The 144,179-nt window shown below is 41.2% G+C and overlaps 1 protein-coding gene and 2 pseudogenes across 1 annotated transcript; all 3 read left to right on the top strand.

The window, feature by feature from the left end:
* The first annotated feature begins 21,013 nt into the window (after positions 1–21,013).
* On the top strand, positions 21,014–21,582 carry LOC131910761 (large ribosomal subunit protein uL6-like; annotated as a pseudogene).
* A 12,018-nt stretch (positions 21,583–33,600) lies between these two features.
* Positions 33,601–33,999, top strand: LOC131911137 (small ribosomal subunit protein eS12-like; annotated as a pseudogene).
* A 15,453-nt stretch (positions 34,000–49,452) lies between these two features.
* Hhip (hedgehog interacting protein) lies at positions 49,453–142,089 on the top strand. Its single transcript, XM_059264315.1, has 13 exons — positions 49,453–50,136; positions 55,683–55,875; positions 62,421–62,577; positions 63,312–63,513; positions 109,430–109,581; positions 109,995–110,168; positions 110,732–110,875; positions 114,725–114,846; positions 116,895–117,018; positions 117,861–117,991; positions 120,296–120,377; positions 132,703–132,851; positions 135,473–142,089. Exons 1-13 carry the CDS (start codon positions 49,858–49,860, stop codon positions 135,664–135,666), a joined length of 2,103 nt encoding a protein of 700 aa, XP_059120298.1. The 5' UTR covers positions 49,453–49,857; the 3' UTR covers positions 135,667–142,089.
* The last annotated feature ends 2,090 nt before the right edge of the window (positions 142,090–144,179 follow it).

Raw genomic sequence — 144,179 nt, 5'->3', positions numbered from 1 at the left:
ATAATGAAATGAACCATCCAACGCTTTATTGAATCAGATAACGTTTAGAAAATAAATACACAATTTATTTACATACTTCAATAAGCACCTATGGTTCTGTTCTTATTTTTCAACTTCTATGATTAGTTTTCAAAACTAAAAGAGAAGTAACTCCAAGAATGAGTTCAAATATTGATACTAGAAATATGCAAAGCATTCCATGTATACGAAGGATTTTTTTCTAAATCAATCAGGATCAAGAGCTCCAGGCCAAGCTGCTCTCTATATTGTGAAACCCTCTTCCTCCTTCCCTGATCACCTGCCAGCACCACAGACCAGCATGCCCATGAGCTTATTTTAGCTAAAATCAAATAGGTTAACATCAAAACAGCAGGCTTGGCATGCAAGACTCTGAGAAAAGCAGGTTTAAACCACAGCAAGACAACCCTATAAACCCACTGGCATGACTGCTGTGAGAAAGGCTGACAGTGAGAGCTGGCAGGTATGAAGAGCAGCTGGGAGGCTCCTGTTGCTGTGGGAATATAGATTGTAACTACTTTACATGCTTCACAAAAATGTAAGCATGCACTGCTATGGCCCAGCAATGCAAGCTTGGGATGGCACTCAAGATAGGAAGTATGTCCGCACAGGGACTTGTGCTCATTGCTCGTAGGTGTTCCAAGAGCAGTCTCCTTGGGGAGGTTCTAGACGATGTCTACTCTCCTAAAGTTCCAGGGACAAAGCTAAGTTTGATTCCACCAACGTTCTCCCTAGGGAACTAATGAGATTATTGGGTTTCCTTATAGAATGTGGGTGAGGAGTCACTAACAGGAGCATGGGTGACTGAAAATCTTTGCTTACCATGGATGATGGCTTCCCCATAGCCAGATAGGAAGAGCTTGCTCATCCTACTTCTCCATAGTCTATTGACTCTAGCCACCCCCCAAAAAATAAAACAAACAATGCCATATTTAATTAGGGCAAAATTGTATACAACTGGGGGAAGGTGTGACTGGATACTCAGGTGAGGGTCCAGTGACTACTCCTTCTATGAGAGAAGATCAGAAGTCACAAAGCCCAGCTGTGAGGCCTACAAACCAGCACAGCTATTCCTACGAAGAGTGCAGTTGTTCTGGCCAGAAGATGGTAAGGTACACCAGTAATCTTTCCATAATAGCCGCACCTTCAGTCAATCCACATGTCCATCAACAGGTGAGAGTAACCCCTGATGTTGCTTAGAGTTAAACACTTCTCCACAAGCTGTGCATAGATACATCAGCACAGATAATCCTCAAAAGCATTGTACTAAATACAAGAGTAGCTACCACATAATGTAAAAGAAAAACTCAAATTATGGGCTTGGAGAGATGGCTCTGTGTTTAAGAACACTTGTGGCTCTTCCAGAGGACCTGGGTTCAATTCCCAGCATCCACAGGACAGCTCTCAATCATCTGTAACCCCAGTTCCAGGTGATCCGATGCCCTTTCCTCACCTCTGCAGACACCAGTCACACACAGCACGCAGACCCATGTGCACACAAAACACCATACAGATAAAATAAATCTAAAAGAAAAAAACTTAAAAAAATTAATCTACAATCTTGGAAGGCAGGCATTTTTGCCTGGAGGCAAGAACAGGGAAGAAGGTTATTCAAAATACGCAACGGGAGGGGAGCTTCGGGGCCTGGAGTGTGTTCTGTATTTTGAATGTAGCAGCAGCTGCACACATCCTTACATCTGTCAGGAGCCGTTAGGTTTGCAAGGCTTAAAAGCAAGTACGTATTACCGAATATAGATACATCCCAATAGAATGAAGTTCTCAGAAAATTCATCTTCTAACACAAAATAGTCAAAATACGTTCAAAACAGCAGTTTTTCATGTTCTCCAAGAAGCTTTGCCCTCATGAAAACATTTCCCATAATTTCTCATCTAAATATTTTGATCCCTTGAAAAGATCATAAAGAGTGTGCTGTGAGGCAGCTCTCCGGTTCCATGGGCGTTAAGGCTGGGAACCTTGGGCTGGAGTTCCTTCCTCTTGACAAGTTGCTACTGGATTCCAGAAGCAAACAGTCACTGATAACACTCCACGATAATATCACACTGTTGCTACAGTGTGCCCCGACTCTTGCTCTACTCTCTAGAAGCAGGAATGATTTCCCTGGAGAAAATCAGAATGCTGTGGCTGGGAGGGATTTCCAGAAATATCTAGCATGGTGGTTTGCAAACTTTGCCTTTTTTTTTTTGACAGTTTAAAAACAGTTGTATCACACACAGAAGCCAAGTATACAAAACACATGCAAAGTCAGCTCCTTTGGTTTAAGAGGAATGGGAGAAACTATAGCCCACTCCACTGGAGTTTTAATATCACCCCAGCAATGACCGTGATCCTCCATGTTATCTCCGGGCTATCTGGACCCAGTTAGAAATCACTGCTGGACTTCAGAAGTGTGTGTGTGTGTGTGTGTGTGTGTGTGTGTGTGTGTGTGTGTTCTTTCTTTCATTCCTGTAGTGAGCCAGTATCATGTCACCTTAGAATCTGTGCACTGAAGCATCCTTCCTGGTGGTACTCTCTTGTCCCTGATACCCACATGGCCACTCCATCAGCCTATTCAAGGAATTGCATGGCACACATGCCTCCTTCCCGTAGACTCTACCTGCACTTCATATTGCATCAAGCCATTCCCATTAGCAATACTCGTATTCACCCTTCACTCCCTCTAGTACCTCCTGTGTACCTAATAATAATATTGTTACATAATAATATTATTGCTTATTAATACCTCTGACCTTATAAGAGACGAGAGTTTGTTCATCACAGTACACAGAGATCTTAGAACAGCATCAAGCACCATGCTGATATTTGGGATATATTGCCGAAGTATGTCATAATGCCCTGAGTATTGTCTCTCTCTTGTACAATTAACTGTTTCTAGTTTCTATGAAGTGTGTGTGTGTGTGTGTGTGTGTGTGTGTGTGTGTGTGTGTGTGTGTAGATCAGAGAACATCTTCTGTGGAGTCACTTTTGTCCTTACACCTTTACAGGGGTTCTGGGAACACAACTTCAATTGTCAGGCATGTGTGGCAAGCATCTTGCCTGCCCCAACTGTGAGTGATTTTACACAACAAAATAAATCGAGAAACTTTATTTCTTCTCTTAAACAGGTACTAAGCTAGTAGGTCATAAGGGTAAACTACTACTACTGGTTCTCTGACCCATTTCTCATTAAAATGTTTAAAGTTGGGCAAAGGCACACTCATCTGCTTTATTTATTTATTTATTTATTTTTTATTTTTTATTTTTACGTGCAACTGCCTGTGTGTGTGTGTGTGTGTGTGTGTGTGTGTGTTTTAACCAGATTTCTGTTATTGTAATATGCCTGAGACTTTCAGCTTAAGGAGAAAAGGTTTACTTGGACTCAAGGTTCTGGAAGTTTCAGTCCCTGCTCTACTGGCTGCATTGATTTTGAAAATGTGGCAAGGCCATACATCATGGCAGAGGAAGTTTCTCGCCTCATAGCACCCAAGGAATGAGGACAGAGGAAGAGACTGATATTCACAATCCTCTTCAAGACCAAGCCTTAACAATGTGACATCATTCGCTAGGCCTCACCTCTTAAAGGTCACCCCCCACCATGATTTATGGGCTGTGGACGCAAGGGCCCTTGGAGACACTCAAACCATAGTATTGCACATCTGGTGTCCCTAGGCTTGATGAAGCTCTGGTATCATCTAAGTTTACAATCTCACTATCAGCCCACCTGTTCTCCAAGGCTCTTCAGCCTCTGTGGTGTTATCTTATTTGTGCTGAAATGTGGTGATATTTTATTTGTGCTTTAATAAATAAAGTTTGCCTGGAGATCAGAGGAAATAGCAAGCCATTTTAAGTAAACAAAGAAGTCAGGCAGTGGTAGCACAAGCCCTCAAGGCCACACTAGGGAACAGAGCCAAGCGTGGTGACATACACCTTTAATTCCCGTACCAACCATAGAGACCTGGAGGTTTGAACAGACAAACAGAAAGTGACAGAGCTGTGTAGGAAGAGAAAGTGAGGTAGTTGGGCTAAGAGAGCCAATGAGAGGGCAGAACAGCAAGGCAATAAAGGCGTGGGTAGACAGGAAGCAACTCACATTGGGAAGCTGCAGAGTTGGTCAGGTAAGGTTAGCTGTGGCTTTCCCTATTTCCCTGATCTTTCTCTAAGGCTTTCACCCCTATACTTGGCTCCATGTTTCCTATTTAATAAGACCATTTAGAAATTCGTCTACAAGCCTCCCCATCACCTTTTCCCCGCTGTGAGCAGCAACCTCTTACCACACCTGCCATCTCTACTGTTCATCCCTTCCCTCCTACAGCAAAGAAGCCAGTCCCCCACCACCAGCCCTTGATATCTAACCCTTCTCCTCCACGCTCAGGGAAAAAAACAAAAACAGGAGGAAAGGAGCTTCTAGAGTCTACCTACTCTAAAAACAATTGTAGGGCTGGTAAGATTACTTATTGGATAAAGCACTTACTGCACTGATGTGCAGGATCCTTAGAAATCATATAAAAAACAAGTGGGTATTGTGATCCACCTGTAATTCTAACACTACCTAGCAGAGTAAGGTGGCTAGCCAAACTAGCCAAATCAGTGCTCTCCTGGTTCAATGGCAAGCTCTGCTGCCATAAATAAAGTAGACTGTGACTGTGGAAGTCACCTGACATCAACCTTTGGCCTCCACACAGATGCCACATGCACATGTGTGTGAATGTTCACATTTGTGCACACCAAACTTATGTACACCTTCATGTTCTTAGCAATGGAAGGTCAAGCCTGTCTCCCTGGCATCCCTCTGGACATGTTTCATGATTGTATTCCTTTCACACAGGAGTTGTGATTAGGTGACAGCCACCTGACTGACTCAGGATAACTCTGTACCTCAAGTACTTAAGCCCAATCATATCTGCACCATCTCTTTGCTCTCATGAAGGCAGTGTGTCCATGGCTTCCCAAAAGCAGTGTGTGAGCTTCAACAATTGGCCCTCATGAAACAGTTAGATTGATTCTAGCCCACCACTGAGTTCTTCTGTGGTCCCATGTTTTCAAGATACATTCCAAACTAACTTGACTATGTTTTCTTTTTTCTTAAATAATAGAAGCATAGTTATTAGGATTTAAATATTAGCCCAAAACCAGATGGAAGTGAAAAAATCCAGGTCAAATAAATGTACAGTTAAAAATTAAAGACATGTTGTAAGCAGGGGCTTATGAGATGGCTCTTCCAAGATTCAAGTCCCAACACCCATGTCAGACAGCTCACAATCCCCCGTAACTCCAGCTCCAGAGGATCCAACGCCTATGTTCTGTGAAAGCTACCTGCACTCACATGACATGCACACACACACACACACACACACACACACACACACACACACACTAATAATAATAATAATAATAATAATAATAATAATAATAATAATAACAACTATAGAATAAAACAAACACATGTTGCAAGCAACAGAGAATGCTCACATACTCGTTCTTATAGAAGAGAGAGCTCCATTTCACATTTCATCCAAAGTATAACCAAGAGGTCTTGGAAAAGTCTGAACTCACCTCTGTGAGCTCAGTGTCTGACCCTCCCACCCCCAGGCTGACTTCATTAAAGCCCATTCCCACGGGCAACTAGACTTTTTCTTGAAAGCTACAGGTGTAGTCCTGCCTTGGCTTCTCAGGGCTGTTGTTACTTATGCCTGCTAAGCTGTCTCCCTCGGATATCTACCTACACAAAGCCTTCTATCTCCAAATCTTTGTTCTGATGTTAATATCTTTTGAGATCTACTCTGAACATCCTATTTCATAATCCCCAAGAGAAGCTGAAGAGGTCCAGTATATAAGAGTATCTGCTGCTCTTCCATAGGACTCAAGTTCAGTCTGCAGCACCCACAGTGGGCAGTTCACAATAACCTCCAGCTCCAGCTCCAAGACCTCCATGGGCACTTGAATGCACATGCACATACCCATACATGGATAAAAATAAATATTTTTATAAAAATAAACCCTTCTCAGATTTCCTACACACCCCCCCCCGTATGCACACACTTGTGGGAGGAGAGCTATATACTTTTTTTCTATAGTGCTTATCCAATATTCCATATCATTTATTAATTTTAATATTTGTTAATTATTTACTTTATCCTTTAACCAAAATAAAAGTTCTCAGCAACATATGATCAAAAATCTTTTTTTCTGTTGTTGTTGTTCATTGATAAATTCCAAGTATGCAGACTGTATCTTCTGGATAGGAAGTATTTGAATTCCCCTGAATGTTGAACCGGTGAACACAGTTTCATTCAGGTTGGTTTTCTTGTGTCCTCTCATACATACAGAGGATTCAAATGAGCTGATTGACCTTACTGAGCTAAATGTAAGTAAGACTCCTCGGGGAGTTAAATGAGATCATGTAACTAAATCATCGATTCAGGATATAGTTCTAGCACTCTCTCCCAAGTTCTGAGACTTCAGATTCTCAGAATTGAATGAGATTTTTTTCTCTAAATATCACCACTGTAACCTCACAGATCTGGGTTTCATGTGCCAACTTTATACTTCTTGTCCGTAAGAACTTCCTGTCATACAGAGATTAGGAGATCATATCATCCATTTTATGTTCCTTCTGAGTCATGAAAAGCAGCAAAAGCCTTGCTAATTCCAATCATCCAATTGTTTTCATGTATCTTTAGTAAAAATGGGATGTCTGCTGTGGGATGGTCTATATGTCAAGTGTGTTGCTGATTGGTCAATAAATAAATTACTGATTGGCCAGTGGCCAGGCAGGAAGTATAGGTAGGACAAGGAGGAGAATAAAGCTGGGAAGTGGAAGGCTGAGTCAGAGACACTGCCAGCTGCCGTCATGAAAAGCAGCATGTGAAGATGCCAGTAAGCTACGAGCCACGTGGCAAGGTATAGATTTATAGAAATGGGTTAATTTAAGTTATAAGAACAGCCGGGCGGTGGTGGTGCACGCCTTTAATCCCAGCACTTGGGAGGCAGAGGCAGGCGGATCTCCGTGAGTTCGAGGCCAGCCTGGTCTCCAAAGCGAGTTCCAGGAAAGGCGCAAAGCTACACAAAGAAACCCTGTCTCGAAAAAACCAAAATAAAATAAAATAAAATAAAATAAAATAAAATAAGTTATAAGAACAGTTAGCAAGAAGCCTGCCACAGCCATACAGTATGAAAGCAATATAAGTCTCTGTGTTTACTTGGTTGGGTCTGAGTGGCTGTGGGACTGGCAGGTGATAGAGATTTATCCTGACAGTGGGCCAGGCAGGAAAACTCTAGCTACAGATGTCTGTTGTTTCTTCTCATTCAGTGTACAGACAAGCTTCAGGTTCAGACCTGATTTGGAAGGGCTGTTGCTGATGCCTGGCCCTTCAAAGAAAACGAACAGTTTTGGAACACAATTTCAAAATATCACTTTAGCATTCTCACAAACCTGAGTTCCTCATAGATAACAAGAGACCAGCTTCCTGTGGGGCAATTGCTGACCCTCAAAGGAATTCAGGTGTATTATATACATAGAAATATGTACAAGACACTCAGTGCTTTGCAAAATACCAGTGTAATAGAATGTAGTAGGAAATATAAGTGGAAAATGGATAGAGAACTAAGAACTATAATGGTTAATCATCATCAACTGGACTAGGATTAGAGTTACCTAAGAGACACACCTCTCCGGGTGTGTCTGTAAAGGGACTTCAGGTGACGTTTACCTGAAAAAGAAAGACTCACCTTTGAATGTGGGTTGTAGTACCTCCATGGGTCAGTCCAGACAGAATGAATAGAAGAAAGGAGAAATTGAGTTTAGCAATACTTTTCATCTCTCTGCTTCCTGGCTCCAGACACGATGTGACCAGCTGCCTCATATGTATGCCATCACAGCTGATTCACTCTTACCAGAAGCCTCCATGATGGACTGTGGCCTCAAACCCTGAGCCAAAAGCAACCCTTCCTTCCTTGAATTGCTTTGAAGGGAATTTTGACCTAGCAAGAAGAAAAACAACCAACACAATAATCAACAAAAAAATATAATTACTCTGATAAAAGATTAAGCTCCAACATTTAGTTCTGGGAGGTGGTTGTGGGGTCTCAAATACATCCTCGTTTTCTTAAGCAACCCTCCAATTTAACATAACCTCACTCAATAGAAACAAGCTATGGTGAAATGAGACAGATACATTTGAAGGACCCAGGGCTGGAGGGCCATTGTAAAGGGCTGATTGAGGAACTGGAATCTCTTCAGGACTTCAGGAAGCACTCTTCTCATCTCTCTTTTAGAAGCCCTCTGCCTCTCTCTCCGTGACTACCTCTCAGGGTGCAGAAGCTGGCTGCCTTGGAGCTGCCTGGCTTGCTCACACACTCAAGACTTCCAGCCCCTGAAGAGACTAACAGTGATGCCTCCAATCCAAATTTCAGACAACTGTGCCAGTCAACTATGGCCCAGTCTAGTATGGCTGACCCAGGAGAGATGTGTGGTATGACGGTGTTTAATTATGAGAGATCAGGATTTTTACGAGTACATAATTTAGTCAAAGACTTTTTACTCTACAGGCTCAGCTCGAGCTTACAGTGCTTTGAGACACTTTTGGAGTCTATTGTAACCAATCTCTCACCTCATAACAGCATGGAAATATAACAGTTCTCAAGTCTAGTTAAGATTTCTGGAGTTTCTTCTTCACTGTGGATGCCCCAATTCTAACAGAGTCTCCATCTTCTCCTGGAACTCTTGCCTTCATTTTGACATTGAAGAAGGTTGGAATTATTTCCCTTCCCTCTAACTCAGAGGTTCTCAACCTTCCTAATGCTGTGACCTTTTAATATAGTTCCTTATGATGTGGTGACCCCCAATCATAAAATTATTTTTGTTGCTACTTCATACTTGTAACTTTGCTACTGTTATGAATTGTAATATAAATATCTGCTTTCTGGTGGTCTTAGGTGACCCCTGTGAAAGGACCATTCAACCCCCAAAGGGGTCGTGACCCACAGGCTGAGCCAGCTTGTCAAGGAAGAGACTAGTCTAGCTACTGACACTCTGAAAAATAGTGTGTGGTCACACCCTCCCCATTCCTTAGAAAGAAGGACCCGGAAACAATAAAAATAACATCAAAACAATGTGAAGGTCACAGTCATGGTGGAAACCGTGGCAGCATGCAAGATGGAATCACGAACTCATGCTAGGAGTTTAGGGTGAGATTGTAATGCGACACATTACCCAGAAAGCATCAAAGGGGAAGCAGAAGCTATTAGTATTGTGTGGACAAAATATAAGAAGTTCAAGACAGCAAAATGAAGTGTAATTGAATAAAATGTTTTCTCAGAATATGACCTATGACTGGGAGATTGAATTTTCTCTTTGCATACTAAAGAACCCTGTGGTAAAGAGAAACAATTAAGACAGCCTTGGAAAGCACGTAAGTGTTAGTACTCTCTCCAAGTTTAAATTGAAAGACGATTTTGGGTTCAATGAATAACAAAATTTAATGAGCCATCTTTTGAATGAGTTAAGTGTAAATTAACCAGAAATACTCATGCTTGGCAACCATCTCCTCTATAAAGTAATTTCATTTTGTCAGGGTGTTGCTAATTTAAACAGGATGACCTACCCCACACATGGCATTCTTGCATTGCTAGCAGATTCTTCACCAATGGCATCATTATTTCCAAGAGACATTCCAGAAGACAGACACACAGGAGTGACAGAACTCCAACAGGCCCACAGCCGAAGCTCGTCAAGATCATCCTAGCACCTCTGCTCTTTCACCCAGAATATCACTCTACAAGGAAGAAAATATGAGTGATGATGCTGGTGAAGTAAGCTGACAAACTGAACGTCTGTTCTTCCCAGAATCACCATTTCTCCTTTGCAGTGTCCTCAGACATCTGGATTTATTGCATTATCCTTACTGCTGTGCCACCTTGGGAGAAATGTGTGCCCATGCTGCCCTTCTTGTCACGCAGAGTGACCACTAATGGGATTGATGGCAGCATGAGATCGAGTGATCCAGTGCAGTGAGAACAAACACTGCTGTAGCTGATGATTGGTTCTCCAGGTGCTGGGGCAATTAGGGAAGCAGTGGTGAGCAGTGGCATGAGCAGGTCCTTTGCTAACAGCCACAGCAAAGCAGATGAGAGAAAATCAACAGACAACTAGGTACTGAGTGCTTCTGGTGTTCACAGTACACAACTGTCTTAGTTAGGGTTGCTATTGCTGTGAAGAGACACCATGACCATGGCAACTCTTACAAAGAAAAATGTTTAATTGGGGTTAGCTTACAATTTCAGAGGTTTAGTCCATTATCATCATGGCGGTAAGCATGGCATCATACAGGCAGATATGGTGCTGGGGAACGAGCTGAGAGTTCTACATTTTTATTTTCAGGAAAAGGGAAGTGAACTGTGAGCCTAAAGGCATGACTTAAACATTCGAGACCTCAAAACTCACCTCTTCTGTAGTTGGAAGTTTTCCTGTGTCCTGGCTGGCTGACGGTTAGGACAAATCTCTCTTACTGGCATCCCCCAAGCAAGCACACAGAGGCTTATACTAATTATAATTGCTTTGCCATTGGCTCAGGCTTATTACTGACTAGCTCTTATACTTAATTTAACCCATAATTCTTATCTATGTTTAGCCATGTGGCTTGGTACCTTTTCTCAGTTCTGCCTTGTCATCTTGCTTCCTCTGTGGATGGCTGGCTGGTGACTCCTGACTCAGCCTTCCTCTTTCCAGAATTCTCCTCTTCGCTGACCCCATCTATACTTCCTGCCTGGCTACTGGCCAATCAGCATTTTATTAAACCAGTGTACAGGGGCATTATCCCACAGCATCCTTCCTTCAAAGCCTGCACTTCTTTCAACAAAGCCACACCTACTCCAACAAAGCCACACCTCCTAACAGTGCCACTCTGAATGGACCAAGTATTCAAACACATGAGTCTATGGGGGATATTCCTATTCAAACCATCACAACAACGAACTCTCTTCAAGGCATTGAAAATAAGGCTCCAGAGAGAAATTACAAATTTGAAAAGAAGAAGAAAGAGAAGGAAAAAAGAAGAGGAGGAGGAGGAAGAGGAGGAGCACCACCACCTCTGGCTCTTTTCATCAGTGAATGTTAAGGAAAGAATTTATTGAGAGTATCAGGCAGGCTTGTTAGTATTCTAGGACTGAGTTAAGAATCTATACAGGCATAGTCTCATCTAGTCTATCAGTGGATTGGTGTCCATCTCTCTGCATTACCGACCTAACAGTAGCAGCATGTATTTCTCTCCCCTTAGCCCTTTCTCCTTTGAAGGTTAGTCATTACAAGCTCAGAAGTTCTAAGACTTATGGAAAAGCCCAGAATGGGGTGAATGCACCAGCAAGTCTCCTAAAGTTCAAGTGTGAGTTAATTAGGGTTTCTATTGCTAGGAAGAGACACCATGATCATGGCAACTCTTATAAAGGAAAACATTTCATTGGGGCTGGCTTACAGTTCAGAGGTTTAGTCCATTATTATTATGGCAGGACATGGCAGTGTGTAGGCAGATATGGTGCTGGAGAAGGAGCTAATAATTCTACATCTTGATCTGCAGGCAACAGGAAGTGAACTGAGTGTAGCTTGAGCAAAGGGAACCTCAAAGCTCACTCCCCCAGTGATATACTTCCTTCATCAAGGCCACACCTACTCCAACAAAGCCACATCTCCCAATAGTGCCATTCCCCATGAACTTAAATCGGCAATTACATTCAAACTACCACAAAGAGTAACTTTCCTACAATCACAACAATGAAGCCTCTCTGATAGTTTAGCTCTTATGGGGTTAGTAGGTTGTTGTGCTGTTCAGGTGGAGCTTTGATGTTGAATGCCTGGGCAGGCCATGGGTTAGTGTAATCTCCCTTGTTGGATATAGACATTGTCAGAGTCAGGCATATGCAGAACAAGCAGGTTCCCAGACAGGATCCCAGAACTCTGGCTTTTGTGCATATAAAAGAAGGAACTCTAGTCCCTCAGACACAACTCTCCCTCCATTGGGATGCTGTGACGGTTAATCTTCGCTGCCAACTTGCTGGGATATAACACTATGGAAACAAATCTTGAAGCATGGCTATGAGGAACTATCCAGATTAGATTAAATGAGGTGGAGAGAGCCACCCTATATGTGAACAGAACCATTTCATAGACTGTGGATCCACACTGAATAAAAAGTAGAAAGCGGGGCTGCAGAGATGGTTCAGTTGTTAGAGTACTTATTGTACTAGCAGAAGACCCAGTTTTGACGCCCAGTACCACATGGTGGCTCACAGTCTTACATAACTCCAGTTCCAGGGGATCTGAAGCCCTCTTCTCACTCTTCTGGGCACTGGGCATGCATGTGATGCACACAGATGCAGATTAAACACTTACAACAGAAAATAAAGCAGATACAGCTGAGAAAGTATTTTAAAGTAGGAAGTAGAGCACCAGCATTGATCTCTACTTCCTGCCTCTGGACACCATGTGACCAGAGGCCTCCTGCTCTTTCATACCTTCCCCTCCATGGTGAGTTGCTTCTCCTGAAACTGTACAATAAACTAAATCCTCCCTCCCTCCTTCCCTTCTTTCCTTTCTTAACTTGCTTTTGTTGGCCTGTTGAGTCAAGCAATAAGACAAGCAATTAATACCGATGTAGACTTCTGATAATTGGTGAAAAATATAATCACCATAAAGACTGGCTATGACTCAGATAAGACAGGACCGACCAGTCCCAGAGAGCAAGCAATGCTTTGTAACTCTTCCCATCTCTGTCCGTGTCTGTCCATGTGCTTCTCCACATCGTTGTCATAGTTCCCCCCACCCGCTTTGCCCTCTTCAAACATCAACAGCTCACTGTTTGCCTCGCTCAGAAACGTGACAGAGAAAGCAGATGAGTTATGTGCTGGCACCTGTGCCTTCTTTCATCATGATGACATTGATGGTGACATCTCAGGTAAAGTTGAGTGTTAGGTTTTCCTACTGTTCCCCAAATGAAAACCTCTGTTAGGTACTGTGGTGTGTGTGTGCGTGCGTGTGTGCGTGCGTGCGTGCGTGCGTGCGTGTGTGTGTGTGTGTGTGTGTCTGTCTGTCTGTCTCTGTCTCTGTCTCTGTGTATATGTTACTTTAAGGAAAGCGATAGTACCCTCCCTGTCAGAAAAGTTGGTAATTACAAAGTAGAGTCTTGATCATTAGTCTCCTGTCCTTTAAAATTGTGCTTTCTATCTTTTTATGGCCACACCCAAATATATATAAGAAGAACATGAGGTAACATTATTTTCTTAAGGTAGAGACAAGGGTACTTAATTAATGTTGAGGGACTTTAATATAAGTTTCTTGGTCCATAGAATAAGATCTACCTGTTGTAACCAGAGAATGGATGATGGTCAGGACTGCAATAGAATAAAAAATTGTCAAATTCTTCCTTTACTCATGGCTTCCTTTTATAGTATGCCCTTAAGTCTCTGTATTTTTCAGTCTCATGTCCCATATTATTACAAGACGTGAGTTCACAACTTCAACACCCAACTCTCACACACATTAGTGACGAGTACATAGTGTCCCTGTGAATGGAGATCTTCTAGAGTTTTACAGCCTCTTATGCCACAGCCACAGCTGTGTGGAGTTCATGCCGTTGCCACAGCTGTGTGGAGTTCATGCCGGTGCCTTTCCTGCAGTCTTGAGTTTTCTCACAAGTCTTAGAACATCTGAGCTTGTGATGACTAACCTCCAAGGGAGAAAGGGCTGAGGGGAGAGAAACACATGCTGCCATTGTTAATCACCAAAGTTAAGTCACTGTTCAGCAAATGGGAAAAGTGCTGATACACTGCATAGCTTGGAACCAAGGACTAGTATAGCGTTTCTGAAATATTTATGCAGCACATCACACCACAGACAGGTTTAAATAGATGTAGTTGAACCTACCTTAACTGCATTTGTAGAAGCCACAATAATTTATCCAAAGACCTTTGTTTCTCTCAACTGACCTGCAAGTAGGTAGGTCTGTTTTTGTTATTTAGATAGAGAGGAACTGAAAAACAGTCAAACAAACATGGAGGCAGGGGTGAAGGGGGCAGAGGCAGAGGAAGAGTTCATAAAGAAGCACTGACGTTGGAAAACACAAATGTGTCTTTGTGTCACAGGAACTGAAGATCTCCGAAGAAGCCACATTCGTAGTGAAGAGCATGCAGACTACTTGCCTGGCCGAGGACAACATTGTGACTGCCAAGCTGTGCAACACTGCAGACCAAGAGCTGACGTCACCTTCAGTCATCCTCAGTCTCCTCTACTAGCCACTTCAGTCACCCCGAGTGCAGTGCAACGTCCCCATAACCACTCGATAAAACTCTTGGGACGCAAGCTGAGTTTGACAGGCCTGCAGACTCCACCAACTCTAAAGCTAAACATGTGATAACTATAACACCTAAAGCTCAAAACGACACAGCCAGCCAACCCTCTTTATGAAAGGTAAAGTATGAACCCCCTTAGCTTCTCTGCCTGTCCGAAGCTCACCTACCTCACAGCCTGCTGCAGAAGCTCATGGAACCTGGTCCAAGTTAACCCTGTCACTCAGTGTGGCATGCCATTCAGAGTGGGCTACACCCCAAGCCGGTTCTGAGGGCAGTTCCAACAGAGGCTAAGATGCTGTGGATAAAGGCAGCATCAGAAATGGATTTCATTTTTCAGGATTCTCAAACGTTCAAAGCTGCTTCTTTTCAAAGGTCCTGAGATATCAATACTTAAAATTAATCATGCTTCTTAAAAGCTGTCCACCATATTATTTACACGAAATATATTCAAATGTTTCCAATAATGATAGTTATTCACTTCGTGGGTTCAGAACACTACAATTTTAAAAAATACAATATACCAAAAAGGTATGGAATAGAAGCTATTATGATTTTTATATCTTTGGTGTTTTTTTCACTTGTCATGAAAAATATAAAAATTATTAATAAAATATGGTTATTCACATTGAGTATGGGTTGTAAAGCACTATCATTATTTTCTCTGAGAAAGAAAGGCAAAATTCCCTTTTAAAATGGAAAAAAAAAGTAAAGATTAATAAGAAGTATATAGCCAACCCCTGGTTGGCTCCCTGTTGAAGGAATTCTCTCTGAGTGACTTTAGGACCCACACTACGACCTCAGCACATTCCCATGCTGTCTCTTCTGGATGGCACATGCATTTCCTTCACTGGTTTCCAGGTCTGTGGATGGACAAACTTTCCAGGGACAAGACTAGGGCCTGGCGCAGCGGGATCGGCATCTTCATGGTTCTTGTCATTGTTTGCACAAAATGTCTTTGCGCTTTGTTTGGTTTCTTTGCCAAGAAGGCATTTGTTTATTCAATTTTCCTTTAAATGCCCAAGGGTTTCAATTAAGGAAGTCTCCATTTAGAGAAAATGTACGCAGTGGGGTTTATAACACAAAAGACTGGGGGCGGGGTGTCAAAAGGGTTGGCCGTCTAATGTACAGGGTGAGCACGGATGTTAACAGAATGCTGCCATAGGCAGTATTTACATGAAAAGTCCATTTTGATTGCTTTTGTCACACAATGAAGTAAGGATGTGACATGGCTGATATATTAATCAACTCCCTGTGCGAATCAAGCTTTATCCTATAATATGTTGTAAACCTCAAATACACAGAAAGAGGTTTACTCTAAGAACTATTTATCATTCAAAATTCATGCCATTTGTCCCTCTTGGGACATGCCTAAGCCTTTTTGTTTATTTTTAATGTGCATTTTAAATAGTTATCCATTAAAAACAATCCCATATGTTTGTAATATAATTTTCGAGAAGCAAGAACTCCTTAGCTATCTGAGGGCTTGCCTCTTTATTCTAATTCACAATGGCACTGGTTCGTGCAGCAATATAAAACCCAGCTTTAGCTGTCATGTATTAATGAGTAAAAATAAAAATAAATTAGATTCTTCTGGTTTTCATAGTTTCCTCCAACTCCTTGAGGGCCAATTAAGGGGTCACTGAGCCCTGCTTCTTTGAATTTGTGGGCCTATATTTTGCCTCTAAAATATTCTGTAATATTAGTGTGACACCAAACTAGAAATAAAAATCTAATTGTTCAGTGAGTTCTCGATTAGATGTCATGCTGAACTTCTCTTCAGCAGATTTTAGGAGCGACTCACCTCCATTTGCTTTCCTGTATATGGACATTAGCATCCAGCCAAGCAGCAAGTGTTGAACGCTGTCTGTTAAGGAACTGTTCATAGCCAATTCCTAGCATGGTGCATAAGGTGCAAATTTCAAGGTTGCCTCACTGTCATAGGTTGTTATTAATAGATACTGGTATATAAATAATACATAGTGAAAGCATAAATACTAATGTTCCAAAGTTGAGAAAATACGAGAGATATCTACTGTAGAGTATTTCCTTATGGAATTATTAATATTATTTAAACATAAAAATACCTAGAAATCATTCCCTTGACATAGCTACAATGCTCAAGATTCTGATGGAGTAATGAGATGATGAAGTGGTGGTGGGGGGGGGTGTTCTCCAACAGAACTGTAAGCACGTGGACAATAGAAATGCCTTGTAAGACTGGTATGAATGTAGACATAAACACAGATAGAGATCTTTCATGTAATTCATTTAACTAGGTGTAAATAAGGTATTCATTTAATTTATTTGCAGACATTAATATCATTTCCTTACCTTGTCTACTGTCTATAATGCAACAGTGAACATGGAAGTGTGTCTTAACAGGATAGTAATTTCTTTCTCTTTTGTTTTTGTTTTGTTTTGCTGTTTTTGGAGACTGGTTTTCTCTATAACAACCCTGGCTGTCCTGGAACTCATTCTGTAGACCAGGCTGACCTTGAACTTACATAAATATGCCTGCTTCTGCTCCTGAGTGCTGGGATTAAAGACTTGCACCACCACTACCTGGCACAAGATGGTGACTTCAGTTCTGTTCTGTACGTCTCCAGAGGAGGAACTGGGACCCAGTGGCTGCACCAGTAGCCTGCATTTCTCCCAGCTGGTAGGAAAACTCCCTCTTGCACTGCTTTCCCCTTTTGTGGGTGTAATATACCTACAGAGAAGTAGGATCTTGCGGGGGTGTTATTTTGCAGACCCTGAAAATAAGTGTTTATTTTTAGGTGCCTGTTCTCCCTGCCTGTTGGTGATTTTTGAGTTTCCTTTGGAGAAATACCTGTTCAGGCTCTTTGCCCGTTTTTATTACCATATATTAATTAGATATGATAATTTGTTTCATGGTATTTTTAAACCTGCAAATAATATATTGTCCACCTTTTAAATATTTTAAGAAATGTAAGCCGGGCGGTGGTGGCGCACGCCTTTAATCCCAGCACTCGGGAGGCAGAGCCAGGCGGATCTCTGTGAGTTCGAGGCCAGCCTGGGCTACCAAGTGAGTTCCAGGAAAGGTGCAAAGCTACACAGAGAAACCCTGTCTCGAAAAACCAAAAAAAAAAAAAAAAGAAAGAAAGAAAGAAATGTGTGTGTGTGTGTGTGTGTGTGTTCCACAGCACACATGGAGGTTAGAGAACAACTTGCAAGAGCTGCCTCTCTCCTTGTGCTGTGAGAGTCCCTGAGGCTGAACTCCAGTTGTCGGTCTTCCCAGCAAGCACCTTTCCACACTGCGCCATCTCACTGGCCTGCGGTCTTCAACGGAATTGTTTTCTGCTATTGAATTGTAAGAGTTCTTTACAAATATCTCACCAGATATATGAATTGCAAATGTTTTCTCCAGCCTTTGGGTTGTCTTTTCATTGTCTTACTTGTTTCACAGTTCAGAAGTTTTAATTTAATGTAGTCCTATTTCTTTTGCTTCTGGTGTGATATTGTTAAAGGTCACTGCAAAACCAATGTCAAGGAGATTTCTAATATGTTCTTATCTAGAATTGTTTTAAGCAAGGTCTCATATTTAAGATGGTATAAATTTTGAGTTGACTTTTGTATGGGTACTAGAGTCACACTTTATTTTTTTCCATGTGGGAATCCAGTTTCTTCTCTACACCATTTCTTTTTGCTTGGGGGTGGGAGTGTGAAGACAGGGTTTCTCTGTATAGCCATGGCTGTCCTGGAACTCATTCTGTAGATCAGCCTGACCTAGAACTCAAGAGATCCACCTACCTCTGCCTCCTGAGTGGTGGGGTTAGAGGCGTGGGCCACCACTGCCCAGCCTTCTACACCATTTCTTCACTCTTTTTTCATGTTGGTTTTGTTTTGAGAGTTTTCTGCTTGTTTCTTCTGTCTTTGGAGACAGAGTCTCACTCTGTAGCATAGGCTGGCTTGGAACTCTCTATGTAGCCCCATCTAGCACCAACTCATGGCAATTTTCCTATCTCAGTTTCCCAAGTGCTGAGATTACAGACATGAGCCACCATTCCCTATTTCTCAATGCCATTTACTGAAGACCTACCCTTCCCTTTCTGTCTTCTTGGTGACCTTGTTAAGTATTAATTGACATGTGAGTGTGGCAGCATTTCATTTCTATTCCATTGGTTCACGTTACTGCTTTTTTTGCTACTACCGTACTGTTTTTAACGCCGTAGGATTTTAGCTAAGTCTGGTGATTCCAGTGTGGTTTGTCCTGTCAGAATTGTTTTAGGTATTTGAAGTATCTTAGACTAGTATACATTTTATGATATTTGTTCTATGTTTTTTAAGAATGACAATGAGATTTTGATAGAAATTGTGTAGAGTCTGTTGCTTTTGGCAGTAGGGACATTTTCACACTTTGGATTCTTCTGATCCAGAGAGCTTCCCATTTATTTGAGTCTTCTTCCATTTCTTCTATCAATGTTTTGTAGTTTTTTGGTGAACAAATTTTTCACCTTCTTAATAGGTTTGATTTCTCATTTTTTATGCTATCACTAAATGGAATTATTTTCTTGATTTCCTTGACAGTCAGTTTATTGTTAATATTAACAGATAGATATACTACTGCTTTTTTGTATGAGAATTTCTATATCTTGAAGCTTTGCTGAATTTATTTATTGATTCTAAATCGCTTTGTTGGATCTTTGGTGTTGTCAATACACAACTCATGGTCATCTACAAAGAGAGATAACTTTACTACTGTTCCAGTTTGGGTGCCTGGCATTTCTTTTTCTTGTCTGATTTCCCACCTTGAAATCTTTATTGAATAGGGGTGGTGAGAGCAGGCCCCTCCATTTTCTACCAGCTCTTTGTTATTAGAAATGTTTTCAAATGTTATACACTGACTATGATTTCAGCTGTAGGGTTTTTTTTAAATAATAAATGTCCTTTCTAAGTTGAGGTTTTTTTCTAATAAATGTCCTTTATTAGTTGAGGAATCAAACTTTTAAGACTTATCATCAAGAAAGGATACTGAGGAGATGGAGAAATGGCTCAGTAGTTAAGAGCTCTTGCTATTCCTTCAAAGGATCCAGGTTCAATACCTAAATGGTAGCTCACAAACATCTGTAATTCCAGTTCCAGGGAATCTGACACCTTCTTCTGGCTCCACAGGCTCCAGGCACTCATGTGGTGTACAGGCACACATACAGACAAAACACTCATCCATATAAAATAAAAATTGAAAAAGAAAGGATACTGAACTTTGTTAAATGTTTTTTCTTCATCAAATTTGGATGATCATGTGGATTTTATCTTCCATTCTGATACTGTGATGCATCATGTCAACTTATTTGCATATTTTAAACCAACCTTGCATGCTAATGATTTGATCGTTATGTGTGCTCTTTGTGATGTGGTATGGACACAGTTTGATATTTTATTGAGGATTTTTGTACCGATTATCATCAAAGAAATGAATATATAGAAGCTAAAAGCCATGTTTCTGAATAATCAATGGATCAAAGAAGACATCCAAAGGGAAACTAAAGATATCTTGAAATAAGTGACTGTGGCGATACAACATATCAAAAAAAAAATCTATGGAATATAGTCAAGGATATTCTGAGACATTTTTAGCCATGAGCATCTACATTAAAAGAGAAAAAGAGAGATGATCCTGGCACACAGTTATAATAAGAGCACTCAAGAGATAGAGAGTGGGAGCATTACAAGTTCAAACTCATTTTCAACTACATAACAAAGTAAGGCCAGCCTGGGCTACAAGTGATTCTATCCCCAAAGAATCAAAAGAAAAAAAAATGTTGAAAACAATAGCCTAGGACTGTGCCTCTGGGACTAGTAAAAGAAAAAAAAAAGAAAATAGAAAACTAGAGCTAAAGTCAGAAGGAGGAAACAATAAAATTATAACAAAAATAAATCAAACCAGAGAACCCACAGGGGAAACATCAATAAAGTGAGTTCTTTGAAAATAATAAATAAAATCAGCAATCCCATTGCTAAACTAAGAGGTGAAAAAGAAAAGAACCAAATAAATAAAATCAGAAATAAAGTGGAGACATTACAACAGATGCCTCAGAAATAAAATGGACCATAAGAGACTATTGTGAGTAATCATATGCCAATGAGTTGGATAACCAAGAAGAAACAGACACATTTCTAGAAAATGCTAACGATGAATTGGAAGAAACAGAAAACTTGAGGGGACAAGTAACAAATGAAGAGACTGAAGAAGTAATTAAAACCTTCCAGCACCACCAACAAAGCCCAGGGCCAGATGGCTTCGTGGCTTTCATTCTAACAAACATACCAAGAATTATTACCAATACTTCTTAAATTTTTCCAAAAATATATAGCTAAAGGGAATGCTTCCAAACACATTTTATTAAGCCATCATCTTGATGCCCAAGCCAGAGCAAGAAAAAAATTATAACTCATGTATTTAAAAATAGTTTAACATTTTTGTATTAGTATTTTTTGAGTGTAGCAAACAGAAGAAATGCACATGGATCCAGTGACTCTCAGTACTTCAAATAAGAATACATTTGGGGGAAGTGCATACCTCTAAAAGCGTTTAAAAATTATAAAGATCTGACATTGAATGGCTATCACAATTACCATTTTGCTAAGGTCTGAAATATTAAGGATCTGCTTTTCTCTCTTCACCACATCTACTCAAGAATGAAGGCCATTCTCAGCATTCAGACTGTCGACATTCCAGAAAATGTCCACAGCAAAGTTACTGCACAGGGCCCCAGGGGAACCCTCTGGAGAGACTTCAATCACATCAATGTAGAGCTGAGTCTCCTTGCAAAGAAAAAGAAGAGGCCCCTGGTTGACAAATGATGGGGAAACGAAGAGACTGGGCCACTGTCCGCACCATCTGCAGCCATGTTCAGAACATGATTAAGAGTGTTCCGCTGGGCTTCTGTTACAAGATGGTGCCTGTGTGAGCTCACTTCCCCATCAACTTCCCCATCGTTATTCAGGAGAATCGATCTTTGATTGAAATTTTAAATTTCTTGGTTACAAAATACATCCACAAGGTTCAGATGAGAACAGGTGTTGCTTGATTTGTTTCTCAAGCCCAGAAGGATGAATTAATCCTTGAAGGAAATAATATTGAACTTGTCTCAAATTCAGCACCTTTGACATAGCAAACTACAACAATTAAAAATTAGGATATAAAAAAGGGTTTGGATGTCATCTATGTGTCTTAAAAAGTAACAGTGCAGCAAGCTGATAAGTAAGACTTGAGTTACCCAGCTCCAGAAACAAGATCCTGGATTACAAGTATCACTTAGGATGTCTTTGGGGCCAATAAAAGACTTCTACTAAAAAAAAAAATCTACTTTTCATTGTTTTGGGCAATAATATCTGTTATGAGATTAGTTCCCAACAATAGAAGAATTGGATTGTTCAGATCCCCTCTGCAATGTTATTTCTACTTCACATGTTCTAATGAAAGTTGTTTAACAATTTGTGTGTTTTGCTTTGTGTGCTAGCTAAAGTGTTGAAGTCATTCTCTTCAGTTTCACTAAGTCACATGAGGTCACAAGCACCAGGAACTGATGTTAATTACAGTTGATAAGAATGGAGAATGGAGAGTATTTATTTTCAATAATGTCTTACTTGTAGCAACTGACTCTTGATACTTAATTTTAGTACTATTTTCTGTCCGTCTAAATTTCAGAAACAATATGCACAATAAAATTAATTAAAAAAAAACTAGCTTCCTTTCTCCTAGATCACTATGTTCAGCCCAGGCCACAGTTATTCTTTAATCAATATGCACCAGTCACGTACAGCGTACCAGGCGCTATGCTAAGTTGTGAGAAAATAATATGTCATTCAACCAAATAGCCACCAAGAATAATAGAGTCTATGGAGAAATATACAGACTATGGAATCCTACAAGTGGGAATTATTCATTTATTTTGTTTATTCTTCTCTCATAAATTACAGAGGAAGATCACAATTTCCCCTCCCTCCACTCTACCCATCCCTCTCTCCTCCACATCCACTCCTCCTCTTTTTCCCTTCAGAAAGCAGCAGGCCTCTCAGGGATGTTATCTGAACACAGCATATCAACTTACAATAAGATTAGATATGATTATCCTTTCTGTAACAGCTAGTATCTACTTATAAATGAGTACATGCCACGTTTGTCTTTTTGGATCTGGGTTACCTCACTCAGGACAATCTTTTCTAGTTTCATACACTTGCCTGTAAATTTCAAGACATTTTGTAACAGCTGAGTAATACTTCATTGTGTAAATGTACCACATTGTATTTATCTAGTCTTTTGTTGAGGGACATATGGGTTCCAGTTTTCTGACTATTGTGAACAAAGCTGCTATGAACATGATTGAGCAAGTGTCCTTGTGATAGGATGGAGGGTCCTTTGAGTAAATGCCCAAGACTGGTATAGCTGGGTCTTGAGGTGGATCGATTCCAAATTTTCAGAGGAACTGCCATATTGTTTTCCATAGTGGCTGTACAAGTTTACACTTCCACCAACAATGGAGAAGTACTCCCCTTGCTCCACATCCTCATCAGCATGAGTGATCACTTTCGTTTTTTTATCTTAGCCATTCTGACAGGGGTAAGATAGAATCTCAAAGTCCTTTTGCTTTACATTTTCCTGACGGCTGGGAATGGTGAACATTTCTTCACTTCCTTAAGTGCTTCTGAGCCATTTGAGATTTCCCTGTTGAGAATTCTCTGTTTAGATCTATACCCCCATTTTTTAATTTAGTTATCTAGTTTGTTGATGTCTAGTTTCTTTAGTTATTTATATATATTGGATATTAGCCCTCTGTCAGATGTGGACATGGTAAAAATCTTTTTCCTTTGTCCTGTTGATGGTGTCCTTTGCCTTAAGAAGCTTTTCAATTTCATGAGGTCCCATTTATTAATTGTCCATCTAAGTGCCTGTGCCATTGGTGTTCTGTTCAGGAGGTTGTCTCCTGTGCCAATGAGTTCAAAGCTATTTCTAACTTTCTCTTCTATCAAGTTCAGTGTATCTGGTTTTATGTTGAAGTCATTGATCCACTTGGACTCGAGTTTTGTGCAGAGTGATAGATGTGAATCTATTTGCATTCTTCTGCATACCAACATCCAGTTAGACCAGTACCGTTTGTTGAAGATGCTTTATTTTTTCCATTGTGTACTTCTGGATTCTTTATAAATATAAGGTGTCCACAGGTGTGAAGATTTATTTCTGGGTCTTCTATTCCATTCCAGTAATCAACCTGTGTGTTTTTATGCCAGTATCATGCAGTTTTTATTACTAAAGCATTATAGTACAGCTTGAAATCAGGGATGGTGTTACCTCCAGAATTTCTTTTATTGGTCAGGATTGTTTTAGCTATCCTGGGTTTTTATTTTTCCATACGAAAATGAGAATTGTCTTTTCAAGGTCTGTAGAGAATTGTGTTAGAATTTTGAAATATGCATCTGCTAGTGTGACATGGTTGCCTCTCACCGGTCCAGGTCATCTCCAGATCATGTTTCAGCTGCTGTTGATAAGGCCCTTAGGCAGACCCAGGTTGGCTCTCAGAAAGAATCTTTTTTACTTGTTTGGGCCGGCTGGCCCTCAAGCCTGTTAGGGATGAGTCATTCCACATTTAATGACTGTTTTTATTTCACTAAAGGTAAACATATGTCCTTATGATTCTCTAGATTTCCTTGGTGTCTGCCATTATGTCCCCCTTTTCATTCCTGATTTTGTTAATTTGGATATTCTCTGTCTGCCTTTTAGTTAGTTTGCATAAAAGTTCATCTATCTTATTGATTTTCTCAAAGAACCAACTCTTTTGTTAATTGATTCTTTGTATTGTTCTCTTTGTTTCTGTTTCATTCATTTCAGCTCAGAGTTTGATTATTTCCTGCTGTCTACTCCTCTTGGGTGTGTTTGTTTCTTTTTGTTATAGAGCTTTCAGGTGTGCTGGTAAGTTGCTAGTATGAGATCTCTCCAATTTCTTTATGTAGGCAATTAATGTTATTAACTTTCCTCTCAGCACTGCTTTCATTGTGTCCCCTAAGTTTAGGTATGTTGTGCATTCATTTTCATTGAATTCTAGGAAGTCTTTAATTTCTTTCTTATTTCTGCTTTGATACAATAGTCATTCAGTGGAGAGTTGTTCAGTTTCCATGAGTTTGTAAGCTTTCTGTGTTTCTACTGATTTTGAAATCAAGCTTTAATCTATGGTGGTCTTATAGATGCAAGGGGTTGTTTCAATTTTCTTGTATCTATTGAAGCTTGCTTTGTGACCAAATATAGGGTCAGTTTTAGAGAAAATTCCATGAGGTGCTGAGAGTTGGTAAGAGTTGAGTATTGAAGTCTCCCATTATTAATGTGTCAGGGTCAATGTGTATTTTAAGCTTTAGTAATGTTTCTTTTTACAAATGTGAGTGCTCTTGTGTTTGGAGCACAGATGTTAAGAATTGAAACGTCATCTTTGTGGATTTTTCCTTGTATGAGTATGAAATGTTCTTCTCTGTCTCTTTGGATTAATTTTGGTTCGAAGTTTGTTTTGTTAGATATTAAAAAGTCTATACCAGCCTTCTTCTTAGGTTCCTTTGTTTTGAAAACAGTTTTCTAACCCTTTATTCTGAGGTAATGTCTATCTTTGATGTTGAGATGTGTTTCTTGTATGTAGCAGAAGAATGAATCCTGTTTTCACATTCATTCTGTCAATCTGTGTCTTTTTATTGGGGAATTAAGTCCATTCATATTGAGAGGTATCAATGACCAATAACTGTTAATTCCTGTTATTTTGTTGGTAGTGGTAGAGGTGGTGTGTGTGTGTGTGTGTGTGTGTGTGTGTGCGTGTGTTTCTCTTCTTTTGGTTTTGCTGGTGTGACATTATTTATTTCTAGTGACTTCATGGGTGTAGTTAGCCTCCTTTGGTTAGAATTTTCTTTCTAGTACCTTCTGTAGGGATGGGTTTGTAGAAAGGTATTGTTTGAATTTGATTTACCATGGAATATTTTGTTTTCTCTATCATGGTGATTGAAACTTTTCTGGGTATAATGGTCTTGACTGGCATCTGTGGCCTTTTTAAGTCTGCAGGAGATCTGTCCAAGCCCTTCTGGCTTTTAGAGTTTCCACTGGAAAGTGAGGTGTAATTCTATCAGGTCTGCCTTTCTACATTACTTGCTTTTTTCCCCCTTGCAGCTTTCAACATTTTTTCTTTGTTCTGTATGGTTAGTGTTTTGGTTATTATGTGGTGAGGGAACTTTCTTTTTTTTTTTTTTTTTTTTTTTTTTTGGTTTTTCGAGACAGGGTTTCTCTGTGTAGCTTTGCGCTTTTCCTGGTAGCCCAGGCTGGCCTCGAACTCACAGAGATCCGCCTGCCTCTGCCTCCCAAGTGCTGGGATTAAAGGCGTGCACCACCACCGCCCGGCGTGAGGGAACTTTCTTATCTGGTTCAATCTATTTGGTGTTCTGTATGCTTTTTACACCTTTTTAGGCATCTCCTTTTTTAGGTTAGGAAAATTTTCTTCTATGATCTTGTTGAAAATATTTTTTGAGCCTTTGAGCTGGGATCTTCTCTTTCTTCTATTCCTATTATTCTTAGGTTTTGTCTTTTCACAATGTCTCAGATTTCCTGGATGTTTCATGTCACGAATTTTTCAGATTTAACATTTTCTTTGACTGACAACATCGATTTTTTTCTGTCATATCTTCGGTACCTCAGATTCTCTCTTCCATCTCTAGCATTCTGTTGGTGATGCTTACGTGTGTAGTTCCTATTCTCTTACCCATATTTTCCATTTCCAGAATCCCCTCATTTTGTGCTTTCTTTATTGCTTCTATTTCCATTTTCAGGTCTTGAACAGGTTTATTTGTTTCCTTCAACTGTTTATGTCTTCTTGGCTTTCTGGAAGGATTTATTCATTTCCTTCAACCTTTTCCTTGTCTTTTCCTCCATTTCCTTCATCTTTAAGGACCTCTATCATCTTTATAAAGATGATTTTAAGTTCTTTTTCTTGTGCTTCAGCTGTGTCGGAATATTCAGGGCTTTCTGCAGTAGGATAGCTGGGTTCTGGTGGTAATTGTGTTCTTATGTGGTGTCTAAGCACCCAGGTTTGGGTGATTATAGGTCTAAGTGGCAATTTCTGAGTTTGTCTTTGTTGGGTGAGTGTTTTGAGTTGCCTCTCTGGTCTTCTGGTTGGTGTGACTTTCACTTGAGCAGGGGATGTCTGGAGTTGGGGCAGGGACATGGCAGTGGGGGTGGGGCCTGGGGAGGGAAGTGGTGATAGTGGGTTGGGTCTTTGGGAACTGAACCAAGAGACGGGGAGAGTTCCATGCACAGGCACCCTACCTGTTCTTCTGGCTGGCATGACTTCAGGAACCAATCTTGACTGGGCCTTTAGAAAAGCCTTTCCAGGGGAAATCAATACTTCAGTTGAAACCTAATGTTGGTTTTCCTCTGTGAATGATTTTCTCCTTATTCCATCGTATTGGTTTTATCTAGATACATAGATACTTAGAATGAAGACCCTCTTCTGGATTTGCAGCTAATTAAGTCAAATGACTAATGTCTGACAAATTAAAGAGGGGGGTACGTGTGGGACAGTAAAGAGGAAGAACAGAGGCAGTTAAGAGGAAGCAGGACCAGGGTCTACTACCTGACTAGAAATGTGAGATGAGGGGCTGGGGAAGAACTCGGTTCGTAAAATGCCTACGTGGCAAGCGTGGGGGTCTGAGTTTAGATGCCCAGACCATAAAAATCTAGGTGTGGGAGTACTGAGGATGCAGAGACTGGAGTTTGCTGGCCAGACAGTCACCATGCACGATATAGTCAGAAACCTTGTCCCAAAAAAGTAGTCAGAGGAAAAAAATGAGGAAGACATGATGCTGCCCTCTGACCTACACATGCATGAACATATGTTCCTGCACACATGCACACATCATGTACACAAGTAGATAAATAAAAGAAATATAGACTGAGGAAAAGGGATTTTTCATCACTCATGTGTTTCTAGCTTGAGCAAAGCACCAAGAAGTAAGAGTGTTGTCTATCAAGGGAGCGTATTCAAAAGTAGAGGTGTACTTACAGAATATTCTCAATTTAGGTTTGAAGATGTTGAATTTGAAGTGTTTGAGTGTTATCTGCTATGATGGTTAGACATAGTAACAATTGGTAGGACTAGCAGGAGTCATTTCTGTAGAAAACCCGAGTCTGAGGGCAGAAAGGACTCAAAAAGCCAGGGAAAGAAGGTACCAAACACTGTGCTACACAACTCCTTCAGAAGTCAGGGTGTTGTAGAAAGGCAAGAAGTGCCTCGCTGCTGCTCCAAGGACCCTATAATCCAGTTTAGCAGAACAGTGAAAAGTATACAGATAGGATGCTGAAATATCACAGGAGCAAGGAAACCAGCAGCCCAGACAGATGAGATGCAAGAACAGTCAGGTGAAACAGTCACAGGAGGCTTGGAGGTGCAGGAGTCAGATCGATATCAGGGCATAGCCTGTGGTGCTCATCTCCCGACACTCATCTACTCAGGATTCATAAGTGTGACAGCATTTAATGGGGTAGCAGAATAGGAAGGAGGCTAGCTAAGACAATTGAGGAGCAGCAGCCGGAAGAACTGAAACCTGAATGTATGTTGATGAGGGAAAGATGGAAAATAGCATTTTAAGAAAAGATTTCAAATTATTCTTTTAAGTGTGAGCAAGATCCATCCATGCCATATCACTTAATACAGTAGGAGTGACGATGTGCACACTGTTTACACACAGGTAGGAGGGATGATGTGCACACTGTTTACACATAGGTAGGAGGGATGATGTGTACATTGTTTACACACAGGTAGGAAGGATGATATGTATGCCATTTACACACAGGTTATATGAGCTTATAAGAACACTTGAGCCCAGACTCACTCTCTCCTTCTCTGCCTTTGACAACACAGTTGCCATGTTGCAAGCTTGCCTGTGACAAAGAATTAGAGAGCACTTGAGACAGAAGCCAACACATTCTTTTTTTAATTTTTTAAAATTAAAATATAATTATATAATTTTCTCTTCCCTTCTCCCCAACTCCTCCCATGCACACACCCCTTGTTCTCTCTCAAATTCATGGCCTCTGGCTTCTTTTGCTTTAACTCTTGTGTTATATATATCCCCGAATATATAGATACAATCTACTCAATCTGTAAAATGTACTTGTGTGCACATGATCTCAGGGCTGACTGTTTTATCTTGGATAACTAACTGAGCACTCTCCCCTGGGAAAGACTGTTTCTTCTGCTCTCCCAACACAGTCTTTAAGCTTATATTGCCCAAACTACATGAACTTAAAGAGGCTTCTTACTCAGTCTGACTTTAGTTGACACACCTCAGCCCACATCTCTAGAGCCTCTTCCAAAGACTCAGCACCAAGCCTGTTCTCTTAACCTATCAAATGTGGGGAAATGAGCGTACTTTGTTTTGTAGTTCTGCTGGGTTTGTGAGGATAATTCAGAGAAAACACATATAACTAATGGAGAGAGAACATCCAGAGAGAAAAATGTCAATCCACATGGGACAGTAAAGGCCAGAGCATCCTCTCAACAGTAGATGGGTAGGGCAACATGAAGAAAGGAGTCAGGCAGGTGACAGGGGCAACTTCAAAGCCATATTGTGTTGTCTTTTCTGCAGTGACCAAAGAGCAAAGAGTGATAAGTGCAAGCAAAGTCAGGCTTTAAAGACACACTATCAAAAACAAGAGCTGAGGATGACTAGATGTATATATGCAGGAAGCTGTGGATTTAGCTGAACGACCAGAAAGTAAGCAAGATGGCTGGACATCTATCTACAGAAAATAATCCTAGCCTGCCCCTTTGGAAGCATCCTAAGAGCAAATCAACATGGTTTTAGCCTGTGTCTGTGTTCATCATAGCTCTGTGATTTTAGCAACCATGTAACCATGAGAAATCTTGTTTAAGTATAAAATGTATTGAAGTCAGGCTGGGCAGATGCATTAGTTGGTAACGTGATGTGAAAATTAAATCCCCAGAATCCATGAAAAAAAAAAGAAGAAGAAGCCACGTGTGGCACTTTGCACTGGCACTCATGGAACTGGGAAGCAGGAGACAGGTAGACCCTGGCCAGCTAGACTAGCCTAATGGGGAAGTTCCAGGCCAAGGAGAGACCCTGTCTCAAAAAACAAAAACAAACAAACAAACAAAACCCAAGACGAATGGCTCCTTAGGAATACTCAAAGTTGGCCTCTGGCCCCAATGTGAATGAACAGACATGCACACTTGTACCCATACATATGTGTGCCCACAAGAATTCACACACACACACACACACACACACACACACACACACACACACACACACACACACCAAGAATGTGTTAATTCATTGCATGGTGGTTAAGGGAGATAACAGAAGCACAGTTCTCGTCACCGTCAGAGCACCTTACATTAGAGAAGGCTTAAATAAAGTCTTCTTGTTGCACGAACCCAATCTTACAGGCTGAGGAGTTGGTGAGTTAAGAGATGGCTTGTTCTGCTTCTCTGATTTTTCAAATTTCACCCTGATACCCAGCCCCGAGTTTTTATTAAGAACAATTAGGATTCATGCAACATCTTCTGATGACTCTTCACTGGAGAAACTTATAGATTCAGAAACTGGACAAAATGTCACATCTGAGCTCAAAGATGGACAGCTTTTAGAAGAAACCAAAGTGAGAACAAAGCCCTTCAATATTCAATAACAGAAGGAACTGAGAAGTCCACTGTACTCCAGTGAGAATAAAAAGGGAAATGGCCATTTGTAAAGTACACCAGGTTAGGGAAATGGCCATTTGTAAAGTACACCAGGTTAGGCCTGGCCTGGTTACAAACTTATAGAACAAAACACTAAGTTTTTTTTAATATGGTCTTGTTTTCCCCTTGAGTACTAAATTGACATCCATCCTCCATGCAATCAATAGCTTGTGTGTGTGTGTGTGTGTGTGTGTGTGTGTGTGTGTGTGTGTCTGTGTGTCTGTGTCTGTGTCTGTGTGTCTGTGTGTCTGCGCACACATCTACATAGAGACCAGGGAAGACATTGGGTATCTTCCTCTGTCACACTCTTTCCTCTGTTCTCACGAAACTGAAGCTCACTGTTCTGCTAGGCTGACTAACCAGCAAGGCCCTGGGTCCATCGGTCTCTTCCTCCACCCCGATTCTGGGGTTAAGAAGTACATGTGACCGTGCCCGGAATTTTATGTGGGTGCTGGGGATTCAAACTCAGACTCTCACATTTACATAGCAAGGGCTCTTACCCACTGAGCCACCTCCCCAGCCTTCCATCAACACATTTCTCAGGAAATGTTTCTCTTACTCTTGAGCGAAGACTCTGAGGCTCTGCTGGATCTCCAGCTTTGGGGCTGACCTCATGTGTAGGATAAGAGTAAACCTGTCCTGCTTTAGGAACTTAGTCCTACCGAGCTGTCCCTTTAGAGCAACAAACAAGGCAGCTGCCATGGTCAAAGCAGAATTGCTTCTCACAGGAAAACAAAGCTGGCTCAACAAGTTTTTAGATATGTTCTTGCAAGAAAGAAAAACATAATTCTTCATTCTTGAATAATAAGAGAAACTGTGTTTTAAAGGATATGGAATCCTAGTATTATATAATTAACACTTGCAACTATAGAAATGTGTTTCATGAATTATTTGGTGTTTGAGAATATATACATATTTCATAGTTTTTAAATGAAAAGAACGTTCTTTTTCCGTGCTGTAGGCAGAACCCAAGGCCTTGTGCAGCCTAGGTAAGTGCTGGACCACTGAGCCATACCCAGCCACTACCCCTTGTCATGCTTTATGGAATGGGAACAAACTCAAGCCCCAAAGAGCTGACTCTAATGGAACCCCGGCTCTCATGAAACACAAATAGATTTGGAACTTAGAAAGCTTTCCCTTATATTCAACATTTATTCTAAGTTTACACATATGAAAACATCTGTAATGTCTACAAAATTCCCAGGTGTTTGAAACCATTAATAAATGAAAATGTTTGCAGAATTTCATGCCCTGGGGCAGGACATAAAATTTATGCTCATTTTTTTAAAAAAAAAAAAACCTGAAGAATTTCTTTATAAGTAAGCCATACACTTTGAAAAATAAAAGGATATGTATAATTCATGAATTGTGGAACAAAGCAGAATCTGTGATCTTGAACTACACTATTCAAATAATGCTTTAGCTTTATCACATGCTATTAGATTGATTATTTTGTTGCTTGGAGTTTAATGAATATTTCTTTGATCCAAAGATTTTAAATGCTATGTTTTTGTGTTAGTTTATCAAAATAGCATTTCAGCAATGTCTCTACACCCTTCCGGGCTAAAGAACCAAATGCTATTATGCACACACAGAAGCCACACTAAATATTCGTGTCATACAACATCTTCTTCAGGACAGTTATCTCTGGGTGATGTTTTAGATGGATGTTTTGACGTTTAAATGTTTTCTATCATATATTTAGATTTGAATTCAACCAGGTTTATAATACACTTATCTTTTATATTTTCAAAGAAATGTTTTACTAGATTGTCTAATTATCAAAATTATACACAACTTAGGATTGTAGATGATTACTTCTGTATCATGACTAAAGTAGCTTGTTTTGAATAAATAAACTCTAATATATTTACATTACTATTTAATTAAAAACAACCTCAAATGAAGCATGTTTTCATCAATCAAAGGTTAAATGTTCATTTACATATTTTGTTTCAGTGGTTTAGCTACATGTTTAGCTAAATGATGAGTAGCTATCCATTAAGGAATTAAATTTTGCTACAGGGTGGTCTTGATATAAGGCACAGCCAGGAAACTAGCTTAGTTTCCAAAACACCGAGTGCGCACAAAGGAGTGAACTTGGCAGCTGTGGCCTCCCTTCTGGGGGCTTATCACGTCTTTCATGTTTTAGTAATTGTCTCCAGAGTTAAGGAATTACATTTTCTCACACTATATATGTATATGTTGAGATAAAAATTGAGTTCCCTTAATTGATGTGATCACTAACTACTGAGTCATCTCTGCTTCAATCATTCTGATTGTGAGGTGATTTCATGATGTAGACTGCTTTTCATTGTTTCATAATTAAGTGCCACTTCCATGCACCCTCTAGTCTCATTAGCTTACCCTTCCAATTGCATCAAATGAAGGGAAATGTATTAGCAAATTACAGCACCATGGCTAGTTCAGGTATCACAGGAAACTGACGCTACTACAGAGAAACCTCTCACATGTGCTATGAAAACCACAGTTTAAGTCACTACCCCTAAATCAGGCCACCTCTTTTCAGTTAGTCTGAAAGACACTGGTTTAAAAGACACCAACCCCAGGAAGCCCACAGTCTTACAGATGGTGTCAAGTGTTCACTGACACTGAGCCCAGGCAATGTGCACAGCAAGTCAGTTCAGCAGGAGCATCAGCAGAACCTTGGAGACTCAAAAACTCATACAAGGTAAGGCTAGGTGGACAGGGAGGTTGTGGTGGAACGGCAGGGCACGGCACACACAGCTGCATCATGGCTCATTCTTTAGTACCAGCGGAGGAACTCTGGAATGCTCATGCAGTGCCATCTGTTAGCAGGTGCTGCCCTTCTAGGAACTGTATATGCAGCAACATCTTTTTCAGATGAATATACTATAAATGGAATAAAAGAAAAACTGATCAATTAGAGAACTAAAATTAGTTTATGTGAATTAAATTGCAACCATTCACATCTACACAGTAACTTTAAGAAAAAGTGGCATGGGGATGAAGCTTGAAGACAGCAAAACCAACTGATCAATGTACCATTTGGGCAAATTTTTTTTTTATTTATTTATTTGGTTTTTGGTTTTTCGAGACAGGGTTTCTCTGTGTAGCTTTGCGCCTTTCCTGGGACTCACTTAGTAGCCCAGGCTGGCCTCGAACTCACAGAGATCCACCTGGCTCTGCCTCCCGAGTGCTGGGATTAAAGGCATACGCCACCACCGCCCGGCTTGGGTAATTTATTAACGATGCATTTTAAAATAATTCTCGCTCCATATCCTGCATTCCTCTCTGGGTTCCTTTTTTATGAAATCAGTGTGCTTTTCCTTTGACCCAAGCATGCCACATTTCCATTTCTGATGTAGTCAAAGTTTTCTCTAAATGCTCTAGTGCTCTATGGTCTGTACATCATTGCTTTTTTAAAAATGGGCCTGACATTTCCCCTGTCACTGAATTGCGCAGAGGTGGACAATCAGGTGCCTTCAAGATTTGACCTCAGCCATAATCCACCACATGGCCGAGGAAGGCATTGTTGCTGGAGGTGTAACAGATGTCGATGCTGCTGTACAAGAGATGCTGAAGACCACCCTCATCCACGATGTCATAACACACGGCGGCGCATGCACAGCTGCCAATGGCTTCGACATGTGTCTAGCCCATCTTGGTGTGCTTGCACCCCATTGCAATGAGCCTGTGGGTGTCAAGATGGCTGAGGCACCCTGTGCTGAGCATCAAGTCAACCTATTAAGGTTGATGACAACAAGACACTGGGGGAATGGGTAGGCCTCAACAACTGATTGAGAGGGGAAACTGTGCAAAGTGCTTGGTTGCAGTTGTGTAGTGGGTAAGGACTATGGAACAGATTGTCAGGCCAAGGATGTCATCCAGGAGTACTTCAAATTCAAGACATGAATGAATAAGCCTTTGGGCTCACAAAAATAAATGACCTCATTCTTCAGCTCCCATAAATGTATAATCAATATTTGTAACTTCTCCACTGTAAGAATTCTATTTCAGAAAATTTGCAACACTTATAAATGTGGAGCAAGGAACAGATATGTCAGTGGGGAGCAGATGATAAATACTCATATTTTACTATAGAATTTAAATTTTATTTGGAATAAAAAATCACTGAAGATTTAAATGAAAGGAGTGACATGAAGTGGTTTGTGATATACAAAAATTAATTTAGCTGCCATGGACATAATGGAGTAGAATTGAGAAAAAAAATCAAAAGCATGGAGAATGTAAGAAGTTTTAAAGCTACTGAGAAAGGATAATCCAGGTTGGGGATACCCGAGCCATAGAGTGCCTGCTATGTAAGCATAGGGATGGAAATTTGATCTGCAGATCTCATGTAAAGTGCCGGCAGTGGTGGTAGGGGCTTGTAGCCAAGAATTGGGGAGGTGGGAACAGGTAAACACACAGAGCTCCCTGGCCAGCTAATCGAGCTTAATTGGCAAGCCCTGGGTAATAATGAGGGAACTTGTTTCAAAAGAGCCAAGTAGACAGCTGTCCTGAGGAATGGCATTCAAGGTTGACCTCTAGTCTACACACTGGGGCACACACACACATGCATATCTGCACACATGTTCATTTGTACACACTTGAGCACACTCATGAACACAATGTAATAGATAGGTATAAGCATTCCCCAATTATGTACCTAGACAGTGATCATCGACAGATGTTGAAACCACTGCATGAAATCTCAAAGGAATTCTTTTCAGTGAGTGAATTAGTATAACAGCGAAGCCACTAAAAAATCTTTCCATTGCAAAAAAATGAAACATTCATATGTTTTGTTTCCTGATATAATTGGAACCAACCATGAAGCAATCTTGCAAAAATTCATATCAAGGAGCCAAACAAGATGGCTCAGCTCATAACGGCATTTTATTGCTAAGCCTGCCAACCCCAGTTTGATCACCAGGACCCACGTCATGGAAGGAGAGACCTGATACCCGAAAGTTGTCATCTAACCTCTACACGTGCACAACTACATGCATGCAACACAGCCCCCTTACACACACACACACACACACACACACACACACTTTTTAATAAAGAAAATGAAGACAGCTCCTAAGTTTCTGGACCGATGGGCTGAAGTCTAGAATTACTGCTCGTGGAAGCTGACGTTGTCTGTGGAGGAGCAGGGCTGCAGAGGACAGCAGGTGTGGTTTGGTCTCTGCTGCCCTTGAAAGACTAGCTGGCTTTCGGAGTGGAAGCATCCAGTCAGCATCCTAAGAAGAGAAAACAGTGCAGGGCAGAAAGCTGAGGTGTGGAAACAGGTAAAACTGAACAGAGACGAAATGGATAAGAGAAGGTCCCAGATAAACGAGAGACATGAGTTGCTGAAAGAAAGACACAATTTTTTTTTTTTTTTTTTTTTTTTTTTTTTTTTTTTTTTTTTGGTTTTTCGAGACAGGGTTTCTCTGTGTAGCTTTGCACCCTTCCTGGAACTCACTCGGTAGCCCAGGCTGGCCTCGAACTCACAGAGATCCGCCTGCCTCTGCCTCCCGAGTGCTGGGATTAAAGGGGTGCGCCACCACCGCCTGGCGAAAGACACAATTTTAAAGGAATTATGCGAGTGAAAGAATAAAATGAAAGCAGCATTCATATATACATATGTATGTATAAACATATATAATATAGTATAGTATACATTCCTAGCTAAAATTATATGTTTTATATAAATTATATTTATAATAAAATAAATTTATATATAAAATTATATAATAAAATTAATTATAAATACTAAAATATATATATACACATATATACCATTTAGCTATGGGTATATACTCCAGTGGAAGAGCATCTGCACTCAAAAAGAAATTCTTTATGTAGAGAAAGGGAGAATATTGAAGTTTACTCACTTTTGTTCAGCACAAGTTCAGTATTACAAACTGAGCCCATGGGTCCCTCTTCTCTTGTTCCTCAGATCCTCAGAGGGAGAGGTCAGCACAGAACAAAGAAACGAGGTGGGGGGGAGTTTGTGGGTGGATGAGCTACATTGTTTCAGAAACTGGGAAGCCAGTGGGAAGCCAGTGGAGTTTCAGGCAGAGTAGCAAGGACGTCCAGAATAAACAGTTGCGTGGGCCACACACAAGGAAGGAGAATTATGCCTCCTGGGACCAGGGCAGAGCCATCCACTCGAGAATGCAGGTACAACAGACAAGGAAATATGAAGGAGAGTGAAAGGGCAGCTTTTTATTTGGGGCTGTTTGCTGCAGACCTCCTCCAAACAGTCAGAATATACAGCAGGGAGGCACAAAAATATATTTTTAAGCAGAAAGATTTCTTTATTGTATATTCTAAATAAATTCACAGACCATCTAGTACAAAAGAAGGAACCCTTGATGTTGAAGGACCAGAAAAAAAATAAAAAATTAAAGACACTGAGAGTCAGCCTCCTGGGATTGAGGCAGAGAAGGAAAGAAGGAATAGTTTGGTCTGGGGGTGAACAGAACCAGAAGGCTAAAGGTGTAACATGGGGCATGAGGTTAGGATCACTACTCATCATGAAGGGCAAAGGTGGAGAAGACAGAGATGAAGTCACAGCATCTCTTTGTGAGGATACAGTCTGTGATGAGGTCTGAATGAGGCATATGTCCCCATGGGATCACGTGTTTAAATTTTAACTCCCAGCTAGTGATGCTGTTTTGGTAGGTTGTGAAACTTTCAGGACGTGGTGCTTCATTGGAGGAAGTAGGCTGCTGGGAGCAGGCCTGAAGGGCTGCATCCCACCCCAGCTCCTGTTCACTCTGCTTCTTAAGTGTGGATAAATCGGAACCACCACCTCATGCTCCTGCCAATGGGAGTGGTTTCCCTTCTCGATTACGTCAGAGGACGTTTCTGTCAAAGAAGCTGCCTGTGTTCTGCCTGTATTCTGAGAACCTGAATATGGCTGCATTAATAAGTAATGGGCTAGTTGAGTTGTTGAAGAAAATTTTCAAAACAGGATCACAATCAAGCTGAGTCATTACTGCTCACTGTTCTCATCGAGGTCTACAGCAAGAGAGAGCAGCAGGTGAAGCAGAAAGCTATGGAAAATGTATGCTTGGGTGAGGACAACAACATGAATGTATAAAAGAAAGGTATGAAAACAACTGTGATTCTTAAAGAGAAACCTGGTGCCCCACACAGAGAGAACAGGAAAGCTCCTCAAAGCAAGACTCCACCCAAAGAAGAGAGCCTAAACTGAGAATACCACTGAGGATGATCCCTGCCCAACAGCAACACAAGTGTTCCCACAGGGCCAGCACACAGGCCCATGCAGCTAAGCCTATGGGACCAGGCTCCACCTCACGTAGGCCGCAGATGTTGGCAGTATTGTCTTCCCAGTACTGGTGTTGCAGACATGAAAGACACAAGAGTGGGGGGCTCCTGCTGGCTGGTACCAAAGTTGGAGAAAGCCTTTTAGATCGGGCAATGTATAGCAGGGTCAGATTCCTTGCAAAGATGCCCTAAGATTTTTGTGAAGTTGGAAAAGTCTGTATTGCAATGGAGATCCAGGATGCTGGAGATGGCAGAACCGTGGAATAGCTGCAGAGGAAAGACGCAGGCGCAGAGTGAAGATGGCCCAGGAAAGAAGAAGCGGCACGCTGCAGGCAGTTGAGTTGGAGGGTGGGACTGCCCAAGTCTGCTGCAGCTGAGATCATTCCATGAGGAGCCCGCCATCCTGGGCTCCATGAAGACATGGAGCTTCAAGTTATGTGTTTTCCCTGCTGGATTTTGGTCTTGTTTTAGCTCCTTGTTCTTCCAACATCTTTCCATTCTGGAATGGGAATTCTACTCTGTACTACTGTGTATTGAAAGTATGTAATTTGCTTTATGATTTTATAGGGATTCAGAGTTAAAAACTTGTCATGTTTTTGGAAAGAACTTTTTGGACTTTTAAGTGTTGTTGGGATCATTAGAGACTCTGGGGACTTTTCAAAATATTTTGCATTGTGAGATGGCTATAAACATCCAGAGGACAGAGGTAGAATGTTGTGGCTCAAATGTGAAGTGTCCCCACAGGTTTATGTGTTTGAACACTTGGTCCTGAGCTAGTGGAGCTGTTTGAAAGGTTGTGAGAGCTTCAGGTCGTGGACCCTCCCTATGGGAAGGAGGTAATAGAATATTCATAAAGGAAACAGAAGGAGCCGCTCAGAAGGGGCTTTGGGGGCCTCACATGGTCTCAGGAAAGTTCTGACTCCAGGAGACAGCTTTGCAACAGAGAGAGTGTTTCAGGAGCAGGTGTCCTCTCAGCAAGTCTTGATGGGGAAAGCTGAAAATGTTCAGAATAAGCTACATCTTCTTTGATAAACAAGAATAAATACTGGGCTAGAGAGATGGCTCATTGGTTAATAGAACCTGTTGCTCTTTCAGAGGACTCATGTTCAATTCCCAGCACTTATATGACTAACAATAGGCTATAACTTGAGTTCCAACAGACCTGAAACACTCTTTTGGCCCCCTCAGGCACTGCATACATGTGGTACACAGACATAGATCAGGCAAAACATCTATATACGTAAAATAACAATGACTTTTTTTTATTTGAAATGAATCTATAAATGGAGGCTTCATAGCTCAGGATTATTACTAACTAGCTCTTAAACTTAAATTAATCCATAATTCTTATCTATGTTTAGCCATGTGGCTTGGTACCTTTTCTCAGTTCTGCCTTCACATCTTGCTTCCTCTGTGTCTGGCTGGTGACTCCCAACTCTGCCCTTTTTCTTCCCAGCATTCTAGTCTGGCTCTTGTCAATCTCTTCCTGGCCAGCCATTGGCCAATCAGCTTTATTATTTACAATGAGCATAATCTACAGCATAAATCACTCACAGGCTTGGTGACTAGACCTGTTATTTATATATATGTGTGTGTGTGTGTGTGTGTGTGTGTGTGTGTGTGTGTGTGTGTGTGTGTTTAAACGACACAAGTAAAGAAAACTTAAACAATGTATCTGGAATGGAACTGTCTTAGTAGTAAAGAAAATTATCCTTCATTACAGATGATTCTGCATTCACCAGCAAAACTTAACAACATACTTAAGAGAACCAAACAGTCTTAACTGATATAACTACACTTTATAGCTGAAAAAAAAATGACACTGACAATAATTGAGTGTATGGTAATACAATGCCAAGCACCCAACATCATAAAAGTACTGTTTGAAATCTGTCTTAATTACTTCAGCCACCCTAACAGCTGAAAGAACAGTATTCTGTTTCTCGCCGTCCCAGGGGTTGGAAGTGCAAGGTTGGGGGTTCTGGTGAGGGCCCTTTCCAGGATGCAGACAGCTACCATTTCCTGGTCCCCTTAGGAGGAAAAAAAGTGAGAAAGCTCTTTGGTTCTCCCTTATTCAGGGAGATATTTTTTGTAATTTTCCACTATACTTTGTTAAGTTGTATTAATCCTTCATTAAGTTAACGTTAATGCTTTAATATGGTACATCTGGATGCCTGCTTGATGTATGGTTTCTTTCTGTTTTGAAGATTGTGGCCATAGTTCTTGTAGTAAAGTCTGAAGGTGATGATCTTATTTTCATCTCTTAAATGGCAAAAATGTATTTTATTTTGCCTTCACTATCGAGGTACTTTTCACTGGTCTAGAGTTTTAGGTTGGCAAGTTGTCTGTTTTTGCGTTCTTTCCTTTTAGACAGGTTCAGACATGGGGGGTGGACTTATGGTTTGTTTTGCCTTGTTTTACTTTGTGGTGCTGTAAAATGGATACTCAGTAATATCTTTACTTTCAGTTATTGATATTCATCACTCCCTAAGGATATGGGGTGGCATGATTCTTGAGGTGCTGGGTAGTAGCAGTGAGTCACAATGACCGGGCACGAGATCTCCTGGGGAAACAGCTGATCTCTTCCATGAAAACTCTGGCTCAGTACCTAATGGCCTCAACAAAGGTCTCCCTCTAGATACTATACTACTCAGAGGTATAGTGTGTGTGTGTGTGTGTGTGTGTGTGTGTGTGTGTGTATACATCTGTCTGTCTGTCTTAATTAATGACTTGCAAACAGAAAGTCAGAATGTTCTAAACTAACAGAGTAACAGCTATAGAAAGCATAAGAGGATTAAATGTCTTAAAACTACTGTAAAGGGAGCCTATGAGAAATAACAAGGGGAAAGAAGTTTCCATGTAAAATAAGTGAGCCATTTCCAGATGGGCAAATATAATTAAGAAGATGCAGGGAAGGAAGACAGGAGGGGTGTCTTACAGGTGTCCAAGGTGCCCCTCAATTTACATTCTAATAAACTGTAGTAGGAACTGTAATAAGGAAAAAATGAATTCAGTGAAGAGCCAGAGCTCTAGTTTATACAGCAGACTCAGTGCACAAGACCACAATCATTGCTGCAGTTGTGTATTTCACATGTTCAAGAATGTAGAAGAAAGCCGGGCAGCAGTGGCGCATGCCTTTAATCCCAGCACTCGGAAGGCAGAGCCAGGCAGATCTCTGTGAGTTCGAGGCCAACCTGGTCTACAGAGCAAGTTCCAGGACAGGCACCAAAACTACACAGAGAAACTCTGTCTCGAAAAACAAATAAACAAACAAACAAAGAATGTAGAAGATATGTAGGATGTAAAAAATTGCATCTCATGCACCTAACCTAGGGTGATCACTCTAAATATAAAGGCTCTAGCCATCTTAACCAAGAGTCATAGAGTCATAGGTTGCCACATTTCAGGGAGGGGAGAGAATACGTAAAACCCAACCCTACGCAGCTTGCGGAAAGTTTTTGGTAAGTAAACAAAACAGGTTAAAAGAAAAAGGATGAAAAAAGTACTTCGTGTCAATGGTAAACAAAAGTAATTCTGACCAGGGATAAAGGACTTCTGATCACCTTCATAAAGGCCAAAGTGTCCATTCAAGAGGTAAATCATAAACATTTATGCAAACAAGCTCAGAGCTTCAAACAATAAATTAGGTGTCAGCATGACGTCAGTAAGAACTGATAAGCAAATCGGATCAATAAGAAAGAGAAGATCTAAATACCATCTGCCAAAGTGGCCTGACTTGCATTTAGACTACACACCTCTCCACAACAGAACACGTATTCTCTTCTACTGTACATAGAATGCTTACCAAGATAGAACATTTTCCTGCCCACGGAAAAAACTCAAACATTTGCAAATTCAATTTGTCTTGAATATACTCTGACTACAATGAGATCAAGTTAGAACTAACAACAAAAAGTCTTCAGAAAAAAAAAAAAAACCTCTAAGTATTTGGAAATTAAATCAGTTAGTTTTCAAAGAGCCTGGGCAGTAGCTAGGGCAGGGAGGGGAAGTTAGAACATATTTTGAATGAAATGGAAAAGAAATCATATTATTTCAAAACCAGTGGATGTGGCCACAGCAGTAATAATGCCTAAATTATAAAATTTTCTGAAAAGCCAGAGGCCAAAGGAAGAGGACCAGGACAAGCCCTCTCCTCTGAGTTTACTGATCCTGTCTCCTTCAGGCACTTGTGACAGGACCCTGTGTTATGCAAAGGATTGTTTCTTCCAAAGGATTTTTTTTCATTTTTATTATTTCTTGGAGAGGTCACACAGTGTGTTTTGATCACATTCACCCTCTCCTCAACTCCTCCCTACTCACCTAACTTTGTACCCTCTTTTTTTTAAATCCATCAAGTCCAATGTATGCTGTCTGTATATTCTTGGCTGTTTGACCTTCTACTCTAAGATGGTCAGCTTTAAAGAAAATTAAGTTGGTCAGTCTCTCCTTTCCCCCTTTCTCCTCTCTCTCCCAGCAGCTATCACTTGCCAATAACTCCTTAGCTAGAGCAGGACTTCCTGCCCACCTCCCTCTCCATGCTGGGATTGTGTCTGGCTTGATCTTCCACAGGTCTCATGTAGGCTGTCACAACTGCCGTGAGTTTAGATGTACACACCACCTCGTGTGTCTGGGAAACACTGTTTCCTTGTAGTCTCTCTCTTACAGTTCTTCTTCCCCATATTTTTGCAATGATCCCTGAGCCTTGGAAGGTGGAGTTGTGATACAGACACCCCAGTTGGTGATGAACATTCCATAGTTCCTTTTTCTTGCACCTTTATCAGTTGTGAGTCTCTGTTATTCAACATTTACTGCAAACAGAAGCTTCTTTGGTGAGGATTAAGAGATGCTTTAACATACAGACATAACAATAAGTCATTAGGCGTCAGTTTAACACCATGTCTCTTGAGCAGAGTTATAACAGCAGCTTCTCCTCTAGGAGCTATGTGACCTGTCTAGCCACAGATTCTCACCCTGATAATGGTGCCAGGCCTGGGTTTATCTCGTGCATCGAAACTTACGTCCAATCAGAAAGGGGTTGGCTACCCCTCCGATGTTTGTGTCACTACTGTACCAGTGGGCGTGTCTTGCCAGGTCAGTCATTACTGTAGCTCTCAGGGTTCACATCTTAGTGAACGATGCTTGGTTTTCCCGCTCAGTAGTGTGAAAGCAATTTTCCATCTAGGAAAGCTAGCCAGTAGGGACTGAAGCTTCCACATGAGTACCAGCTTGATTCCTCTGTGTTCTATGATACACATGTATGATGTCGTCAGCAACAGGATCTTACAGTAACGTTTTGGAGGGTAACCAAGAACACTATCAATACACTTTAAAGCTTTGGGGGGGGGGGTCTATGAGATCTCACTGGCCAATAACTATAAAAGATGTAACCTGTTCCTGACATTGAGATTTTATTGGCTAGCCTATGGCTTATGGTAGGGGCATTGTTACCCCATTAAAAGTTAACTCTTTTTGTTGCTGTGTATGCATATATTTTAGGTGGCTTCTACCATAATAGGTTTCCAAATGACTAGTGTTGTCTGTCCCTCCCTGTATTCTCATCTAATTCCTCCCCTTCATCTCCAACCCCACTTTAACTCTTCCAATTCCATCATCCCCTTAACCCTTTATACCAGTGAGTTTTCTTCCCTCCCTTGAAGATTCCCACACACTGATCCTTTAATACTTTCCTGACCCCTGTGGCATTTCAAATGAAACACACATATCTGAAAATCAAAACTGACATCTACAGATAAAACACAAATGTGCAACACTTGTCTTTCTGTGCCTGGGTTACCACAGTGATTTCCAGCCCCATCCATTTACCTGCCAATTTCATTCTTTCCTTTTTCTTAGCAGCTCAATAATATTGCATTGTGTAAACATAACACATTTTCTTGTCCATTCATCAATTGATTTATCAGCTATACATCTTATAGAGAGTTAGTAGCTAGAATATAAAACAAACAAACAAATAAATAAACACCAACTCCCAAAGAATTCTGAAGCCCTGTCAGTATCTGTGTAGTTCACCTACTTTGGAAGTAGCATCTTCACAGATGATTAATATATGGTTATTAGGATGCCACTAACATAACTAATGTTCACATAAGATGAAGAAATTTGGATATAAACAAACTCATCCATAAGCCAGACACAGAGAGCTCGCTACCTGCAAATAAGGGAAAAGGGTGATAGAAGTTACCAGAAGCTAGAGAAAAGCCCAGGCAGTTAAAAGGAACCAGTCCTGGACATCAGATTAATAAGGGATTTCCAGCCCCAGAACTCAGAGACAGTGAATTTCTGTTGTTTTAAGATCCTAGTCTGTGGCGTTGGTTATGGAAACATTAAGAAAGGCATTTTTCTTGTCACAGTTAAATGAGTAGTCTCCATCCTTCTGTCAGCATCCTCTTAGTCCATTTCACCACCTTGGAGGAGTCAGCACTGGCTAGCGGACAGGTTCTGTCTCCACATCTCCCAGCTCTTCCCTGCTTCCTCATCACTAACAGTTTGGGCCATGGTTCCTTTGACTTCCATGTCTCCTTTATGCTGTCCAGTTCTCTGATACTCACTTACTCTATTCCATATTTTTAATTCACTCTGTGAAAACACCCAGAAGTTCTTTCCGAAAAGACTGCTGGCTGGAGCAGGGCATAGAGTTCAGTGATAGAGTGCTTGCCTACCATGGGAGAGGCATCTGTTTAAGAGTGGAAACTTCAAAGGTCCTATACAATCTGGGACCTGGCTACCTCATGATGTTGCCTATTCTTATCATTTTCTGTCATTCACTAGTGTCCATTCTTGAGGGCTGAGCCTCTTTGTTGGTCCTTGGATATACCAAGCTTGCCTGCTTTACTCAATTTGCTTTCCTGTTCCTTGTGCTCTGCGTGTACATGGTTCACTGCTGTAAACTTCCTTCCCATGATCTCTTTTCTGTCTGGTGGACATCTGGTACAATCCGACTTTTCTACCTCCCCAGTTAGAGGAAGTTCCAGGAGAGTTTTAAATACCCGTGTCTTCAGTGCTCAGAGCAGAGTCTGGCATACAGGTACTGATTAAACATTTTGTGTGCAAGCGCACAAGCACACACACACACACACACACACTCATACACATACCAATGAATGCTGTAGTGCACGTGTGAATATCAGAAGACAACTTGTGGGAGTTGGCTCTCTCCTTCCATCATTCAGATCTCAGAGATCAAACTCAAATTATCAGGCTTGGGGCAAGGGTCTTTATCGACTAAGCCGTCTTGCTGGCCCAGGTACTAACTTTAACAAGAAAACTTGAATAACTATAGATAAATCCAGCTGGCTACCCTACCACTGTGCCAGTCACTGTACCTGGACTATTACCATCTATAATTGTTAAATGATCCGTGGTCTTTCTCTGTGGAGTCACACTGTAGTTAGTCATTTAATTTGAAAAGATCTTTTAACTCATTTGAAACCTTCAAAAAGTGTCAAGTGGTCAAAGGGTAACATTTATTGAGAGTTGGTCATAGTAACATACGTAAGGCCAAATTAGACTCAGCTGGAGTGATCAAAAAGAGAAATGTCTAATGCCTGGATCTGGTGCTTATAGCTCATTCACACATGATAATGTTTCTGATGGTCACCAACAATACAAGGATGAAAATAAATACAGTATGTGCACACTTCTTAAACAAAGTGTAATGGCCAAAAATGATCCATCTGACTCTGTGCAGGTGTGCAAATGGCTCTGATCCCTGTTGCAACTTCCAAGGAGGCTTTAAGCTTAGGAAATACCCTAGTATTGATCCTTGATTCCTACGAAATTATATTTTTATAGAATATTATTTTAAGATCTGTTACATTCATTTATGCTGTGGAATGTTTGTTTAATAATGCAAAGATGTATTGCATTTTTTATGTTGCATTTGTTTGACTCTTTGAAGCTGTGTTACTTTGCCTGTCTAAAACACCCGATTGGTCTGATAAAGAGCCGAATGGCCAATAGCAAGGCAGGAGAAAGTATAGACAGGGCTGGCAGGCAGAGAGAATAAATAGAAGGAGAAATCTGGGGAAAGGAGGATCAAGCAATGAGAAAAGGAGGAGAGGAAAACTTCAGGGGCCAGCCACCCAGCTACACAGCCAGCTTGTGGAGCTCCTGGAGTCCACATGAAGAGAGGGAGGGAGAGATTATATAGGCCCTCTGCATATGGATGACAGTTGTGTAGCTTGGTCTGTTTGAGGGGCCCCTAGAAGTGGGACCAGGATCTGTCCCTGGGGCATGAGCTGGCTTTTTGGAACCTATTCCCTATGGTGAGATGCCTCCCTCAGCCTTGATGCAGAGGGGGAGGAGCTTGGTCCTGCCTCAATTTGATATGCCATGCTTTGTTGACTCCCATGGGAGGCCTTACCCTTTCTGAGGAATGGATTGGGGGTGGGTAGAAAGGGGGGGAATGGGAGAGGAGGGAAGGGAAACAAACTGTGGTGGGTATGTAAATTTTTTTTTTTAAAAAGTAAAGAAAGGTACACAGAAGTAGAGAAAGATAAAAGCCCAAAGGCAAAAAGTAGTCGGGATAATTTAAGTTAAAAAAAAGCTGGCTAGAAATAAGCTAAGCTAAGGCCGGACATTCATAAAAAAGAATAAGCCTCCCTGTGATTTATTTGGGAGCTGGGTGGTGGGCCCCCAAAAGAACAAAGAGTAAAAACAACCAACTACATTAGATGACTGATCTTCTGTGGGTAAAGTTTTTAATTGGCCTCTGGGGGATAATCAGAGGTTAGTCGACCTGTGAAACAAGAGTCAGGTACTATTTAGAAATTGTGCCATGTCGGGTGGTGGTGGCACACACCTTTAGTCCCAGCACTCGGGAGGCAGAGGCAGGCAGAGCTCTGTGAGTTTGTGGCTAGTCTGGTCTACAAAGTGAGTTCCAGGACAGCCAGGGCTGTTACACAGAGAAACCCTGTCTCGAAAAACAGCAACAAAATGAAACAAAAATAAAAAACACCGTCCCCCTAAAAAAGAAAATAGTTATATCAATGACCCAAAGAATAAGCTCAAGTGTCCTATAAGGGACCTGATTACTTGTCTTTCATGATGAATCATGCACGGACCAAGTCCAGTTGCATGTGTCAACACAGAATAAGGGAAGGGATGTAGCTCAGTGGGTAGGGTGTGTGCTTTGCGTGTATGAAGTCCGGGGATTATTTTTACTTTAATTTTTTTCCTGGTACAATACATCCTGATCACAGCTTCCCCTTCCTCTGCTCCTTTCAGTTCCCCCCTCTTATCTCCCTCAGATTCACTCCCACACCCTATCTTCTCCCAGAAAAGAGCTGGCCTCCCAAGACATCAACTGAACAGGGCACAGCGAGACACAACAAGACCAGGCACCAAACCTCATATCAAGGCTGGGTAAGGCAGCCCAGTAGGAGGAAAAGGGTCCCAAGAGCAGGCAAAGAGTCAGGCACACCCCCACACCCGCTGTCAGAAGTCCCCCCCAAACACCAAGCCAACAACCATGACATATATGCAGAGGACCTAGTGCAGCCCCATGCCACTCTGCAACTGCTGCTCCGGTGTCTGTGAGCCTCCACAAGCACTGTTAGTTAATTCCTACAGTTCCTCCTCGTCCTCTTCTGCAGGGTTTCCTGAACTCCAAGGGGAGGGACCCAATGCAGATCTCCAAACTGGGCTCTCTCTTAGCCTAACATCAGCTGTGGGTCTCGGCATCTACTCCCATCATGTGCAGAGGTGGTCTCTCTGACGATGCCTGAGGCATCAATCTATGAATATTGCAGAACATCGTTAGGAATCATTTTATTGGGTGTTTTTGTTTGGTTTTGGTTTTTGGCCAGTCAGGTTTAGTTCTGTCCTACTCTCTGGAGGCCCTGGGATTGTATTCTGAGCACTGCCTCAAGCAGGCACCATGGTCCTTGTTTGTAATCTCAACACTATAGAGGTGGATGCAGAAGGATCAGTAGTTCAAAGTCATCCTGTAAGTATAAGGCCAGCCTGAGATACATGAGATTTATCCCAAAAAGACAAGTAGGAAATACGCTTGTCTCTATTTGACATTTAGGATCATAGCTTATAATGGAAGCATCATTTTGTAAAATTCAGTATTAATTTACTTTAGGTGCCCTTACTCTGTGAGTACACAGCACAGGAAAGCCTGCCCCAACACTACTAACATCAATTTATCACTTAAAAGTGGGAGCTTCAATGACTGAGATGTGACTTTAGAAGGATCTTCATTTTAGGAAAAGACACTAAAATTTAGGAATAAAGCCTTAAACACATTGACAGGTTTCTGGGATCCAAATTACATGGAATTATGCCAGTGGCTTGATCGTGATAGAACTCATCTCAAGAACTACTAAAGTGAGAGCTTTTAAAGTCTTAAAAATCCTTAGTGTGATTTATTTTATAGTCATAGACTTCTAAGAGGGAAGAATGTTAGATAAACCACATGGGAACTAGAGTAGTGTTTACAATAACATATACACAGTAGTGCATGGCGGTGTCCCTGTACACAGTAGTGCATGGCGGTGTCCCTGTACACAGTAGTGCATGACAGTGTCTAGAAGGGTTAAGTTTGGTTCCAGGGCATTTGCTTTAGCTGAGGCTAGGCCAAATTTCTCAGTGGGCTTACATAAAATGTAATTCAGAATACAGGGATTGAAACGGACAAGGCTCACCTAGCCACTAATATCACTTTCAAAGCAGTCAGTTACCAGCCTCAACCACCAACAACTTTCACAGGAGCTGGTGAAATCTGTGTCCAAATATGGTGAACATTCCTCTATTGCCAAAATGGGAAAAACAGCCTTATCTCCTCATCAAAAGCCATCCACCAGGAAATCAGCTTCACTGTTTAGTACCCAGATAGACGAAAAGCACATTTCATGTGCAGCTCCTGGGAGGCTTGTCCCAGTGCCAACTTGCGGACCTCCAGTAAACATGAAATCATAGCTCTTGATAATGTCGACATCTTTCTAGAAACGCTCTAGGCGGAACTTGCCCAGTTAGGGGAAAGGTGATTTTATTCGTGCATATGGAGCTAAGTAGGGCTTGTGCTTCTGCACTTCATATCGGAGACTGAATTCTTCCTCCTCTGTATTCTCACACCAGAAAGTTATTGCACGAGTGTGTGTGTATGCTTGCACATGTACTTTACAAATGCACACAGAGCTACAGGTGTCTCCCAGGGTTACAGGTGGCCCCTCGAGGCTGTCTTGCCTAAGTCTGGCACACAATCGCCTGGAGAAGGACTCCGGTTTAGCCTGCTCTGGGATACCCAACCTTACTATATGCGCGCGTGTCTCGATGCCACTACAGAAGCTCCAGAAACTTCAGCAAGGACCCGTGGGTGGCCCCTCAGCCAGCCTACACAAAAAACTGCAGCATCTGGGTTCCCCTCTTGTCTCGAAATCTCCGGGATCACTGTGGACCAGAGGTGTCTGTCATTGCTCCTCCGGGAGAGGGAAAGGCACGGACAGGCTCCCAGAGCCGGCTCCAGCCACAGAATCCATCTCTTCCTGGACTAGGTAACTAAACCCAGACCAGCGTGGGCGAAGGCAGGGCAAGATCCTCCCTTCTCACCTCGCGTGGTCCCTTCTTACTCACGGGGTCTGGGAACCTCAGCCCAGTCGCCTTGAGCTGCAGCAACGTCCCCGAGGCACTTTCGGCCCAGGCTGGGCATCGCGGCTGGGCCACCCCCACCCCGGCACGGTGGCGCTCTGGGTTCCGAGCCCCGGAGGCTGGCTCCGAGGGCTCCCCCCTCCCCCGTGCCCTGTCCTCCCCCCTTCTCCCCCGCCCCGTCCCCGCCCCGTCGCAGCCCGAGGCCACCCTGGGTCCGGGCAAGCGCTGGCTCCCGGGCCGGCTGCCCCCTCCCCTCTCCCCCACCCCGGGCGGGGGCGCGCGAGCAGCGGTGACGTCAAGGGGCGCGCGGTGGCAGCACCTCCCCGCGCGCTAGTTAAAAAGAAGAAGAAAAGAGGGAGCGAAACATGAGAGGCTGTGTGAGAAACAGCAGCCGCCGGCAGAGGAGACCTCAGCATCCTCGGGAGCCCAGCGCCGGCCCTGCCTCCGCCCGGCCCGCCGCCGCCGCCGCCGCCGCCGCCGCCGCCGCCCTTTCGGTTCCTGCTACTGTCTCACCTAAACAACTCCCATTGAGCGGACAAGCGAAGTTCCATGACTGTCTTCTCCTATCCTTCCTCCTCCTCTTCCAACTCCTTCTCCTCCCACTTCCCAGCCGCTGCGGAAAGCCCCTAACCCAACTGACGCTGGCAAGGCTGCGGACAGTGTCATCTGCACTTTATCTCGCTGCTCCGGCTGCCCTAAGGCAAAGTTGCGTCGCTCTGCATCTGTCTCCCCCCTGCCACCTCCCTCTGCCTCTGGAGCGTCCCGCCGCCCCGCAGCACTCTCCTGGAGCTGCGCCCTAGTGCCCCTGCTGGGCAGTGGCCGCCCCCCCACCCCCATCCTCCCGCGCCGTGCCACTGCTGCTCCGGGTAGACGATGCTGAAGATGCTCTCCTTTAAGCTGCTACTGCTGGCCGTGGCTCTGGGCTTCTTTGAAGGAGATGCCAAGTTTGGGGAAAGGAGCGAAGGGAGCGGAGCGAGGAGGAGAAGGTGCCTGAATGGGAACCCCCCGAAGCGCCTGAAAAGGAGAGACAGGCGGATGATGTCCCAGCTGGAGCTGCTGAGTGGAGGAGAGATCCTGTGTGGTGGCTTCTACCCACGAGTATCCTGCTGCCTTCAGAGTGACAGCCCTGGGTTGGGGCGTCTGGAGAACAAGGTAGGCACTCGCAGATGTGGCTGGCTGAGGATGCTGGTAGCTGCAAGAGAGACCAAACTCATTTCGATATAGTTCCTATAACTTTTCTAAGGTGAATAGGTGTTTGGGGTGTGTGTTCCTCAGCGGTGTGCAGATATCTCTCTCGTCCCTGGAGTCCGTTGTGTGGATGTTGGTCAAACTTTGCCTATCTCTAAAGAGACGTTTCTGTGGTACCCGCGCCCTGGGCTGGGTAAATATTTTTTAAAAATCGGGATTAACAGTATATTTTGGATCAAATCGAGCACTCGGTGAGGTAGAACTGTAAATTAGGGTAGCTGTGGTTTCCGGTTTATTTTTCTGGGGTAGAAAAGATTTGCTCCGTTTCTCCACGTGCTCTAACTAGTGAGTGGATTGGATTCTAAAGGCTATCGAGGCACTGTTGGTTTATGATCCCAAGCCCAGGCTGAGGGGTCTAGCTTGCATGACAATGGTTAAACCAGCGAAAGGAACTCCTGGTACGTTAAGAACTTGGAGATTTGGCTGGAGTCTCCTACTCAATGGTTTCTCTGTCTTGTAACGTTATAAATCCAGGTTTTCGCCGGGACAGCGTTGTCTAGGAGGATCTTCTCTAGAAACTCATTTTTATGAGTGATGACATATGCACTTCCCATGCGTTGATTAGTTTAGCCAAGAAGTGTCTGCCCGGTGCAAGTCGTCGTTGGTCTTGATTCTGCATGAGATTTTTTCCTGGGGATGCAGTGCTGTGTGCCGTCTGTGGGATCCTGTCATTAACAATCACTTCACGGGGGATAGACAATCAGGTGTCTCTGCTCCCCCTGTCTTTGCCCATTTTAGGTTTAATTAAGAATTCCTCTGTTACAGCCCTGCAGTTGTCAAGGTCTGAGAGACTCGGAAGACTTGTGCTCCACTCTTGCTGGCCCAGGCATTAAAAAAAAAATGCCCAGGCTGAATCTAATTTTTATGCTCAGTTCACGGTAGATTTCACCCTATTATCATGTAAACAGCTCCTGCGAATCAACATATGTGTCTGGGTGGTACCTCTCACTTTGTTTTGTAACAAAAAGCCATATTGCATCATTTAATTTGCTCAAGTCATGCAAATAGGAAAAAAATCAATAGGACAAAAAGGGGTCGACTTATCCTCCTCCCCACTAAACTGCTGCCCACACACAGCGTCCTGTTGCTTATGGCCAAAGAATAACAACACCACCATTGTATTTGTTAGTTGGTTCACTAATGGGTGAAACTAGAGAACATCATTCTCTTTCAGTCCCCAGCTCTGTCCAAATGTTCGTGCCTTTTGAGGGAGCGTTTGTCCAGCTCGTTCTATTCCCAGATGAGTGAGAGCTGTCTTGCTGTGGGTTTCAGCTGCAGCTCACTCTTTATTCTTACCATATGCAGCGGTAGTCTGAGATGCGGGCAACAGATATTCCAGCGTTTTATTCACAACAATGTCATTAAGCCCCAGCCTCCTAATTGAATGAAGCTACAGAAACAGCTCAGTCAGAGCATCTTAAAGGCTTCCCCAGGAGTCCCCACCCCCATCCCCAAGGGGAAACTCAGAGAAAGGTGTAGAAATATTTACTCACCATGAAGTGCCCCTGTGTGTAGTGTATGCTGTGAATATAACAAGGATCCAGAGACCCCTGCAGTACTGACCTCTTCCAGAAACATGTGGAATGCAAACTTTGTTCTTACTAACTGCAGTGGGGAAGGGAAGAAGGGCAGACTTAGAGGGCTTATAATCCTCAAGAGAAGATACATTAGGAAAAAACTTAAAGAAAGTAATTCTTTAGGAAAGGTCTGCCATGTTAGCTGTGCACAATCCTGTCTAAGTTCTTCCAGTCTTCAACAAATTCCGATTCCTTTGGGAAATGCCTGTGAATCAAGTTGGGTGCTGCAGGCTCTGAGGCTCTGTTGCAAGTGGTTTATAAGCAAACAATACCAAAATGTTCAAGGCAAGAGACTTGTTGCAGCCATGCTCGTGAATTCTTGACCTATGTTCTCAAATTTGAATAGTTTTAAAAGCATGTTATTTTATACTAACCCTAAGCATTTCTCTTTCCCTCACAAGCCTTCCTAGATGATTACATGTATTAGGTATTATTTCATAAACGTGTATGAAAGAGAGATGATGGCTATTTGCAAGAGTCGTTTGTTGTTGTTGTTTACAAAAAAAATCCCAGAAAAGATTTTTGCATTTCTGCAACTTTTCAAGAAAAGTACTACAGTAGCTTTTCCTCAGGGAAGAAATTTCAAAGACAGATAGTGAGAAAAAAAATCAGTAGACTAAGCTTGCTCAGCCAAGCAGTTAAAGCCAGTTGCTAAGTTAATGAACTTTCTTTAGTGAACTAAAATTTAGTTCAATTCTGTAGACTCCATACTATGTTCTTATGCTTGAGTTTCTTCTAAGTTTTAATAATGTTATTGTAATATAATGAGATTTTTAACTATGATGAGACATAAATGATGCCAAAATTTAGTAGGTTATGTTGTCTTAGAAAAATTGCTGCAGATCCTAAATATAGCATGCTAAAAGGATCTAATTCTCCTTAGCCAAATTGAATCTACAACCCACTCAAATACCCCACTTCTTAAATTTAACTTGTAGTCACAGAGGCACAGTCTCTCTCTCTCTCTCTCTCTCTCTCTCTCTCTCTCTCTCTCTCTCTCTCTCTCTCTCTCTCTGCCTTGGTGGTTTCACAGCCAAAGCTGTCAAGGAATGGGTGAAAAGTAATTGTTTTCAAGTGTGCCCTTTTACAATCATTTGTTTGCTCTGGCTCTTGCGGGGACAAAGGCTATTGTTGAGCACATCCAACTAAACAAATAACTCATCCTGGGGTCCCTTTAACAGCTGCCTCAGTACAATGATCTATTTACATATTAGGCTACAATTGAAACTGAACTCTTTAATGACATAATCCAGCACTATAGTCCAGAGGCGCGTGTGTTCTGCCCTACAGCTGAACAGTCTTGTAGACATATGATTTTTTAGAAATAGCTTTGCTGTGGACCAAGTGATCTTAAGGTGACATCTTAATATACTGTCATGTGTTTTCTACTTTTATCCCTTCATGGATCCCATGTGGGTGCCTTTTTACCCTCTGTGTTTAGTTATGTGATAAATAAAGAGAAATCTAGGGCGTCCCCGCCCCCTCCGTTGATAAGCTGTGGCTGTGGCTTTCTTCTGAATCCCAGCACTTACCTTTCTTCCTAGCTTTCACTTTCACGTGAATGAAGATTTAAGGATGAGCTGCCAAATGTTACAGACGAGTGAGCCACAGCTTCAGTCCTTCCCAGGCTGACTGGAATCATGTTTGCAAGTTTTACATGATTTCCAAAGTATATTTAGCTAAACCACTATAACTTGATGACTTTGTATTTGGCTTTTAAAAATTGAAACAGGAAATTAACTTAAATTTCGTCTTAAGATTCATGGCAATGTGAGGCATTAAGTTAAGAACCTGTGTGCCTGACATAGACATGATGGAGGGGAGAAAGAAAGAAAAGACGGGGGTATCACCCTCCCCAACACACACCAGTACTCATCTGCCTAAACCAATGTTGTTGCTTGGGTTGAGTCAATTTAATTGACTTCAGTAAGACTATCGGTTCATTGAAACCAAAGCCAGAATGATGGCTCTATCTATCTTCAAATAGGTGTTTATACTGCAGACCTCACACAGAGTAAAATGTTACCATCCTGCTGGGCCGGAACAGCGTCAAACCTTAACAAGAAAAATATTCTACTTGATTTCAGATAATTTATTGAATCCTATTTGTGAAACTTTTGATGAAGGATCTTGTGGACAGGACATATTCCAAAAATTGTAAAAGACAAAATTCTGTAGGCACTAAAAGCAAGCTCTTCCTGAAGAGCAGCTGGGAGAGAGCATGGGATCATTCTGTGTCAGCTATTAAAAAAAAAATAGAAGCACAAATAGTCTCTATAAAAGCAAAGGTAATTACAGCCCAGTTTTCAGGCAGCAGAAGAGTTGGCTTCAGGTCCCTGCAGTTGTTTAGTTCTTGGAGGATTGCTGTACGTGAAATAAACAGAACCAAGCTGAACACTATTCATATTGAATAGATCTGGTGAGGTCTCCAGGCTGGACAATAAAAGACATTGAAAACATTCTTGGAATGCAGATCCTAAGTGTCTGCTGTATGTTTTCTTTTACAAAACTTGGACCATTTAAGCAATTGTCACTTAAACAAACTGATAAAAATTAAAATGTAAATGCAACTATGATTAATAACTTCTGAATACTCTAAGTAGTTCTAATATACAAACCCTTCTTTCTGAACTAGAGTAGCCTCTTTAGACGGTAGAACACTCCATGCAATTTGCTTTTAGGTGATCTTGTCCTTTAGATCGACGACTTTTATGACCCTGTGATATTATAATTCAGAAAAACAGAAGCTAGATTATTTCCTCCAATTAGCTCAACTTGTAAAAGAAATATTTGTTTTAAAGAACTAAACAATTTTCTAAAGTTTCAACTTTTAATTTGAATGCATTATTCTAGAGAAATACTTAAGTAGACGCCTAGATGGAAACAGCATAAAATTCATACATGTTATAGCATTTTGTAGTGTGTGGGGGAGGGGAATCAGTGGTTGATTTAGATAGCATAAATTTTATTTCCCAGATATTAGGCTGTCCCCTATACTTTTTGAAGGGCTCCTCAAGTCAGGTTTCTAAGTGAATACTGATACTAAAATCTATTCTACCTACACATAATTAACTTCAAGGAATCATCAAGTCCTCCAGAATCAATCTTACTGAAATAAAGGACATTCCATTGTAAGAATAATAATAATAAAAGTATTCTTTTTATTAAAATTCACTACCCACTATACAAAAGCACTTTCATTGAACTCTGTGTTTATTCATGCATATAAAACACCTAAGGAACTAGCTAGAAAGTTTTTCCTGGCTAAGATATAATGAATATTAAAAATGGGTCTTAAGCCCATTTGGTTCAGTTTTGGGTATTTTTATAGAACACGAAAGGCAGTGTAGAAACTTGCGTGGTACCATTTGCAGATTGGGAACAAGTAGAAATTCACCAAAATGCTATTTAAGTACAGTTTTGAAATCATGTTAGGGGCTTTAAGGAATTACATGGATTATTTTTTTCCCATGACACAAATAAGCCATGTTTTTAAATTACACTCTGGACACAGTTGGATAAAAGTGCAGAATTTTTAAGGTAAATATGATTCAATATATGCTCTGGGGCAGAGTAAGTGAATCAAACATTTGACAGTCTATAAACATCTCAATTTTAACAGCAGAAGGACAGAGTCACACACTTGGATTTGCAAAGGCAAGAAGTGCTTCCGTGTGCTCCCTTCTGACCTCTGTCTTCCCACCCTGGCCTAAAGATAGCATGTGTTCTTTTGAAAGACTCTATATTGTGACATCGCCCTTTTTTTTCTGACTTAGACTTTTCTACCCACATGATTGAAAAGGGAGGAAGAAAACTGACAAAGCCCGCTTTCCTCATGGCTAACAAGACGTCTCTCTGATTTGTGGCTTTCAGATCTTTTCTGCCACCAACAACACAGAATGTGGCAAATTACTGGAGGAGATCAAATGTGCTCCTTGCTCGCCACACTCCCAGAGCCTGTTCTACTCACCTGAGAGAGATGTCCTGGATGGAGATCTAGTACTTCCACTCCTCTGCAAGGACTACTGCAAAGAATTCTTTTATACTTGTCGGGGCCATATTCCAGGTAAAAGAAAAAAAGTGCATAAGACAAAACATTGCCAAGCATCCTTAAGATAACTGTTCTTAAAGGCTTGTGTACGAGACTTGTAAATTGTGTTTCTCCTTCCTATTTTACTTCATAGTTAACTTTTCAAAAGTCTTATCTTTTAATTGCTGTGGAATAGTATTACAATTTCAGCTGACAAATGGTACACTAACTTTATTCTAATGGCTTATGTTTCTTGTTAAGATACTAATACAAGTGGTAAACTTTTTGCACTTTGGGTTATCAGTATAACTTTTACATGCTGAGTTATTATCAGCAAAACCTCCTTTTCTTTGTCTCCCTCTGAATTATACCCTGGCACCAATAGATGTTTCTTGTTGGAATCTTTTTTTTTTTTAACCTACCAGAATCAATATCAAGGCCATTACTTCTAAAACATAGCAGATATGGGATAAGAGGATGCCCACTGACTTTTAAGATACTTCTTTAGATAAAGTGTGACTAAGAATTCCCCAAAGTAACATCTAACCAAGCATTTTCATATAAAATGACTAATTGGTACCTTAGAAACAGCATGAGATGGATAGACCAGTGAAGTCCTGGACAGAGGAGAAAAACTGAGCCCGGAGAAACTCTCCTGCTTTAACCAAAGCTATATAAAGAGAAGATGACAGTGGCTGTGGATAGTCCTCCTCAGGAGGTGTCCCAAGGACACCTGGTCACCATCACGTTTCAGACCCTAATAAACACAGAGAACTCAACGTGAGCATCATCAAAAGTTTATAACCTGGGGAGGGGAAAGGAGAGCTCCATTGCTAAAGTACCTGCCACACAATCATAAAGACCTGAGTTCAGATTCCCAACACCCACATGGAAAAAATTTTAAAAAGATAGGCATAATCATGCACATGTTTAACCTAGGGCAGGGATCTCAGAGACAGGCTGATCCTGGGAGCTAGACTCAGAATCAATGTCTCTGTGGCTCACTGAAGGGGACAATGATGAGGAAGATACCTAGTGTCAACCTCTGGCCATTACGTTTGTGCATGCACCTGCGCGCGCGTGCGCACGCGCACACACACACACACACACACACACACATTTATAAATTGAGTATTTGTCATTTTAATTAGAAGAATAAATGTAGAGGAAGAAAATAATTTAACAAGACAGATTATTTTTAGTTAGTTCAAGTTCACACACAAATCACTACTGTGAACCATTTCTAAAACTAAATGGTATTTAAGAAAGAGGCAAGCCTTAAGTACAGTAGGATGTGGCTCAGATAATTCTTTGAAAGTGCTATATACATCTTAGATTTTTTTTGACCCACAAAAATGCAGAGAAAAAATTTACTAGAACTTTCTTCTAAATTATAAACACTTCAGGTTTGCTTGCTCCCTTTGCGTGTAGCGTGACGCGTACCTAAACCATTTGGATGTGAAAATATTATTGTTTTTATAAACTATAGCCATGTTTCTGACTTTTCTTAAACTAGATGTTTTTTCCCCTTTATCACATTCCTCAGTGCAAAGTGGAGCAGCTCCCAGTAGCCTCAGTGGCCCACAGAGACCAATAACAGAGAGCATGGGGGTTAGCTGCAGACTTCTGCCTTTACAACCCTTAGCAGAAAGTGATCCCAGCACTTAGCTTCTTCCGTTACTTTATCACTTCACAGAAAATGCAATATGCCAGGTTCACAGACTCCTCCACAGTGGGCTTTAGATCTCCGAAGCTATTTTAGCATCCAAAATAACAAAACAAGGCTACAAGATCAACTGAAAAGGCCCAGCAAACAGCTCAGAGCCCGAACGGCAAGCACATCACCTCCCAGATCAGCATATGTGGTGACAAATGACAAATTTATTTTTCTACAAAGTTTGTGTATATGTAAAACTGCTGAAGTGCATCAAGATGTCAAGTGCTCTTCGTGGCCACCCAGGCTGCCTGGAAAGATAACCACATGAAAGCTCCACTCCTGAGGTGGAAAGGGCAGGCGGGATGCTGCCTACAGACCCAGGGAGACTTTAGCAACAAGCGAAGGGACAGCCCTCCCTGGGTCACATGCTGATAATCATTTTAAATACTTGTAATAGCACACTCTTTGTGGCATTTATGTTCATTGATTTATTAGCCAGCTAGAGCCCCAGAAGGTGGGCCACCTTTTCCTAAAGTGTGATGGACAATGCAGGAGTCTGCCCATCAGCCTTGCCCCCAGCACAGAAGTGTGTGGACTTCTAGGGCACTGGGGCTTTAGAAATGATTGCAAGAACAACTGTGTAATCATTTCACCTTAAGTCTGTTTTATGCTTTACTCTTCTCAGAAATTCAAACCTATGGGAAACAGATACTTTGAGATTCCGTTTCATCCAGAAACTTGGTCAAGGTTATCTCAGCTGCTCCTACCAGTGCCCTTTTCTCTCTATAAACCAAAATCCTGGAAGGAAGCAAGCTTGAGGAATGTGTTTTATAAAAAGAAGGAAAACTCTGAATGGGAAAGAAAGCGATTTCAGAAATCCCTTCCCTTGTCCTATACTGCTCAAAACACGGAAAAAAAAGTACATCATCGTCTTGGTTTTCAGAAAGCATGACCACTTCAGAGCATTCTTGGACGCTGAAAGATAACTCATTTCTACAATTTAAATTCAGAAACGATCAGGTTCTACCTATTAGAAAAGAGATTCAAAAGCAGTAAAATTGAGTATACTCTCACTATTAATCAAAATGTTCTCCACTTGTGGACTTTTTGAGAAAGATAATTTCCTAAAATTTCTCCCTGCTCCAGTTGCTTACCCTTATGGGTCTTTTCCTTTGGTTTGACTGAGCAGAGGAGATACTTTGTGTTCATTAAAGCTGGTATAATACACTCTGAGAAAGGCACATAAAGACGTCCATTGGCATTGCTTTATACTTTGTACCTATTATCGTAATGATTTTTATCACTTCTAGACAGTCATGTCCCAGCAGTAGGTTCCAGTTGTGGGAAAGGTCTGCACCCAATTAGTTCAATTGGTTTAATCCTGTGGCTAATGAGGCCAAGGTCAAGGGTTTGAGTCCACTGAGTTTCTCCAGCCCTGACTCCATCACATACCTAACACATGTGTCTTATTAGTCCCCGGGTGGAAAAGCTAGAGATATAGGATTGATACATGGAAAGCCTTCTTTCCAGGGACTCAGAAGTTCTTCCTCTTTTCAGTATCATGATGGATGAACATGGGGGTAAATACAACTTCTCTAGAATACATTGTGAGAAATAAAGCTGGAACACAATACATTTTGTGGGGGGTATTTATTTTCCAAGTCAATATCCATCAGGCCTGGATTCACTATCTTGGAAAATGGCTACAGACCTGAATACTTGATAAATAATCAAGAGTTTTACAAATATAGCAGGGGCAAAAATACTCTGCATTTGTAGACCTGAGCATAGCATGGTGATCCATGCTGGGGTAAACACATACCTCTAGTAAAAGGCTCTCCAGTGAATTCTTAGAAATAAAAGGTGTGTGTTTGATGAAGAGTCAGTACATCTGGATACACAAAGCTTATGAAGATACGTTATATCTTAAAGTTAAGATATTCTATTTGAAAATGAGTTCTCACTTCCTATTTATCCTCAGCTTACAGTGCTCTTAGAAGTGAAACCAGCCACAGTTCCATTCATTAATTCGCTTTAGAGATGGTCCTGGTTTGCAGATATGCCAGTTGCTTTTAAAGCAAACTTGAGTTTTCTTATACTTGTTTTTGCTCAAATGACTTGTTTTTAGCACTTCCAGTTTTCAGCTGTGTGCTTCGCCATTGAAGAATGAGGAGAAAAAGGTTATCTTTTGTAGTGAATTTCCAAAGAGGAGTCACCCTATGTCCCTTTCTGTGTTTGATGCTGGCAGATTTTCAAAGGAAGAAAATCTCCTTATTGCCCCTCTTAAGGAGGATCCCCTGACTGTCATGCCTCCTTTCTCATGCCCTACACCCCTGTGTGCACAGCACCCCTGAGGGCACATACAGTACCCTGTGCCCCTGTGTGTACACCCCCCCTGAGGGCACACACAGTAACCTGTACCTCTGTGTGCACACCCCGCTGAGGGCACACACAGTACCCTGTACCCCTGTGTGCACACCCCCCCCTGAGGGCACACACAGTACCCTGTACCCCTGTGTGCACACCCCCCTGAGGGCACACACAGTACCCTGTACCCTTGTGTGTATATCCCCCCTGAGAGCACACACAGTACCCTGTACCTCTGTGTGCACACCCCCCTGAGGGCACACAACTGTACCCTGTACCCCTATGTGTATATCCCCCCTGAAGGCACACACAGCACCTTGCATACCTATGTGCACACACTCCTGAGGGTACACATAGTACCCTGCATACTTTTGTACACATGCTCCTGAGGGCACATACAATACCCTGCATATCTGTGTACACATGCTTCTGTGAGCACATACAGTACCCTGCTTCCCTGTGTACACACACTCCTGAGGGCACACATTTTTCCTGGCCTTCTTCCCCAACTTAATACATTTCCCAACATCCTAGACAGAAATTGCTCTTGAAGAGTCTCTGTCAGCAATTTAAGGGTAAGACATTTCACCCAAAAGTGAGGTCAAAATGTATCCCAAGCTTTATCATGTGGGACTCTTACACTCTCAGGGTGGTTTGTTTTGAGGTTTGTGCTGACCCAGGCCAAGCTCACTAGAAATGAGCTTTGAGTGTCTTGCAAACTCCATCGATAAGCCTCGCTTGGCTGAGCTCCAAATCTTGTTCTTAGAAACTCTTGCAAAACCTGAATATATAATATAATTTCCAAACTCCGACTAAGTTACCTGATACTTTTATCCCAAGACTAGTAGGCAGAATGAAAAATCCAATTTGTTATATAAAAACCAGAACTTTACTCCAGTGAAGACAGGAGGTGAGAGGCATCCTTCCGTCTGGGTAAGCAAATGCTCTCTCCTGAGGTGACTCTGATCAAAACAGATCAAGTAGGGCTTGTTTCTTGTTTGTTTGCGGTGTGAAAATCAAGCCTGGACTTGGAGTGGCTGGACAAATACTCCAGCAGTTCTATCCTTTGCCCAGAGCCTGATAAAAACATACTTGGAAAGCAGAAGTCTTCAGAATGCAGAAGCAGTCTTATTGACATGCACAATAAAATGAGCATCTTACTACCTCAGACTATAGATTTCAAATGTTTCTATAGTTTTCCTCCAGTCTAAAGCTTTTAATTTCAGATTCAAGGAGAGCTGCACTTTCAAAAAGTCTGTGTGGGACCGGGGAACTGCTCAGTCAGTGAAGGGTTTGCTGTACAAGCGTAAGGACCTGAGTTTTATGCCCAGAACCCATGCAAAAAGCTGGGCACAGAGGAGTGGGCCTGTGACCCCAGTGGTGGGGAGACTGGAAGAGGAGGCTCCTTGGGGCTCACTGGCCAGCCAGTATCACAGAATCAGTGAGCGTCACATCAACAAGAGACCTTGCCTCACACACTGAGGAAGAAAACAGCACGTGTTGGCTTCTGATCTCCACACTTGCATCTGTGTGTACACACATGGGCACAGGAACACACACACACACACACACACACACACACATATTCACTTACACATATACACACACGTACCAACAATTTTAACATGAAAGAGAAGAAAAATGATCTTTATTTTATCACCTGTTCAGTAAATCCATCATGGAATTTTGTTTTGGTACAGGGATGTGTCAGTTTTTCTTCTTAAGAAGATAGAGGATCATTTAAATATATTGTCCCCTAGAGAAAAAAGTGTAGAAAAAAAGCTTCAAAGTATTTGAAATAAGAGGCTTCCTCTTAGCATCAATTCCTTGTTTAAAGATTGTACAATGGGTCATTAATTTTATATGGAGATATTTGTTATCTCCATTAATGCATTGCATTAAGACAGCTGGCAAGACTATGGCTTTTCTAGTTGTCACGTGTTCTTTTTAGGAAAGTATTTAGTACTGTAGGAAAATTAGACTAATTAGTGATGAGGTAAGCTCATAAATACAACCTGTGATTAGTGAGGCAGCTTGACAAGAGTCAATACAGTGAGATTAGCCCTGAGTTTTATAACGTGTGTTTCATATAACCTTTAAGTAGTAAGCACAGGGCTGGAGATGGCTCAGTGGTGAAGGTCCCTTGCTGCTTGTTCAGAGGGTCTGGGTTCAGTTCCCAGCACCCACATTGGCATCTCACAACTGTCTGTACTCCAGTTCCAGGGGATCTGATGTGCTTCTGGCTGCCTCAGACTCCTGCACATACTGCGCATGTAAACTCTTGAAGGAACACACGTACACATCATACGAACGGATAAGTAAATCTTTTATAAGTACTCAGCATACGATTACACTTTTATTGGAATTCTTAAATGTATTTAAAGAAGAAAAGGGAATCCACTCCCTCCCCCATGCCTTTTCATATTGTTGTAGTATGGTTTTCCTCTGTGAATATTCATATACTTTCCAAAATTCCTCTTTGGCCAGATGCCCAAATGGGCTGGTTTGCTAGCACACTTCGTGGTTCTAATGAGTCTTTCCCCATGTCTGTTTAAAGGTCTTCTTCAAACAACTGCTGATGAGTTTTGCTTTTACTATTCGAGAAAAGATGGCGGCCTGTGCTTCCCAGATTTCCCAAGAAAGCAAGTCAGAGGGCCGGCGTCTAACTACTTGGACCAGATGGAAGAGTACGAGAAGGTGGAAGAGCTAAGCAGGTCCATACGGTTCGACGCTCTTCCCCCCACCCCCACCCCTCTGTCTCTCTTAATTCTCTTTATTCTTTAAAAAAAAAAAAAAAAGGAACAAATCTGTGATTTGGACAGGACACACCTCTCCATGCTTGTGCTCGGGAGCCATAGACTCCACACGCATTAACTTCTTTTTCCTCTCAGGGGTTTGTCCCTCTAAAATCAGCTTAAATGCACTGAATACTCAGACTCCTAATCCTATGTTATGAGCTTGGCTTCTCCATGACTCATGGGAATTTTATGGGCACAGTGTTCAACTTGAATTTTATGATTGTTGTTAGCTTTATGGCACCATGGAAATATTCAGCACATTTATTATTAGCAAATCAGTTTTTCTTTATATAAATGGATCTTAGAACTTTCTCCTTAAATGCCTTCTCATAAAGGCTCATTATTGTGAGTAAAAGCAAATTTTAATTATAGTCACTGAAAGATGAGATAATGAGCGAGTGACATTCCAGAATAAACCATATGCGGTCTCACTTTTACTTTCTGAGAAAAGGATATCTTGCTATTTTTCATTGAAAAGATGATACAGATTAACAAAAAGAATCCCATTAGAGGCCGCCCGTGTGAGCAGCCCTTCCTGGTTTTCAAGACCATTGGTTCTTGGAGGAACTGAGTACGTTTGGGGAACTGTGCTGTGTGCATCCTTTGCACCTCCGTCAGGAGAACTGACTGGCGTTCTCTGGTTTGTTTAGAAAACACAAACACAACTGCTTCTGTGTCCAGGAGGTGGTGAGTGGGCTGCGGCAGCCTGTGGGTGCTGTGCACAGTGGGGATGGCTCCCATCGCCTCTTCATTCTAGAGAAGGAAGGGTATGTGAAGATTCTAACCCCAGAAGGAGACGTTTGCAAGGAGCCTTACTTGGACATTCACAAACTTGTTCAAAGTGGAATAAAGGTTGGCGTTTTCTATTTCTTTATTTTGTTCTGGCTGTGTAGGTTGATCTTAAATGTCTTCTTCTTCACTGGAGGTTTATTTTTGTAATAAAATAAAGAATATCTACAAGGGGAAATAACGAGACACCCTAAGAGATCAACAGTCACAACTCAGAAGGACAGTGACATTTGTTTGATTTACTGGCTGTGGAGAAATACAACCAGGGTGATATTTTGACATGCTTACCCTATGTAGTGTTCATATTTAAAATAACTTTTGCCTTTGGCTCTTCGTCAATGGGCATAAAATTTCATACTACGTGTTCACATTTCCGAGGAGAACAAAGATGTTATTTTGGAAATTGTAATTAATTCTTTTATCGTGCCTTTTATTTGTTTGGGTCATGAAAAAAAATGTTTCTTGTACTATGACTTCTTTGTACAGGTAAGTCAGACATTTTTATCAATAATTAGTCATCTGTAGAATGCGTAAGCATACCCATCATTTCTTTCCCACTTACTCCTAATTTGACTTCTCCAATCAAATAACCTAGGTATGTAAATTAAGTGTCCTGAAGTTCACGTGAATAGCAGGTGATGTTGGCGGTAGGAGGCTGTATGGCTGCTGCAGCATTCTGGAACCAAGACACACACACCAGCCAATGACTGTCAGAGTGAAACAGAAAGTCACGAGCATCAGGAAGAACTTGTTATTCTTCTCACTTTGTGAGTGGAAACAGAACTAAGGGGACTCTATATCCTGAGACTCATAGATAGGGAGTCCTTGAATTGTGTCCTGTTCTCAGTGAGGAAACAACCAAAATCAGAAGGGACCAATGAAAGAAAGGTAGACTCCCAATATCTGTTCAGGAAACACTGGGTTAAAAAAAAAAAGTTAGAATGAGTCAGTGAGAACACAGGTCAGTGAGATCAAAGGTAATGCTGGGGTCAGTGAGATCACACTGATGCTGGGGTCAGTGAGATCACACTGATGCTGGGGTCAGTGAGATCACACTGATGCTGGGGTCAGTGAGATCACACTGATGCTGGGGTCAGTGAGATCACACTGATGCTGGGGTCAGTGAGATCACACTGATGCTGGGGTCAGTGAGAACACACTGATGCTGGGGTCAGTGAGATCACACTGATGCTGGGGTCAGTGAGATCACACTAATGCTAGGGTCATTGAGAACACAGGTAATGCTGGGGTCAGTGAGAACACACTAATGCTGGGGTCAGTGAGATCAGTGAGATCACAGATAATGCTGGGGTCAGTGAGATCACACTGATGCTGGGGTCAGTGAGATCACACTGATGCTGGGGTCAGTGAGATCACACTGATGCTGGGGTCAGTGAGATCACACTGATGCTGGGGTCAGTGAGATCACACTAATGCTGGGATCAGTGAGATCATAGGTAATGCTGGGGTCAGTGAGAACACACTGATGCTGGGGTCAGTGAGATCATAGGTAATGCTGAGACTAGTGAGATCACAGGTAATGCTGTACATGTTGGAACCATGTGGACTTGTGATGTACTGATGCATCTAAGACATACTTCATGGAAAAAGTAAACCTGGAGCTGGAATGGGAGTCCACTTGCTCTGCATGTGTGAAATCCTGGGTTCAATCTCCAATACCACTAAAACGAAGCAAAACACAAGAAAAAATAAACAAAATCGCTGGACCAGCAAGACAGCTCAGCAGGTAAAAACACCTGCCATGCAAACCTCCCCACCTGAGTTTGATCCCTGGACCCCCAGTGGAAAGAGCAGACTCCTGGACACTGTCCTCTGCCTCCATGTCTGCACTAAGGCACATCCACATCCACAGCCATAAGCATACCCACAGACTAATAATAAATTATATATATATTTATATATATATATAAATTATATATATATATATACACAAAGATATATCCTTTGGGGCTGGGGATATAGCTCTGTATAGAGGGCTAACCTAGTGTGTATGAGGTCATTGGTTCAATCCTCAGTACTGGGGTGGGAGGTTAAGCCTTTCCTTTGATACATACTTATGATCTCAGCCAAGGCAGGGAGATGGTAAATTCAAGGCCAGTCTGCATTAGACAATGAAATCCTGTTGTTGTTTGTCATTTTTTATTTTTTTCAATTTTTATTATTTTTCAATTTCTCATTATCTTATATGTAGGGGTGTTTTTTTGCCTGCATGTATATCCATGTACCACATGAATGTCTGGTGTCTACGGAAGCCAGAAGAGGCCTGGACTTACACCACGTGGGTGCTAGGAATCTAACTTGGATCTTTTGGCAAAGTGACCATTGCTCTTAACGGCTGAGCCACCTCTGCAGCTGCCACCCCTTCCCCTTTATATATCCATATCAGGAAGAGGAGGGGAAGGGGGAGGCTTTGGACGGGAAACAGCTTGGACACCAAGACAGATTATTTGGGTGAATCTATTGTTTGGACTTTGGTAGTTTCAACTTTTCCCCCAAAAGAAACATCATTAGATTTTATAGCAGATAATCAAAAGCAACATTAATGGATTTCCATCTTGTGTTCAGTAAATACTCCCTGAAATTGGTCTTGGTAAGTCTCTGTGGACTCACTACAGACCAAAGATAAAGAGAGACAAGTGTGCATGCTCCTCACAGTGGTGGCTTCCTCCTGTGAGAGTGACATGTGACATGTGACTTGCAAGAGAACAATGGAGAAAGCATGTTAAAACCATCCTTTGTAGTTCCGTTGATTAAAGACAACCACAGTTCAGTTTCCACACACCTCCTTCTGGTTTTCATATTAAAATTAAATGATTTTTTTCTTAGATACAATTTTTAGCTTTTGTCCTAAGCAACTTTTAAATAACATTAAAACTAAATCTCACACACACACACACACACACACACACACATTTTTCCTCTACTATATTTTGGGACTTTCCTAAGTTTTGGAAACTTTTCTCAAAAACTTACTTTTGGAAGCTGGAGAGATGGCTCAGTGGTTAAAAAGTGCTTGTTGCTCCTTCAGAGAGCCCAAGTTTTGGTCCCATCAAGTCAGGTCTAGGTCCAGCTTCAGAGGATCTGAGGCCCACTTCTGGCCTCCTTGGGCACCAGCACACACACACACACACACACACACACACACACACACACACACACACTTTGTAAATTTCATTGAAAACTTTCATTTAGATGTTCTCTTCCCTTCTTATTTGTCTTTTAGGATGGCTCCATCATCTAGTTCTCCCATTGTGAGCAAAGTCATGTATCACTCTTATATCTACTGCTTAACCTTGCTGGTGGATTATTCTCTTAATATCCATTCATAAAAAGAATGTTTCTGAGTGGTGTGTATTTCAGAAATACACGTTCTCAATTTGCTTTAAAACAGGCTTTGAACTATTTAAGGTTATAGTATAATTCTTTCTAATACTATTTCAGAAAAATGTTGAACTTAAAAAGACACGTATGCTCAAAAGTAGCTGTAAGAAAGGGCTCCGAACCCTGAAAATGTGCTGCATAAGTAAGGAAAGTGATCATCTTATTTCTACTTCAACTTAACTGCCTAGAGAACAGATGGGTCCCTTTAAAGACACAATGACTTTGAAGTCCTTCTATTTCAAATTACACATGTTCACTGGGATACTGAATGAAAGATCCAGTGGGCTATTCTCTTCTGACAGGGAAACAATTCATAATGCAATAAAATTGCCCAAGGTAGGACATCACAGTCTGGGGGCTACAGTATGTTTGCACTGGAAGTCTCCAGGAATTTTGCAGAGCATGAGGAAGTCCTGTTGCATTTGGTATCTGGGTTTCCAGAGGAGCCCCAGAGCTTCTGGAGCTTTAACGTAAACTTCAGAATCCATTATTCCAGGGAATGGCTAGGACACACTTAAAGGGTGATGTTTTAAATTCTCTTAGGGTTTGACACTAATGATACCACAGAGATAGAAATCTGTCCCGTGGATATTTGAGTGTGTTTAGTGAGGAATGAGACCCTGATAAAGCAGTCTGTGCAGCATGTGCCTGTATCTCATTCTCTAGGGAGCACTTGGACTGGGATACTCAGAGGAGGCCAGTGTAACGGGGTAGATGCATCGCAGCCATGAAGGGATCAGGAATTATACCACTGCTTGTGATTGCTTGTCTCTCAGAGCCTTAGGAAACAAAGACACCTCATGGCTATCTCTCAGGCCTCTTTGATAACAGAGGTATTTTAGCAAGCTCATGTGTGAATTTTGTGTTTGTCTACAATTATTTTGTATAAATGATACAAGTAAGACTTTTCACAAGTTACTTTACATGCTATTTCTTTTCTGTTCTTTCAGTTTTAAAATCCTAAGTGGTGGCATAAAGCCATTTAACTACAACATGCAGATCACAGAATTAATAATACATTCTAACTCAGCCTCCACATGCCTAATTAAATGAAAATTATAGAAACTTCAGGGGAGAGCTAAGCCACATGACATCAATTAATGACCTGTGGGAGTAAATCAAATCAGACATAAAGAAGAATTACTGATTACAAGACTTTCTGAGAGCTAGTTCTGGCTACAAGAGTTCTGGAATGTTCTCTCTTCTAATTATCAATTTAGAATGGATAGTGATTTCTGGTCCATAGTAAGGCAAGTTGAACTCAGTTGATCTTAAACTGCACCAGTCCTTCTAACTGTTTGTATCTAATGCCATCTACAATTAGTCAATAACTGAGATGCTTAGGCACAATTCTTCTCCACTTGGGTCCCCGTGTGGTGTGTGTGTGTGTGTGTGTGTGTGTGTGTGTGTGTGTGTGTGTTCGTGTGTGGTGTATGTGTGTTGTGTTATGGTGTGTGTGTGTGGTGGGTTGTGGTGTGTGTGTGGTGTTAGTGTGGTGTGTGTATGGTGGGTGTGTATGTGTGTGGAGTTATGCTATATTTGAGTGTGTACACTTGTGTTTATGAAGGTGCATATGCACACATGTGTGTATCCAGAGGCTAGAGGTAGACATTGGATATCTTCCTTAATCACTTTCCACATTGTTTTTTTTTTTGAGACAAAATCTCTCACTGAGCACAGTGATCACTAATTTTCTAGACTTGCTGGCCAATGAGCTCTAGGAACCCACTTGTCTCTGCACCCACAACACTAAGGTTATAGATGTGTGCCACTGGGCCTGGATTTTATGTGCTTGTGAGGTAGGAGCTTGCTGACAGCAAGAGTGTGTTGCCTAAAATATAAGAGATCATAGTATCCTGGGGGTGGGGGTAACTATGTCCGGTTCACATGACAACAGTGATCTGTGAATAGAAAAAAGTTTTCTGTGGGAAATAATCCTGGAATTTACGATTAAAGAGTCCTTCTGAAATACAACTTATAAGCCCATCGCTACTAGTACTGATACTAAGGAGCTGAGGAGCAGACACTAAACTCTGCATTGTCTGACTTTGTGCACACGTATTGTTAATGTTGATCTTTTGGACAAAGGGCACAAAACTCTACTCTGTCTCCAAAAAAGGTCTTTAGATGCCCGGCCTGTGATGTGTTTCAGTTGGCTTCTCTCTGGGTTGAACCAGAGCTTCTGAAGTCCAAGAAGCAGCTTCCCCTTTCTGAACTCCTCAGAGACCACAGACCAACAGCGTCAAGAATGGACACTCGCTTGTCATGCTGACCCATGAGCTTTCAAAGTTCCAACCCCAAATCAGAATGAGTAGGATCAGGCTCAGACAGAATGCTTCCCCACATCATTTTAACAGCTGGTCAGTTTCACAAGGGGTGAGACTCATTTCCTCTGCCTGGTCTATAGCCAGGTGCCATGTCCCCCAGGATCACTGAGAGTGAATGGCAGTGTACCAGTAGTCTTTCTCCTGTGTCTTTTTTTACTTACTCACACTGTGCATGTGACTCCCCCAGTTTGAGTGAGGAGGTGCATTAACTGTGGAGGTGTAAAACACTTGACATGGCATTTGGAAAAATAGTGTTTTTTACAATTTTCGTGTGTGTGTGTGTGTGTGTGTGTGTGTGTGTGTGTGTGTGTGTGTATGTGTGTGGTATGGACATGTGGAACTTGCAGAAGTTAGTTCTTTCCTTCTACTATGTGGGTCCTGGAGATTGGGCTCAGGTCCTCCATCAAGCTAGGCAGCAAGCGCCCTTGATCCACTGAACGGTCTCATGGGGCTGACACCAAGCTTTGAAAAATCACACTTTTAAAAAGTACTATTTAAAAAAGAACCATTATGGTTTTATTTTTATTTATTTTCTCCATCTTGGAAACTGGAGCTTGGCACCAGATTGCTAGTTGGTAAATGGTTATCATTAGTGGTCCTGCAGTTTGCTATTGTCTCTGTAAATCTTACTTGCAAAGGACCTGGACCCCGGAAGGTACTCCAACATAATCTCACCAAAGTGACTTACACTTCTGGGGACCCCGAAGCCAGCCATGGCCTTGCAAATGTACGGAAGGAAGGAACAGGCTGCATCTGACCCCTGCAGGGAACTGGCAGGCATCACTCACCATTCGGTTCTCATGAGAGGTCAGCAGACAGAGAGGGTCACATCTTCAGTGCCCAGCTTGCAGCATGCATCAGAGCTGAAAGACTTGTCTGTCATTGGAGCAAGTGTCGCTGGACCCCTGTCCCTCTCTGTCTACTTGGATCCTCCCTTCAAAAGATGCTTTTGGAAGCAATCCTTTTATGGGGGGAGGAGAAGACATAAGGCTGAAAGCCGCTGATTGTCCGGGTGACTGAGTCCATTGAGGTAGGGCTCTTGAGAGACCCAGTCCTAGTGGCTGGCAGTCCCAGGAACATGTGGAGGACGACAGAGGGTGTTTGGGGGCCAGTCCTGCCTGCGCAGCTCCTGGCTTGTAACTCACACGCAGAATTACAAGCATTTAGAGTTTGCTAAAATCCAACTCTTCACTGTCTGCCCACTGGAGGATGTTCTAGATTTTCAGAATTTTCGTGTTTTCTGTCACTGAGTCGCAGTCTTGGGGGCAGCCCCTGAAATGCTGGTGTGTTACTGTTTGAGCGATAGGATTCAAAGCAGGGGAAAGAAACAATTTGCTTTTTCCAGGAGTATTGTGAACATAGCCCGCACACGTGTGTCCATGCAGAAGTGACTGGACTACGTGTAGAAAGCTTCCTTGAAGAGTTAGTACCTGGACTTTCTTTTGAGAGAAAGCACATCCTGTTGAAATAAAGCAGCAGATTATATTTGTAAAACATTACAATGGGGACATCACCATTCTGAGAGGTTTAAAGGGTTTATACTTGCTTATATGTTTTTAAGATAGGGTCTCTGTAGCCTAGGCTAGCCTCAAATCTGTACCCTTCCTGCATCAGTGCTGGGATTACAGATGTCAGTCAACACACCTGGCTTCATTTTAAAAGTTTTTGCCGTATCCAACGGCTGCCTATAAGTTATTAAACTGCATCAGAAAGAGAATTACTGTGGTGGCAGAAATAAACATTTTAATTCCTATGAAAAGTGGTAGACATTGTCTTCCCCCCAACACAAACTTTTAAGCACCTTCTTTTTTAATTATTTAGAAATCTAGTCCTGAACCAGTCAGTTAAAATGTAAACGAAGTGTTTTACTGCAGTGGGTCTTGTTTTTTTGTTTTTTTTTTATCAAGACAGTGTCTTTACCTTATTGGGTATTGTTGGGGCTTTGTATCAGAGTGCCCTGAACTTTATGAAAACAAGATTATTTTCAATTTTTTAAATGTTTAATCTCATTTTAAATCTAGTACCTAATATTTTTCATAAAACAAAAAGATCCTTGTTCCAAGTTGAACATCTCAAATCCAAAAATCTGAAATCCAAAATGGTTCAGAATCAGAGACCTTGTGAGCTCTTACATGACACACTGGGAAATCTCAGACTTTGGAGCTTTTTTCTGCACAGAATTATCACCTTTTATGAGGTGTTGTGGAGATAGTTCAGTGGATAAGTGCTCACTGTCCAAGCACAGAAACCTGAATTCAAATGCCGGAAGCCCTGTGTAAAGCCAGACACATAGCACAGGCTTCTCTAAGAACCTCTGCAGCGAATGAGAGGTGCAGGAGGACAGTCCCTGTCAGCTCATGGGCCGGCCAACCTGGCATACAATGCAGAAAAACAGTGGAAGGCAAGAATTACTATCCTGTTGCTAAGATTGTTGTAACTAGTAGAAACATGTGTCGTGGTTTATGCCACGCTAAGTCAGTGTCATCTATAAATTCTCTCTCATCGTGCATCTTGTCTTAAGCTACCCCTGGGTGTCAGTGGCTCCCTTGGTGTTCTTGGACTGAGTAGAGGAGGTATGCTTTCTCTTATGTGTTAGGATCCAAAGTCAGGGGAAGGTGAGGAAAGTTCCTACTTGAATATCTTTGTATTTACTCAAGATTTCAAGGGCAAAAGAAACTGTGAATCTGATAACTCTTAGGGCAATCAGGTAAAACGAGGAAATTCCAAGAAATATGGACTCTAGAAACAGCCTCTGTCACCTTTGAAAGGCATCAGTCCTGAGGCGAAGTCCACTGTCTCCTCTAGGCTGTTGACCAGAAAGAGCAGAGCAGACCACTCAGGGATGCTGGGTGTCAGATGCCCCATGCCCTATGACCTCATGAAGACACAACACTGGAAACCATTATAAATGGTGGGTGGTAGCACGCCATTCCCTTTTATAGATACCCAATGCATTTGTATGTTTAGTATGTGTGTGAGAGACCTAAGATCTACCCTTTTAGCACATATTAAGTACACAATGTAGCCCAACACCGTAATCCTCAAGCAATCCCTGATGTCTACAGAGATACCAGGCTCTTTCCTTTTAAGCACTTTTTTCTAAGTCATTGCATAGATTACCTCTTCTGTCCCTACAGGACCCCTGTGGGGAAGCTATTAATATGCCATCTCACAAATAAAGATGCTGGGGCCAGAAAGTAAACTGTGTGAGATAACAGAGCTACAGGCACCAGGGCCAGATTTCAGCAGCAGATTGTGTTCGAACCACGACCCTGAGCTGCCTTCCTGATCTTGATGAAAGACTGGAGCAGGTCGCTGATGGGTGTTTGCTCGGCTGAGGCCTCAGACCTAGAATCAGGTAGATAGGTTTGCCTTCTGGCTGCTGCACCTGCTCCGTACTGCTAGGTAACCCCGGACAGGCTGTATCTGCGCCTCCTTGGTTCAGTGTCTTCACCAGTTGGAGAAAGAAGTAGCAGGGAACAGTTTACACGCAGGCTCTCATACAAACATGAAGTGCTTTGGGAGACTGAGCTAGTGTCAGGATCTGCAATATTCAAATGAAAAGGGGACCCAGAAGAAAGGAACAGCAGCCCCTGGCCGGACTTGGAGGCTCTAGTGACCACTGATAAGTCTGCTTTGTGGTTTTAAGACAATTCTCCCTTAAAAGATGCTCAAATGATACTTGTAGAAATTTTCCAATGGTATTATCATTTGTGTCAAAATTAGATGACAGTTCTATAGAAATAAAATTACACAGATACATGTGGAGTTTTCCATGCCAAAAAATAATAAGCCTGGGATGTGCCTTTTTTAAAAAAATTAATTTAAATGTGACTCCAGGAGCTGAAGGGATAGTTCAGTGCTTAAGAACACATGCTGCTCTTACAGAGGACTGGAGTTCAGATACCACAACCCCACTTCAGGTGGCTCACAACAGTCTGACTCCAGCTCCAAGGAATATGACATGTGCTCTTTTGGACTCGATGGGCAGCTGCACTCTCATGCACATACCACATGCACACACCACAAGCACATACCACGTGCACATACCCACACACAGACGCACTCATTCATACAGAATTAAAAATAGTCTCTGCAATTCAGAGGAAAATAGAGAAAAACAATACCCGCATTTCTCTAGCCTCCCCTTTGGACACTAGACGATGGTGAGGCAGACCCCCCACCCAATTCTGGAGTTCCTCTGAGTGTGTATGTGGTGGTGAGGAAGCCCTGTGCAGCTGACCCAAGAGCTCGACCTTTCATCAGAATCTGCCTGCCTTTGTAGTAGTTTTTCTCAACCTGGATATTCTAGTAACGTGGGTCTTCTCTGTGTTTACTTTGGAACGTGCTTTGTGTCAATCTGCCATAGAGTCAATAAATCGTGGGATTTGCAAAGGAAATACACTGAGGCTGAAAACTAAGACCACACATATTTTTTTACCCATGAGCAGCTATTGCTCAAAGCACAGGTTTAGACTGTCAGAAAGGGTGGGGCCATTGGGTCAAATTACTTAAAGATTAATATATAATGTTATGTTACAGTGACTATTTTAGTCAACTTTTTTTTTTTGTTGTTTTTTGTTTTTTTAAGCAGAGCAATAAAACCTTTAAAAGAAGGTTTTTCCAGCCAAGCAGTAGGGGCAAATATCAATCAATGCAGTTGAAGGTGCTGGGTGCCCATGGAAGAATGTGCAAAGAGAACGGCCTCAGCTCTCTCCCTCTCAGACCTTGACCGTAGAAGCGGTGATTCCCGTCACTCACTTTCACTCGGTGTGTTAAGGGACACCTCCACAGTCTACAAACAAATTCACATTTTGATTTGTTTCCACATTCCTATGATCATCTTCTGAGTTTGCTTCTACAGCAAGTGATTTTTCACAGTTTTCTCTCTCTCTCTCTCTCTCTCTCTCTCTCTCTCTCTCTCTCTCTTATATATATATATATATATACACATATTATATATATATATATATATATATACATTCTATCAATGTATTTGTTATATATACCAAACATGTACAAAATATTTTTCAGTTACTACAATGATACCTTAATGTAATTATTAATGATCTCTATCACTTGATATTTAGGTTTTTTTAAGACTGTAAAATCTGCAGTTATACCAAACTGTCATAATATAGAAATCCTCAGATGTGGGGATGTATCTGAAGTATTTTTAAAAAACAGATTATTAGTTAGAAATTAAACTCATCTTTACTGTTTTCAGTCAAAGCGTGCTTTGAGAGTTCAGGTTCCTGTTTATGAGGATTGTTTTATAGTTATAATCATGCAGAAGATTTGAGAAAACCTTTTCTGAACCATGTCAACTATCCCCATGAGACTTTGTAACTGAGGGACAGCGCATCTAGTTACAGTTGTGTTCAAAATTGTCACCAAAAAGGAGTTAAAATTTCAGTCCTCTTATCTAGCAAATTCCCATTTTACTCTGCCTGGGCGTGCTGCATCCAGTTTAATCATCAGCCTCATCTATGCACCTAATTAGTGTACAGACCTAGACTTCAAATCACAGAAAAAAACTATTAAAAATAATTTCAGGTAGTGTTCATTACTCTGCCCTCCCTATCCATGGCCACACAAGGATAAGATTGGACCCACGCTAATGGCTTCACTGCCAGCAATTAAGTTATTTAATTAGATGATAGAACTGAGTCTAGAAAGCTGAAGCTAAGAGAAATAATGCTGTGTCTAAAAGGACCATGCACCTCCATACATGGCTACAGAATTTCTGAGAAAAGAGCATTCCTTTCAAATATTCAACTGTGGATAATGTTGTCTTTCTCTTAAAGATGAGCCAAATTATTTACTTTTTCTTTTTCATTCTAATAAACTGTTTTTAAACCACCCTCTTAGCCTAAAGCACCTTTGATCCAAACAGGATCACAAACCTAAATCAGAGACATCTGTCCTCAGGCTATTTCTAGATAGGGACCACATCTGCACAGCAGCCCTGGAGCCAGCAGCCAGTTGGAAGCCACAGAACAATGTCTGAAGAGGGCTGGGGTTACATCCACAGAATGAGTGTAAGATACTCGAGGTTTGAAATAAAATCAGAGTGCTGTTCTTCAGAGGATTTAAAGGTAGCTGAATGTCATTCCCATTAAATGCTAGACTTCCTGAGAACGATGTGGGGAGGAAGCAAACATCTTTTGTGAGTGTGAACACACCTGTTCAGGAAAAGTGAGGCAGAACCTGAGCCCACTTCTCCCCCAGCCCCCAAGCATACACAGGTCACCAAACATCTGTCACAAGTCATCAACGACTGTCCTCAACTGAATTTAGCCCGTTCTCTCCCCGGCCTGTGCCACAATTACAGCTTCTTTTTACATCTCCAGGAACTTGAAAGGTCAGATCACCCCAGGATGTTAATAATGTATTTATACCCGTCACCCTGGGGCTGACCTCAGACTTCTCTGAGAGTTCCACCGAAGACTTTACCTAATAGTTGGGATAGTTCCTTAATTGAAGCCTACAAGGTGGCCACTCGCAGTTTTTTTTTTTTTCCAGATTCTTGGCTTTGACTAAGTGTGTGTGTGTGTGTGTGTGTGTGTGTGTGTGTGTGTGTGTGTGTGTCTTCTGGCAAAATAATAGGTAAATGCAAAAAACAGTCACCTAGACATGTTGTTCGGCTTCCCTTGGGAACAATTACTAGAACTTCTTCTAAGTAGAAGCCTCAGTGGGTAAAGTGCTTGCCAAACAAGCTCAGGACCTGAGTTCGATCCCCAGAATCCACACAAAAAAGCTAGCTTGTAGCCAGGCATGGTATGGTGACTCAAGCTCGTAAATCGGGGAGGCAGAGACAAGCAAGCACCTGAAGCTCTCTAGCCGGCCAGGCTAACCAACACCGTGACACCATAGATGCTCCTGGGCTCTAAAATTCTGTAAAGAAGAAAGCCATACAAGTTATAAGAGAATTATGGTCAAGAGAAGTGGCCTGTGTGACTCATGTTTGCCTGGACTCAGGGAAGGTGGCCTTTGCTTTCTTCTTATTTAATGATCCAGAAAAGAAACCGGAGGCAACCCTCCCTCAGGCAGAGCTCACTGGGCTCCTTACACGCTGACAGATAACATGCACCACCTTGCTGTGTGGTCAGCACTGCTCAGGGTGGTTTTCAAAGCCCCAGCTGAGGCTTCAGGTTTCAACTAACAACAGGGTGGTGTCTTAAATGTTCAGGATAGCAACACAAGGATTGTCCAAACCTGGATTTGAAGGTGAAGACACTCAAGGACCTTTCAATAGACAGTGTTTAGTGTGCTGGCAGAAGGGACAGCCTATGGCCATGCAGAGGTTGGGGGAGGCACAGCAAAGGAGTTTGCAGAGCCAAGCAGCTATGGGCTGGCGGGGTAGGAAGTACACTTGGATCACACTGAGTCTTACCGCAAGTCTTTGGCTTTTCACACACAGTGAAAAGGGGGAATTGCTTCAGGGATTTAGAAGAATGACATGATCTGAACTGGTCGTTTTTAAAAGCAAGATCAATAACAAGCACGTTGGGAATAGACAGGGAAGGGCAAGAGTGAAAACAAGCCACGGGTCAAAATCGAGCTTCTATCTACTTCCAGCCCTGGTCAAAATGCTTTGTGCTCACGGGCCCAGCATCTTACCCTACCAGCCTCAATTATCTACCTACAGAACAAAGTCAATAATAACTAGTTATTATGGGCAGTTTCTCTGGCTATAGGGTTAGTACTTGGAGAAATATTCAGATATTTTCCCTATTAAGCATTTTATACAAGGGCATTTCCTGAATGTCTACTTCATTCCTAAGACTTTTAGGGGCAAGTTTTGGAAGTACCTTAGTACCCTAAAATGTTTAATGAGGTCCAGGGGGAGGTTTTAAATCACAGGGAATTATCAATTGGGGTAAAGAAGGAAAGAAGGAAGCCCAGTATTTCCCATTTGTAAATACTAGTTCATAAAAACATCTATTGCTACCCAAAACTCGTCAAGATACCTGTGCCCATGGTGCTCTGGGCGAAGGTACAGTTAAAGACATAAACGGGGCCCAAGCCCAGATTCACAGAAGATTAATGATAATGAGATCCAAAAGTATACATTTCTCAGGAGGAAGGTGAAACAAGCTGTTGTGAGGAATTTGACTTTTTGAATTGTCCAGTAATGCAATTATTTCTGAAATATCTATAATCCACTCTCAAGAGCAGACTCTTTCCAAATATTCTCAGTAGATTCCCTCATCATTGGCATTTGGACAAATAATCTCAGCTTAACAAATCAGCTTTTCAAGCTGTCAGTTAAACTACCAAGAGTGGTTTCTTCTCCTACCTGCTTCTGCATCTACAGAAGTTAATTGGGCTGTGGACAGAGTAATGAGATGTGAAAAGCTGAATGGGGAGGAGGGTGGTGCTTGCTGATTTTCTTACATACTTAAGGGTTTCTGTGCTCAGCATTGCTTTGAGAGAATTCCCTTGGTGCCAATTGACCTGACTTATTCCCAAACAATTCTCTGTTTGGAAAGAATAATTTTCATTGTGGGTGTTCCCTGAAATTGTATGCCTCGTTCCCTGTTATTACAGAGATGTGTGCTGTGCGATTGAAAGTCCCAGTTTCATTTCCATGTTCTGTGTAGATTAGCACTATATCCCACACACAGAGCCAAATAATCTGTTTTAATTTTATCCCATGCACATATAGTTTAACTCTAAACAGTTTTTTTAATGTGCAAAATCCTTCTTTGCCTAATATTAAACCATTAATTTTTCATATTTGAACTATTAAAAAAAACAAAAGGCAAGAGACTTGTTTCAGTCACAAAATAGTTTTTTTTACAATATTTTTTTAAGTTGGCTTTCTTGGATTGGCTTAAATGGCATCTTCATGTTCCTTTGAAATCATGTGAATACATTTTTCCCTAGTGTGAGAAGAAAAAGCTGGAAGAGGACAGTTCAAAAAGACTGTAATGAACTTAGTTGGTGCATTCTTTTTGTTGGGCAGTGGTGTCTGCTGGGGTTTCCACAGTGTTTTTTTAAACCTCAATAAATCAATTAACCAATATTCATTCTAAGATTTAATTTGGTGAATAGAATATATGTGCTTTTCATCAGGGCACACATCTTTTTAAGTCTGGAACCACCACACACAAAGAATTTAATTCTGACAGACATTTGTTCTCAGCATAAATACTTTGGGGCCAATAGTTGTCCCCACTTAATCATGCCTCTTAAAAGTAAATTCCAGAAAACTCGAAGCTCCCAGTGACCCCTGGTAAGGTGAGTTGTCAGTAAATTACTTTTATGATGTGCCCTGGAGAAGCAGGTCTGCCAGGACTTAGGGGTGGGAGTTCTTGCCTGGAGGGGATTGGGCCCTTTTCTTTATCTGACCTTCCCACTGCTAATTCCACATTGCTGGTTGGCTGCCGGCTGCATTGCTGGGTATCATAGTAGAAAAGACTTCTGTGCCAGGAGACCATGTTCACAGCCATTTGTTATTTAACTTCCAGATGGAACTTGCTAGTGAGCATTTGATTTCTGTGATTAAATTTAAATACTGAACATCTAATGATCTCAGAACAGATCGGGGTAAATTATGACTGCCTTGGGTGACAACAGGAACCGTCTGCATTCAAGTCTGCCCCTCTCATTTGGCTAATTTGAATTTTTGTGACCCTCTAACATTTATAGGAACCAGGAGACATGTATGAAGATGCCATGTCAGAATTGTGTCCTGTTTTTGTTTTGTTTTGTTTTGTTTTCACAAATGATTAAGCTATTGGAGACAAATCTTGATAGTTTTATTTTTCTTTGTCATCGTAAGATGTTATGGTGCCTTGGTGGGGTAGCAAACACAGAAATTTATATTGTTTTAGATTTTTTTAAAATCAGACTAAAAGTGTTACAAAATAATACTTTTATAGGCTATAGAACACAAAATGTTATTCATTTCTGGTTAATGGTTAGGGTATAACTTCTGTAGCCTTAGACATCTGTCTCAACTTCATGAATATCTAATTTTCCTCTTGTCCCATTAGTTTTAGCTGGCATGGGAGGAACCATATCTCAAATTCTTTCATGCAGTCCTTTCTAGCTTGGCTTTATTTTCTTTGAGTGTATCATATCATTAAATGATGTGTGTGTGTGTGTGTGTGAGTGTGTGTGTGTGTGTGTGTGTGTGTGTGTGTGTGTACATCTAAAACACTATGTGGTGGGATGAGATAGTGATGAAGGTAAGCACAGACTAAATGTACACTATTTGTGTAATTGCTTCAGTTTATGTCCTAGACTATAGTATAAGTGAATCAGGTAGCTCGGGGTTTGCTGAGCAGACCAAGAGTCCACAGTCAGAACAGCAAAGATATAAGTTCAATAGCTCTGCAGTGAGGAAGGGAAAAGATCAGCCAATACCTTCCTATAATGGAAGTTTCCGGCTCAGGAGCAGATGTAAACAAAAAGGAAGCTTTAAACTTCATTTACATGCCACACAGAATAACTCCAAAGTTATCAGGCCCAAATACCAAATAGCTGTTAAACTGGGTCCAGTCTTTAAATGATGGGAAAGCATTAAATTGATGACCTTATATTATAAGTATAGTCATGTGCTTCCAAGCTCAGGGTGCCCCCCAATATTAGCATCTGAGAGAGATAATAAGAGTAAAGAGCAGTATAGAAATCACTCTCTGACAACACTGGATGATTTTACTTGAGAAACTGGTAACCAAGCTCAAAGTCAGAAAGCAAATTTGGAAATAATAGTTAAAATAGATGTCTCATCAAGTTGCTGATGTCCAATCTTAGACTGTCTACTTGTTTTTATCCCATCCAAAGTATTCACTTGTCATCATGTGCACTGCTGACGAGACATGGTCAACCAGATGTTTTGTGAGCTTGTTTTGTTGAACATATCTAGATGATTTTATCCATTACAGAGTGCTCCATGCTATCATTCCTTGGAGATTTGCTGTTCAGTTACCATTAAGACCTGGACCAGAGGTTGCGTTAGCACTGTGAGATGCCCATCAAAAGGTTCCATCTCTGAAACCATTTGTAGGCCCATCCCAAAACCCAGGACCTGGAATTTGGAAGGCAGCTTCCCAGATGGAAATCTGGGGGCTTTGACCAAAAGAAAAGAGATAGACAGTAAGTGCACACATGCATGCACACCCTCATGCGCGTGCGCGCGCGCTCGCACACGCACACACACACACACACACACACACACACAAAACAGGGAAATGAGAAACTCAAATATAAAGATAAAGAGGAAACAGAAACAGAACTCTGAAAATGATTGGTGTCTCCTAACATCAAAGTGAAATTTGGGAGATGCCAGAGGAAAGAGCAGGCGACTCCATCTGTCTGAGGACGACTGTGTCTCTCTTAGTAAGTTTGTCTTCAACAAACATAAGTAAAGGAGGAGCCCTGGGTGTAGGAGACACGGGGCAGCGTGGAGACCAAACCACACATGGCAGCTAAGGCCAGAGAGGAGATGTGTGATGCATCTCACATGCTCTGCTGAGATTCTGAATGTCTTCAGTAGATAATGAGAACAATATGGCCACCCCCAGCGCAGTGTCTGGCCTCTGTGCCCACTTAGCTTTTGAAGCAAGCATCACGTTAGCTGGACTAATTGCCCCTCAGCCCATGAATGCAATTTCATAGCTTTTCTTTGTCTGAAAGCAAGATAGGTTAAGAACTAAATCAAAAAACTGAATGCAGAGAGAATCCAAGGAGAAACTGATATTCAACTCAAATGGGCTTAACTAAAATAATTCCTAATTTTACATGCCCTGAACTTCACCTCTCCTAGTGCACATTGTAGCAATTCCCAAACTCACCTAAGAGTGTAGAAAATCCTGGCTTTTCCTCTAGAAAACTAAGACAAGTCCAGGAAGGGATGGACACCCTCACCACCCCCCACACACACCTAAGGCATTCCTTTCCTGTGCCACTTTGTGTGTGTCTTGGTTACTTTTCTATTTCTGCGACAAAACACTCTGATCAAGACAACTTAGGAAAGAAAATATTTAATTTGTGTTTATATTTTAAGAGAGTTAGAGTCCATGATAGCAGAACAAGAATATGGGAGCAGAAATAGCTGAGGGCTTACAACTCGATCTACAAGTGGAAAGCAGAGAGAGAGACAGAGACAGAGACATACACACACACACACACACACACACACACACACACACACATACACAGAGAGAGAGAGAGACAGAGACATACACACACACACACACACACACACACACACACATACACACAGAGAGAGAGACAGAGACAGAGACAGAGACAGAGACAGAAACAGAGAAAGCACTGAGAATGACATACAAGTTCAACCCCAGGGACACTTGTCCTCCAACAAGGATTAGATTACATCTAATCCTTCCCAAACATTTCCACCAGCTAGGGACCAATTATTCAAACATGAGGAGGGAAACAAGGCATCCTCATTCAAACCACCAATGGTGTGTACTACCAACGTTTGGCTGAGCCTGAATCAATAATCCTTTCCTGGAGCCAGTGTTAGAGGCTCTAAGCAAGGGAAAAGATAATTGTTCCAGCTTAAACTGCAGTGTCTTTAGGAGAGAAGAGGGTGGGATGCTGGGCAGCCTGAACCGTGGCTTATTGAACCTTACCCACTTTCAACACCTGTTCATTCAGGACATTTTTACACAGCTACTGGTGTATTTAAAAAGACTATACAAATCAAATACCTATTAATAATCAACCAGAGAAAATTTATTTTAAGACGGTTCTTTTTCATATAATTTTACCATTATTAAAGACTAAAGCGAATTTGTGTACTAATACAATGGACATATTTGTTTATTTTTACATAAAAAATCTTGTCTGAATCTTTGACACTACAGAGTGATGAAGTACCTTTGACCTGTTTCGGAGTTGATTGATATTTTGATTTTATAATTATCAATGCTGAGAACACAACTTCACATAAATACATAATACAAAAAGGCAGAAGTATATTGTTTTAGAAGGGATATTTCAGAAACTGTTGGAGGAGGTCTGTCCCAATCTCAACCCAAAATTCATTGAATGATTTTCCATGGAACTCAATTTGGCGTCTCAAAAGGCAGTTTTTAAATAAAATATTCAACTGCAGTACAACCCAATGATGAACTAATTTGATACTTTCGTGCTGAGGAATGACAGTAGGAAAATATCGGAAGTTTTTATTTTCTATACTTAAAGCACTGTGCTTCTGTGAGAGAGACAACGCTCCAGATGTTTAGTGTTTGTTAGTACCTGGGAGTGTGCAGGCATGTGTGCAGCAAAGTACACATGCAGTGTGTTCACAACCAAGGCTGCGGCAAAGTCATGAGTATAAAACAGGCAAGCATTACCAGAAGCACCTTGCATCCGTTCGTGTTGGATTTTGTTTTTTAAGATCTATTTACATGTGTCTGTGTGAGTGTCTATGACCTGTGGGTACTGTTGTCCTCAGAGGCCTGAGGGGGATTTTGGAGTCAGCCCTCTTTGGTTTTGAATTTGGGGTCATTGTGCATTCAGAAATCTTGCATTGTTACTAAGATTTGTCATGAACCTCAAATTCAGTTCCAGTCTAGTCTTGATTGTGATCCTAACAGTTTAAGCGGCTGGGATCTAAGATAGACACCTCCTCATCAGGACCTGAGACTCTTGATAAGGGTCCTGACTTTCTTCCTAGACATCACTGAGCTCCTGAGCTTCCTTCTAAGGCTTGTCTCGGTACATTCGAGTGTTGCAAAGCAACCCATTCAGTTGGTGCAGTGTGTTTGATTCAGTGTATTCTCAGTGTATGTGTGTGTCCAGACTCATTCTTCACCTATTTTTAATCTGTCTTCTGTTTAATATCATGTAGTCCAGATGTCCACATTTCATGCACCAATATAACATGCACAAGAAAGCATTGCTGAGCCTCTGGGTGCAATACAGTAAAAAAATGACTGACTTTTCAGTTGTGGAAATGGGTCATCTCCAAAGCTGAGGTGGCTGAGGTTTGTATGACATGCATCTTCCCCACTGAGTCTTCTCAGTTTGAAAGGCTTTTGTGACATATCTAGTTTTCTTCTGTCTATTCATCATATTTATTAGTGAGTCACTGTGGAGTTTGCAGCCAAGCCTCCAGGAAAAATGGAAGCATGGAAAGAGCTGCCCCCAAAAGGCTTTCCTAGAGAATAAGAACCAACTAATGAAAAATATGTAGTATTGTAACATAGTTTTGATATTTTTTGGTACCCTATGGTTTGAAGGTTTCCATTTTCTAAATAATGATACTGAGTTCCATCATGTGCAATTTAATTAACTTTGGCAAACAAGTTTGACACGTTTTAATTTGTCTTTAGTTGTAATGGTATGATTAATGTGCTGCAAACTACCCAGAGTGTAATGTGCTCATTATTTCTTTACATTTTGAAATATGATGGGTGTTTCTGAATATCCCCAGAGTCAGTTAGCATGCTTTTGCTAGACAGCTAATGTTCTTATTAAAATCTGTTCTTATTTATTCAGTTAAGTGGAAACAAGAGAAAGTTTGCAAGTCACGAATCTTGACTCTCTACCCAGGAGATGTGTGTTTTTATTTACTCTCTAACAATCAGAAAAATATTTCAATTATTCCTTTGTTTATTTCAGTAACAGCCTTTGTCACATTTAAGCATATTCTTGAAATTAATGCTAACTCTACTTAAAAAATGAAAAACAATCAAAATCAAAAATACAATTTTTTTAGTGAAAACGATTTTTGTTTTAGGAAGAACTTTTTATTTATTTAGTCTTTGTGTATATGTGTATATGGGTGTGTGCATATTCTTGTGTACATGAGTGTGCATGTGTGCATAGTCTTGTGTGTAAGAGTGGTCGCATGCATTCCATAGTGTGCGTGCAAAGGTCAGAGAACAACATCAGACATCAGTTCTCACCTTGCACCTTTCTGAGGTGGGGTCCCCGTTGTTCACTGCTGCACACAGGCTGCCCTGCCTGTGGGTGTCTAGGATGTCCCTGCCTCCACCCTCTCATCTCACTCAGGAAGACTGAGATTACAGGCACAGGTTACCACACCTGAATTTTGCTTGGGTTCTGGAGAATTGAACTCGAGTCCTCACACTTGGACAGCACACACTTTACTCACTGAGTGATCTTCCCAGCCTATATGTGGATGAGTTCTAAATAGGACTAGTGTTTTTTATGTAGGCAGCAGATTTTTTGTCTTTATAGCTCTTCCTTCCTGAAAGCCTGTCTATGTTGTCAGGATGACTTAGTGAACATATTTATCTATTTCCAGTAGCGTACATTGTGTAAGTATCAGCCACGTTCCGTCCTTCTCAGAGTGATGATTAATTTGCTCCCACGGAAAGCTGAAGTAACTTGACCTTGAGCTTCATTTTCGCTGCTGTGACTCCTTGTCATATTCTGCCCCCTTGATCATGTTAAATGATGGGATCGTTTTTCTTTAAAATTGTCTTCTCACCCATGGGTTGTGTAGGTGAGATCCAGCCAGAAGATTGTCAGCAGAAGGTGGCTGTGAAGCCACTTCCTGTTTGAGCAAAACTCAACAAGAGTTGTGGCATTCAGCTTAGTTGAATGGTATGTTTTCTGGAAGTTTCTGTGTAAGGACTTACTAGATAGTGTCCATGTGTTCTATAGCACTGCATAAAGTAACATGGGGCAGGGTTGCCACTCGATGGTCCCCTGGGTTGTTCATTGGTAGAGTGTTTTGGTGAGCAACTGACTGATTCAGCATCTCCTAAATGAGCCAGTAAAACTGGGGAGAGCCCAGAAAATGTGTCTTTATTTATGATACATTATGATAAACTAGGTGTGAAGATTTGTGTAAAGATGTGAGTGTTGGGAAGAGAAAGGGAGAGAGACAGTGGGGCCGTTTGGAGTTGTGTCTCAGGATTGTTGTATAAACAGGTGCAAGTGTCTCCCATTGACCAGCTTCTTAAAGACAGCAAGACAACAATGGCTGTCCCATTGTTCCCCGTATTAACTGGGAAGTAGTAACATACATAACATTTCCGACTACCTTTAAAAATGGGAGCTTTTCATTAACTGAATGGTTTGATTAAAGCTGATAAGGTAAAAGATGCATGATGAAAAATGTCACAATTTTGTGACAGTATCAGGAGATATGCACATTATGTCCTGTGTGTCTTAATTCCTTTTTATTGCTATGATCAGACATCATGACCAAGGCAACTTACAGAAGAAGGAGTTTATTGGGACTTACAGCTGCAGAGAGTGAGTCCATACCTACCATTTGGGAGTGTGGCAGCAGGCAGACAGACATGGCACTAGACCAGTAGTTGAGAGCTCATGTCTGTGACAACAGCCATAAGACAGAGAGAGCTAACTGGGAATGGTGTGGCTTTTTTGAAATCTCAATGCCTGCTCACAATGATACATCTCCTCCTTTTGTGTACTTCTGAGGCATTTTTGAATTTAAAAGTTTAGGCTTTAAACCACTGATGTCAATTATACTTTTCTTTTGCCCTAGGGATGGTCAAGAATTAACCAAATATTGCCATGGTTACAATGGTTGTTCTTGGAAATTAAGACTATAATCCAACAATTAAATAAGATTTGTCATATATTATGCCAACTACTTCCACACATGTGGATATTATAGTATGTGGACCACTGTGAAGAATGCTTCAGATGCAGTGTGTGACAATGACTTTGATTCGGAGTTGACAGACTACAGACGGAATCTGGTCCACGGCTTGCTTTTGTAAATAAAGTGTCACTGTGACACTTACATGATACCCTTGCTGACTTCTGGACTCGACAGCAAAGCTGAGTAGTTGCCATAGAGATTCAGTACCTTCTGAATAAGTCCCCAAATCCTAAATAGTCACTCTCTAGCCCTTCAAGGAAGTACTCTCAAATACACTCTTCTTTGAAGTCATGTTGCCATGAATCTTTGAAGACACTAAAACAACATTTTAGGGATATTTGAACAAAATTATGAAAACTATAAAAACGTTAGCATTTCTCTACACATTTTAGTATGATCTGAAAGAATCCAAATTTCTTTACGGACTGTATTCCTAGGGCTCTGAAATTTTTAGAACATCATTACAGTTGATTTTTTTTAAACTTACAGGCAGTTGTAGTGATGTACTCCTTTAATCACAGAACTTGGGAGGCAGAGGCAGACAGATCTCTGTGAGTTCAATACCAGCCTGATCTGCATGGTGAGTTACAGGACAGTCAGAGCCACACAGTGAGATTCTGTCTCAAAAAAAATTAATGAATTCATTTATTTTGGTAGCATATACCATGGTGCATGTGTGAGGTCAGAGCACAACATGGGGGAGTTGGTTCTCTCCTTCCACCTTGTGGGTCCTGGGGATGAAACTCAGGTTGTCAGGCTTGGCAGCAAGTGCCTTTACCTGCTGAGCCATCTTCCCATCCCATATGTCTGATTATAGTGTTTGCTAGTGAAAATAAGATGACATAGATACTTGTAATGTGCTATGTAACTCTCAACTCTAAACGAGCTAGATATGATTTATATTAGTATATATGTATATATTATGCATATATATGTACATATGTGTATATATATACATATTTATAGGATTATATATATGTAATATACATATAGTTCTCAGTTAGTTATCTTGGCTCCCTGGATATACCATTATGCTAATGGCAAAGAGTAACTATATCTACATGAAGCCAACCATGTCAATAGGACATCTTCTCCATATTCTGCAGCTTAAAGCACTATAGAAGATAGTGAAGAAGCTCTCCTCATCTCTGCATCATTCACCATGTCACTAAACACCCTGACCTGTCCCTTCACCTAAGGAGAGTGACTGTACCCACGCCGTTACCTGCACATCATTCTTTAGCATCCTTGTTTTACAAAACTGACATTTTTATCTAGAAGTTTTTGAATTTCCTTCTCTGCATAAGCTCAACAATTGAGCATATGTTAAAGGGTTCTGCTTAGTTTATCTTTAAATTTAGAACTCTTGGGGACGCAGGAGAGTCGGAAGAGTTTAACTGTTTATAAACCAGAACCGAAGCTGCACAAAACAGCATGTATGTGACTCTAATTTCTGTAGATTGAAACATTACAATTCCTTGCCTATGACACATGACATCATTAAAGTGGCCCTGATAGTGCCTAGTGAATGACTAGGGCCAAAGTGGTTTTTAAATTGGGGATTTTAGATGATTTGGACTTAGCATCTTCGGCCTGACAAAGCAGCACCATGGCTGAGGCATCTTTGCTCTCCCGCCCCCTTAGAGCTTCCTGCTCCATTTTGCCATCTGGAAAATCAGGAGTGGGCCAGGAGAGAAGGCTCAGCAGTCCAGAGCATTTCCTGCTGTTCCAGAGGACCTCAGATTTGATTCCCAGAGCCCGTGTCTTTCAGCTTACAACTGCCTGTAATTCCAGATCCAGGATCCGATGCCCCCTTCTGGCATGCATGGGCACCCACACTCATGTGGCATCTGTTCACACACACACACACACACACACACACACACACACACACACTCACACTCACATACTCACACACACGTGCAGAAGGAAACTAGGGGGAGAGAAACTAGAAGGGACTGTATCAGAATTAGGAAGTACTATCTTGCACAAGACATCCTGTTTCGTTTTTCTTCCTCTGATCATCATGTTTTTCGGCATCATGGGGCATGCATCGATCTTGCAAGAAGCTTTACTTCTACGGTAAAATTTGAGTATGTCCTAAATTATGCAGTCCACTATATTAAGCCCAGACTTTCCAGTCCACCCAAAGTTTCCAGTAAGTTCTATCTGACCTTTATATAAAGGCCACCTTCACTAGGTGACTTATTTTTGCTACCCTCGTGGGTGGTCGAATGAGGCAGATTTCCCCGCTGAACAACACAAAACTTTCTCTTTTGCCAACTGAGCATTACACTGGGATGTGGCTTGGAGGAGCAGTTTCTCAGTGCCATCAGCAGCTGCTGCTTTCTTGGAACAGCTGTTGCTGAAGTGTGGAGGTTGCTCTTGGGTTCTCCTTGAGTCATGTATGGATTGGTTAAGGAAGTGAGTGTGGCTGACCCACCAAATTACAGTGGTCATGATGTAATTAAGTTCAGTGTCCTCCCTAGAGACTTTAAACAGTATCGTTATGACACCAAACCTAAAGAAGAGGAATTTCCAAGAGGAATTTAGTGAGAAATAGTCTTTGGGGAAATGTTGCAAAGTTAGAAAATAATACTAATCAGCAAAAACACACTATAATTATTCAAGAATATAACCGGTTCAATACAAGTTTATTATCTGTCATCCTGAGTACATTTTAGCCAGTAATTAAAAAAAAATAACTAAGTGGGATGAAGGGATGGCTAAAAATTAATGATGCTATTGGAATTTGGATGGAGGGTTAAAAACACGTTAAAAATTTTTAAATAAAGAGAAAATAAAAACACTTGTAAAGAAGTGACTGAGTGGGCATTTGCTCTGTGATTATTTAATTAAACTGCACTGAACAGTCACAGTAACAACTTAGACTATCAAGTTATAGAGAGTATAAACTACTAAAATACCATCTGAGGAATAAATGAGCATGCAGAGAGGGTGGAGGGGAGAAAGGAGAGGGGAGAGCCTCCCACCAGCCCCAACCAGTCGGAACCTTCACAGCAAAACTGCATGCATGCTTGCCAGCCTTCTGGTATGACCCTAGTCTGAGCTTAACACTCAGGGACAAGGAGGCTTGAACATGTATGAAGGCTATGTGCTAATGAAGGATGCTTTGCTAGTATTTTGTCCCAGATGTTTGTTGTTCAAGGTCCTGCTCTTATCTCTTCAGCGTCCCATGAGAAATTTTCTTAAAGTGACTTAACAAGTCTTCAGGTCAAAGATAATTTATATTTTGGCTAATATGCAACAGCTCTGTCACTCTATGCAACTGTGACAACCAGTCTGTGTCTCACAGCTTACAACGTCATAATGCAAGTATTAGCACTTATGTTTCACTGTCTAGCTTTCAGATATTACAGACATACCTGGGAAAGCTCCCAAGATAGCCTGTGTCCAGACCAGAAACTACATTACAATAAACATCACTTCCTGATAAGGAAAGGACCCTGGGTAGAAAAGGATGACCACTTGATATACAGGGTAGGACCCCATGGGTAGTTCTAATCCAGTACACTAAATGGCTATAGATAAGTCTAGCAAGATGGCTCACTGGGTAAAGGTACTTGCTGCCAAGCCTGACAACCTGAATTTGATCCCATTTATAAAAGAAAGAAAGAAAGAAAGAAAGAAAGAAAGAAAGAAAGAAAGAAAGAAAGAAAGAAAGAAAGGAAGGAAGGAAGGGGAAGGGAAGGGAGAGAGAGACAGAGAGAGAGACAGAGAGACAGAGAGAGACAGGGAGAGACAGAGAGAGAGAGACAGAGAGAGAGAGAGAGAGAGAGAGAGAGAGAGAGAGAGAGAGAGAGAGAGAGAGAGAAGAAAATTTTTTTTTAAACTTCAAAGTTGCCGGGCAGGAGGTAGAGGCAGGCGGATCTGTGAGTTTGAGGCCAGCCTGGGCTACAGAGTGAGTTCCAGGACAGGCTCCAAAGCTACACAGTGAAACCTTGTCTCGAAAAACCAAACCAAACAAAAACAAAAACAAAAACCCTCAAAGTCTGAATCATAGCACTTGGCAAATCCATCTTTATGCAGCCATTCCTCCACATTATATGGCCAGGATAGCTCATGTTACATGTCATGCAAAATAAATGTACAGATGCTCTTGCAACCTGTAGGCCACAGGGTAGACACTCCTGATTCTAACATGTGGACCTGCAGTGTGGCCTAGAGAAGTGGGGGTGTTGGACACCTGGCCTGGCTTAGAGCCCCCTTTCCAATGCTGCTCTCTTTTACACCCACCAACCTCCCAGAGGACATCCCAGCCCCTTCGAGAAGAACTCAAGAAAGATTACTGCACTTCACTGAGCCTCTGTGGAAAGATGCAATAGTGTCCAAGTCTCTGGAATTTGCTCTAAACCAGAGGTTCTCAAACTGTGGGTCTTGACCCCTTTGGCAAACTTCCATCTCCACAAAAAATATTCACATAACTATCATAATACTAGCAAAATTACAGTTGCAAAGTAGCAACAAAATAATTGTGTGGTTGGAGGTCACTGCAACATGAGGACCTGTATTAAAGGATTGCAGTGTTAGGAAGGTTGAGAACCTCTGGCCTATATAAAGCAGATGCTCTCCGGTCTTCTCACACAAGCAACTCCCATCCTCACTTGACCTGTGACATCCTTTTGCTGTTGGCCTATGCCATTATAGCATTATTGGAGGTCAATCTGATGCTTCACATTCTGCTTGTATGTGTGCGCTCGTGAGTGTGTGTGCATGTGTATGTGTGTGTGCATGTATGTGCATATATGTGTGTGTGAACGTGTGCAGATGTGTATGTGTGTGTGTGTGTGTGTGTGTGTGTGTGTGTGTGTGAGAGAGAGAGAGAGAGAGAGAGAGAGAGAGAGAGAGAGAGAGAGAGAGAGAATTAATGTGCTAAACCAGAATGTTTAACCTTTCGGCTTATTTAAGCCACATCATATGAAGAATTGCCTTGGGCCACATATTAAACTCAGGAATGTCCATCTTGTGGCCTATAAGTTGTGAGAACATACCCTTTTCGATAGAAATGAATCCTCTTTTTTTGTGAAGTCCCACTGTATTCCAGAAACCTTCTAATATGTCCTTCATTTAATCCTTGCCATGGTCCTGTTATCTAGGTTGTATCAACACAACCCAGCTTTATAGACAGGGAAACTCGTATTCAAAGAAGCTAAGAGATCTTCCTAGTGGTTCATTTGTATGGTAACTGGAGAGACTAAGATTAAACTCTTGTCGATCTGATGTCAATCATCAAATACAATCCAGCCAATACCCATGCCGCATCCAGCCCCTGACCACATCTGAAGAAATTTTACTCCAGAATCGGCCCTGACTTCCAGTGTGTCTGTCTTCTAGGAACACTGCATAAGGGAATACAAAGTTAGACATAACCCGTGACATCCCTGCGGCAAGCAGCCTCTGCCCCTCAAAGTGGTGGATTGATCTCTGAACAAACAGCTCATTGCTGAGGCAGAAAAAAAGATGCCCTTGATCTGGCCTTGAGTGGCAATATGAATTGTTCAGGAAGTAAGTGTGGCTTGCTGGAAAAGCCCCCAGCATGGTGCTGGTTTGACAGGGTGGCCTTCTGCAGAATTAATTGGTTTGTTTTGTTTTGGTTTTTAACTCCCAAACAGTCCACAATTGAATGCATTCAAGGCTGGGGAGAAGTCTCATCTGTGCCCAGATAAGATTTTCCCATCCTGAATGAACACAAAGTTTGACGTTTCTGCCAATTGGGAGGGGCAGTTGGATTATACTGCCTTTGAAATGTACTAGAAGAAATGGCTCTTTTGTTCTCTTGCTTCGTTGGTTTTAATATTTCAAAAGACTCGTGAAGGGGTAATTAAATGTCCAAGAAACTGTGGAAACTGGTAGATGCTGGTGAACCTTGTCAGGTGAAACAGTCAAAAGACGGGAAACGGATGGAGTACCGTGCTGGGATGCAAGGGTTGAGAGCAGCCACACAAAACTCAGCTCCTCTGTGTCTGCCGTTCTGCTTTCTTTGCTGTTCCTGAGACAGTGAGTCTGTGGGTTTAAAGGGGGAGCATTCAAAACATGTCACTGGAGTGCTCTTTTCTCCATGAGCATGGTATGTCACCCATGAGCCATGTCCTATCAGTGGGCACTTAAAGCTTGTTTTTTTCACATACACAACTCATTTCGGTGACGGATAAATACGTTCCCAAGAATTTGAGCTGTGGAAGTTGGAAGGAAAAGAAAACCTTTCATAAATTTCTGTATTGAGTCATATAATTACCTCTGTCCACTGTGAATTTAAACCACACCTGTGCACGTGCAATTTGTAGAGATAGTTTGATTTCCCAGAGCTGTTAGTAATGTGTTTGATTTCACACCAAACTGTTCCGTATAACCAACAGGAAACTCCACTAAGTTTAATCCAAGGTTTGAGCAATGGAAAGGCATATAGATGATGTCGTGCATTATAAATATTTTTTTGTACTTGCTGGTTTATTTCTAAGGAAATTGTGCCGATGACATCATAATGATGACTGACTTTTATTAGTGTTTTGCTCTAAAGCTCTGGACCAGTCTTTATAAAGAAAAACAGATTGTTGAGTGTTATCCCTTAATACTTTACATGATGTCTTCTGGAGACATTAATCCTGGGAAGTGTTTTTGGGATTGCTCTGCCCCATTAGCTCTCTTTATTCTATTATCATAAGATACAACAAGGAGGCAAAACAAAACTTCATAAATTTCAGAGTGCGGAATGATGACTGTGAATTTTTGTCTGAACTACTCACAGTTCCCTAAACATTAGTCTTACACTGACATTTTCTGGTCACCACTATTCATTGTCAAAGAAAGGCATTTCACGCAGGTTTAGTACGATTTTAAATGCGTGGCTTCTACTGGCAGCCAGGAGGAATTGTTGACATTGTATTTTTACTAACTTCTTGCTTCAGCGTTTTTTCTAGATGAGTTCTTCTGTTAGATTCCTGTCATGAATCTCTGAGAATGTCATACATTGTGTTTTAATCATGTTTACTCTAACTTCTCCCCCAATTTCTCCCAGATCCACCACCATCTTTACCCACCCCAATTTTGTATCTTCTTTTTTTTTCTTTAGCAACTCAACTCCCATTTATGCTGCTTATATACTCCTGGATGTGGGACATCCAGTACAGCATGCCAACCTACCCAGAGCCACACCTTTAAAGAAAACTGGCTGCCCCTCCCTCAGAAGCTATCCATAGTTCCTCAGTTAGGCGTGGGGACCTGTGAACCTCTTCCTGTTCCATCTGGAATGTTCTCTGACTTAGTCTTGTGCAGCACCCACAGCTGCTATGTGAGCTCACAAGCACAGAGACCCTGTCATGTTGGGAAGACACTGTTTCGCTCCAGTCCTCCGTGACTCCTCTTCCAATCTTCTACCTCCCTTTCCTGGATTGTTCCTCAGCCTTAGGGAAGATATGAGATGTCCCATTTATGGCTGAGCATTCCATTGAAACTTATTTTCTGCACTTTGACCAGCTGTGAGTTATCCATTAACCACCATCCACTATACTAGAAACTTCTCTGATGAGGTCTGAGAGCTGCTCTATGGGTAGAGAGATAATGAAGTTAGAGGGCAGTTAGATATTATGCTTCATTAGCAGAATAATATCAATAAGTTCACCCCCAAGGCCATGAGCTCCTTAACTATGGGTTCTTAGCCACATTTACTGCACCAGGCATGTGTTTTCTCTCTTAGAGCAGCAGACCTTACATCCAACCAGAAAGTGATTGGTTACTCCCATAACATCCATGCCTCTGTTGCATCCATTGCCATATCTTACCATGCTGGACATTTGTAGTTTGCAGGGTTCACAGCTGGGTACAACTACTGATGACATTTTTTAACTGATAAATCCTTTTAAATGATTTACTTGACATGGCTACATTTTAAAAGAAAAGTAAAAAAATGGTATAAAATACACATATGTATAAAATAGAATTATAGATTGTACTGCCTTTTATTCATTCATGCTATTAATATCTTAATGCCTAGAAGTTACAGTTAAGTTTTAGGGGTACAGTCACAGAATAATAAAATGCAGTTTCCACTCAAGAGCCTTTCTTCATGTAGAAGGGAGACTGATTAAATACAATCAACACTACATGATGAGAGGTGAATGGGGTCTTAGGCATATGTGGAATATACTAGAAAAAAAAAAGAGAGACACGCAGAACTCTTGAGTCTAGACTTAGTAGGGAAGCAGGAGCTGACCCTTGAAACACCAGGGAATTCTTTTCCCTTCCACTGGAGGGAAAAGCCAACCCTAAGGCACTGAGTGCTAAAGCTGATAGGGTGTCAAGTTGACTCTCTGGAAACACATAAACCTGGGGTAGAAGGGCCAAAGTTGAGGTTGGAAAAGGAGACTAGAACCTTTTTGGTGAAGGAGGCCTCGTGTGTTCTCTGAGAGATTATTTGGTCTTGTTTTGTAGATGATGTGAGTTAAAAATGTTCATTGATTTTTATTTTAAGCAAATGGAGTAACACTCATCCTTTTTGTAAATCTATATGAAGGATGGAGCGGTGTCCCTGCCCTACCACCATCAGATTACAGCCTAGCAGAGTGAAAACTCATACAACCAAAGAACAAGTTGCCCTTTCCTCTTGCCATGATGTTTTTCTTACCTCCATTTAGATTCATATTGGAAAAATGCTTGATTCAAAGCAAACAGCTTCATCCATCTTTTAACCACCTCCATAGCAACAGATGCAGTCTCTCCAGAATTAATAAGGGAATTTTGTCTCAGGTCACTTTCCCATTTATAGACTATTCTGAAGTGATGGACAATGTCATCCAAAATACTATTTCATGGTATATTTGAGGCTCCTTGAGAATTCCTGCATGTGTTTGTGGTACTCTCTCTCTTTAATTGTGTTAAGGGAAAGATTGCCAATATTCAATAGAAAAAAAATAACTTCCTCTGTCACTCTTACATTGTTTATGGTCATAGCACTGACGGAACAAGTCAGTGATGGATGCCATTATTCATAATCATGAACTTTAAATCCTCTGTGCAGTCAAAGATAGCCCTCCTATCTCCCACTGTCATGGTCACAGACAAACCCGGCCCACACCTCTGAGAGGAAGAAAGCTGATTGGCTGACACTCAGCAAGCCAATGGAGTGCTAGGAGCTTCAACTTTTGCTTCCTAAGTTCTTCATTGTGTGATGGGTGCCTTGTGAAACGAACTTAGAATGCCTATGCAATAGAAAAAATAAAAATCCAAACAGGTGGGTTATCGTCCCATAGTCAAACATCCTGCAAGCCATAAGGCAAGAGTTAAGCCAGTAAACTTCTGCTAGAACTCCAATTCTCTCCACTGTGTTCACACACCCTCACAGCCCTGAGTTCAACACAACCCAAGAGCAAGAGTGGGAGAATGCACATACTTCTGTGCCTTCTTTTCATTCCTCCTTTTCTAAAGAATGGTAAGGGTTCACAGATGGGTAAGACTGTTGTCTTTCTCCAGTTCCTTCCATGAGGTGCCTCTCTGGGAGAGGCTGCATTTTCTCTCCTGGCAAGCTTCAATTTGAATACACAATCCAGGCAGATCTTTCCTAAGCCCTTACACTAAATTGATCCCCAACCTCGTGCTCTTTCCCACAATATCCTATACTTTTCTTTTAGAATTCTCTCTAAAAGCTAATTACACATTTATTTTTAACCATCTTTCCTTAAAATCTGGCTTCCCAACTAGAACCCACTAGCCAAGGCCATGGCATGTGAGAATACTGTAGAGTTGTACTAAGCACTAAGAATGTGTCAAAGCCATTCCTTGGTCTTTCTGTGAGCTGCCTCACAGTGATCCATGAGACAGAAAATGCTCTTGTTTGCATGCTGAAAATACAGGGGTTCTAAAAACCCCCCAATCAAAGGCTCCTAAGTGAGAAGCTGACTATAAACTTTGGTGTCTGAACCCCAAGTTCATGCTCTTCAGTGTGGCAGTATGAATGAACCAGGAATTTGGTGCCCCAGTCTGGAGAAAAAAACTGGTTTACCTTATCACACTGATGAATGAGGGAAGGGTTAGACTCCCAGGGCAAGTCTGGGAATGACGAAAATAAATGTGAATGAGGCCATGGGTGTTGAAAACAGTAGAATGCTGTCTTTAGGAAAATGAACACTGTATTTGCACTGTGTTTTGGTACCAGCATCTCTTCTCCCTCCCCATAGGATGCTGGGAACTATCATGAGATGCTGGGAATTAGCAGGGGATGCTGGGAATTACCATGGGATATTGGGAATTAGAATGGAATGCCGGGAATTAGAATGCACAGCATCCATTTTCCTCAGTTTTGTCCAGATTGCCTCATGTGTGAAATTATGAACATACTAGAAACCATTGTTTGTCTTTGACTAATTCTTCCCTTGGTTAATTGAGAGCACAGTCTCACATGATTTAAACATCAGAAACTCCTGCAAATTGGTCCTGTGGTCCCATATCACATTGTCCCTAGCGATCTAAAGTAAAGTTTCTGTTGAGAAACTGTAGGAAACAGCATTTATTTCCACTGAAAACTGGCGAACAGCAATCTTCTAATTCAAGTAAAGACTCTGTTCCTCCAGTTGTTTCTTTTAAAAACTTACGAAATCTAAGGAGTTGGCAAGACAGCTCAGGGAGTGAAAGAGGTTGCTACAAAAGCCTGGTGACCTGAGTTCAATCGCTGGACCTCATGTAAAGATGAGAAAGGATAGAACCAATTCTACAAAGTTGTCCTCTGACTTCCACATGACAGTATGGCATGCTATGCTCCCATATATCTCCCTCTTTCTCTCTCTCCACCACACACACACACACACACACACACACACACACACACACACACACGCTAATAATAATAATAATAATAATAATAATAATAATAATAATAAGAAGAAGAAGAAGAAGAAGAAAACATCAAACCCTCCCTTAATGAATCCTATTCTGATTTTATAGTCTTTAATCTAGACTTTATCCAAATTAATATACATATCATTCCCACGGTTATGCTAAAGATACATTTATTCACAAATATTCACTATTGCTTTCATCCAGAATCAGTATAAATACATGAACACTAAGCCAGGGTTGGTGGTGTGCACAGTTGAAGCAGAAGAGGTTAGCCTGGGCTGCACAGAGAGACTGTGTCTCAAAAGAAAAGCCATAAAAATAATTAATGTAAGTACATAAGATATAAAATATCAAACATATTTGCTCAACTTGGATATAGGAGGCACACAAGTATTTTTTCTAACTATTGATTATAGCTGAGTTTTTGCAGTAAACCAGTAAACATGACACTATGTAAAAATGAATGATTTGGTCCTTCTGAAGTTGCTCTCACTATAACTCTGCATTTTGATCATTTTATAAAATGGTGCTTCATGATAATATCAAAGAGCCAAACAATTTGATTTTGCTACTTTGGTAAATTGCAAGTTTAATTGACACATAAATCATATTTGTTCAAACTCTAACTCAGAAAATAATTTTTAAAGTGCCATAATTTTTATGTGACCTTGAAGTTCCAGCAATCTATTATATAACTTTTCAAGAGAGGTCACATGAAGGGAACCTCATATTTCCTTAAATTTATTAGTGTTCCTTGGTGGTCTAAACTGCTAGAGTTGTTTTCTTCAAGGCTCCCTTTTAAAGCAATAATCTTATTTAATTGCTCAGTTTTGTGCTCATGGAAGTCAGTCAGAGCTCTTGTTTAGAGTCACGGAGGAAACCCACAATGGAAGAGAGCACAGAAACATGACTAAAAGTCAAGTGCACCAGCCTGAGATTCCCACACAACGATGTGAAGATAATGCTTTTAGCTGAATAATCACCGTATTAGCCACACATCATAAAACCCAAGCTTTATAAAACCAAAAAGTCAAATTCATTAAAAGCAATTTTATACCCTTTGCTAGAGTGAAGCATTTATCTTTTATATTGTGATTTTTCTTTTTGTCTTTATTGAAAAAGCCCTAAATCTCTCCTTTTCTGGCAGGAAAAAAATTATTTTTCCAACTACACAGATATAAATCACATGGAACTACGAAGGAAATATACTTCATAGTCCTGTGTCTAATGTTTAAGACCCAAATGGCAGACCTAATGCCTCAGAGATTCCAGCAGTGAATGAAACCTTACAACTCTACTTTATTTCATTAGTTTTCACTATAAAAATCGAATATTCCAAATAACTCATAAAATTGACTTTCATCCTTCTGAAAGTACAACCCTGATGCTTATGCATTCATTAAAAGTTTGTCTTTATTATAGACTAAGTCATTCAAAAGAAACTAGTTTCAAGTATTAAGACAATAGAAAGATACTTCATCCATGAGGTAAAGTGAACTTGAACCTGGGCTTGTTCACTCACACAGCCCTTAGAAGTCTGAGGCAGCAGAGTTGTGAGCACAAGAACAGTATGAACAACATAGCCAGGTACAAGCCCCTCTGTGGTGCACAGTGAAGCTCTGCCTTAAATAAATCAATACATAAGTCAATACATAAATACACAAATGACAAATATGTAGAATTATAAGGAAGTCTGAAGAAGTTAATATGTTTTCTAAATTTTCCCCTTTATCTCAAGGGAATTGTTTATAAACAAGATTTGCCCAGTATGTATGAACCGATAGGGTCTTACGACATACTCTAGCTGTCGTGAATTCACTGTTAACCAGAGATCCATTAACCTGCTTCGACATCCATAGTGCAGGGATTAAAGGCATCAGCCAACACACCAGGCTCAACCTAACAGCTTTTATTTAACTGCTAATACTTTTGAGAATGGTCCTAAGGAGAGCCCTCGAGGGAAGGCAAAATTGATCCTGCCCAATCATAACAAGCAATGTCATTTCATTCTGCTACATGATCTAATATTCTGATACATGGATCCTTTCAGTGGATAGCACCCCTGCCTAGAAGGATCTCACAGTCTTCTTCAGTTTATAATTGAATAGCCAACTTGAATCTAAATTTAGTAAGTGTGGAGTTTAAATAAGCACAGGTTATACTAGTCAGCATCGTTCTAAAGTAATTTTCAGAGCCATAGGTCACATCAATAGTGTATTTTTTCCATCGCAAATCTTGGAAGCACCTTTTATGGAGGACTTACTTGTAATGTGGAGGAGATACCACTGGAATTGGCTTTCAGTACACCCAGAGATCACAGCAATGTTGGGGTTGATTTGTTGCTCCAAATATTGTCTTTGTCTACTAAATAAATTGCTTTATGTTTAACTTCAGAATATATACCATTTTTAACTGACATTATTTTTTTCAAACTCAACTAAATTCCTACAATGGCCCAGTGTATATGCTTGCAAATCATTAATGAACTACCATTAATACACACCACCTAAATCTCCTGAGAAGAGTGACATGGATTTCTCAAAAGTGGGGGCCCTTTGCTGACTAGAAATCGAAATCTGTCTTCCCATGCCTACAATTTTGTAAAGTCGAGACGTTGTTTGGATGGCTGGAAGCAAGTCAAGACTCCTTCCCCACAGCACACAGCTTCTCGTAAGACTGAAATAGAAGGCTTCACATTCTTTTCTTCAAAATCCCATTCTCCTATCTGAAAATCTTATCTGTGGAACAGCTGAATGTGCCATGGAGCCTCCCTTTCCGCCCTTGACTGCTGCGCTCAATTCAAGCATTGCTCTGGAGGTCAGTGGCTCACAGTCTTTATCCTCCCAAGTCTTTGAGCAATCTTGGATGGCTATACCCAAAGAGATTCTACATGAACCCCTAGCCCCACAAAACAACCAAGCAAATTCTACTATGAAGTAATCTGTGGGTGTCTCATTCCATTTCAGAAAGTAGGTGTAACTACTTTGTGTGAATGTTCCATCTAAAAAAAAATCAGGAAGACACACTTCTTCCCCACCCTCTCCCTGCTGTGCTTAATGGGTTGTTTGTTTAATCATATTAAACCTTGGTTACTTCACAAAAGCGCTTGTGAAACAATGAAGGATTAGGATTTGAAAACGGGAATAACGGAAAGAACACGATAATGATGAAGGGCAAGTGTGTCGGAGGGCGAGTGTGTCTAGGTCAGTGAGATGTTCCACAGTGATGTCCACAGGCGTTGGAGAACTGACTGCCTACAAATCTCCACACCACAACAGCCATGGCATCGAACAGCCGATCCTCACTTGGCTTTGGTAAGATTATTTGTAGCATACCACAGAAATTGATACAAGTCAGTACTTGTTTTTCTCTGATAGTTTCTTTATTAATATAACACTGCATTGTTAAAGATTAAAAAAATGACCGTTGTGGGGAGGGGTGTCAAAGAAACTTAGTTTTATTGTAACAATACTTAGGAGGGGGTGATGAATATACATGAGACAAGTTCAGTTAAATTTGCCTTGTGCATCTTTCTGTTCATTGTTCATATCCCTTTGGTATGATAAAAATCAATAAGCTACATAAATATTTCTCATGTTTAATTCTGTCTGTGCAGACAATTCTTTCTCCAGATAAATGCCTTACTTGTTTCTTCTATCTCTGTGTTTAAAAAATAAATTACTATTTTCCCAGAGAGAAGAACATTTGAAAAGATAACTAGACACATATATGACTGTGTAAGTTAAAAATAGCTGAGTTGTTTAAGTTCAACTAACCACCTACTAGCTAAAATAGCTAAGATACAGAGGTTACCATTTTTCCCCTGTAGGACTGATAAAACCTAAGCCAGACTGTTTCAAACCCTCTCAGTTCCTGAGCTACACAGAGAAAAAAAAAAGGAAAGAAAGCTAGCCCCATATGTCTCATTAGTTTTAGGAAATAGTTGGTCACAGACTGTGAAACACGTTTTAATTGTTTGTACTCCAATCAGAGATGAGACCTGTACTGCCCTTTCTAATTATGCATTCTGAACAAATTCATTAATCCATTGTCCAAAAAACCAGGAGTACCAGTGAAATGGCACTAAGCCCTGGGATTGCTGTAGAGTTTAAATTAGCACTCACAAGTTCCTGAGCGAAGTCTGTGGGACATAGTAACGGAGCAGCACAGTCTACTGTCATGACATGTCTTCCCAGGGAGCTGAGGCTCACCTTCCAGAAGTTTCCAGCCTCGGGGAGAATTGTTCTAATGCCTATTTTACATATCTGACATTCAGTTGTGTTTAACAATGCAATTACCCAATATTTCACCCTTTTACAGTTATCTTAAAAATGGGGTGTGTGTGTGTGAGTGTGTGTGTGTGTGTGTGTGTGTGTGTGCCCATGCATTGTACACAGAGCCTTTTGTGCAGACTAAACACACGTTCAATACCAAGCTGCTCCCTCATTCAGAAATACTTCACAACCTAAGGACCAACATGTACTTAGCCTATAGGTCATAACAGAATAATGTAGTGAACCATAATGCTTGTCTTTAACAAAACAATTCTCACTTCCCCTTACTTCTCAATCCCATGAAGTTCCTTTAGTTTGCCTTATACATTCATTAATTTTTATTTAGCCAAAATCACAGAGTAAGATCTTTACTTTCCCTAAATGGCACTGACCTTTCTAAAATCTTTCTTCAGACAAATGTGTGGCACTGTTTCTGAGAAGAGCTAACTTTTGTAAGCTTATTGTTTTGTTCCTTTATCATTGCAAATATATGTTTCAAATAGCTTAACTGTATTGAAGTCTTTCATCTTTTGGAAATGTTTTAGCGAACTGAACTTCAGAATGTCTCAAAATTATTACCACGGGGCATACATTGAACCAAACACCCCTAGTGTTCAGGCCATTCCCTGACATAACTTAAATTCCTCTGGCACATTATATTAGCAGTACTACGACAGATGACCACTGCTTAAATATGGTAAGGAGTGCAATGAATACATTTTTCAGGAGGCTGTACTATATCAAATGAAGCCTGGGGAAAGACATGAATGTATAAACATAGTTTAATTCTACTTGACAAGTATGAATTTAACATAAAATAAATCACAAACACAGGTACAAAAGTATTGTAATTATAAATTTTCGGTATGAAATGTGATAGAGACATGCATCTATGGAGCAAGTAGGAGTCGTGAAGATGAAAATTCTAGAAAGTAGGGGCTCTGTGGATGTGCCATGCCTTCCGTGGAAGCACTACCCTCACTTGACTCCATTGTTTAGGAGGGATTTTTGTTTTGTTTTATTGTTTAAACTGTGTCACAATAATGGGAGGAGGATATATGTGTGGGGGCGGGTGTGTATGTAGAGGACACAGAATAGCTTCAGATGTGAGTCCCTGCCTTCTACCTTGTTCAAAACAGGGTCTCTTACTGTGCGCTGGCCTGCAAGCATTTGGGAATGCTGCTATCTCTCTTATTCTGCAACAGTAGTGCATGGACCACCTCTAGCTTTATGTGGACTCCAGAGATTCAAACTTAGGTCTTCACACTTGCTTGGCAAATGGTTTGCCCACTGAACTAGCTCCAAAGCCCAGGAGTTGTTAATGGAGATTTCATTACATAGACAGAATAGATTAAATTGTCAGCCATTGGTGACTGAACTGAGTTATCAGCTCCTCTCTGAGTTATCAGCTCCTCTCTCTCGGGATGAGGGATGAGGAGCACTGAAGGCTTCAGTCCTCTGGACACGTGGTTAACTTCTCTGGCCACTAGCTCCACTCCTGTCCTGCCTGGGGGCCCACCAACAGTCAGCCCATTAGCACGAGCTCAGGTGTTGTTGAAAGAGGGCTCTATAAATAAAATGACATTCCTGTCACTCAGGAAGTTCCAAGAGGTTTTGGGGCTCTGGGCCAGGACTAGAGACAAAGACAAAGTGTGCTTTTTATTAGGTGTGTATTCCTTCCCATAAGTTCATTCAAGATCCCTATAGATTGGCTCTTCTTCAGGGATTAAATTACACTTGAACTGTTGAAAGGCCATACTTCTAACATATTCCAGAGGGTATTAAAAAAAAGTACCCTACAGCATATTTCAAAATTGCAAACAAAGAAAAATAGTATAGAACACAGTTTTCTGTGCTTAATATGTGAAGATTTCCCAACAGGCAGGCGTTCCCATGGTCAGTAGTGTCTCCTGCACCATGAAGACCCATGCAGTTTGCACAGGAGCTCTGCTCTTGACTAGTAGATACACACAAATTTCACTTGCCCACTTTTTGTAAAACTGTCTTCTCTTTCTCCCTCACTCCTGTTGGCTGCTTTCACTCATTCTGAAGCCCATCAGGATTATTTCTATGTGGCAGCTACATGAACAGGTGTGCCACGATTGATTTCCCTTCTGCGCCTGTCGGTGACTGTAGATACACTTCACCGCTAGAGGCCATGGCCAAAAATACTCAATTTTTAAATACTTAGGGTCAGACAGGTTAAACCATTCTTGTTTAATATGTCCAAAATATGTCCTCATTCTTATGATTTGTTACCTTAGCCATCAATGGAAATTAGGTTCCAGAGGGACTGAGAGAACTAAACTACACATAGATGGGGAGGTCTAACCTGAGCAGGATATCTGGACCCACTCTTGGTACTCTGAAGGCAGAAAGGGAGGCTGGGAGGATGGGACTGATGAGTGAGGATTCAACCTGACATTGCTTGCTTTGAAGATAGAGAGAAGGAGGCATAGACTAAGGAATGTAAGAGGCTGCTAAAATTGGAAAGGGGGGTAAAATTATTTCCTGGAGACTAGTTCTGCTGACAATCCCTTTAACTCTTGAGACCCATGTTGAATCTTCATGTACAGACCAAGATCACAAATGTGTCTTGGTTCCAACCGTGAGCTTTGTGAAACTATAATCTGGTATGTTTGGAACAACAATTCCAAAAATAAACAAATAAATATGATTTTTTTAAAAAAAAAATCACTTGTTTTCTCATTTCTGGATAGCAGAAAGTTCCAGACAAGAAGAAGCCACGCTGGTTGCCAAGTCTTCCTCTTCCTCTCATTCTGTGTACCAGCAAAGCATAGACAAGTGAGTGATTCCTGATACAGGAAATGAGACAGTCAGCATGATAGTACAAGAATGGGTCTTACAGACAGTCAAGAGTGCCACTATTCTATTCTTCTGTTAATTCTCAGAGATTCCTTTGGCATTAAGTGAACAACAGTTTTAGCCAAGGCTGTCTCTCCTACCTATGCCCTGGTGTCATGTAAGAAAATGGTCTTACTGTCTGTAGAAACTTCCCTAATTCTTCAAGTAATTTAGCTGCTCAGAAGGCAAGTTCTTTCCTTTTATTACTAAGTCTTGGAGTTACTAAATCTGTGTATATCTGAGAAAACAAACCTTTGGTGAAAAGATACCCCAAATATTTATGAACTCTCTGTAACTCCTGTTGTTCGGAAAGGCCCATTTCTAATGATGGAGTACTGCTTCACCACTGAAAACATCAGCATCTCACAGGAGTGTTGTGAGGATGAGACACCTGAAAATTAACAATGCAGTCTGCTTCCATGCTCTTTGAGGACCAGGAGTCCTTATCCTTACTGCCAAGAAAAACCTGACACCTAATAGGTGCTCAATAAACATCTGCTCAACTAATGTTAATTTCTAATCATCAATGCAGCAATAATTTCTTGATTATAGGACTGTTTAATGCTTCTTCACTGCTCAGTACCATAGGTTCATGTTACGGAAGTCATGCTCAAGAAGGCTAAGTCTTATGTGTTTGGGATTCCTTTTCTTGTTTTTGTTTTGTTTTGTTTTGTTTAGAAACAGAGACACAGGTGACCCAAGCCAGTCTCAGACTCATTATGTAACAGACACTAGCCTTGAATCCTGGTCCTCCTGCCTCCATCTCCTAAGTGCTAGGATTACAGGCATGTTCAACCACCCCTGTCTGTAGTAGCCTTTTTAAAACTAAGTGTCCATGCAGTAGGCATGATAACCTGCCTCAAAGATACTCTTGTCCTGATCCCTAGACACTGTGACTACAGTATACAGCAAGGGTTCCAGGAGAGGTAAGTCTGGACTTGAAGTCAGTTAGTTAGTCATGTATCAAAGAACACTAAAGAAAAACTATGTACAACTGAGCAGTGCTGTTTCCAGCTTCCGGTTCCATACTGCCCCTTCCGATAATATTCAAGCCCGCATTTCCCAAAGGGGATGGAAGCAAATGTAAGAGAAAGAAAAACTCAGAATAAATTAAGTTTAACCCATATTGAAAGTAGAAGGAGGGAGCGAGAGAGACGGCTCAGCAGAGAAAAGCATGTGCTGCTCTTGCACAGGACCTGGGTTTGGTCCCCAACACCTACAGCTTACATCCATCCATAAGTCCAGTTCCAGGGGGTCCAGTGCCTTCTTCTGACCTCTGAGGGCACCAGGCATGTAGGTGATATGCATACATACATACATACATACATATATGCAGACATGCAGACAAACTACTCTTACACATAAAATAAAGATAAATAAGTCTAAAAAATTTTAAAAGAGAATGTTTTCTTTAGATGGCATCACAATGAAAGACGAATACCTCAAAATTTTCCTTAAAGAGAAAAAAATGGCTGGGTGGTGGTGGTGCATACTTTTAATCCCAGTACTTGGAGGCAGAGCCAGGTGGATCTCTGTGAGTTTGAGGCCAGCCTGGTCTATGGAGCAAGATCCAGGACAGGCACCAAAACTACACAGAGAAAATCTATCTCAAAAACCAGAGAGAGAGAGAGAGGGAGAGAGAGAGAGAGAGAGAGAGAGAGAGAGAGAGAGAGAGAGAGAGAGAGAGAGAGAGAGAGAGAGAAATGTTTTCTGTTCTAATCATTTTATGTTTACCTCTCCTTTTCAATAGACATTTCTTATTATTCAAAGAAGCATACTCTCCCATAATTTGTTAGAACTTTGTTCCGCTCAAAAGCATAAAGTTTATCCCAACATTACAAGAGAAGAGATGGTCTGCTAAAGTCTTCAGTACTCTGGTGCGGGTGCTAGTCGCTTATTCTGTGGACCCTGTGAGGCTACTTCCAAGACCTGAGTGACAGTTACCTTTCTTTTTAAAAGTCCCTGGAGAAGCTTTTCTGATGTACCTGGAAACATGGGTCAATCTCAAGATTTTAAACAGTTTAAGGATATTGTTTTCAAATCATTCAACAATTCTATTTTGAGTATCCACTTGTGGTTGGTGTGGAGCTGTCCAGACTATTGGGAAATCTGAGGAAGGAGACGAGGAGACGCCAGGCTCTAGTCGGAGTGGCAAGCTTGTCCACCCTGAAGCCTAATACGCTATCATGATCTTATGTATGAGGGATTTCTTGTAAACTTTTTCCTTCCTTCCTTCCTTCCTTCCTTCCTTCCTTCCTTCCTTCCTTCCTTCCTTCTTTAGCTTGAACTTTACAGAAGATAACCCTGTTTGGCAATGTCAGAAGTCTCTTGCTCTGTTAGCGTCTGCTCTGAGTCTCATGATGGTGTGCTCACCATCACTTGAAGCACAACTTGCCTATGTAGCATCCAGTAACTAACCATGAAGCCCAAAGTTCAACGTGAGGATTTGAGGGGGAAAAAATCACTGCCATTCACATGGGCGATGATCACTATTTTGAACATTGGCTAACAGATTTGAAAAGCATTGTGTTAGAAGCCATACTTTTTGTAAATGGCACAGCTCCCTGGACTATAAGTCTTCCTACCATGAGCCTTTCAGTGAGTTCAGGTCAACTCGGCTCATCTTGAATTCTTCATTCTCCTTAGATGCTCTCAGGATCAGTTTCTACCTCTAAGCATTTCTGGATGGAGTTCATAGTTTCCATTCCATAATCCCTGAGCCGTAAAGCCATCCATCATGAGGGGAAGGATGAGAGGAGTTAGGAGGAACCTCTGTGAGGTTGACATAAAGGATGGTTGATTCTTCCCGCTGAGCCTCTAAAACCAACTTAGCAGAGTTTGCACCAGAGGTAAGGGAGATGAGGCTTTGGAACTGGGGGAGACAGAGTGAGGCTGTGAGCACACAGCAGAGCTAGGGTGAAAAGGACATATGATCACAGGAGGAGCAGAGGTCTTAGGGAGCTGTCTTCAGCTGTCCCTCATGCTGGGACAGTGTTTGTTACTGTCTAAAGCTGGAGCCGTGTAAGGGGACCTGAGGCTTTAAACATCTGACGGCGTCACTGAAAAGCCTCTGACTCTGCTATGAAGTCAGCTTTCAGTGGCAGTTGACATGTTTCTTCATGTAGACCTTGAAAACTGAGCCAGACCTCAAAGGCAGGTTTTCATTTGAGAGTTCAATCATTATTTGATCATAACATATTTTAATTAAATAGATAACATCACAGCGAAAGCTAATTCAGGTGAACTGCCTATCGATATTTCAGTCTCCTGGTTCAGTAGGAGTTAGCAGAACTTCCCAACACTTGAGCTTTGGCTATCACTAGAGACAGCCATGAGATTTATACAGCACATGACATTTTCTCACCAATATAGTTATGACTTTAGTAGTCAAGTTTTAAACCAATCAGAACACAATTTTATACCAGAAGGTTCTTTGAAAAGAGCAGATCCTATATCCTAAATTAATCAAATGTCAATTGTGTAACCTGAAAAATGTTGGAATTTTTACTTTTTTAAAAAAATATATACTATCTATTTTCTTCTCATTCACAACTCATTTCTTTTCTGAATTTGGCACTTTACTAAATGTCCGTGATGCTCCTGGATTCACGGGTGTCAAGCCATGTGTTTCTAAAGTGAACAAAAGCCCACTCCCACTTGTGGATTTATTTGTGGCTCTTTTCCATTTGCCTACTAATGACCATTCTTTTTAAATCCCTAATTCCTGAAAAGCAACCAGCTCAGTTTAAACCATGTTGCTCTCCTCCTCAGGCTGTATTTCTGACTATTTGATGAGCAGCTACAGAGAACTGCTTTCAACCAAAGCTTCCTACAGTGACCACAAGCACTTGTGAAGCAGGCAGGCAGCACTTAACCTGTCCCACAGTTTTAGCTAGAAGTATATTGGGGAGGAGAATTAATCACAGACAAAATCCCACCTGTAGGCTTCCTCATGCAATCCGTCAAAGTGGTTTAAATGTGCAAACACTCTCCATTCAGATCTGAGTTATACACCATCTCAGCTTCTGGAGTTCTCTAAGACAGCCAAGGGATATTTATCTCCTGATGATGTGAGAAGTGAAACACCAGCATTGAGGCTGTATTAAAACCATCATCACAAAACGGAGGCGCATTCATAAATCATAGTCATTAGCATCTGACTCTAATGATTAAACTTAAAATCAGGCACATGGCAGTGTGCAAAAAGGTTAACACTTGAATAAATGATTCCGTAGTTCCCGGTTATTTCTAGCCAGTGAATCATTTATGCAGCACTCAACATCTGAATATTTCTACTTTGGATGCTCTAGAGTCAAGCACATTTATTTCTGAGCCATGAAACAAATCAAGCAAGGCTGATTAAAAAGGAACTTTCATGCCTAAAATTTTATGCTCTCAGATTGATGTACCATACAAATTGCACCCACAACCGTTCTGTGCTGGTGACAGACACTGTTGAGTGGGACTCAATATGACAGTCGACCATTACTGACCATGACCCTGCAAAGAAGTTTTATATTACTGATACTTTTCCCATTTAACACTCCAGAAGTTAAGTATTCATCGTATTTTGTCAAAGCAGATGTGATGTTAAAGATATAAATAGGGGATGAGCAACTGTAGACTTCAGTTTCTGTCATAGGATGTCACTGCTGTGGATAACTCACCAGGCTGCAGAGAAAATGTTCACTCATTTCCTAGAATATGGAATGTGTTCTGATCTACGTCATCTGAGACACTTTCATTCCGGGACGGACACTCCTAGACTACCCGTGGGATACAGCAAATGCTAAGACCATATCGGATTTCCACAAGCTGAATTAGCAGAAAATGAAGATAAAATGCCTTTCTATTTCCGAACATGATGATGTTTTAATTGCTTTAGCATTTGGCATGTCTAATGTATACAGTCCTTGACGTTCATACAATAACAAAGGAGAGCTGTCTGAGATCTTTATTTTATTTCCTAGCATCCCCTTTCTTTCTCATGTTTCTCCCACCCCCACTCTGGTCCTTCCTTTTGCTCTCCTCCCATCTCTTCATGCACCTATTCTCTGCAGAGTTAGGGTGCACGTAAAAATGCCTCCTCTCTGTGTAGACGGCCTAGGCTGCTGTTACCTAGCTGTGATGTACAGACCACCATCGCTGTGACAACTGATGTCGATGCCTCCGGGTGAAACAAAGGTTTATACATTACACAAGCAATTTAACTGCTTTCTAAACATATTGCCAAGACAGTGGGAGCGGGCAGGCAGCACTACGTTTTAGATTTGGGTGAACTGGATTAGAAGTAAGCATTGATTGTGAACTGTTTTCATTTGTCTCCTGTGCACTGCAAACAACCTTGTAACTCAGGAAAGAATTCCTCCTAGCACTTAAACCACTCTTCCCAGCTCCCCAAGATGACATGCACAAATCTCTTGACCAAAGTGGCATAAGAGTCTTGTGCACAGATAACTGCACAGACAATTGTCTTGTTCTGACCTTTAAAGAGAGCTACATAGAGAAACGTTTTATAATCCTTTTCTGTGCAATAGGCAACGGAGAAAAGAAAAGAGATTGGGCAAAGATTACCCAGAAGAAATAAAGAGACTCTTTTCGGGGTTCCAGTTGAAACACAATAAAGAACATAATTAACCTCACAATTCTTTGTGTTTTTCATTTGACTGCAGGGAGGAGATGAAAGGGGCCTGCTAAGCCTTGCATTCCATCCCAATTACAAGAAAAATGGAAAGCTGTATGTGTCTTATACCACCAACCAGGAGCGGTGGGCTATCGGGCCTCATGACCACATTCTTAGGGTTGTGGAATACACAGTGTCCAGGTATCACTAACTAACGTTCATGGAAGTCTACAAACTCTGCCATGATGTTTTCTCTTCTTCATCTCTTCACAAACTATTTAGAAATGATCGCCATAAATTGGCAGTAATTAAAGCAGAATCTTCTCATGGCTTAAAACACATGTATGTGTATACATCTGTGTGTGTGTGTGTGTGTGTGTGTGTGTGTGTGTGTGTGTGTGTGTAAGAGAAAATAATGTAAAATAATGTCTTTGGCACTTTTCCTCAATAATTTTTAACTTCAATGACGTTCCTTAAGTGTAGAGATTAATGTAATTTTCCAGTAATTCTGATTAGCTCTGTTTCAAATGAGGTTCTTTCTGTACACTGCTTCCTCCCCAGTGGATTCACATTATGCCTGAAAACTCTTGGTGCTTTTCCCCTCCATCTTGCAGGAAAAATCCCCATCAAGTTGACGTGAGGACAGCCAGGGTGTTTCTGGAAGTTGCTGAGCTCCACCGAAAGCATCTTGGAGGGCAGCTGCTCTTTGGTCCTGATGGTTTTTTGTACATCATCCTCGGGGATGGTATGATCACGCTGGATGACATGGAGGAGATGGATGGGTTAAGGTAACAGGCTGCTTACCAACAAGTACTCTTTGACATTAACATGCTTTCAGTGCCTGGACACGCGGTCTGAACCAGCAACGCGGGCTGAACCAGTAACTGGAAACCAGAGCTGATGATTAAACACGTGGTTATCTTATGCTGAAGGGTTGCTTTGCTTTGTCCTAAAAGAGTTATTGCTTCAGATGCTGCCCCATGACACAGCATTGGGGAGGGCACCTCTTCCTCTGGGCCCAGCAGCTGGGTAGTAGACTCTCCCTGCCCCCCAAACATCCATGCTGCTGCTCCACCCTCTGATGTCTTGGGGACATAAAACACAAGGGTGGCAAAGATGGAAGAGGACAGATTGTTTACAAAGCAAGGAGCAAACCATGCCACATCCTTGGCCACCCTCCATCTGCACCCAAACTCCCCTGGTCTCACTCCTTGCCATATGGAATATGGAACTCAAGTAATTCTGTGTCAAAAGAGGGGACAGTTTCTTTCTTTCAGGCAGCTTTACCCCATGTATGCAAGTGGAACACACAAGCCGGATATGAAGTACTCACTCCCCTCCAATTTCTCAGTGATTTCACAGGCTCTGTGCTGAGGCTAGATGTGGACACCGACATGTGCAATGTGCCTTATTCCATACCACGGAGCAACCCCCACTTCAACAGCACCAACCAGCCCCCAGAAGTGTTTGCCCATGGGCTCCATGATCCAGGCAGGTGAGGACATCTGCCTATCTCGTCCCGACTTTCACACACACACACACACACACAAAAAAAAAAAAAAAAAAGACAGAATTTGAGATCTAGGAAGAGCAGTGGGATGTTTGGCCACCATGTAGCAAGGGGTGTTCCCCTCTGTACTTCTACAATCATAGTGGACTACTAACTGAGCAAGTCTCTAGCCCACTTCCTAGCACTCCTCTGTGACAAAGGTTAAAAAAAAAGGTTAGACAAGGAAAACACAAGTTCTTAGAGAAGATTGGGGGACTACTATTGGAGGTCGTTGGCTTTCTTCCTTTAAACACCTCTAAATTTTATTTTCCTGTTGACTTAGTCTGTTTCATACTGCTTTAACAGGATGCCACATACTGGGTAATTCATTACAATAGATGGTTTGGGGCTCACAGTTCTGGATGCTGGGCAATCCGAGGCCATGTGCCAGCACTTGCTCAGCGTCTGCTGGGAGCCTCTTGCTTCCTCATCTCATGGTGGAAGATGAGAGCAAAAGAGAGGGAGAGAGACAGAAAAGTTGCCAAACTCATCACTCCTAGGATAACCAGCCCCTCTCTCCCGATCATCATCAATCTGCTGGTGAGAGCAGTGTTCTCGTGATGCAATCAGCCCCTAAAGGTCCCATCTGCCCCGCTGGCTGCAGCGGGGACAGGGTGCTGGGATATGAGCTTTGCAGGGTATATTCAGACAATACCACCTGTGTTAAACAGGAGCGGAAACAAGCGTGCTCTAAGGGCTCTGTCAGGACTACATAAAGAAGCACAGATAAAGTACAGAGTGGTGTCTCGTGCCTCACACCGGGGCAGTTCCTACTGCCATGGTTTCACTTCATACTAGATGGTGTAGTGTTAATTTGCAAGGAATTGAGGTAAATGTTAATGTATTTTATGCTTTAAAAACTTAGAAATACTAAAGGAATCCATGTTGGCAGTTTTCTGCTTATACTATAATGAACCATAAAGAACAGAAAACTCAGAAGTCCGTAGAATGCAGGGTTTCAGGCATACTTTAAAAATTCTATGAACTGTAACAGAAATTCTCTGATGAAAATCCCTTCCAGTCTGGTCTATCATTCAGACTAAGGGGTATGTGGCCACATTCATTCATTTACTAGCTTAGTTATTATTGCTATTTAATGTTTATTAAGTGTTCACTATGTGCAAGGTGAATATTTCTCAAACTTTTTATTTTTATAATCCCTCATGCCCTTCATCTTCCCTCCATCAAAGCCCAAGTCCACAGTTCATTTCCTTTCTGGCAATCCCCACAGATCTTAAAATCTGTTCAGCAGGGAATACTTAAGGTGGGGTCAGGATGTGGAGGAAACTGTCACATTCCATTCCTATAGCTCAGAACGTACAGACACCACAAAGCAGCACTTTGAAGTGAAGGGGCCTGAGTCACCATCCTCCCACCAGAGCATTCTTGCAACCTTCCTGGGGGTCCAAGCCTCGGTGTGAAAACACAGGATGAGGCGCTTTCCAGACCCTACGCGTGGCAAGATGCCTGTGCCTGGAGCACTGCTTCCTCTGGCAGCCGAAGGCTAAAGAAAACGCCTGTGTATTCTGTTCCCCTCACAGAGAGAGCATCTCAGACAGAGAAAGATCTCAGAAAAAAGAAACTAAAACCATTATTGGCTGAAAGTAAAGCTGACCATCATTAAGCACCTTGCTGCAGGGAGCTAGACTAGGCACTACCAAGAGGTAGTGCTCTGAGGTAGCTGCCCGTGCAGCACCTTTTTAACTTTTTTATGTGTGCGTGTGGTTTGTATGCACACCCACACTTACACATGTAGAGGGTAGAGCCCAGGAGGATGTCTTCCTCTACCATCTGCCTTCCTCCTGTCCTTTATTTATAAAGACAGATGTGTTACTGAACCTGAGGCCCGATATTTCAGTGAGGCTGGCTGGTCAGCAGCTCTGTCTTTTCTAATACTGCCCCCACACACCTGACTTGTGTCTAACTTTCATGAGGGTGATGGGGAATCAAACTCAGGTCCTCCTGCCTGCACAGCGTGTATTCTTACCCACTGGCTCATTTCCCCAGTCCAACATCTTTTTTAATTTCAAGAATAGGGAATAGGTTCGCAGTAATGTGACCACAGGTTCAAGGAGCAGTGGTCAGCCCTGTGCCCACATTAACATAGTAAACTGCCCCTCCCCCCCCATTATCGTCACGCCCAGTGAACAACTAAGGAGTCAGAGTTGGCACATCAGTTACCAAGAGTCCCTGATGGACAGTGGCAGCCACTTGGGTGCTGCCCGCTCTGCGCGGCTTTTAGACAAATGGATGGAGACAGGTACCCACCATCTTAGTCTCACCTGACAAGTTCACATCTGGCTGAAGGTCAGGGAATGGAGTGGAACTCACAGCCCCCAGCAGCTCACCTCAGGGAAAGCTGGCCTCTGCTTCGACACATGAGATGCTTCTTACTGGAAACACGTCAAACTTCTTTTTGTCATAAATTCTCCATCTTCAGAAAGAGGTACTAGAAGAAATCCTTTCACCTGGGGGGACTAAAGTTCCTCATGAAGTCATAACATGCCTGCATCTCCATGCCTGCATCTCCGTGCCTGCCCGACAGTGTGCTGTGGGAATCACTGTTAGGACAGTGGGGTTCTGCCTGTAGAACGGTCCCAGCTCCTGCTTCTTTATCAGGAGTGGGCTGGTTGGAGCCCCCAGGGGTTGTTCTGTTTTATTTTAATAATTGCTAAATGGCTCTCCATCTCTGAAGCCGCTCCTCTCCATTTTTTAATGGTTTTCATTTATTTAAAGCCAAGTGGTTTGATTTATAAGTAGTTAGTGTATTTTGTTCACCCAAACAGCAATTCTCAATGGGATGTTTTTGCCTCCAGGGGACATTTGACAATGTCTAGAGACATTTTTGGATTTCACAATTGGGATGAGAGCAGGGCAACACTACTGTCATTAGGGTCAAGGTCAAGGAGATTGCTAAGAACCATAAATCTCAGAATGGTACCGCCTCACCTCTTATTCACTGAAGCATGCTGGGAATACTGTGGCCTCTTAGACCTAGACCAGGTAAGAGGAATGCAGTGACCCTTGACCCCTGTGGAGCTCCACCAGTGGTTAGAACCACAGGGATATTCTGGTCTCCACATTAGGTATGGAGGACATGAAGACAGTGGAGGTAAAAGACCTCCACGCTCCACACGTGCACGGGTCAGCTGTGTTTCAGTCCCTGGACTGGAACATGTGTTTTATTTTGCTATAGCTCCCTGAGAATTAGAATGTAACCATTCAGAGACTGGTAAGATGGCTCAGTGGGTAAAGGCATTTGCCACCAAACATAACATCTGAGTTCAATCCTCAAAACAGAAGAGAAAGAAGAAAGCCAACTTCCACAGATTGTCCTCTGACCTCCACACAATATACACACACAGAGAAGATAAATGTATGTACTATTTTTTAAGTTAGCATTCCATGCAGGAAACACCGCACTGGTTCTGAGGCTAGCTAATACATTACATACGTTGTGTGGCATGGTGAGTTGACGGTAGCACTGATTCATATTTCCAAACTCTGCCAATGTGTTATGCATGAGGTAATCCTTACCGATAGGCTAAACAAAGGTTTTTAAGACGATGAGAACATTCATTAGAAGAAAGATAGCCAGAAAAATTAAGAAACACACTCCTGAGGTCATTAGCTTCAGCAGGGTAAACAAACACATCAGATGTTTCCTTCAGTTGGTTCAAGAACATCGGAACTAAATTGCTCCCAGGATTCTCGCCAGCCCACAGAGCGTTCCTTTCTATGTCAGGAAGAGACCTTGGCAGGAATTAATGAGTATCTGTCTCCTTTATTGTGTAGATGTGCCGTGGATCGACATCCCACTGATATAAACATCAATTTAACAATACTTTGCTCAGATTCCAATGAGAAAAACAGATCATCGGCCAGAATCCTACAGATAATAAAAGGGAAAGATTATGGTGAGTCAAGCCTATGGTGCATGGTTTAGGTGAAGATTGGTTTTAGTATATTAATTGGAAAAAAAGGGAGTTTGCATAATGAGCTTTGAAAAGGCATAAAAACAGTGGTCTTTGTCAGGCCAGTGAGTAAATTGCTCCATTTTTAAAGGTTCAAGGACTCCTCCAAGCCCTGAGGATTCCTTTGCTTAATTGCCTTTCCCAGGGATTGCATGGTTCCCTGTGTTCAAATAGTTTAATGGTCTCAAAAGTCAGTGGCTTGTAATTTGCTCATCTGAGACTCAAAGTGAGGAACTTCTTTTCTTTACTCACTCTTATACGGGGGAATTTGTCTTAACATCTTACATGCAGAGAAATAAGCTTAAAGGTAAGAAATGGCTGAACACTCGACATGTAAGTCTCAGCAATTAGGAAAATAATGTTTCTAATAAAAATAATTTTAAAATGGGTTTCTTTTAGAGAAAACAAAGTAATTGACTTGTAAAAACAAGTCATGGGAATAAAATGTTTAAACATTATTTTTAATAACATGATTACTGAGTATTTACAGAGAACTTAAAAACATAAAGTTGGATAATGAAGTCCAAAACACTCAGTTATTTTCAATGCTCTAGTGCATACTCCTTCTGAAGGCCATAATATATTAAGCATTATTATGACTTAGGGAGTGCAGTAGATTGAGATTATTAAATTGATTGCTCCTTCTACTTACTCATTCAACATTCAACAGAGCTATTTTAGCACTAAGAATAGGCAGCTGTGTTAGTTCGTGCAGTAGTCGGTTGTTTTACTTTGCTTTTTTTCTAGATATTTCTCTCTCTTTCTCTCTCTATCTCCCTCCCTCCCTTCCTCCCTCCCTCCCTCCCTCTCTTCCTCTGTGTGTATGTGTGTATGCATAAAAAGCCATACCAAAGAATAATGTTGTCTGGGGAAAAAAAAAATCTAACAGACCACTAATTCAATGGATTTTGGCTATATCAGGAGATTAAACTAAATTTTACTAATCACATTAACTTCCAGACAAAACCAGCTAAAGTATTAACAGCCTTATATTTGCGTATTTTCAAACACATCCGTTGCGCACGCGGCTCCCACTGTGAACACACTCACAGAACCACTGGAGGTGACGGGCACTGTAATAGGCCACATTGTGCAGAGGGGAACACTGAGGTACAGAAAGGTTAATTGTCAAACAAAATTGAACAGCAAAGGATGGATTTGAACTGCAGCAGCCTAACCCCAGTACTCAACCTTAGTCATTCAATCACGCCTTCTGTCCAGGTTTGGGGTATTTAAAACTTGAGTTTTCCAAGCTTTGCTTTATTGTGATCATGTGAGAATAGTAGGGCCTTTAAAATGACTATGTTACCACAAAAGTGCTTACATAAGGTACCGTCTGTTGACTGTGACTTATTTGACATTAAATGCATGAGAAATAATCCTCAGGTGATTTGCCACATGTAATTCAAAGGAACTCCAGTTTGTTAACCTTAAAACTCTATAAACAAAACCATTACTGTGCCTTAAGCTGAGATATTACGCATCTGAGTGAGTGTTTCTAAGAATAAGTAAATGTGGGCTTAAAGGCCTTTTATTTTTCATTAGAGTGTGAACTTTCAAAACTTTTTAAACATGTTAAATGATTTGATAGGTCTGTTTGATTTGCTAAACGTAAGTAGAACCATTTTTACAGATTGTTCAAAACTCAAGTTTTGAAGTATTTTGGCTTTACAGTAAATAACAATGATTTCAAAACAACTGGATTTAAATTGTGTTGGAATCTTGGTGTATCTTGACCGATAACAATAGCAAGCTCCTGATGGGCATTTTTATTTCGTTAAACTTATATTTTGGTGCTATTTAAAGTGAGTTTCATTATTCTCATCAGTATGTCTGAAAAGGATCCATGTCTTGCCTTTTGAAACACAGCTTGGAATTAAATTATTGTAACACTCATTAACTGGTCTGTATCACTTTGGCTTCTGAAAATGATTTATTTGCTCTAATGTTCGGTTTTTTGTTGTTGTTTTGTTTTGTTTTGTTTTTTTCAGAGAGTGAGTCGTCACTTTTAGAATTCAAGCCATTCAGTAATGGTCCTTTGGTTGGTGGATTCGTTTACAGAGGGTGCCAGTCTGAAAGACTGTATGGAAGCTATGTGTTTGGAGATCGTAATGGGTATGTTTCCCAATGCCAGTTTCTTGTATTGGTTGGCACACTACCAAAAACTATTCAAGTGGATGTCCCCTGCAAGTCATACCTTGGGCATGCAAATGTTATTACTTCCTTGTGTTACACCACATCTGGAAGCTTAACTGAAGAGACTCTCTAAAAAGAGTCTTCAGTAGGCACAGTCACCTCAATGGGATGATCTTTAAAGGCAAAGAAGTCTTTGCGTTTATTTTGACTGTTCCCTTCATCCTCAACCTCATTCCAAAATGTATTTTACAGGAGTTGTAAAAGCTGTTTTAGAATCACCCCGGAAGACTAAGAATTTTGGTAGTGCCAAACTCTCAGGACTGTGTGCAGCAGAGTGTAATCCATCTACATAAATAGCTATACAAAATAAAAACTTAGCCTACATTTTCAAGGTCTCATGGTGGGTAATTAGAAGGAGCTGATGAAACCCATGCTGCGGGCACTCATGTCTGGGTTCTGCAAGAGATCAGGGACTGACCGTACCTACCCTGTGCTCCACCCACCCATCTCACAGTTTTAGCACAGTTTGCTGCTGAGACCTGCCTGCCTGGGAAGTACCCTCTCCTGGGTGGAGGAGAGGAGGGGCTTTCTCTTTCTTGGATTTTTCAGAGCCCTCTCCAGACCCCATCTTCCCTTTATGTCCTTTATCCTCATCTGGCCTTTACAGTGCTCTCATACAGGACAGAGCACATTCCTTTTCCCTCGAGAAGTGATGTCTTCCATGTGACAGTTCCTTATTGCAATTTCTATTTTAAAACATTTTAGAGTGCCCAGTAAGCCAAGGTGTATTCACTGTCGGTCTGTGGTGTGTTTTGTTACAGGAATTTCTTAACCCTCCAGCAAAGTCCAGTGACCAAGCAGTGGCAGGAAAAGCCGCTCTGTCTGGGTAGCAGTGGTTCCTGTCGAGGCTACTTTACAGGCCACATCTTGGGATTTGGAGAAGATGAATTAGGTACCATATTTATTACCCCATTAAGTTCTAATTTCACTCATTGCTTGGAAAACTTTGTTCTGCCCTATAGAATAACAGTCTCTTCTTCCATTTGTTGGAAATGTACCCACAGCAAAGGTGACCTCCATAGAATCTGAAGATGGTACAGTTAGGTTTTCTTTCTCAGAAACCGTCCCCAAGGATCTTTACACCTGATTTATATTTTGGAAATATTAAAGTAATAAAGCAGAAAAAACAGGCAGAAACAAGAAAAAATTCAGTCCCAAATGGAGAACCTTTTCATACTGTTATTTTTTACTATGTACTATGATGGTCCTTTTGTTTTCTGGGTAAAAACTGTCCCACTTGCCCATGCCCCTTTAATATATTTTAGAAGGGTGGAATCTGAACCTAATTTACTCTCTTTGTTGTTTACTTATTTATTTTGCCCATTGGAGAATAAAATTGGTGCAAGACAATCTGAGGGCTAGCAATCCTTGCCAATAGAACAGAAATTATCTTACTGACCATCAGTGCAACAATATTTTTGGCCTGTTTCTCAATGTCCGGAGCCTATGTGTGTTGAAGGCCTCATCACCTTGTTGTGGTGCTATTGGGAGGGGGCGCCACCTGGAGCAGGTGAGCCTCACTGAGAGGAAACTGGTGCTCTTTAAAAGACATTTTTTAGATTATTTTATTATTTCATATGTATGGTGTTTTGCCTGCATGGATGTGTGTATACCATGTACATACTCAGTGCCTGAGGAGGTCAGAAGAGGGTGTCAGATACTCTGGGTCATGAGCTGCCATGTGGGTGCGGGGAATTGAACCCAGGTACTCTACAAGAGCACAAGTGCCCTTCACCTCAGAGCCTTCTCTCCAGCCCCCAACTGGTGTTCTTGAAGGGAGAGTTACAACCTTGTTTATCTCTCTATCTTTGCTCCCTGGCTGCTGTGAGGGCAGGAGGTGTTCTTTGCCGTATACCCCTGCGGTGATGTCTCCCAAGTAACAGAGACAGGCTAACACATATTTGCAATCCCTAAAACCAGGAGCTAAAATAAAACTTTCCTCCATTGGAAAAAAAAATACATATGGAGCCTAATGAGCAGAAGGGAGTTGGAATTGGAGTATGATTAATTGGAAAGTGAAACTGTGTACTCTGCGCTGTTTTAAATTACAGAGTGTAGCTTCTGTGGTATTTTACTTAACTACACCCTAACAAACCATGAAGACTATGATCCTTCAGCCTCAGAAATGAGTTTTAAGGCATAAAAAAAAAGAATGTTTCTTTCCTAAGTCAGAATATTCTCCCTATAATGAAAGTCCAGGCTGCTTTTCTTTGTACATTAAATGGGGAAATCAACAGAAATAGTTACATGCCATTCACTTAGGTTAATAAGGGACTCAGGCAACTCTCCCCAAAATGCATGGGAAGTACTTCAGAAACACGGAGATATAATAATTAGGAAAGAGATTTGTCCACTCTTGTTACAGAGTGAAAGCATCCCCGTCCCCACATGGGTTTCTGTGTGTATCCTTGGCTGTCCTAGAACTAGCTCTGTAGACTAGGATGGCCTCAAACTCACAGAGATTCACCTATCTCTGCCTCCAGAGTGCTGGGATCAAAGGTGTGCCCCACTGCCACCCAACATCCACAGTGAAAACCTTTTATATCTGAGTTTTTTTCCCTTTGATGTCCTTCTACCCCACCCAAGAGAATCAGAAAGATATTCGTCTCTTGTTCATGTGCTCTGTAGAATAATTTAAATGTCATTGGCAGACTCTAATTTTGAGAATAGCTAGGGGTATGGGTGGGCATTGGAGGTAGAGTGCTTGGCTACAACACTCGAGGCTCTGAGTTTGCTTCTAGGCATCACAAGAAAAGAGAGAGAAGGAGAGGAAGTAGATGAAGGAACAGGAAGAGAGTGGCGCAGAGCGGAGCGGGGCGGGCGGGGCGGAGCGGAGCGGGGCGGGGCGGGGCAGGAAGGAGGAATGAAGGGAGGGGCTTATCCAGGCAGCTTCATGAGAAGGCAGGAAAATTCCACTTAACTTACGCCATTTCACTCTTGAAAAGAATCACTGGGTAAGAATAAGCCTATAGAACAAAGGCAGAGACCAGGATCCCAGGGAGGAGGCTGTTGACTATGACCCAGGTGAGGAGCGATGTCCTCCTGAACAGGAACAGTCTGGGTACAGGGAAGAGGTGACTCAAGGTATGCACAAAGAAGGACTTGGAAGGTGTTGTCACAGCCTGTAAGCACAGGGTCTTTCTACTTGGCTGTGATGGATGCTCTGAATCCACTCTATCTTTTCTCTTTTCAACAGGAGAAGTGTACATTTTATCAAGCAGTAAGAGCATGACCCAGACGCACAGTGGAAAACTGTACAAGATCATAGACCCGAAAAGGTAAAATTTCGTTTTCCTTCTGAGTCCACTCAATGTCCATCCTCCAGTTACTTTAGTTATAGAAGAGACACAGTTTGCAATTGGCTGGAGTGAGCATCCTGCCCTTCCCGTGACAGACGGCTACACTTCACCTTGAAGGACTTGAAAAGTTCATTCATATCGTTCTTGTCCTCTCAGAGCTGGCCTGGACTTGTGGAATCAATGCTCACAGTTAAAAGTCAGGAGGGGACCCTAACATGCAGGACAGTGGCTTTGGCGCTCATGTTAGAAAAGGAGCAAAACCTTTAGTTTTGAGAAAATGAGAAATGTTCTAGCAGAATCGCTCTTCTTAGTATGATTTTTGTTAGACAAGCAAGGTAAGTTATTTTAACAATTCAACAAATGAGCCTCATTTCAAAACCATCTGACAGTTCACAGTGTTCATGAAGATCGTTTGATCAAGCAAATGAACTCTAAAGGCGTGTTTTGTTATTTGCTTCAGCAAAGGGAAGGTTTGGAGGGGTTTGTCCCTTAAAGAGTATATTTAATGGCTTAGTAGATAAAATGTTGTCTGGAAAGCATAAGAGCAAGAGTCCACATCCCCAGAACCCACACAAATGTGGAGTGGACATGGTGACCACATACAATCCAACACCCAGAGACAAGGCATCCCCAGCAGACTGTCTGGCTAGCCCAGCCAAATGAGTGAGCACCTGGTTCAGCCAGAGACTCTGTCTCAGGAAATGAAGGAGAAAATGATCTAGGAAGATACTCAATGTTAACATCTGGCCTCCACACACACATACATACATACACAGATACGTGCTTAACACAGCTGTGTGTGTGTGTGTGTGTGTGTGTGTGTGTGCGCGCGCGCGCGCTGCTGCTGTTCCCTCCCTATCTACCCATCTCGACGCTGGTACACACAGTTCTCTTGTCATTCCAATCATCATTCATCAGTCATGATTTTCAAATATGAGAGCTCAGCTTTCAGAAACTGTTAAAATTACACGCAGCCACATGGACATTGGTCATACAGAACCTAATCATTTTTATAGATGCAATTTGTTAGTGACAAACTAACTAGTACTCTTTACTCACCAACACCATGCTGCAAACTTCAGTCTTCTTTGAAGAGTTTCTCAAGAGAATCAATTCTAGTGATAAAATGGTTAGCCAAAGGCATGGGCATCATTCAACTCCTAAAATACTATTTGTAAGTTGTCAATTGTGTGTTTTCCCAGAAAAGCCAGGAACTAGTGACTGGGCAGACCTACTCTTTCTATAACCGAACAACATTTCCTTTCCTGAGAAAACTACAGGTTAGCTTTGGCTACCGCACCACAAAGAGGGGAACCCATGTCTCCGCCCCCTGCTCCCTGAGAGCATGGCCTCACTTCTTTACAATAAGAGAGAGACACATGCTTGTTGTTCCGTATGTAGTTGCAGTGAGGTTTTCCCTCTTTATGTGTGAAATCTGTGTCTTCTTGGAGGAAAGGAAAGAAATGAAAAACTGTCAGACACTTCGGAGAGTGCTGAATCTAGTAACGGTACAAACACAAACCAAACTAGTGATGGCCTGTAGTGCAGGGGATGGGCTTTCCCCGGACCTGTGGCAATTAGTTTCAAAACGGTCCCTGTTGCTCCATTATGCTGTCAAGATTGATCAACCTCTGAAGCTTCCCCATAGGAGGGTAATGAATTCTCTCCCCATCTCTACCCACCCCCACCTCACACAAAATCGCTCTTGATCTGGATTGTTTAGTCTGTTGGTGAGTAGAGGTGAATTTTACACCTTCAATCTATTATTAGGATCTAATTATCAGGGTTACCATGAGTGACCTTGGCTTTGTGATCTTAGGGCCCCCTCTAGTAGGGTGGTCTCAGAGTGACATACCTGAAGGCCTGGCTTCTCATTATGGGGCTGTTTCTGGTGATTCATGTCATGTGTGGGGCCAGGGTTAAGATCTGTGTTTGCTTTGCAGAGGTGGGGGAAGTAATAGAATACCGAAGACCCATCCTCCTCCACAGGCATCAGCGTATTCTAAATTAAACCGAGTGTAAGAAAGTTAATGTTTTCCTAAACGTTTGTTGGGAGCCTCTTACTGTTTTGATGTGAATGCCAGCAATTATTATTACAATGGTTTTTTTCCAGGAGGGGCTGGGCATGAGCAGACACTTCTTTACAGACAGGGTTATTTGGGGCAGCACAAGCTAATTGCTAGCACAAGCACGCTCAAGAGGTCAGGCAGAGTAGAAGTATTTTTCTAAACTGAAGAAAGAACATCATCAAATTAAAGAATTCCTAAGTATGCATATAGGGTTATTCCTTGTTATTTCAAAAACCTAATTCAAATTGAGCAGTTAAGTTCATTGTCTCCATATAGAGAAGCCCCTAGACTTGTTAGAATATTTTCAAAATAGCTTTCATATGTCAATTGCTTTATGACCCTGGAAGAGAAAAGTACTAACTTGCAATTTGTTATATTTTTATATAAGTAAGCACATAGAAGTTATGTACTTACCATAGTATTCATACTACATTTTCTTACACACACACACACACACACACACACACACACACACCAAACTTAGAAATAAAATGTAATAACTCCTAATCAAGTTTGGCAGAACATATAAGGTCCCAATATTGTCACTCCGATCTGCAAGGACAGCTTGGTCTAAGGCTGTAAACTGCAGAATCATTTATATAAGTCTTAAATTATTTACAGTGAAACAGCTCCCTTAGGAGGTCTTTTAGAAAAAGGCCATTGAATTTTAATTAATTAACTTTTAAATTAGTGTAAAACTAATGGGGCTTCTTGTCCTTTTTATACTTACGTATCTTTGTATGTCACTCCTCTCACTGCCCATCACCCTTCTTCCCTCCCCTTCCCCTTCCCCTCTCCAACTGGCCATCATCTATAATGAAAATTTGAAAATGAAAGATGACCAGCTTTCCTAGGTTATTTAGGAAAAAGCCTTCCCTGGGGAGACAGCACAAGAATGGATTTGTCTTGAGCCAAAACACTAAACATTTCAAGGACATCTTCAGAGTTGGGAAGTTGCATCTCGTGTTAGAATGGAGTTGGGATCAAGCCAACAGTTCAATCAGTTTTGGATTCCTGAACTCCCTTGTACTCAGTTCAGTGTGCCCCGAGATCTGCCCTTGGGGCTCCTTCAGCTGACATTCCTGGGGACAGGTGTAGACGCACTGAGCATACGATTTGGACAGTGGATCTCAGTTCACTCACTGGTGCGGAGACTTGTCTGAGTCTTTCTTGAAACTGAACAACACACAGGTTGTTACTGGGCTGTGCCCTTGGTCTACCAGAAATTAGTACATGGCCATTGCCTCTTGCCTCTGGACTGCATGGGGCTCTGAGGTGAGCTGAACAATGTATTTAAAGTGTATTCTAATCTCCAGTCTTGTCGGGCCTCATTCTTTGCATTCCATAATTATTTTCAGGTGATTTCTCAACTTTTAAGTTTCTCTCACTTCCAAAATTAGGATGCAGGTGTCCACAGAGCTTAGAAAAGCTGAACAAATACTTTCAGGTAGTCATTCCTCACATGCTTGCTCTTTATTAACTATTTTCAAACTTAATCAAATGTGTAGTGGGGGTGTGAGATGGCTCAGCAGGCAAAGACACTTGCAGCACAAGCCTGATACCTGAGTTCGAGTCCCATCATCTAAAGATAGAAGGAGAGAAGCCAGTCTACAAAATTGTTCTCTGAACTCCAAATAGGAAACCCCCACACACACTCAAATAAATGAATGAATGAATAAATAAATACAATTTAAAAGAATTGGGATCAAATGCTCTCTGGTAACGGTGGAAACTTCAAAGTTCTGACAGTTACGTGACTTTGAAGCTTTATCTCTATAGAGCACAAGACTCTAGTTTTGTTTCAGGTTAACTGAAACCAAAACGCCTTTGTTTTGACTTTGAGATGTTCTGGGGTTAATTCTCCAGGAATGTGGAAAGCAAAGCTATCCCTGTTCCTTTCCCTCCTGGAACCTACTCTTCCTGTATTTCAACACCTTGCTTAGCTCTTCTCCAACCAAGATGCCGGGACCTTTCCTGTAAGAGGTCTATAAATTAACAGTGCAGATTCCAAGCTTGAGAGGTCGTTCTGCAGAAATGCTATGTCCCCAAACTCCTCTGTGACCAGTATCAAAACCTGCTCTTCTGCAGCCTGTGGACTCCCATCAGGTGCCACTTACTGCCCTTGTTTTGATTTTTTTTCTTAACCATTTCATCCTACTCCTCATTACGCAGGATGCTAAAGTGTCGCTTTAAAAGAAATCATTTCACAAGGGTCAGTCAGTCCTATTTAGCCGTTGTGTATGTCTGGGAGCCCACAGGCAGCTCTCTCATCCTAAAGAAACTTATACATAGTAGAGCAACTTTCATCCAGTAAGCCAGTGGAGTCCCAAGTCATCAGTCAAAGTTTTATGCAAGTGGCCCCCTAAGTTGATAACTTCCCACAGTGCCTGTTGACGCAGCTGCCCAGAACTCTTGTGGCAGGTGGTGTTTTCATGGCCACCCTGACGGTAATACAAACTGTTTAGCGGCTCCATTGACCTTGTAGCTATTAACTGGGATACAGGCTCCACAAGGGACTAGTTCTCAAGCAGGACAGAATTTCTTAACACTAGGGGTCATGAACAAGTATATGCCCTATAAAAATCCATCCTGCAGGGTCAATTTGAACTCTAAAAGACAAGCAAGCATTTGCCACATTTTTGCTATTATTTTTATTATGTAAATTCGATAACAAAAAATGTGAGCACATTTATCTCCCTGCATTTGTTTTCATTAATGATAAAGTTCATCTCATGTGTAGTTTAAAAAAAATGTCCTTTTGGCTAACAAATCTTTCTAAGCTGCTACAGATCATCTGAAAATTTAACGGTATTTTTTTTTTTAAAAAATAAGCAAAATTAAGACCAAAACTTGTAGTGAATGGATTATCATGGTTACATAATCTGTTGTAACAACTTTGATATGACTAAACTTTCCTCAGACTTTGACAAGATTTGCATATGTGTATATGTGTGTGTTTACAGGCATACTTAGGCATGGAGGATACCTGTAGTGTTGTACAGAGCCTTTACCTCCTTCTAAACAAAGTCTCACATAACTGATGAAAAACTAACATGTCCATGTTATTCTAAATACTTTTTGTGTCCTGTTTTTGAAAATAATCATGCCTTTATTCAAAATGATGACAGATTCGTATTTATAAAATGCTAACCTAATTGTGTTTCTCCCCTCTTGAAACATTCACTGATTTTGTATTCCATCACAATGAATCTAAACTGTTTTCCTAGATCCTTTAGGGTGTAATTAATTGACCAACAAGAATTGTAGATGTTTACAGTGTACACACCCCCAAGCCTTACCCTTGAGGGGTTTGTTTCAAGAACCCTACTGGGTGTCTGTAATTGCAGATAGCATCTAACCCTGTGTACACTTTTCTCCAATACACACCCATGATAAAGCTTAACATAGAAATTAGGAACAAAGAGAGTCACAGCAACAATCAACAGTAAAGTAGAAAAGTTTGACAATATGTTATAATGACATATTTTAAAGTATTACTACTTCATTTCTGGAATTTTCCATTAATATTTTTGGACCACTATGAACAACAAAAACAACAAAAAAACACACAGAAAGCTGTAGGGATAACTTAATTTTCAATAGTTATGTGAATAATGTAAAATTATTAAGTCAAGCAAACTAGCATATCCATTAGCTCACATACTGACTTTTTATGATGAGAACACATATAAATATTTTTATATGTATTTCCTAATTTATATGTATTTCCTAATTTTTATATGTATGTCCTAAGATTTGACATATAAACAAATATTCAAAGGAATTTTCCATTTTATTCAATTATAGTCTTTCTTAATCTATCAATTTTGAATGTTGGACCATTAGTGCCCATACAGGCTGCCATGAGATTTCGACCAAATTGCCACCTACAAATGGCATCTATTTGCAAATACATAAAATGGAGAGTGTAAATAATGAAAAAAATCCTTCAAAATTAGATTCATTTATTAAGAGTTCAAGATTCTTAAAGACATTTCTAGGATCCACATGTCTTCTTTCACCTACCAGCTTCCTCTGGCTCAGTGCTAGAACCAGATAGTGTTCAATCCCCTGAAGAGCTTACATTTTCATTATTTTTTTATTTTTATTACATTATCATTAGATGTTGCCTTTGTGATCAGATGAAAATAAAGTTAGGCTTTCCCACCCCTATGGAGACCCTGGCTTGGCCATTTGATTTTTCCTCCCTCCTGAGCTGAGAGTTTCACTTCCATCAAGAGCAGCTTCTCCCCAGAGGCGGCAGGCTAGCTTCCAGCTATAGTTGTGCTGTTACTTGAATTGCAAACTGTCTCCTAGTCTCCAGTCATATGATAAATCTGTGACTGTCACTTAAGCTTCCTAGATAATTTGTTATAATATCACCAAATGATGAAGGTGGGAAAAGTCTGGTTGGGTTGAAGTGCTAATCAAGACAAATGCCTTGGAGACAGATTGTTTTCTGACACATGAAACTTTGAATTAATTTTTTTAACATTCAACACTAATAATGATAGTAGATGAGTTTCCAGAGTCAGGAGGCTGCAAATGTATCAAATATCTGAGGTTATATGATAAGCTTGTCTTTCCATTGAAAAGCAAATGACATTGGCATTCAGTTTTAACTATTTTGCCTAGATTAAGAAATGTTACATTTTTTTTCCTTTTGGTTTTTCAAAACAGAATTTCTCTGTGTAGCTTTGGCTGTCCTGGAGCTCACTTTGTAGACCAGGCACAGAAATCTACCTGTCTCTGCCTCCCAAAGAATATTGGGATTAAAGATGTATGTCACGATACCTGGAAAAAAAATCTCATAATTTTTACCTCCTGATTTTCCCATGGAAATAGAGAGATTGATGTAAGCTGATAAGTTTTAGTGTGAGAAATTCACACACCATTTTAGGTATTTGTGGATTGAGGTGTGACTGGACCATCACCACATTAACAGTTGTTAGCGCCACTCAGCCCTCTTAGTGAGCATGTCAGGTAAGCCGGTGAGTTCCCTTTGTGAGGGGCAAGACCCCAGGAGCCCTCAGAATGGACACAGTCAGAGAAGACTGCCCATTTTGTTCCATGTGTTTCAGAGAAGTTTCTAGCTACTGTTTAGAAATAACATAGGACATTGACCCTATTTATCTAAATTATAGCTTTAGGGAACACAGTACAAACTAAAAACTTGCAATGGGATTGTGTATAATATGACCTATACAAAATTACAGTTATTCTTGAATGGAAGTCTGCCCTCCTCTTTGGGGTGCATGTCAGTTACTCAGGAATTGCTGGAAACCAGAATAGACTCCACATCTCAAAAATCATTCAGTATCTCATTATGCTCCAAAGAGAAGAGCACCAGTAAAACACCTCTTCCTATTCACATGGACTCCATGTCCGAGGAAGATGGCTGTTTCCTGATCACACAGGAAGAGTCCATCTTTCTGTTCTACCTGGGATATAATTGTGCTCCAGATGAGGAAGAGTCCTCACAGCCTAACAGAATTGGTTAATTGTCAAGGTGAACTTCAAACTTACACTGTGGATAGCCATACAACATTGTGGTCAGTCCTTTGCACTCTGGAATTCTGTCCCCATGAGTACCCTGTAAAAGAAAAATGCTACCCTGACTAACCAGACTATAGACCATTATAAGGAAGAAAAGCAATTGATTTGTGTATTGACCTTGGAAAATGACACTAAAACAAGATTTTTACAAGATAACACAGCACCCAGGGATCATTTCTCTGCTTTGTCTTAGACAAATGGGTAACAGTCAGATCTACACTGTCATAAGCAATTTCCCTCCCGTAGCCCTCTTGAAGTGGAAGAGTTGAAGCTGCCTTTAGACACAGTGAGTGGTAAAGGTGATTGCAGAGTATTACACTGTTGGAGAATTCACTAAGCCATAGGATCAGCTGCTGAGAACAGACGCCACCCAATTATAAGATCCCAAAGCTTTCTGTACGGAAGTTCCCAAACACACTAACTAATGACTGAATTAGTTGCTCCTGGCTAGGAAATGGCCCCCAATGAGAATGATGTTTGAATTCATTAGGTCTGACTCCGCCCACCATCCTGCTAGTTGTCATCTGATACTAGACTGTGAGCAACAAAGGTTTATAGACAACTGATTTCTCTTAACTGTTGAAAACGGGAAAATGATGGGGGAGAAACAGTTTCCTAAGTGTGACAGTGGCTAGGGGACACTTTTCCATGAGCTCCAAAGTGACTGTGGGTAAAGAAGTGAGACAGCTCCTATGTCACCCTCCCCCTTCAGGAAGTCACTAAGACCTACATTATTTTATAAATAAGTAGCATTTAAGATCCACATGTCTTGTTTTGCAACAGAATGAATTTGAAATGTGTATACCTTTGAAAAACTTAGAATGAACTTTAGTTGGTGAAGGTACAAAGTGAATGTCAACACTACTCATTCAGGACAGGATTCATCATAGTGTTTCAACACAAGCTGACAGATGTTTCATCTATTAATTTATTTGTTCATTCATTAAATTAAGTGCCATTAAATTAAAACCACCCAGAATCCCACTACCCAGAGACAGCCACTGCTGGCCTTTTCTAGTCACAGAAAGTCAATACAGACAATGTGTGTTGTAAATAACCCATGCTTCCCACTGTCCCTCCTCATTTCAAAGAAGGATCCAAACCTGTGCACCACTACACAAAGCCAGCCAAAGTGAGTTTCTAAGAAAACGTCTGAACTTTCTGAAAACAATATTTTCTATATTAAAGAATGTTGGACAATTCTCTGTGATAGCCCCTCAGTGTTTCGTTATTTGTCATGTGAGGAGATGAGGAAATATGTTTTTCTGGTTCAAATTAAGCTTAAGGGCTGTGGGGATAGCTGTCAACACATAGGCTCAATATATTTTTTATTGCAAACCCAAACACCCTGTTGGCTACATTTTCTATTTTGCAAGTTACTTCTGCGTCCATTCAGTAAAACTCGGAGTCCAGAGGCTTAAAAAAAAAGATTGTTTAAAAGAACAAACCTATTCCAATGATTCTAATTAGATTATATACTAAACACACAATTTTCTAGCCCAATGAAAATAAGTATTAAAATTAGTTATACGATGGATGCCAATACTATCGATTTTTGCCTGTCATCTAGGTATGGCTAAGTAGTATTCATGCACTACCTTGCCCCTCCTCTTCTTCAGCCCATGTAAAGGATCCTGTTTATTTCACTGGAAAAGAGGCTGTCACAGCAAACACATGGGGAGAGGAAGGAATGCTTGACTTTACCAAAGACCTTTGTCATACTTTATCAAATATCTTCCTAGAGAAATGAATTTCAATACATTGACTCACCTCCTCTCTGGACAAGGAAACAAATCCCTGTCTTCAGGACATGCTGACCTTGACGTCTTAGCCTTTGATGTACTAATATTGTAGTTCACATGAAAACATCATTTGTGATCAATGTAACTATACCATAAGTAAGAATTGTTAGGCAATAAAAAATACAGCAAATGTTTTTGAGTTTTATGGTGATGATATGAAAGTATATCAGCTTGGTCCAGTGTGGAGGTACACACCCTTAATCCCAGGACTAAGAAAAGGGAAATAGGCAGGTCTCTGTGACTCTAAAGACAGCCCAGGGCTCATAGTGAGCTCCAGACTACCCAGGGCTACATAATGAGACCCTCCATAGCCCATATATTCCTAAAATCTCTACACAGTAGCATGGGAAAAGACACACTTTCAAACACCCAGTCTATTAAACTCATCCAGATTTCATTAAGCATTTCCATGGTCCACATGTTCTTCTATGTCCTTATGAGCTACCAAGAGAGAAAAGTTTGTCTTGATGGAGTTCATTTGAAAAAGTTACATTTAGTGTATATAACACATTCTGTTTAATAATGAGCTTCAAGACTCCTGAAACTTGCTTTGTTGGTGATCAGAAACACCATTGCCTCACAAATAAAGTAAGAGTTTTGTACAAGAAAGAAACAGAGAGAACTTTGGGTATTTAACTCTAGCCTAGTAGGACTTTTATTGATGAAAGGAGATATAGAAGTTTCTACACATCTTTGGCATTTGAAATTTTAACACATGATTTTAGATCATTACAGAAAGCCCCCAAATTTGATCACTGTTCCTTTTGGCAGGAGGAGATAACTAATTTTAAGAAAACAGAATCTCATTGTGCAGCAGTGGTGGCACATGACTCTAATCCCAGTACTCGGGAGTCAGAGACTGGTGGATCTCTGAGTTCGAGGCCAGCCTAGTCTACAGAGCAAGTTCTGGGACAATTAGGGTTACACAGAGAAACCCTCTCTCTCTCTCTCTCTCTCTCTCTCTCTCTCTCTCTCTCTCTCTCTCTCTCTCTCTCTCTTTCTCTCCATATATATATATGTATGTATATATATATGTATATATATATATATATATATATGTATATCCAAGGCTTAATTCTTTATCTGTTTAGGAAAGCCCTATAACTTAGTTTTTGTGGCTAATCCTAGACTCTGGAAGCACATGACAGTCTAATGACATCTGTTTAGACTCTTTACTGGCAGGTCCTTCTCACCATGTGGTAACATGGAGACCAGTGAGGATAGGACACGCTAGGAGAGGAACACTGAATATTTTTCCCCTAAATATTAGGTCATGAACATTTGAAACTATGATGCCAGCTTGATCTTGTTTGAATGACAGCATGAGAAAAGCAGAAGAATCATTAAAAACCTTTGATGGCTTAGTTTTCTCTATAAATGACAATAGCATAAAACAATTAATACGAAGTACATAAAGTTTCACATTGCAAATGATATATTTGTACTTGCTATTATTAATGTTCTTTCTCTTCATAATAGGGGCCAATAAAATTATTATATGACAATAAAATAATTTGACTTTATATAATTCATAAAATCTCCATCCTATACATGTCTTTCTTTGCATTAATAGTTTAGATATTTATTCAGTAGCGTAAATACTCACCTGCATATTAGGATGTCTTTCAAAGAGAAGGAATTGGAAGGCTGTTATCTCAAAATAAATGTAAATGATCTGGGTGCAGTGGCACACAGCTGGAATCCTGGCAATTGAGAGGCCAAAGCAAGAGGCTTTCCAGTTCAAGTCCAACCTATGAAACAAAGCTGAGGCCAGTCTGAGCTACACAGTGAGACCCTCCCCCAAAAGCAAGAGAGACAGAGAGATAGGGAGACCCTGCCCCAAAAGGAGACACACACACACACACACATAGAGTGAGTGAGAGAGAGAGAGACAGAGAGACAGAAAGAGACAGACAGACAGACAGACACAGACAAAGAGAGAGATACTAGGAGACCCTGCCCCAAAAAGAGATACAGAGAGAGAGACAGACAGACAGACAGAGAGACAGACACAGACAGACAGAGAAAGAGAGGAATGCTAGAAGACCCTGCCCCAAAAGACAAGGTTGTGGGGAGCAGAAAGGAGGGCAGCCAGCCGCTTAGCAGCAGAACTCGCACCGAATGTCTTCACAGCCCTGAGTTTGACCCCAAGAACCATTAAAAAAGAAAGGAGAAGAGAAGGGGGCAGAACAGAAGGGATTCATTCCCATTTGTTAGGCAGCCAGTGTTCACTGTGATGGACGTAACAGGCCCTGTGGTATTGCCAGCTAGCCCAATAACAAGAGCAACTCCCGAGGACCATCCCAGAAGTGTTTGTGGGTCTGGGTGAAGGGAAGCTTCAAAACATGCATGTCCTTCGATTTTTAAAATTGCAGTCTGAGGGCTGGCAAGAAAGCTCGGTGAGTAAAGGCACCTGCTGAGCGAGCCTAGTGGCGTGGATTCCATCCCAGGAACCCATGGAAAGGTGGAAAGAGAGAGCTGACATCACAGGTTGACCTCTGACCTACACACAAGAATGGCACACACACACACACACACACACACACACACGCACACGCACACGCACACACACAGAGCGAACATACATGCCATCAAATCAGAATTTAAAATTATAGTTTCTAGAATTGTAGCTAACAAATACAAAAGAGCTGTGTTAGTCTTCTGTTTTTTAATGGAGAATTTTGATAAGGTTTCTTAGGCTACCCCACATCACTGGTATATTTTTCTGTTCTTCCAAAGTTGTGAACTGACTGTGTCACTTGCAAAAAAGATCTCTTTTGAAAGCAGCAGACAACCTTTGTAAGCTATAAGACTACTAAATTTCATCATACTAATTTTCAACTGACATGCAATGTCCACTCTTGTTTTCGGGTGAAGACCTTTAATGCCTGAGGAATGCAGAGTCACGGTTCAACCTGCACAGACCCTGACCTCGGACTGCTCTCGTCTCTGTCGGAATGGCTACTACACCCCCACGGGCAAGTGCTGCTGCAGTCCAGGCTGGGAAGGAGACTTCTGCAGAGTTGGTTAGTATTTCTGTTATCACCCAGAACACTGAAAATGGCCCTGGGTTGTTTGAGAAACTAGCATCCCCTTTTTCTAGAACCATCTAGTATGCAAGTGGCCAGCGCTTTACAATACCTCTTTCTGAAGTTACAAACGAAATCTTTCCTGTTTTAATATAGGACGTTCATATATTTTAAGTTAATCATAAGCATAAAAGATCTTTAAATGACTGAATCCTTTCAAAAAAGAAGAAAAAATAAGAACAGCACGCCACAGCCCTGCATTTGGAGCATTCACACCCGCCAAAGACTTAGTGTTTGCCAAACCCAGCCAACGGCAAGCATTTTCCAGACACCCCATAAATGCCCGCTCTGGCTTCGCTGCTTGCGTTTTGCTATGATTTTCAGGAGCAGAGATTTTCAGTGGGTATTACTAACTAAAAGGGGAGAACGCAGTTATCTAGATACATACAAGACTTTTCTATTCTGCTCCACTCCCTTGTGACCCATCATGAAGGTGTGCAGCTGCTCAGAGAGAGAGTGAAGCACATTTGTTCGGGTTATTCTAGCCTTTCATGTGAGATTTCCTCAGTTTTGTGCTATGTTAAATTCTAATTGGTATGATGTTAAGAAAAATGAATAGGGGCTGGAGAGATGGCTCAGTGACTAAGAACACTGGTTGCTCTTCCAGAGGTCCTGAGTTTAATTCCCAGCAACCACATCATGGCTCACAACCATCTATAATTAGATTTGGTACCCTCTTCCGTCCTGCAGATCTACAGGAGGACAGAGCACTCATATACATAAATAAATAAAAAAGAAAAATGAATGAATTTAGAAACATAAGAGTTTAAGATTGAGTTTGAAATACAAATTCAACAAGGAGTGTGCAGGCATTTATCAGAAGTGATTTTGATCTCTACTGTTTCACACATTAAAGCCAAAATCCAAATTAATATTTAATATTTCTATTGGATCATATACACTGCTTTTTATTCTAAAGATATATTTGTTTCAAAATATATTATAATCATGACCTGTCTAGCTTGTATATAGCTTAACAAAAACAGTCAACGCTTAAGAGTCATGTAGACAGTACATATTGTAAGCTTAAATTGCTTCTGCCCTTTTAGTAACATTACTAACATCGGATTAGAACTAGAGCTACAAGTCTAGGTGAGAGATATGTAACTGCAGCTCAGCAGAATCTAGGTAGTTATTCAGAACAAGAACATCCACTCTATTGACCAATTCCATCTCCCTTTTGCTTGGTTGAGCCCAAAATTAAGAATCAATGTACAAATGTGCGAATAGTCATATACCTGAGTATTATTTCTCTACTTCTTTTGGTGTTTGATAATGTGGATTCCTCTTAACTCCTTGTGTCTTCATATAGCAACCAATCCTGTTAGATTTTTTGTGCTTTGCCTAACTACTATGTCACCTCAAACAAATGCAGGTTAAAAAATATTTTCTGAGTGCCTTCTCTGGACAGCATGCTAAGGTGAAGGTGGACAAATTATATTAAGTGCTGATGTGTTATACAGTGTCTTAATGGATATTCACAATAAGAGAAATATGTTAATTTTGGTTAACTTTGCTTAACATTTGTTTTGTTTCTATAAAATCTTCTCAATTAAGATTTTCTTCTGATTAAATCTAAATATTTTCAATAAATGAGAAAAAAACAATTTATAAAAGTAATCTGGGATGTCTCCAATGAAGAATTTTATTTACATACCTATGTGGGTCACACATCTCCATAAATTTGAAAGAGAAAACTCTTTTCATTTTTTTTCTTATACTTTTTTTTCCATGGGTCAGTCCCAGAGCCATGAATTTTGAATACTGTATCTGAAAAGACAAAGGTGATCCTGATTCTGACAAGGAAATGTATTCAAAGAATTTTATTGTGTCTGTGGTGGCTCCACCCCCCCTCCAGACTTATCAATAAGTGACAATTCATGGATATACCAAACTGTGTCTCTCCATACCTTTATGGCAGTAAATCTTCACGTTCTCTTCCTAGATGGTAGTGGGAAAATGATTTAATAGAGACTATGCTGTGAAATAGCCCTAAAGAGCATTGTTCAGAATGTCCTCTGCCAGTCTCCTGTACTCCCAGGACGGGGCTTCAGGCATAATCAGAGAGCAATGTGTCCCATGCATCCCCTGTCTTAGCATGGGAAAGCAGGGATGCCAGGGAGACCAGATGCCAGATAGTGCATGAAATTCCCACCCCCAAACTGACCTTATTTCAGTGTCACGTTGGAACTGCTCCAGCCGATGGCCCCTTGCTCAAGACCAGCCTCCTTCCCCTGAGGTCCTACCCTGAAGGAATGGAGTTGCTGTTGGTTGAAATGCCCCGTGGAGCAGGAGCTGAAAGGGCCAACATTGCTGTTAGTGTCAGTTCTGCAAATGGCGGCTATAGTTTCTCAGGAGCTCGGCTTCTCAGTGTGCCGACATCTGGACCGTTAGCTCGGGCCTGGACACTGTCCTGCTTGTGTACCCTCCCCAATCACTTTGTGACTGTCTTCTGGCTTCTTTTACCAATGTTCCTTATTCATCAAGTACCTGATCTCATACATGACATGGCTTCTCACATGAAGATTAAGAACACCGTGGTGTTTTCTTTCTTGCAGCCAAATGTGAGCCAGCGTGTCGTCACGGAGGTGTCTGCGTCAGACCCAACAAGTGCCTCTGTAAGAAAGGCTATCTTGGTCCTCAGTGTGAACAAGTGGACAGAAGCATCCGCAGAGTTGCCAGGGCAGGTATTCTGGATCAGATCATTGACATGACATCTTATTTGCTGGATCTCACAAGTTACATTGTATAGTTTCTGGGACAGTTTGAATATTCCTTCCCGGTGGGCATTTATTTTGATCTTGTCATTAAAAAGAGAGACTATCCTCCTGCTACACACTCCCGTGAGTTCATTTTCATTTAGTAATTTAAAAGCAATTTTCAGAAATGTGCACATTTCAGTGTGTATGTTGGCTCATTTGTTCACATACACGCGTCCACACGTGCACTCACAATCCCCAAACTCAAGGTTGTATAACAGATTTGTTTTGTTTTGTTTTTTAATATCTACTTCCTGGTGTGAAGTACTTCATACAGAAGTTCCACTGTGAATTATCACAGAGTTTTTATGGCATCAGAAGATATTCTTTTAGTTCCCGGGAAATTTCTGTCTGTAATTACTAAAGTTGACCATGGTAGTGTTTTGAATTGTTATTGTGCAATGTGGTGGAAATATTTTTATATTAAAGGTCTATAATAAGAGAGCATGTTTCCAAATTCCTTGGTGAATTTCTGAACAAGTAGTGTGATGTAAGATTGTAATCTGCGTTTCTGTTGATGTATCTTGCTACAGAACGTTGCACACTTACCTTTTTATTTGGTAGAGCAATCTGGTTACTTCAGCTTAATCTCAAGATGGTTTTCAAATGTTTTAAGTCAGAACGGCCTATTTGAAAAAGCAATCTTCCTGAATGGACTGCTTCTAGTGTACATTTTGTGTAACAATAAGCACTGGGTTTGTGTTACATATTTATATTTTTATTTTATTTTTATAATATAGACATCACCTAGATGAAACACCTTTGCCCTGTCCTGTAAAATACTAAAGTTACATTTTCACCAACTTAATTGGAAAGAAGGAGAGTAAGAAAGCAAACAGCCTTTAATGTGCTGTGGATCTAATCTAGTGTCCTTGCGCCAACACGTAATCACGCTGGTTGGACGAAAAGCAAGAAAAGAGCCAGTCCTTAAAGAATCCCAGGGTGCACACTCGTAACGTGCTCTCACCATAGCAAGACTGTCAGAGTCTGTGGGATTAGAAGGTTCCAGTGTGCACTCTGAATCCACCTGCCATGGAGAAGAGCTTGCTCATTCACAGCCAACACAGGCTGTGCATAAGCTGCCAAATACACAGATTCTTAAGATCTTCATTCTTGGCAAATCTGACTTCTACTACATATGTTCCTTCAGGATGCTGTGACAATACCCTTTGGTTCTTGCCTCAATAAATTTTCTGCAAATGCTCTGTTCAGATTTTCTTAAAGAAATGATGTACTCTAACTTTAAATACAAGAGTCTGACGGACATTTTTTTAATGGTTTTCCATTTGCCGTTCTCTCCATGTTTGGATTTTAACAAAGTATAAGGGATTTTGTACTACTGACCAGGATAAGCACACACCCTCTACCACAACATCCATTCCTCTGGAATCCAAATTGTAGCCTCACCGAAGTGCTCAGTACTGGCTGCCATTGCACACAAGCTCCTCATCCTTAGGAATATGAGTCTTAATTATGAAACAACAACAACAGGCTCCCAGCTAGTATTCCTCTGCTGTTTTAGGTGAGAGAGCTGCAATTACATTGTGGAGTCTAAGGAATTCTAAGGAATCCACGCCATGGAACAATTGGTTGGCTCCACTGCTCCTGTCTTCCATATATGATTCCTTGGGTTTCCAGTGACCTCATACCAATGGAAATGGGTTGAGAAATCTTGGTGCTTAGTGAACAATAGCCTGCATTAAAAAGTGCATGCATAATTTTGCACAATTTAGGTTCAATTGACAGTCTATTCAAAGGAGTCTTGGGACTAAATGAGCATGGAGACCAAATTGCCCTCTTACCCCAGAAAAGGGGTGGTCCCTTCTGGTCTCAGCAGCACTTCATTGGCCCAACACTGTGACAAATCTTGCAGTGAACCATGAAGTAGCCTGCATCTGTAGGTTAATAGCAATCTTTTGTCTCCGTTGCTTTCTCTTCGTAGTCCTTTTACTGAATTCCATCACAGAAAGTTTTACAATTTCAAAAAAGGAAAAACTGCCCTGACAACCTTACTATCAAATCATCCCTTATTCAATGTGGGTGACATTGGCAGAATGTGAACATCTCGTGAAGGAGCCAGCTGTCTAAATCTGTCAAATCGTACAGTTTTATTGCACATATCCCCATTCATAGTTTGAGCAAAAACAAGAAGGATACCCCTGGAAAGCCAGCGGAGTCTCAAAGCCCAAGTGCTTCTTTCACATCTTAAAGAGAAGATGTTCCATTGGGAGGTCTTCTACTCAAACAACCTAGATGAAGCTGGCCAGCCCAGAGCTGCTTTACATATAACCTTTTCTCAAGTGACTTAGTGATCATTATGTACCCCAGATGGCATTGCCTTTTCTAGAATGAGCTATTCAAATGAAATACCAAATTCTCTTTAAAGAAGATAGTAAGATCCATGGATATTTAACCCAAGCAAAGAAAGTCCCTAGACTCCTTTCTTTCTGTCCTTAGGAGAAAAGTAAGATAGCAATGATTGATGGATGACTGTGTGTTTTAGACTATGTGACCAATTCCAAAATTTTCTTTGGTCTATTCCTTGAAGTTGATTTTTAAATGTATGACTGGGGATTATCACAAATGATTTGTTGGAGATAGATAGGAATTGGTTAAAAAAAAGTGTAAGCTAAGAAAAATAAATGTTTAATCATTTAAAAGTCAAAATCTACCCATATAACAAAGTACACAGTCTAAAAAGAAGAATGATGTCATTTACATGAATGCTCATGTGTATGACAGTTACTATTATTCCCTGCCCATCCTAGAGCTTAAGCTAGAGTACCAGCTGAATGTGAAATAACCTTCCCACCGGTATTGTTACCAAACTTTTGCCCTGATTCAAAGCACGTAAAACAATGATATGAAAACTAAATTGGCATATAATAAAATGAAAAGGGGGAACATTTAAGAAAGTTCAGTGACGACAAAAATCTGTCTGTCTACCTTTCATCTTAGAATCTTACTTAAGGTATTGGAAAATATTTCACAAGCTTTACTCAGAAGTTTCTACAATTTAACTGATCAATTTCATGAAGGATGGGCAAAGAAATGTACTCATGTCTACAAAACCCAGCTAGAAAACTATTTCCTTATCATTTGCATGCCTCTGAGTAGTCATGGCTTTCCTGTTGACTGTTTTGGGATAACAGACTGCTATTTAGTACATTTGTTTCTGACTTTTGTTTTAATATCTGAACCACAAAGTAGCTAACAAATCTACTCAGGGTAAGAAATGAGGTGAGACGCTGGGCTGAGGTCTTCCCAAGCACACACTAGTGTGTTAGGAGTTTCTCCACTTTCTCTTGGCACATTAAAGAAGTCCAGCTTAAGTTGGTGAGGGGAGGAAGTATATCAGTCAGATTATAGGAGGTGCATCAGCTTACTTCCTTACTTCTGTCTAGAACATTACCTAAGGTCTCTCTCTCTCTCTCTCTAACCCTTCTCTACTCCCTCCCACCCATCTCTCTCTACCCATCTCTCTTTGAATCTCTTCTTCCTCCACTTTCCTGCATTTTATGTTGCTTTTCACTAAATAGACATATCATGAGTGCCCATCATGAGGTTGTCCTGGGACAGATACCTATACATTTTTGCGGGGTTTATTTTCCTTTGTTTTCTCTCCTGGAGTCAACATTGACTTCATTTCAGTATCATTGAGAAGAGTAGAAAACCAGCATACCGGGTTAGTCTACTATAGTCATGAAAGGAATGAGGAAAAGCGCACACATCCACCAGTGGAGGTGCCCCATGTCAGTCCTCTAGCAAAATCAGAGGGAAAACAAGGAGCGTCACGCTAGTAGAGAGCTTGAGCTGACAGGAGAGACACTCCTAGCTAGTTCCTACCATATTGACAACCATCTCCACAGAGTCTACTTTGAAGAAAACCATTCCATGTCCATGTGAAAGGAAGTTAGCTACTGTCCTGGTGATGACAACCTCAGACACTTATCCTCCCTGCCGTGAGGTCCTCATGTCAGAGAACGCAACCAAATTTAGATGCCCAGAAAATGAACATATTTTTATTCCCTGAGGAATTGGTGGCACTGTTTCTGGGAATGCTGATGGATTCCCATCAGAAAGTTCCTCTTTCCATGTTTGAGACATGCATTTGCTCTTTCTTTGTCACACCAGCACAAACTGGCCATACATCTGATTGGTAGTGTGACGTGAGATAAGATAGGAAGCCCAAGAGTAGACACATACAGATGTTGAAAACATGTTCTTGGGGCCTGTCAGATGCAGGTCTTGCCAAGTTCTGCCTATCTTCCTTGTTTCCATCTCCTCTGAGTAACTTCTGGAATGGGCTTGAGGTTGCCTTCTAGGGGAGTGCAAAGGACTCATGGGAAAATGAAGGGGAGTTACCTGCTTGATTCCCACAATTCTAGTAGCCTTGGAGAGATTCATTTATTTATGAGATTGGCATTTTCTTAAGTTCTATTAAGTATGAAGCCAAGATATACCCATCATTTACCTTGTTTTCCCATACAATTTATGTAGGGCATGTATCACCCAGATGGAAAGATGCAACTAAGTAATAGATTTCTTGCATCAATAAAAAGTCTTATACCTAAAACTTCTCATTTGTCAGTCAACAGCAAAATTTTTAAAAATGTCACCAATTCAGCAATCATTCTAAAGTAATCTTTCATGCACATCACAAAGTAAGAGGTCATTATTTATTCAGGGTTTTCTTTTTTGAATATGTATTCTTTATAGATTTGAAATACATAGATCCATATCCTGGCAAGTGAACATACCTATATAAAGTATATTATCTCAGTTGGCTATCATCTTTTAAGTAAAAAGAATAACATTTTATCTTCTAATATATATGTAATCTAATGTATATATTTAATTTTTCTCTATAGTCTATGTATATTATATCTCAATAATATATATACACTATATATTGTGATGGGAAATTCACAGTGGTCAAATATAAGCTTTTTCTTCACAGTTAGAAGTTCAGTCTTGATCCTTTCTGTCTGTACTGAAAATAACTAGTCAGTAGTTTCCATTCACATGAAGAAGGTATGATTAGGCTTGGTATGGTCTGTGCCAGAATAAACATTGGGCGTTTCTTTACTCCATAATCTTAAAATCTGAGCATGAATTTTCTGGAATGAACTAAGAATCCATGTTCAGAGGGTTCATTTCACAATATTATTTTTGAGAAACTAAACTGACAGCCTCATGAGATATCAGATATCCCCATATCTTATTCTAGCCATCAGATGTGTGTGGACGTGCATGTCACTAAGAACCATGAAGTAACAGTAATACTGAAGTACTGTAGAATTTTGGCAACTTGATTCCCTGGGACATGCTACAATAGACTATTAATTAAAATGTATCTGTCTAATTACAATGAAAAAATTATTGAATCATGGCCATAAGCATAAAAGAATTCTAATAGGAAAACCTTGTGTCCTCCTTGGATTTATCTGTGATAGATTTTGTTAAATGTTAAGGGGTGGTTTTGTGTTCCATTCTTCTCACATGTTTTGGTGTTTTGAGTTGTCTGTTTCCTTCAGGCTGCTGACAGTTAAAGCAGTCTGTCCATAATCTTACAGGACATTTCAAAACCAATCCATCCTTGGGTTTCTGTTAATAAGAGGCAGCAGACAGTAGGAACAAATAGTAAACCCAGATGCAAGCTGAAAGGATCAGGACTAGTATAGGAACTATTCTGATTTCTAGAATATTCTAAAAATTAGTATGCACAGTTACTGATTCACATGATTCCCCGGAGTTTGGACAAATCTGGTTCACTAAATCAGTTTGTAAAAATATGCAGTGTTCCTTGATTGATCTTCTACTATTCAGTCACCCATCTCCTCATTAATGCAATATAAATGCTAAAGTGCCTCGCATACTTTCACACTGCAGAGAAGGCCAGTGTGTCCTCCAGCACAGGGCTATCCATTTGCTGGCATGGTTATCATGTGTGAAGCGAAAGGGAATCTCACATCCAACTAGCTCCAGTTTGCCTCAGCCTCAGACTCCAGCAGTAGTACAGACGGACAGATGGCCTCAAGTACATCTGTGTGTATCTGTGCATGAGCACACACCCATGTATATATATATTTATCTATCTGTACAAACACTACATATGTATACACACTATCTATGTAATATATGATATATGTATAATGCATATAAATTCTAACAAGTATATTTGTGTTATCTTTAAAATAGAACAACTGTATCTTGAAGAAGTGGTAAATGCAGAGAATTGGCTTTATTGTTGATCTGTGGATTTAATGTTTTTTAGGTGAAAGGATGTTTTAAGTGTATAATTTCTTTTCTTAATTTAATATATTTATGTAAATGCATGCCTGAAATTTGATTAGATTGGCTGTGTTTTGTGTCTTAACATGATCAAATGTATTAAACTTTATCTTATGACTTCATGCTATGTACCCTTTCAAAATTTGTTTTTATTTTAAAATTTTAAAAGTTCCTCCTAAATTTTCAGACTGGTGATCCGAACACTGTTTTTGAAGTACTCTATATTCAGGCTACTTATAAATATTGTCTCTTGTCATTATTTATGATCTAATTTTAATATTTCCCACCCAAATTAGAGCTAACGTCAGGGTCAGTTTCATTGCGTAGACATATTAGGCAACCATAAAGATAGTTCAGTGGTTTACATTTGTTCTAAGTTGCAAATGATTTAAACCTAATCCTTTTAAGTATGAACTAGTGGTCAAGTTAAAGCTAAGACATAAAGAATGTAGAACATCTGTGACACTAAGTACCCTAGGGACAGGAGAAGCATGTGGGGACATGGAAAAGAGGGGAAGGCAGACACCCCACTCTTTGTGGCCTTGTTATTTGGCCTTTACCTTAATTGAAGCAAAAATTTTTGTCAAAAGTCTGATCAATAGAGCCAGAGAGCTGGCTCAGTGGTTGAACTGACCCAAGGTCGGTTCCCAGGGCCCATAGGGCTGCTCACAACCGCCTGTAACCTCAGTACCGTGGGCTCCAACGCCCTCTTTGACCTACATAGGCGCCTCACATGCATGTTGTGCATACAGGCACATCCGGCAGATAATCACACATACCTGTTTTTAAAAGATTGATCAGTGGGCTGGGCCGCAGTGGCGCACGCCTTTAATCCCAGCACTCGGGAGGCAGAGCCAGGCGGATCTCTGTGAGTTCAAGGCCAGCCTGGGCTACAGAGCGAGACACCAACTATGCAGAAAAAAAAGCCTGTCTCGAAGAAAAAAAAAAAAAAGACTAATCAGTGAATTGAACCTAGATTAGAAGAGCAATCAGCTTCCCTCTCAAAGCTTTGTTCCTAAGTAAGCTCAGCTCACTGGCTTCCTGAGAGGAAAGACAGCTTCTGTAAAATGTTATTTCTAAGAGAATAAAATGTGTGTCAAGATCCACTCACAAAGCGGCCAGAACTTAGGTTGCTTCCTAGAAGTTCAGGCAAAATGACATCAGGAAAGCATCCTTTAGCTGGTTCCCATAGGGACCCAGGAAGCACCAGGAAGCATCCTTCAGTCTTCCCTTCCAGCTGTTAGAGCACATCCCCCTGCCTCAGCCCACAGAGCATGTGATGCCTGCATGTGTCTGCCACATTTTGAATCCCCGACAGGCCTTGAGGACTTGCTACAGGAGTCAAACAAAACTGCACCTACACAGCTAGAGATGGAAGAAGCATTCCTGCTTTCACTGAGCTCTCTGGGCTCCTCCTCGGTCCCTCCTTTGGCTTCTCAGCTCCGCCATCACTAGTTAAATCAATTCCTAAATTATGAACATCTGAAGTTGTCTCCATGCCCATTTAAAACTCTCAATTGAAACATACATTAACGTGTGTGCTTTAGAGAGGGGTGAGGAGAGAGATGGTGCTCCTCAAGGAGAATGGGACACATCAGGGCAGGGGTGTGGCTAAGCAGCAGGGTGCTCGCCGAGCATGCCTAAGCCCCTTGCTGAGTTCCACACCACAAAAATGAGTAGAATAAACAAACGAAAAGTCAAAAAAGAAGACATGGAGGAAGAGGAGGAGGAGGAAGAGGGGGAGGAGGAGGAGGAAGAGGGGGAGGAGGAGGAAGAAGAGGAGGAGGAAGAGGAGGAGGAGGAAGAGGAGGAGGAGGAAGAGGAGGAGGAGGAAGAGGAGGAGGAGGAGGAGGAGGAGGAGGAGGAGGAGGAGGAGGAAGAGGAGGAGGAGGAGGAAAGGCATGGTGGAATATTCTCTGGGATATCATAAGAATCTGCTCTGTTCGACCCCAGTATGAGCACAGTAAAATGAGGCTAGGAAAATATGGAACCTGGACATTTCCAAGGTCTCTACTGAGGGCAAAGACCTCAGCAGCCATCACTGAAGATTTGCATATTTGCATAGGTCATATTTGTATGCCAACCAGCTGCAGTTTTCTCTGGGCATCACAGTCAACGTGACAGGTATTTCTAAGCACGTGCCTCTTTACACTTGTGTTATAAGAGAGAGGGAGGGAGGAAGGGAGGGAGGGAGGGAGAGAGAGAGAGAGAG

The sequence above is a fragment of the Peromyscus eremicus genome, chromosome 5, assembly GCF_949786415.1.
Source record: "Peromyscus eremicus chromosome 5, PerEre_H2_v1, whole genome shotgun sequence".
NCBI classification, from domain to species: domain Eukaryota; kingdom Metazoa; phylum Chordata; class Mammalia; order Rodentia; family Cricetidae; genus Peromyscus; species Peromyscus eremicus.
This window is presented reverse-complemented; position numbering and strand designations above follow the sequence as displayed.

Bases quoted from the DNA above. Each gene is read 5' to 3' on its own strand.
- Hhip (XM_059264315.1), top strand. From the start codon at position 49,858: ATGCTGAAGATGCTCTCCTTTAAGCTGCTACTGCTGGCCGTGGCTCTG. The intron at 50,137-55,682 runs GTAGGCACTCGC...TGTGGCTTTCAG, and splicing joins TGGGGCGTCTGGAGAACAAG to ATCTTTTCTGCCACCAACAA. The intron at 120,378-132,702 runs GTAAAATTTCGT...TTTCGGGTGAAG, and splicing joins AAGATCATAGACCCGAAAAG to ACCTTTAATGCCTGAGGAAT.